This window comes from Lemur catta, chromosome 10 (genome assembly GCF_020740605.2).
Source record: "Lemur catta isolate mLemCat1 chromosome 10, mLemCat1.pri, whole genome shotgun sequence".
NCBI classification, from domain to species: domain Eukaryota; kingdom Metazoa; phylum Chordata; class Mammalia; order Primates; family Lemuridae; genus Lemur; species Lemur catta.
The window spans coordinates 83018419-83162597 of NC_059137.1; the positions used below are offsets into that span (position 1 = coordinate 83018419).

At 39.8% G+C, this 144179-nt stretch overlaps 3 protein-coding genes and 1 pseudogene across 7 annotated transcripts; 2 read left to right on the forward strand and 2 right to left on the reverse strand.

The window, feature by feature from the left end:
- The first annotated feature begins 31421 nt into the window (after positions 1–31421).
- On the forward strand, positions 31422–94429 carry TUT7 (terminal uridylyl transferase 7). Of its 5 annotated transcripts, none has more exons than XM_045562191.1 (29): positions 31422–31503; positions 32642–33192; positions 37280–37461; positions 38004–38120; positions 38622–38799; positions 41338–41426; positions 43230–43281; positions 44239–44308; positions 45113–45239; positions 46445–46564; positions 55978–56130; positions 58968–59148; positions 60453–61549; positions 61957–62107; positions 63531–63617; positions 64571–64671; positions 66325–66382; positions 71768–71871; positions 72890–72979; positions 73361–73474; positions 73649–73726; positions 74319–74496; positions 75990–76037; positions 76121–76212; positions 78400–78515; positions 79682–80007; positions 82102–82178; positions 82541–82604; positions 93421–94429. In XM_045562191.1, exons 2-29 carry the CDS (start codon positions 32673–32675, stop codon positions 93486–93488), a joined length of 4638 nt encoding a protein of 1545 aa, XP_045418147.1. In that variant the 5' UTR covers positions 31422–31503; positions 32642–32672; the 3' UTR covers positions 93489–94429. The 5 variants fall into 5 exon arrangements, with proteins under 5 accessions (XP_045418147.1, XP_045418149.1, XP_045418148.1 ...); XM_045562192.1 differs by lacking the exon at positions 31422–31503 and adding an exon at positions 31934–32206; XM_045562194.1 differs by lacking the exon at positions 31422–31503 and having other exon boundaries at positions 33081–33122.
- A 1627-nt stretch (positions 94430–96056) lies between these two features.
- Positions 96057–100347, forward strand: LOC123645714. Its single transcript, XM_045562146.1, has 3 exons — positions 96057–96231; positions 98608–99080; positions 99447–100347. Exons 1-3 carry the CDS (start codon positions 96057–96059, stop codon positions 99477–99479), a joined length of 681 nt encoding a protein of 226 aa, XP_045418102.1. The 3' UTR covers positions 99480–100347.
- Positions 100348–101494: 1147 nt separating this feature from the next.
- On the reverse strand, positions 101495–103285 carry LOC123645715 (annotated as a pseudogene).
- A 21525-nt stretch (positions 103286–124810) lies between these two features.
- Positions 124811–130108, reverse strand: LOC123645716 (double homeobox protein 4C-like). Its single transcript, XM_045562147.1, has 2 exons — positions 129737–130108; positions 124811–125530 (listed from the first exon to the last, which is right to left on the reverse strand). The coding sequence occupies exons 1-2, from the start codon at positions 130106–130108 to the stop codon at positions 124811–124813; spliced, it is 1092 nt and encodes a 363-aa protein (XP_045418103.1).
- Between the last annotated feature and the right edge of the window lie 14071 nt (positions 130109–144179).

Sequence of the window (144179 nt, forward strand, 5' to 3'; positions counted from 1 at the left end):
GAGATAATGCACATGACGCGCCTGAGTACAGTTCCCAGAGCACAGCAGACGCTCCATGAATATTGGGGTGGAGTGAGTTGGCAGCTTATTGTTCTTGATTTATCTGAATGAAGTCCCCACTTACAAATACCTGGTACAGAATAAAACTGAGGCTCTCCAGGGTCGGCACTAAAATCTCAAACTCTAAAGTGACAACAATATGGCACAAAATGCTTGCCTAAGGTAACCTTGGGTAGAAAAATGCAACGAACCCTGAAAGAAAAGCGCTGCGAGAAATACACACTTTGGACTCTTAGAAAGACACGCTCAAGTTTGCGAAAGGAAGATGGCACGTTGCTGTCAGGACTCCTGGAGCTGCCCCAGGCCCTGCTCGGTGATTGCACAGATGAAAATAGCCGGTCCTGAATTGGATTTTGCCCACGTGTGAGGGTAGAGATGGGAAAACAAGGGGTAGGCTGGAAAGTACCTGTAGGAAGGCCATGTGGTAAGAGCAGGCAGGAGGACTGTGTCTCAGGCGAAACAAAGTAACAACCCTAAGAAGCCATTTGCTCATTTCTGCTGCCAGGGGAATTTCACAAAGCCCCTGACTCCCACAGCTCTTGGGAAAGATACTTTGAAGATGAAACAGGATAGAGCACACGGCCTCCCATGTCTCTTGCCAAAGGCACTATGTTCCTTAAAAGATAAATGCTCCTAGCCTTGCCTTTTCCTACACGTAAGATAACATCAGACAGGGTTAGTGATTATGTTTCTACAATCTATAACCAAATGTACATTCGTAATATAAAACCTGATGGACTCTTACATCCAAACATTGACTTGATTTTGCACGGACTGCATCCTCACCACCTGTATGTAAACTGTGAACTGAAATGTCGTGTTGGAACAGTCTGACAGGGCTGCTCCCGGGCTGTCTGCCTCCGTCTGTAGTCCTCAGTAAGACTTCTGAATAAAACTAACTTGAATTCTTTAAAAGCTTAACTTTTTTCTATAGTCAACACTCAGAAAGTGAGAGAAAGTTATTCTCACTTCACTTCCTCTCATCCTTGTCTCCAGCAACTTCTCCCCAAACAGCATAAGGACGAATGTCCTCAAAACTTGACAGGAAATGATATCACTTTTTTTTCTTTTTTAAGAGACAGGATCTTGTTCTGTTGCCCAGGCTATAGTGCAGTGGTGCAGTCATGGCTCACTGCAGCTTCAAATGCCTGGGCTGAAGCGATCCTCCCGCCTCAGCCCCTCAAAAAGCTGGGACTACAGGCACATACTAACACTCTCCACTTTTTGCTCTAATATAATGTAATTGCCTCAGGCCATTTGGGCTGGTATAACACAGTACCATAAACTTGGTGGCCTATAAACAACAGAAATTTATCTCACAGTTCTGCAGGCTGGAATGGCCAAGATCAAGGCACTGGCAGATTCTGTGTCTGGTGAGGGCCCTCTTCTTGTTTCTTCTCACTGTGTCCTCACGTGGTGAGGAAGTTCTCTGGAGCATCTTTTAAAAGGGCACTAATCCCATGCATGAGGCCTCCCCCCATGGCCTAATTACCTCCCAAAGCCTGTATCTCCTAATTCCATCACCTTGGGGTTAGGATTTTAACATATGCATTTGAGGGCACACAACACTCAGACCACAGCAACAATGAAATTGTATAATTTTAGCAGCTGGCACTAGAATTCATCTTGTACAAGATCCATCACTTTTGGGAAAATGTATAGATCAGCCCACTAGGTCAAAGGGAGTGTTGGTGGGGTCATGGATGTTGGCTGGTACTATGGCTTCCACAAAATTACCTTGCCTGTGGTGAGATGTCTATGATTTAATGAAGTGGAAGAAGAAGAAGATACAGCAGAGAAGAGAAAGTTTAAAAAAGAAGAGGCCTGGTGCAGTGCCTCATGCCTCACTCCAGGAGGCAGAAGAGGGAAGATCGCTTGAGGTCAGGAGTTCAAGACCTCAAGACCAGCCTGAGAAAGAGCAAGACCCTGTCTCTACCAAAAATAGAAAAAAATAGCTGGGCTTCGTGATGCGTGCCTATAGTCCCAGCTACTCGGGAGGCTGAGGCAGGAGGATTGCTTGAGCCCAGGAGTTTGAGGTTGCAGTGAGCTACAGCGATGCCACTGCACTCTAGCCAGGGCAACAGAGCAAGACTCTGTTTCAAAAAAAAAAAGAGCGAGAGAGAAGAAAGGAGACTCAGTGTAGAAATGGAGGAGGCAAACCCTCAAATTCTCACCAAAGCCACTGAGCCCATGAAGGCCTGGAAATGGTTAGGAGTATGAGTAGGGTTTGTGTCCCAGTTGACAGATCACAAAACAGAGAGCAGACATGTAGAGGTAGCCAAATATCATATGATTAAACATGCATCCTTCTACTAAAGTCTCAACATGGTATAAACAGCTATGGAAAGGTAAAAAAAGATCTAGAGAAGATAAGAAGGTACATAGATGGCATGCCAAGCAGAGGGACACTCCCATCCCCTACCCCCACTGCAGATGCATGGATGCAATCATGCACAAAATCACTCACCCATCAAGGTTTGTTGAGCTCCCACCACGTGCCAGGCACTGTGCTAGATTGTGGAACACCATGGTGAGCAAAACCAGAGTTCTTCCTCTCCTAGGGCTCACACACTAGTGGGAGAGATGGACGTTAATCAAGTAATTGCACAAACGTTCATAAATGGGCAGTTGTGAGGAGGGCTATGAAGAAGGGGAACGTGGAGCCGTGAGAGCATGTAACAGGGAGACTGGGCCTAGTCAGAGAGATTAGAGATGCTTCCCGGAACAAGCAACACTGATCTGAGCAGTGAACGATGAGAAGACCTCAACTGGGTGAAAAAAGGAGAGAAAAGCAGCCCAGGAAGATGTACAAAGAGGGGGCGAGTCTGGGTAGGACCGAAAGGCACAGTGTGGTTAGGGCAGAGAGAGTCCAGGGAGAATGGGCAGCATGGAGCTGGAGGGGCAGGAGGAGCAGGTTTCTTAGGGGCTGCAGACCGAGTTTAGCCTTGATCTTCAGGGAGACGAGCAGTCACTGATGGGAAATTGATAGGAACACCCAAGACAGTGTGAAATGGCAGAAGAGTCTTCTGTGTATGCACAGAGTGTTTCTCCACTTCCCTTGGCATCTCTGTTAATTATAAATTTGACTCAGCCTGAGTAACTGAGCATGTCCCCAAAGAGAAAACATTTAATAAACATTATTAACTTGGTAATTACAATTAAATAATTAGAATTTTTTAAATGAGTCTTTCATCAACACAGAATAAAAACTGCAAATTCTGAACCATGACCGAAACACAAATGCCCAGGATGTAAACTCACAATTCAATATTGTGAGTTTAGTTACTTAAAGAATACTGGACTGGAAGTCAAACAGCCTGAGTTCTAATTCCAACTCATCGCCTTTTGCACAAGTTGCCAAATCTCTCTCAGTTTCCTCAACTACAAAATGGGGTAAAAACCCTTGCCAATGTACTCTACAAGATTAAAAGTGAGAGCTTTTTGTAATAGAGCAATATACCAAACAAAGAGATTATTCTTAGCCATTCTCCAAATTGCACTAGAAAATACAGAACTTCCACTCAAATAATGTGTTTTTTTTTAACTTCATGTGTCCAACTATTTTGCAATTCTGTTACAAAATAATGCTTTATCTTGAAAGCCATTACCTTCTAACACATGATAAAACTACTGTTTATGTGCATGAATCCAAGAGAGAAATTCTTTGGGAAGAAAAGTTTTGTTTCTTTTTTTTTTTTAAGTACTGATGAATAATTCAGTGCAAGTATCATCACCAAAGTTTTATATCTATTTTTTAAAAGAAAAGAACATATGAAAAGATGCTCAACTCATTAAAAAAAGATGCACATGCTAAAACTGTATGAGATGCTATTTCACACCTATCAAATTGGCAAAAATATAAACTCTTGACAAAACAAAGAAGTTGTGGAAAAATAGACACTTTCATTTCCTCTTTGTAAGAACAATATGGAGAAGAATTGGGCAATACCAGCAAAACTATATATACATTTTCCCTTTGGTCCAAAAATCACACTTCTAGGGATTTACCCTGAAAATAAATCTTCAACAATACAAGAAAACCCATGCACAAAGGTATTCACTGCAGCATGATAGCTATAGCAAAATATTGGAAACACCTAAAGGTCCATACATAGGAGTTTGGTTGATAAACTATGGTATAAACGTGAAAAAGATTTCTATTAGATCACATAAATTGATTTCCAGAATATACTACTAAGTTGCGGGGAGAGCCCAAACTGCTAAAGACTATATGTAGTATACTACATTTTGTGTGGTAGAGATAAAATATGTATTTATTCATTTATTTATTTTTATAAAAAGAAATACAGAAAGGACAAATAAGAAATAAATGAATTTGGTTACCTATGGAGGTCGAGGGAATGGAATGGAAAAGATGGAGAGTGGATGGGACCTGAGTATAACTGTTTATATTGTTTTGAATTTTGAATGGTGTTAGTATTTGACATATTCCAAAAAAATTAAATCAACAAGAAGGGAAAGATAAGGACCTGAAAGTGAAAGAAATGAACGAACTTGATGATAATAAAATTGATAATACAATTGCAAAGAAAAAATCCAAAAACTTACTAACACAGTAACAAAGTATTCTGACTATATATCTTCAGTGGGATATATTCTAAGACCAACACAAAAATTCTTGAACTTTGCTTGTTTAAAGTTTAAGGTTTTTTTTTTGGTAGTGGTATTGTGAGGCAACTCTGAAACTATTTTGTGTATGTTGCAAGATTGAGCAAATGAGTAAACATATTGATGTTCTGAGGAACCAGCGGTTTCACTATGGTAGAAGAAAGATATAAACACGGAATGAGTGAAGGAGAAGACTTCTATACCATTGGATTGGGTGTCAATTAGAGGTCAACTATGAACTCATGACTTTGAAAAAGTATTTCCTAGTTCTGTCCATTGAAAGACCCTAAAAATAATTTCACCGAAGAGCAATGAGCACATATAACACCCAGATCTTTCTAAACTCCATTGTTTAGATCCTTTGGAAAAATGGCTAATTTCAAGGTGAGCCTGGAACATCTTGTTGTGCCAGAAATCAAGGAAGTGCTCAAAAACTGAGGAAGACTGTAAGAGTGCAGGGGTTTTAAAGAAAGGGAAAGGCCAGACGTGGTGGCTCACGCCTGTAATCCCAGCACTCTGGGAGGCCGAGGCCGGTGGATTGCTTGAGGTCAGGAGTTCGAGACCAGCCTCAGCAAGAGCGAGACTCCGTCTCTACTAAAAATAGAAAGAAATTATCTGGCCAACTAAAAAATATATATAGAAAAAATTAGCTGGGCATGGTGGCGCATGCCTGTAGTCCCAGCTACTGGGGAGGCTGAGGCAGTAGGATCGATTAAGCCCAGGAGTTTGAAGTTGCTGTGAGCTAGGCTGATGCCATGGCACTCACTCTAGCCTAGGCAACACAGCAAGACTCTGTCTCAAAAAAAAAAAAAAAAAAAGAAAGGGAAAAAACTGAGAAAGACTCATCAAGACATATAAGAACCACTGTAAGGGGCTGCCACTCATCAAATTTAAGATTCAAAATGGACAATGACAACAATGGATTATAACATACTCAATAAAATAGAATTCATGAGTTCATACTAATATTAAAAATAACTTTAAAAGGATTAGGAGGAGAAAGGAAGCCCTTTTTTATAGAAGAGTGCCAACTATTAATAATAAACATAGAAGAACATAAAGGATCCCAAACTCTGTAAAATAATTTAAAGAGGTTTATTCTGAGCCAAATGTGTGTTACCATGTCCTAGAGAGCCACGCCTAAGAAGCCTTGCACAAGTGATCTCGCTGTGGTTGGGTTACAGTTTGGTTTTATACATTTTAGGGAGACAGGAATTACATGCAAAGTCATAAATGAATACATGGAAGATGTACATTGGTTTGGCCAAAAAGGCAGGACATTACAAAGCGGGTTGGGGGGTGTTACAGGTTATAGGTGGGTTTTAAGAGTTTTTGAGTGGTAATTGGTTAAAGAAATGAAGCTATGTTTAAAGGCTTGGAATGTTGTAAATTAAGATAAGGAAGTTTGTTAATCAGGGATAAGCCAGCAGACATATACTTACAGTGATGTGTTAAGTATTGTAAATTGATGACCTGTGGGTGTGGTTTAACCTTTGTCTGACATGACCTTAGGCCTGTTAATGATTTTATATCTTATTCTTACAAAAAATAACTCCAAAAGGGATGGTGCATAACGAGGCATTTCTGGACCGATCTTCTCCTCATGGCCAGCAACTCAGCTTTAAGGTTTCTTTGGGTGGAGGGGAGGCCTTGGCCAACAAGGAGTCCATTCAGTCAGCTGAGGGGCTTAGGTTTTATTTTAGTTTACAAAGAGATGATATTAATTTGAAAATCGCCATTTCATAAATACCATAGTAATATTTAATTCAGGAGAGAATCATCTGTTGATACTAAAACCACTGGGAGAGAGATAGGAAAATGATATTCACAGTCTCAAAGTATCACATCACATGTTGCTTTTTAATTGCAAAGAAAAAAAAGAAATCTTTGTGATGGAGAAAGCTGGTACACACTACCTTAACTAAATGATCAAACTTAACTTCACCAATAAAAAACCAAATTGATTTCATACATCCTCTGTTGTGTGATACACTGAGACATGTGATTCAACATCACCTGTGTAGTACTCTTGCCAATAATGTTTAACCTAAGTTTAATCCTGGGGAAATGATCAGACAATCTGCAGAAGGACTGGCCTGGATGCTTCAAAAATGTCAATTATCATGAAAAACCAAAAAAAAAAGAAAAGAAAAGAAAAAGAAGAAAGAAAAAAAAAGCTGGCAACTTGTTTTGCATTAAAAACACTAAAGAGACATGAAAAAAAATGCAAAGCCTTTTCCTTGCTCAACTTTGAATTAAAAAATAAAAAACTGCTGAGCATGGTGGCACATGCCTGTAATCCCAGCTACTTGGGAGGCTGAGGCAGGAGGATTGCGTGAGACCAGGTGCTCAAGAACAGCTTGGGTTTCCGTTGTGAGGCTAGGGGTGAAAAAAAAATAAGAAAAACAAACAAACAAACAAAAAAGAATAGCCTGGGCGACATAGTGAGACCCATCTCTTAAAAAAAATAAAAATTTTAAAAAAGAAAAAAGCATGCTAAAGGACATTATTGGGACAAGTACAGAAATTTAAATATGGACTGCATATTAGAAAACAATATTATGTCAATGTTAAATGTCCTGGGTGTGATCTTTGCATAGTACTTTTAAGAAAAGTATCCTAATTTTTGACAGGGACATTGGGTGTCAAGATGTCTACAAATAACTCTCAAATAGAGCAGCTAAAGAATACACACACATGCACAAAGGGAAAGAGCGGAAGAAAACATGACAAAATGGTAAAATTAGTGAAATATATAAATAGCATATAGATGTTCACTGTACATTTTTTGCAAATTTTCTGTAGATTCGAAATTTTTCAAAATAAAACGCTGAAGGTAAGAAGAAAAGGGAGCTTTTTACACGGTCACTGCAGAAAGACAGCATAGTTAGGCAATCTGGGAACCAGTAAATATTCAGCTGGGCTGATCTTTACCAAGAAAGCAAGCCCTGGCAGAAAGCCCCTGGAGGCAGGGTTGCCAAATTTAGCAAAAACAAAATAAATAAATAAGTAAATACAAGGACACTCAGTTAAATTTGAATTTCAGATAAGCAATAAACAACTTTTTAGTATAAGTGTGTTCCAAACATCATATGGGACACAGTTTATTTTATCTAGCAAACCCACCGTGAGAGACACTTTGGCCTGTTCCATGCCTAGGGGATAAACCATGCCTGTCCAGGAACACCAACCAGGGCAGTTCAAGGGTGGAGCCATTCCCATTTTTTATTTGCTATTTTTATTTAATCTAACTGTACTCTATTTTCTTTAATAAAGACCACTCCTCAGGCCATATTTTCTCCTTACATATTGGCAGTGCAATTCTAATTTAGGCTCAATTTTCTCTTATTGAATTTCAAAACTTTTCCCCCACTCCCACTGCCTTTGACTTCCAAATACTTCCCTTTTCCTGTTCCTTTTACTACCTTGTTCTTTTCTCAACTTCCACCTCTTTGGCCCGGGAGAGAATACTGTAGTTCTAAAGAAACAGATGATAGTTAGCAGGGATTGCTTCTAGAAACGTGAGTCATTTTATCAGCCCCACCCAATGTCGTTAGTTAAATGCCTTGCCCTCGGCTGCTTGGGAACTCTCCCCTCCCAAGGGGAATCCTAGATATCTTTTTTTTTTTTCTTATCTTTGGAATCTTTGCAGCCAGGAAACCCTGGATGTGTTAACGTAGCATTTTTTGGTACACTTGGCATCCATGAGGTTAGAGCAGCTGAGAGCAAAGACTAATATATTATGCCCTCTTAATTTCCCTCTCATCACTCAAGACCTCTCCTCTTTTGGTCGTCTATATCAGCTTCTCCTATTTTTCTTAATGTCTAAATGTTGGACAGCCTCACTCCTCACTGTTTGTTCCTGAGTGTTTTCTCTTCTCTACCTTAGACCTAGAGCTTTCCTAGTGCTTTAATCAGATATCTATCAACTTCATGATTTTTACCATCTCTAGATAATTATTTAATTATTAATAATCTTCTTAAATAGATTAGACTTTTAAAAATTTATATATTTTAAAAGAAAACTTCATACCACAGCTCAAAGCAAAAACCCAGTATCACAAATTGAAGATAAATCTAAAATAAAAACAAAAAATCCCAAATATATAAAGTTTAACTTCTAACTTAAATTTAAAATAATCAGAGCCGGGTGTGGTGTTTCATGCCACTCTGGGAGGCTGAGACAGGGGGATCACTTGAGCCCAGGAGTTCAAGGCTACGGTGAGCTATGATCATGCCACTGCACTCTAGCCTGAGCAAAATAGTGAGACACTATCTCTATAAAAAAAATAATAAAATAATCAATAAGAACAAATCATTATCAATATAAAAACTTACAAAAATGCACACCCCCATGAGAAGAACACGATCAGTGAAGAACAGTGGATGTTTGGTTTCATGTTCTTGTCTCTCGCTTACAGTTAGGGAAGCCAAAGCCCAGGCGGGAAGACAACTTGCCCAACATCAAAGCAAAGTAGAGGTAGAGCTGGAACCACAGTTCAAGACCACTGAGTTCTAGTTTCAGAGAGTAGTCTCAGAAAGGAGAAATTCAGGAAAAAACAGTGAGTCTTTGGGGTAGGAGGACGCAGTAAGGGGACAGGAGCTTGGTGCAGGTATAGTAAACAAAATGTAAACTTTGAAGTCAGTAAGACCTTGGCCAACTTTCAAACCGACCAGTAAAGTCATGTTTACCATATGCCTGTGATTTTACCTCTTTGAACTTCCGTTTTCTAACATAACTCACAAATTGCAGAATTCTGAGAGGAAAATCAGACACATGTACTTTAGTGCTCAGCTCAGTGGTTACTCAATCACTAGAAATTTCCTTCCTTCCTCTCTTGTCTTTATATCAACAACATAGCTCAGACAGGCCCAACACCAGTTCTGTCTCCTTTTGGAGGAGAAACAGATGCTCTGAAGAATCCCGCCCTGATTTCTTTCTATCACAGCCCTGTGTCCAGAGCTGGGAGAAGGGCCTCCATCTGTGCCAGGTCGATTGGTAAAGAGGGAGGCAGTAGCTTCCTGTCTTCTTCTAGGGGGTGGGTTTGTAAGGATGAAGATGACCTAGAGGTGAGTGTGAAGGCTTCAGGATGACCCTAGCCTTGGACAGTGATCGGAGGTCTGCAGGCTTTATAGGAGTAGACTTGTGACCCAGAGATGGACTCAGCTTCCAGATCCAGTGAATGCTCAGAGGGCTCTAGGGAAGTCTGATCCCAGGAAAGTGCTGGGGACTGGGCTATGGTTAGCCAGAGAGAAGTCTGCAGCATTTGATGAGCATGGAGATAGAGGCCCACTCTCCATGGTGACAGTTTGAGAGGCATAGCTGTGGGATCTCAGAAACAGCTGGGAATTGGATATCAGTTTCCACAGAAAAAGAGTTGGCTGAGACTTGGAAGTGCAGAGAGGACGGAAAGACAGAGTGGCCGGTCTCCAAGACAACAGGAGAGGAAGCAGAACTTCCTGTCACTTGGAGGGTAAGATTAGTTGGGGGGAAAGTTAAAAGCATGTGACTCATCCCCAGCATGGAACCAGGGGAAAGTAGACCACCTAAGATTAACAGAATCATAGGATGATTTCGGCATTGTAAAAATAAAAGCAGGTCATGGCCGAAAGGAGAGAGCAAACTAGTACCTTCAGGCATACTTGAGATTCCATGCATCCTTGGAAGGAATCCAGGTGTTTCTGGATTCATCATGGTGCCAAGGAAGACAGAAGGCAAAGTAGCCAGCCGACTGCCACAGGCAGGGCAAAGTGGTGTACTGCACACGCTGAAAACCACCCAGCAGTTCTAGCCAGATCTCAAGAGTGATGCAAAATGCCATCTAGTGCAGGGTGGGTCCAGGTCCGCAGGAGCAAACCACTAGGGATGGACTAAGCCAAGAGAATACACCACGAGTCCATGAGTCTCAGACTTTGGCATCAGATATCAGCAACAAGACAAAGAAGAGAGACTGGAAAGACCAGAGAAGCAAACTCTGTAAGAGAATTGATCAAATTGCCTGTGGATTTGTGTCCAAGGACCCTTGTTTCCAATCATATGACTCTAGATCATATCACATTTCCAGATGGCACCAACAGGAGAGAGAAGGAGATCTGAATGATGGGGTATATATCCAAAAGAGGTGGCTTTATCAAAGAGCTGATTTAAATTTGAAAAGACTGACATACATTAACTGGCAAGTTAAAGATTTGTTTCCATAGTTCCTAAAGGGGAGTAGAGCTACAGAGCAAGATTAGATCAATTTTAGGAGAAAAAAGTACACTCATCTGAATCAGGTCTTAAATGTTCGATTTCAGGACACTTGTTGCCTTTTCAACACTGCAAGAACTGGGGCTATGTCTGTTTTCCTCACATAGCAGGCACAGAGCAGGCACGCAACATGTGCTGGATAAATGAAATGAATAAATAAATATATGGTTCATTCTAGAATAGCAAAGTCTAGGTTTTATATTAGAGTATGCTATCTCACTAATTTTCCTAAGATTGGAAAACATGCTTTGGAAATAAAATTATTTGGCTTTGTACAACATACCTTAGATTGTAAATGTAAGTTCCTGGAGTAATTTAAACCAACAGACTCTTTGGCAGGCAGAATCAGAAGATTCTGTTAGCTCTTTGCTATTCCTTAAGCCACAAAAGTCAGAAAAGTAGAGTCTAAGCCTGACTCAGAGAAAGGTCTTCACAAAGATTGCTTAAGTCTTGGGAATTGTTGTCTCCCTCCCAATACAGCACTGTGATTCTTCTCTCTTTGTCTTCTACCCACCATGGCGGCAGAAAAAGGAGAAACTGTCTCCTTTGTTATTCTAAAAAGGTTGATGTCTGACTGGAAGTTCTTCTCTGTCCAAACATCAAAATTCTAAACATATTTTTCAATTTTCCCACTTATACCCTGGTTTACAGGAAAGCTGAAATTTGCTCCTGAGTCTGGAGACATATTTGACTAATGGAGGTGTAATGAACATTGCCGGATACCATCATTCTTACCTTTCTCCTTTCCAACCTAGGACCCATATTTTCTTCAGTATCCCACCCTCCCTCATGTAACTCAAGTGCCCCAAAGCAGGCTGACCCCAACCCCCTAGCTCCAAGGGTAGGCCTGACAATCTCAGGCAGTGGTTCTCAACCTGGGGGTGATTTTGCCCCCCAGGAATATTTGGTAATGCCTGTGTGATATTTTTGAGTGTCACAACTGGGGGGGGAGGTATCTACTGGGAGGAGGCATCTACTGGGTAGAGGCCAGGGATGCTGCTAAACATCCTACCATACACGGGACAACTCAACACAACAAAGAATTATCCAACCAAAAAGACAATAGTCTGGAGGTAGAGAAACCCTGGTCTGGGGTGATGGCATTCCCCTTAGTACAGACAGATTTAAGAAGAAGGCTTTGACCCAATTAAGGATAGATTTAAGAAGCCTTTGACCTAATTAAGGGTCAAAGATGTAATAACAAGAGGTAGTTTGCAAGAGTTTCTCGAAAAGTTCTTCTTGGTGTCTGGAGGCCACTTTCTCTCCTGCTGGACATTGTGGTGGGCAGATGTGAAGTTAGAAACTGCCACTGCCATTATGCCACTCTGGGGGCAGCAGCCTGAGATGTCCACACACACAGTAGAGTACAACCACTGGATGAGGCTGGTATTGAGAAAAAAAAATAGTTATGTGAGGTATGCAAAATTTATCAGGTCCATAGAGACATGAATATAGGACTTCAGTCCCCCATCCCCATCCCCTACTCTCACGCTCCAGACCAATTGTTTAAAGGCATTTTGTTCCTTACTAACTGTTTCACCCATTACCTTCTTGTTCCTGGAATTTGTAATACAAAGAACAATGTACAGCCAATCAATAGCTTATGTTATTTTCATGTAATTCCTGGTAACAACTTAGGAACTGCCTCTTCTTTTTCCCTTAAAATCCCACTTGTAACTGCTGCTAACTGAAGTGTGTATTCAGGGCCACTTGAATGCATGCTCCCGGGTGGCCATCCTCAAGCTTTGGGCTCAACTAAATGCTGTTCTTAATCATATTTTCTGAATCTCACTGCTTATGGTTGACATTTTGGTGACCAGCTGTGACCTGAAGCAGGCCTTCAGCCATCCCCACCGCTTCACTGACAGGTGGAGCCTTGGTACCAGCACAAATGTGTTTGGCCCACCTAGAGCAACCCCATTGTTGAGCAGGCCAAACTTCTGTGCACCCTCCCCCAAGGGGAGAGGCCCTTGAGCCTCCAAGAAGATAGCAGACTAGCTAAACACCCACACTTAGGACTTGAGAAACAGCCCCACAGCACATCCACTTCCCACAGACACACCCCTGGATTGCCCAGTGGTCTTGAGTTCCCAATAAGACCATAAGAAACAGTCCTGCAGGCCACCCCAGTGGGCATGCCCCAAGTTAGCAAAGCAGCTATGTGCGTTCATACCAAGCCTGAGAAACAGCCCTGTGAGTCACCCTCAGTAGGCACAGCCCTGAGACGGCCAGGGAGCCTTGCACCCATGACACAGACCTAACAAACAGCTCCATAGGCCACCCCAGTAGACATGACCTCAGGCTGGCTGAACAGCTTTGTGTCCATGTCCTGGGCCTGAGAAACAGCCCTGCCAGTGACCTCTGGAAGACACACACACAGGCCAACTGAGCAGCCCTGTGACTACATCTCAGGCCTATAAAACAGCCCTGTGGGCCAGCCCCCACCAAAATGCCCTTAGGCCACATGAGCAGCTGGGCAGCCATGAAAGGAGACTGAGAAAAGGCCCTATACCTGACCTTGGCAGACATGCACCCAGGCCAATTGAGCAACTTTGTGCCTGCATCACAACCTGGAAAACAGCCCTGTGGCCCACCCCCAGCAGACATGCACCCAAGCCGATCAATAAGCCATGTACCTATATACCAGACCTGAGAAATAGCCCTGCAGGCCACCCCTGGTGGGAATGCCCCCAGGCTAGCTGAGTAGACTTGCACCCACATCCCAGGATTAACAATCAGCCTTGTGGGCTGCAACCAGCAGGCATGCCCTTGATTTGACTGGAGTGTCTGGCTGAGCAGACTTGTACCTGTGTCCTAGATCTGAGAAATAGACCCATGGGCTGCCCCTAGCAGACATGTACTCAGGCAAGCCCAGCAGCAGTGCGCTGATGTCCTGAGCCTCAGAAACAGCCCTGTGAGCCAATCCAGGCAGGAACACCCCCAGACCAGCTGAGCAAGTGTGTGTCTTTGTTCCTGGCCAGAGTAACTGTCTGACTGCCTCAACCACAGTGAATCAGACCCCAAGTTGGCTGACCCACCATGTGCACACATGTAGCCCCAATGTGAGAAACAGTCCAGTGATATCACTCCTGGCAAAGCCACACCACCATCACCACAAACTCTCTCAGCCTAAGCCACTGAGAAATATAAATGCCACTAGTGTGGATTATAACAGAGGAAACTATGTGGGGACTACACTACCATGTCCACCAAGAACCAAGGCCAACACATGAACCAAACTGACATCCCAAAATCCATTCATACAAATATATCTTTCCCTACAAAACCTAATCCATAAAATTGGAAGAGGTAACTTTTCCAAGACATGGGTAGAAATCAATATAGGAACACATCAACCATGAAAAAGAAAAAAGAAAATATGTCATTTTCAAAGGAAAACAATAATTCTGCAGTCATAGACCCCAATCATAAGGAAATATATGAAATGTCAGAAAAAAAATTCAAAATAATAATCTTAAGGAAATTCAGTGAGATACAAGAGAATACAGATAGACAATTCAATGAAATCAGGAAAACAATTCATGATTTCAATGAGAAATTCAACAAAGAAATCAATATAAAAAAGAACCACACAGAAATCCTAGAGCGGAAGAATTCAATGAATGAAATAAAAAATACAATCAAGACCTTTAATAAGTGACTAGACCAAGCAGAAGAATTTCTGAGCTTGAAGACAGGTGTTTTGAAATAACGCAAGCAAACAAAAAAAGAAAAGAATAAATAATAAAGAAGAATGAAGTAACCCTACAGGATTTAAGGGACACCATTAAATGAAAAAATATTTACACTATCGGCATTCCAGAAAGAGAAGAAAAGGGAAAAGGTGAGGAAAACATATTAAACAAAATTATAGCAGAAAAATTCCCAAGTCTTGGGTGAAAGATGGACATCCAGATCCAGGAAGCTCAAAGAACCTCAAATAGATTCAACCCAAACAGGTCTTCTCTGAGGCACATTATAGTCAAGTGGTTAAAAGACAAAGGCAAAGAAAAAAATTTAAGCAGCAAAAGAAAAGCATCAAGTCATATATAAAAGAATCCACATTAGACTAACAGAGGATTTCTCAACAGAAACCTTACAGCCCAGGAAAGAATGGGATGATATATTCACAATGCTGAAAGGGTAAAAAAAAAAAAAAAAAAAAAAAAAAAAAAAACCTGTCAGCCAACAATATTATACCCAGGAAAGCTATCCTTCAGAAATAAAGGAGAAATATAATTTTTCACAGACAAGCAAAAAAAATAAAAATAAAAAAAAATAAAAAGGAATTCATCACCACTAGACTGGTCTTACAAGAAATGCTCAAGGGAGTCTTACATCTGGAAGTGAAAAGACGATAATTATAATACCATCATAAAAACATGTAAAGCTACAAAACTCACTGGTAGAGCTTATACACAAAGGAGAAAGAGAAAGAAATCAAACTTCATCACTACAGAAAACCACACACTGCAAAAATAAACAATAAGAGAAGAAGTAAGGAATAAACGATATACAAAATAATCAGAAAACAATCAATAAAATGACAAGAGTATGTCTTCACCTATCAATAATAACCTTAAATGTAAATGGATTAAATTATCCATTTAATAGATACAGACCAGCTAAATGGATAAAGAAAATTAAGAACCAACTATACACTGCCTAAAAGAAACTTATCTGAGCTGTAAAGATACCTATAGACTGATAGTATAGGAATATAAAAAGATATTCCATGCAAATAGAAACCAAAAGCAAGCAGAAGTAGCTATACTTACATCAAACAAAACAGACTTCAAGTTAAAAGCCATAAAAAGAGACAAAGAAGGACTTTATATAATATAAAAGGAATAAATTCAGCAAAAAAATGACAATTGTAAATAAATATGCATCCAACACTGGAGCAGCCAGGTATGTAATATAAAGCAAATATTATCAAATCTAAAGGGAGAGATAGAATAAATATAATAATAGTTGGAAACTTCAACACCCCATGTTCAGCATCAGACAGATTATCTACACAGAAAATCAAAAACATCAGATTTAAACTGCACCATAGACTAAATGGACCTAATAGACATTTACAGAACATTTCACCCAATAGCTGCAGAATACACACTCTTTTCATCAGCACATAGAACATTCTCCATGATTCACCATATATTAGGACACAAAATGAGTCTGAAAAAAATTTTAAAAGTCAACATTATATCAAACATCCTATCTGACCAAAATGGAATAAAACTAGACATCAATAACAAAGGAACATTGAAAACTATACAAATAGATGGAAATTAAACAATATGTCCCCAAATGACCAATGCATTAAGAAATAAATGAATAGCACTCTGGGAGGCCGAGGCAGGAGAATCGCTTGAGGTCAGGAGATCGAGACCAGCCTGAGCAAGAGTGAGACCCCATCTCTACTAAAAATAGAAAGAAATTATCTGGCCAACTAAAAAAATATATATAGAAAAAATTAGCCCGGCATGGTGGCGCATGCCTGTAGTCCCAGCTACTCGAGAGGCTGAGGCAGGAGGACTGCTTAAGCCCAGGAGTTTGAGGTTGCTGTGAGCTAGGCTGATGCCATGGCACTCTAGCCCGGGCAACAGAGCAAGACTCTGTCTCAAAAAAAAAAAAAGAAAGAAAGAAAGAAAGGAAGAATGAAATTTAAAAGTTCCTTGACATAAATGAAAATAAAAACACAACATACCAAAAACCACAGGACACAGCAAAAGCAGTATTAACATGCAAGTTTATAGCAATAAATGCCTATATGAAAAAACTAGAAAGATCAAATAAACTACCTAACTATGCACATCAGGGAATCAGAAAAGCAATAAAAAAAACAAGCATGAAATTAGTAGAAAAAAAGAAATAATGAAGATCAGAGCAGAAATAAATGAAATTGAGATTTAAAAAAAGAGAAAAGACCAACAAAACAAAAAGTTGTTTTTTTAAAAGGATAAACCAAATTAATAAACCATTAGCTAGACAAAGTGAGAAAAAAAAGTCACAACAAACACCACAGAAATAAAAAGGATCACAGAGACTGTGAACAACTATATGCCAATAAATTTAAAAATCTAGAGAAAATAGATAAATTCCTAGACACATAAAATGTATGAAGATTTAACTAAGTAATAGAAAACCTGAACATACCAATAGCAAGTAATGTGATTGAAACAGTAGTAAAAATTCTTCCAAAAAAGAAAACTCCAGGATCAGATGGCTTCATCACTGAATTCTACTGAACATTTAAGGGTGGATTAATACCAATTCTTCTTAAAGTACTCCAAAAAATTGAAGCAGAGGGAATTCTTCCTAACTCATTCTATGAAGACAGCATAACCCTGATACCAAAACAAGAACACAATAAAAAGCAAGAAAACTACAGGCCAATATCCTTGATGAACATAGATGCAAAAATTCTCAACAAAATACTAGCAAACAGAATCCAAAAACATATTAATGATCAAGTGGGATTGATCATGGGAATGCAAGGATGGTCCAACATTTGCCAATCAATAAATGTCACATCACATCAATAGAATGAAGAACAAAAGCCATATGGTCATCTCAATAGATGCATAAAAAGCTTTTGATAAAATTCAACATTCTTTCATGATTAAAAAAAACTCTTAATAAATTGGGTATAGATAGAAAGTACTTCAACATAATAAATGCTATATAGACAAACCCACAGCTAACATCTTACTGAACAGGGAAAATCTGAAAGCTTTTTCTCTAAGAATGGGAACAAGATGAGGATGTTCATTATCACCACTCTTATTCAATATAGTATTACAATTCTTAGCCAGGGCAATTAGGCAAGAGAAAGAAACAAAGGGCATTCAAATTGGAAAAGAGGAAGTCAAATTGTCCCTGTTTGCAGACAACATGAAAGCTCTTAGAAGTGACAAATGAATTCAGTAAAGTCGCAGGATACAAAATCAATGTACAAAATCAGTAGTGCTTCTATACATGAACAACAAGCTATCTGAAAAAGAAATGAAGAAGGCAATCTCATTTATAATAGCTACCAAAAAATAACATCAAATATCTAGGAATAAATTTAACCATTAAGGGGGAAGAACTCTACAAGAAGAACTAGAAAACATGATGAACGAATTTGAAGAGATACAAACAAATGAAAAGGAACTGGAAGAATACTGCTAAAAATGACAATATTACCCAAAGCAACCTACAGATTCAATGTAATCACTAACAAAATACCAATGACATTCTTCACAGAAATGGAAATAAAAATTCTGAAATCTGTGTTGAACTGCAAAAGGCCCTGAATAGTCAAAGCAATCCTGAGCAAAAAGAATAAATTTGGATGTATTACACTACCAGACCTCAAAATATATGACAAAGCTACAGTAACAAAACCAGAATGATACTGTCATAAAAAGAGACACATAGATCAATGGAACAGCATACAGAACCCAGAAATTAATCCACATATCTAAAGCCAACTGACTTTTGACAAAGGTGCCAAGAACACTCACTGGGGAACAGTCTCTTCGGGAAACGGTGTCGAGAAAACTGGATATCCATATTCAGAAGAATGATAGTAGACACCCACTTCTTACCCTATACAAAAATCAACTCAAAGTGATCAAAGACCTAAATGTAAGACCAAAACTTTAGTTTCTCTACTAAGAGAAAACATAAGGGAAATGCTTCAGGCCATTGGTCTGGGAAAAGATTTTACAAATAATACCACAAAAGCACAGGCAGAAAAAGCAAAAATAAACAAATAGTAAACTAAAAAACTTCTACATAGCAAAGGAAACAATCAACAGAGTGAAAAGACAACCTAGAGTATAGGAGAAAATATTTGCTAAATATTTTATATTCTGGGACTAATATCCAGAATATCAAAGGAAGTCAAACATCTCAACAGCAAAAAAAATAAACAATCCTATTTAAAAATGAGCAAATGATCTGAAAAGATATTTCTCAAAAGAAGACATACAAATGGCTAACATTGAGCCTGAGCAACATAGTGAGACCCTGTTTCTATAAAAAATAAAGCAAACCAAAAAAAGGCTAACAAATGTATGAAAAAATGTGCATCACATCAGAGAAATCATCAGGGAAATGGAAATCAAAACCACACTGAACTATCATCTCACCCCAGTTCAGATGGCCATTACTAAAAAGGCAAAAAAAAAAAAAAGTAACAAATGCTGGTGACGATGTGGAGAAAAGGGAATTCTTATACACTGTTTGTGGGATGTAAACTTGTACAGCCACTAAGCAGAACATTTTGAAAGTACCTCAAAAAACTATAAATAGAACTACCATATGATCTAGCAATCTCACTACTGGGCATTTTTCACTCATATGTGGAAGCTAAAAAGTTGATCTCATATAAGTAAAAAGTAGAACAAAGTATAGTACAGGCTGGGAAAAGGGATTCAATAAAGAATACAAAATTAAAGTTAGATAAAAGGGAAAAGTTCTAGTATTCTATATCACTGTAGGATGACTATAGGTAACAACAACATATCATATAGTTTCAAATAGCTAGAAGGAGAATATTAGGACAATGACATTTTTCAGACAGTAGTCTCCATCTTCCTCATTTGCCTGCAAATTAATAAAATCTCTCTTTCCTTCTCCTCAAACCACTTGTCCTCAGTTCTTCTGATGCGACCTCAGGGACAAGTGCCAAGCATTCAGTAACAGATATGGTGTCCCTGGGTCGGCCCGTCAGCACCCTGGTGGAACAGCACCTTACAACCTCTGAAAGTGGCAGGGATCTTCCAGAAGCAGGGAGCAGCTCCAGGACAAGCCATGGGTCTTCTCTGGTAGGAGTGGCCTCTTTTCAAGGTGAGAGAATACAGGACGGTCCCAGCAGCTCCTGAGGCATGTTTTCACTCGAGGGAACTCCTGTCTCTGTCACCCCAAAATAGATGGAGCTTCCCACAACCTGAACTGAGTTGAGAGGAAGGAAACAGATTTGGGAACTGTCTGGATGCCATGGCCATTTGTTTGTTTGGTAAGTTCCCAGAGGTGCACCCTGAGACCTTTGATCCCACCCATTTGGGAGGTTTTCAGACCTCCATGTGTTCATGGCACCAGTTTGGGGGAGGGAGACACAAGGTTGAGTAGAACTAGGGGACCTGGTTTGAATTGGGAGCTCATTTGCAGTTCCCAGGGAATGGGGGTTGGGGCGGTGGGGGGGGGGACTAAACCACCATTTGAGCATGGTTTTGAAACTTCCAGCCCTGTGGCAGAGCAGTGGTTTGGAGCTCTGTAGCAGGGCATTTGGGGAGGCGTCTGTCTCCTTTGGATTCTCATTTGTTTGATAAGCCTGGCATTTTGTGTTGAGAATTCTCTGTATAGTCTGTGTTTGTTATTTGTGAGTGTTGTTGCAACATAAGAAAGTTCCATCTCAGAGTCACTGGGGAAAAATTTTGGCTGAACAGTCAACTTACAGTTACAAACCTATATGTAAAAAAAATGGTGTTATTGTAATTCAATGTTTGTACTAGAGTGTGAGGAAAAGTGGCTGTTAAATAAAACCTTAAATAGAAAAAAAAGAAGAATATTAAACATTCCCAACATAAGGAAATATAAATGTTTGAGATGGTGGATATGCTAATTACCCTAATCTCATCAATCTACCTTACATGTATTTAAATATTACTATGTACCCATGAATATGTATGATTATTATTTAACTTAAAATTTTTAATTAATTAATTTAAAAATCTTCAGTAACTTAATCTTAAAGGCATATTATGTTATTAATAAGCTCAGTAATAGGTAATCATAAAATGTCTGAATCATTTATATGATATAGAAAAACTAAATATATTAGATCTGTTAATAAACAAAAAAATTCAGGAAACATCTAAAAATTATGAAATAGTTTTCATCTACAAATCCTAGTATAAAACAGCCCAAAATTACTTCCTAAAATTTTCACTGGAAATTAGGGTTACTAAGAGTTAAAACTGTAGTCAATATGTGTAATTAAAACTATTGGTTATAAGAGAAGCAATTCTATATACAGAGCATATGAAGAAAGTAAGATGTGCTTTTGGTAAATAAAGTTGAAAGGAGAGAGTGACTTTTCTTTTTATAGAAGAGAGAACCTTGTATGGTCAAAATGATGACATAGAAAGGAGAGCAAACTTTTGTCCTAAGGTAGAATGCCAATATCAAAGGAAGTATAGGACAAAACTGAGGGTTTAATTGAGTTGTGGAAGATTCATATTGTGAAATGAATTTTGTGTGTGATCAAATTGGCCAAAATTACAATAAAATATTTCATTGATATCAAAAGTACACTGATGCAAGGCCAGAGTCTGGTCCTTTGTATCAGAACAACAGGGTTTTCTTGGAGCATTGATCTGTTCTTTAACAGAAATTTCTAAGAGATTATAAAAGGTTTATGGAAAATCTTATTCTGTGTGGTCAAAGCTGACTGAGAATGGATGGATTTGTTTATGAGGTTTTGTGGAAATTAGCTTCAGTATTGATAATACACCTATGTAAATGTAAATTTTGCTTTTCTCCTTTGAACTAGAATTTCATTTAGTATTAATAAGAGGTGGTGGCTCACACCTGTAATCCTAGCACTCTGGGAAGCCAAGGTGAAAGGATTTCTTGAGCTCAGGAGTTTAAGACCAGCCTGAGCAAGAGCAAGACCCTGTCTCTAGTGAAAAGCAGAAAACTTAACTGGGCGTGGTGGTGTGTGCCTACAGTCCCAGCTACTCAGGAAACTGAGGCAGGAGAATTACTTGAGCCCAGGAGTTTGAGGTTGCAGTGAACTATGATGATAATGCCACTGCACTGTATCCATGGCAAAGACAGAGTGAGACTCTGTCTCAAAAAATGAAGAAGAAGAGAGACTGAGACCAGAGCTCTTTCTCTCCCACATGTGAGTACACACATCTGCAAGCACGGAATAGAGCTTTAATATAATTTTAAAATTTTTAAATAAATTTAAAAAATAAGAGATAGTAAAAGATTTTTGTTCACCTTTTGAGTGAACTACAAAAAAAAAACAGAGGGAGGAGAAAGGGAGAGACAGATTCTGTTGGTCTCATGCTGTCTTTACCGGGTCTTTTCATTGCTTGGGAAATTGAGTCTCCTCTCGATCAAACAGTAAAGGTTTTTGCTTTTCAAATCTTTGAATTATCATTTTGGCCAAGTGAATAACCATCATTTCACAGTCACCTGTGATACTATTTTGATCATGTAATTTTTTTTTTTTTTTGAGACAGAGTCTGGCTCTGACATCCTGGCTAGAGCGCAGTGGCATCATCATAGCTCACTGCAACCTCAAATTCATGGTCCCAAGCGATCCTCTGCCTCAGCCTCCTAAGTATCTGGGACTACTGGTGTATGCAACCACCCCTGGCTAATTTTTCCTATTTTTAGTAGAAACAGTGTCTTGCTCTTGCTCAGGCTGGTCTTCAACTACTAAGCTCAAGCAATCCTCCTGCGTTGGCCTCCCAGAGTGCTAGAATTACAGGCATGAGCCACTGCACCCAACCTGACCATACATTTTAAACCTTTCTTATTTTAATATCAAGTGTTTTAAACTTTTAATATTTGATATACTTCCAAAAATTAAATCTTAAATTCTAAAATTAAGTCTTTTTGACCCAAACTAGCTTGAACATAACACATAGGAACCCCTGGAAATCCAAGAGAGATGTATTAGGCTTATTTTATTTTTCATTTATTTATTTTTTGAGACAGAATCTCACTCTGTTGCCCAGGCTAGAGGGCCGTGGCGTCAGCCTAGCTCACAGCAACCTCAAACTCCTGGGCTTAAGCGATCCTCCTGCCTCAGCCTCCCAAGTAGCTGGGACTACAGGCATGCGCCACCACGCCTGGCTAATTTTTTCTATATATATATTTTAGTTATCCATATAATTTCTTTCTATTTTTAGTAGAGATGGGAGTCTCGCTCTTGCTCAAGCTGGTCTCGAACTCCTGAGCTCAAACGATACACCCACCTTGCCCTCCCAGAGTGCTAGGATTACAGGCATGAGCCACCGCGCCTGGCCTAGGCTTATTTGGTATGTTAAAATTATACAGGAGGCATTGTCAAATAAGAAATGGTATCTAACTCTAAGTTATATTTGTATATATGTGTTATTAATATGTGTTCCAAAATTATGTGAGTTTCCTAAAATTCTTCTATATGTCTTGGTATACATTACCAGTCTTAATTATGATTATTATGTTAAATCACCGTATGCCACAGAAATGACCAAATTTCCTTGTTTATTGCATCTTTAATTATGACTACTCTAAGTCTCTTGTTATCCATAGATAATTATTTTTTTACTTTGAATCTTCTCAAAAAGCATTTTATAATCAATTACAGTCCAAAATTTGTTTCTTCTTGAAGGAAATTCATGAAAAGGACCCAAACAAGTACTCTTAGATATAGATTTCTGATAACATTGACAATCATACAGTTGGACTAGTAAAAATTCCAGGACTGTAATTTAAAAGCTGATGAATTCATGAGAGCTACTAACCTAACATCTAGCAACACAAGAATTAATGACACGGACCTGAACTGATAGAGGACTCAAATGACTTTTATGACTTTTTTTTATTTGAAACCTTGCTGATTCTTGTCATGTTCTGTTTTCCAGAGTAAAGAAAAAGTTTTTGTTTTTCTTGACTCTTAAAAGTATAAGAAGTTATAAGATTTTGATTCAAGCAGTAGAGAAAAAATTATAAAAGTCATAAAAAGTTAAGCTATTTGCAGCTTATAGCAGTTGGGTAAAGTATTTGTGAGCAAAATTGAAACAGTTACTTTTTTTTCTCTTTTTTTTTTTTTTGAGACAGAGTCTCACTCTGTTGTCCTCAGTAGAGTGCCCTGGCGTCAGCCTAGCTCACAGCAACCTCAAACTCCTGGCTCAAGGTATCCTCCTGCCTCAGCCTCTCGAATAGCTATGACTACAGGCATGTGCCACCATGCCCGGCTAATTTTTCTACTTTTAGTAGAGGTGGGGTCTCACTCTTGATCAGGCTGGTCTCAAACTCCTGAGCTCAAGCGATCCTCCCGCTTGAGTCTAGGATTACAGGCGTGAGCCACTGCACCCAGCCAGAAACTGTTACCTTTCTACCTGATTTCTCCAGAATTCAGAAACTATTCATGAGTATTTTTATTTCATGACAATATGAGTATTTGCATAAGTTTAATAAGAATCTGTTTTCTTTTGTAACAAGACACAATTGGAGACACTGGTTGTTTTAGCAAAGCTTTGACTGGAATGGCACACTTTCAGATACAACCAGACTGCTTTGAGGAATTGAGGTTGACTTTATGGAGCCAACAAAAAGCCCCCTTAAAAAGACTAGCCTGTTACTTTTTCTATACAGTTCCCTTACATGTTTTCTGACCTTGTGATAAGTAAAGAATATCACTTTCTAACAGGCCTGGGAACCTCAAGATGTTTTGAGACCTCAAGAAGAGGTAAATCCACTCAATTTATACAGGTATTACAGAGATAGTCTGATGGTGAATGCTTGCCTTGGCTTCCTATCCTTGAGGCTTATAAAAGTCTTGTCTGAAATTCCTTATGAAGGTTCCAGTAAAGACAACTTCAAATTAGCCTATATGGCCAATGACTATTATTTTTGCACTTTGTCACGAATAATCAGGCTGTGTATAACACTAAAACTTACTTTTCAAGAAAATTGGTCCTCCTAAGACTTATCTTTGGTAGAAATCAGGAACTAGAGAAAAATATCTTCCAGAAGAAAACTATAGCACACCTATTATTAGATTCCAGCCCTGATCTTTGTTTTTGAGGTTTTTATTATTTTCTTACAATTTGGTCTAAATCCTGAATTATTTCCCAGCTAACACAAGTCTCTTCATAATGTTTTCAGTTGAGTCCTCAGTGGAATAGATCTTTGTTGTTTTGGCAAACAAACTCTCTTCTTGATTATAATTATTACATGCATTATATTTCTCTGATGTATCTCTCATTGTCTCACATCTTCTGAGAAAACTAAACTCGTGGTATTCCAAAGACTAGAGATGATTCAACAAGCAACAACACCTATATAAATCAGTGACTTGACTGGTCTCATTTTGCCACCTTGTAATGCGATCCTAATTTGGCTTTCGGGATCTTAAAATTCCTCAGTGAGATGTATCCTCCCCGTCCCATCTATGTGGGACAGGACCATCTGGGACTGAGCCTTCCTACTGGTACAGGACTAGCTTCTGACTATATATAAAAGAAGCCAAAACCGTCTGTGTTCATCCACAATACTTTCTTCAAAAGACCTTAATGAAAAGGGGGGAAATGAGAAAAGAAAGATAGCCCAGAGCAGTCTGAGCTACAAATTTACCAAGCCCAGAGAGACATGAGTATGGGACTCCACTCACGCCCCTGCACCCATATCTAGGGGCAATTGTTTAAAGGCATTTTGTTCTTGACTAGCTGCTTCACCCATTATCTTCCTGTTCCTGGAATTTGTGATACAAAGAACAATATACAGCGAATCAATATCTTATGTTACTTTAGTGTATTAGTAAATTCTTGGTAACAGCTTAGGAACTGCCTCTTCTTTTTCCCTTAAAAACCCATTTGTAACTGCTGCTAATTGGAGTGTATATTCAGGGCAGCTTGAATGCATGCTCGTGGGTGGCCATCCTCAAGCTTTAGGCTCAAATGAACTCTAAACTTAATCATATTTTCTGAATCTCATTAGTTAAGGTTGACACATTGAAACCCGCACCACCCCTCTGAATTCTTAGTTTTGTGAGTCACTCAAAGTCCTTATTCCTCAAGCTAGTTTAAATCAGGTTTTATATTAAACTCAAAGCTATATGCATCCTAATTGACTCAAGAAGTACTCTAACACAACTATCCATGAATTTTTTTTTTTAAAAGGGAAAGCTATTATGAGGGTATTAAAAACTCTAGCTAGAGAGTGAGGGAGGGATAGACTATTTTCAGCTTTATTTTTACTCCTACTGTAGCATTAGACATTTGTAAGAGAACTATTATACCGTAGTAAAAACAGGAGAATCAAATGTTCATGAAGAACCATTGCTGTAGAGTCTGGCTTGCCCTGTATCTTTCATTCATTCCAGAAATATTTTTAGAGAGCCTGCCCTGAGTCAGGTGGTGTCTTAGGTCCAGGGATGACATACCAGTAAACCTAACAGGCAAATCTCCTCCCTTGTTAAATTTGTCTTCTAGTGGAGGGAGACAGAAAAGACACAAATAACAATAATAAATATTTCTTTATGGGAAGTGACATGGCGTATATAGCTCTATAACAGAAAAAAAAAATAGACCAGGTATTGGGAAAGCAGAGAGAGAGTGGTGGACTACAATTTAAAAGGGTGGTCAGCATAGGTCACATCGAGAATCTGATCTCTGAGCAAAGATATGAAGGGGAAGAGGAGGTGAGCAAGACAGATACCTAAGGAAAAGTGTTCTAGGCAGAGGGAATACCCAGTGCTAAGCCCTAAGACCAAAGCTTTCCTGGTGTGATAGACAAATTGCAAGGCTAGTGTAGCTAGGGTGCAGGGGAATAGGAGTGGGGCTGTCAAGGAAAAACCATTTTCCTACTTTACTCTCATACTCAGCACACTTCTGTGACCATATTGGGGTTCTCCACATACCAAGTGTTGGGGTTCAGAAAATAATACTCCAAAATATGGCACTTTAGCATGCTGAGTGCTTTGAATAAAGGAAATTGAAAGGCCTAAGAAATAAGCCTTAGAATCAGAAACTTCTCTCAGACATTTTCTTGCCCTTCCCCCAACTCCACCCCAGGGGCTTTCTCTCAACTTCCCTTATCTGAGTAAGGAAAGTTTCTCCAGAAGAAATGCAATCCACTTGGATCTCCTCCCTGGAATCTATATTAACCAGAGGAGATTAACTGATATTTCAGTAGAGAAGACTAAGTCTTCATGCCCAGGACACCACTCCCGGATAGATTTTCATCAGTTTTATTTATTCATTTATTTTTGAGACATGGTCTCACTCTGTCACTCAGGCTGGAGTGCAGCGGCATCATCATAGCTCACAGCAACCTCAAACTCTTGGGCTCAAGCAATTCTCCTGCCTCAGCCTCCTGAGTAGCTAGGACTACAGGTGCATGTCACCATGCCCAGCTAATTTTTTATTTATTGTTTTGTTGAGATGATTTCATTCTCTTGCCCATGCTGGTCTTGGACTCCTGGCCTCAAATGATCCTCCCACCTCAACCTCTCAAAGTGCTGGGATTATAGGTATGAGTCACCACACCTGGCTTTACCCTATTCTTTTAACTATTGTTGTAAGGGCTGTTACTTGAGAGACATCTGTATAAGACAACTTTTGCTGGCCATGCCCTTTCTCTCCCCCACCCACCCATGGCTTGTGTCACCATTTCCCCACCAGAGGCCCTGGTTTCTTTCTGTAGCTCAGGGTGCGATTGAACCTTCAGCCGTCTGGCCCTTCTTTGAGGTCTATATTTTGTGTGGCTCTCCTGAGCTTGCTTGTTAATAAATTTGTATGGTTTTTCTCCTACTAATCTCTGTATTGTCAGTTTATTTTATAGATTCAACTTACCAAAACTTCAGACGGTAGAAAGTTCCTTTCACTCCCATAGAAATAATTCTCCAGCAGACACGAACTAGGTGTCCTATAATTCAATTCAGATACTGTCTATCTGGTGACATGTCAGATCCCACAGGTTGGCAGCTCAGTCCCACAAGACTGCCCCCACTTCAGATGCCAATTGCAAGTGTGAGCCACCCATACTTCTGGCCGACTGGTTTCTGGGGTTCCCATGCCCCGCTCCTTGGGTTCAGTTAATTTTCTAGGATGGCCCACAGAACTCAGGGAAATACATTTATTGGTGTATTATAAAGGATATTATAAAGAATACAGGTGAACAGCCAGGTGAAGAGGTACATAGGGCAAGGTATAGGGGTAGGGGACACAAGTTCTAAGCCCTCTGGACAAGCACCTTCCTTTAAGAGTTCTTACAAAGCTTGATCTCTAACCCTCCTCCCCTTCCCAAGGTCAATTGGTGGAACTTATGCTTCTAACCCTCTAATCCTCTAATCACTTGGTCTTTCTGGTGACTGGCCCCATCCTGAGGCTATCTGAGGGCTCCACCCTAAATTGCTTCATTAGCATAAACTGGGGAGTTACTAAAGGGGCTCATTATGAATAACAAAAAGCACTCCTGTCAGTCAGGCAATTTCAAGGATTCAGGAGCTCTATGACAGGAACCACTGGAGTAAAAAGAATAAGAAGTGAGATCTTAAGGCAAAGGGAGGGGCTCTGTAACTATGGTAATGACTTGGGTTTTTACTCCCAGAGTAATGAAGAGCCATTGAAGGGTTTTGACGGGGAAAATGACATAGTCTGGTTTAGGTTTTAAAATGAGTTTTTTGGCTACAGTGTTGAGACTAGATTGGAGGACAAAGGTGGAAGCTATTGATTGCAGCAATCCAGCCAAGCAAAGGTGGTGGCTCGCAGTATAAGTGATGAGAAGTCATTGAACTCTGGGCAGATTTGAAGGAGGAACCAACAGACTTAACTAACAAAGTGGATAAAAATCATTGCCCATTGCGTTTAAACAGTAAAGCTCCTTAAAAAAAAAGTGGTAAAAAAATTGGCTGATAAAGCTATGAATATAATTCCTGCACTTCTGACTCCATGGCCCTATAGGGAAAAACGGAACTGGGTTTGTTAAAAATTGGCTTGTCGAGATGTATCAAACTATTAAGCTTCTGATCCAAGACACAAGACATATTGTAACATATGAAGTAATATTAATGTCCTCTGAACAAGTTACTATAGTATAGTTGTCTCCAAACCAAAGGGCAGCCTTTCCCCCCACATTTCTGCTCCCAATTGTTGGAAATATGCCTAGATCACAAAGTAATCACCACAAAGATTCTGAAAAACTCAGTAGTCCTTTCAGTGACACCCAAAGAAAGAGCAAATCAAACTTTTCAAATGGATTGTAAGGATTCCCATGACCAATTTAAATTTCCATTACAGTATAATATGTACAGAAAAGGGTATATTACGCTCTCAATATCTTTTGATTAGTATTGCATCTTATTTTAGAAAGCCTCCTGTATCCTCAAGATGAATCTTAAAAGCAACTAATTTGGAATAAGAGAAGTTAGGCTTTGGGGAAACACATGGAACTAAATGCAAATAAAAATATTTTATTTTTTTAACATCACCTTTTTGAAACCTAAAAAAGTATTTTAAATCCTTAAAAAAAATGTATCCTCTGCTGTTCTTCCAGAACTCTAGGCAACTGAGGCAGACTTTCCCTAAACCAGTTCTTTTGTACACTGATTACTTACTCACTTGGGTGTGGTGACGCTGTTGTCCCATAACAAATGTAATCATGTATCACCACGCTCTGTTTGGCCTTTTATATAAAGGACCATGTCTGCCTGTCGAACACATCATTAGTTTGATTCTCATGTATTTGCAGAACCAAAGTATCTAAGTAAGTAATTATACATAAAATTGTAGGAATGTGTTTTAAATCGCCTTTAGTATGGCCACATGGTTAAGAACAGACTCCTCTATTGTTCGGATTCCAGCAGTGCCATTACTCACTATAAATGCTAACTTTCCACATCTTTAAAATTGGAGGGGCAGGGTGAGGTGGCTCACACCTGTAATGCTAGCACTCTGGGAGGCTGAAGCGAGAGGACTGCTTGAGGTCAGGAGTTCGAGACCAAGAACGAGACAGAAAAATTAGCCGGGTGTGGTGGCACATGCCTGTAGTCCCAGCTACTCCAGAGCACGAGGCAGGAGGATCCCTTGAGCCCAGGAGTTTGAGGTTGCCGTGAGCTAGGCTGACGCCACAGCACTCTACTCAGGGCAACAGAGACTACGTCTCAAAAAAATAATAATCAAATAAAATAAAATAAAATTGGAATTCCCAGGTAGCCAGGCAGCCGAGCGGGAAAATAGCTTGAGCCCAGGACTCTTCCTCTCTTTTTTTCTTTTTGAGACAGAGTCTGGCTCTTAGCCCAGGCTGGATGGAATACAGTGCGGCTATATCATAGTTCACTGTAACCAGAATTCCTTGGCTTAACCAATCCTCCAGGTTCGGCCTCCCAAGTAACAAGGACTACAGGCACGAGCCACACGTCCTCCCCCGCAACCTGGGCCCCCTCAAATTTTTAAATTTTTTGTGGAGAGAAATTTCACTATATTGCCCATGCTGGTCTTGAACTTTTGGACTCAAGTGATCCTCCAGCCTCGGCCTCACAAAGTGGTTACAAGCATGAACCACTAAGCTTGGTGTCACGTCTTTAAAAAAATAAAAAATTAAATTGGTATAATGATATTTTCTTCAAGTTGTGAGGATTAAATGAGTTAATATTTGTAAAGCCCTTAAAACAGCTCCTGGCAATAGCCAGTCCTTCATGTGTTCATTATTATCCTAAGATCATTGCCCCACAGAACCTCATGGATTTAAATTTATATGCTCTAAAAAAAAAGTAGAGAAATGAAGACTCACATTTTCCCAGCGCTCCCTAATTTTATGAATTGCTTGATGCTTTTGAAAGCATTTAGAACACCGCATATAGCAAGCAAAGTAATTAAAGAAACGGGAAAAAGCAACCTTGGGTTTGAGGTGTGCATTCTTTGTTCAAAAATTCAAGTTTTACCCTCCCTGATCATCCTTTACCATTACACATATTCTTCAGAACACACTGATTTCTTTAAAAGTAAAACTAATCCTCCCCACCCTTTTCGCTCTAGCCCTGCCCCTTTGCCTTTCCCGAGGGTGGGGCGGGGGGAAACTAATCCTTACACAATCTAAGGAAGAGGCTAAGCATTTCCCTTGACCACATCGAGATCTGGCTCAACAATGGATGTTTAAATGCTGGTATTTCTACAAGGTCGGCAATTCCGACCTCTTTAAAACATTAAACCACTCCAAATATCAGAAAAAACAGCCGCATCGCTACGAGGCCTCGGAGCTAGGCTTAATTCCCCCTGGAGGCAACCAAGGAGCATCCAGAGGCAAAGCCCAGCCCAGAGGCGCGCTGGGGAAGGCGCCTGCGCCTGCCCGCCAACTCCACATCCCTCTCCGGGCGCAGGCGGCTTGGCGCCCCACGCCTCCCCGGGGCAGAGGGGCTTGGCCCCCACGCCCACAGCAAAGGGGAACCATGCGGCGCGCCGACGCCGGGAACAAGGAGGGGCGTACGCTGCTCACGGTAGAGGGCCGGGCCCGCGCCCCCGAGCGCCGGAAGAGCCGCTGAGCCGCGGACCTGCTGGCGCCCAGGAGCTCGCCCCGGGCCGGACCCGACACGAGGAAGGCCGCGACACCCGCGACTCCAGGCTGGGCGGGGCCGGGCGCGGCGGGGCGGGGCGGCGCGGCGGTGGGCGGTGCTTCGGACGCTGCGCGCGTTTCCGGCGTGCGCGGCGGAGCACTGGGGCGTGGGCACTGCCGGCACCCAATCACGAACAATGAGACTGCGCTGAGCGCCGGAAGTGGGGCCGAAGGAAAACACGGAGAGGGAGCCCGGCTGGGACAGGAATAAGCTGGGGACCGCGGCGAAGGCGGTGAGTGCTCCCGGGCGTCTTCTCCCCGCGTCCCTCCCAGATTCGCTTCCGGGCTGCGTCTGCAAGGGGTCCCCTGGTCTCCAGAGCAGAGGTTGGGCCTGGCCCCGGAGATGCGTTGGCTCCATCCTCCGCCGGCCTCCTCGCCCCAGTTTGAGTGAGCGGAGAGTCCCCAAGCCACCGGGGACTGAGGTCTCGGGTTGTAGTTCGCGTCTTCACTTTGTGTCAGACTGTGCGAAGGCCGAAGAAGGGATTTGGGGCTAGGCACTCGGTCCCGGCCCCTTTGCCGGCCAGGGGGCCCCGGAACCCCATTGAGGCAGCAGGTCACTTCCTGCTTCCTGGTCCCCACGGTGGCTTCGTGGCTGGGAGTGCAGGGCCGCCTCCTCTTTCTCCGCCTCGGGCTCTGAAGGGTGGAAACTGAGGCAGATCGAGGGTGGGGCGGTCAAATGGGGATCGAAAAGGAATGTCATACCGCAGAGAATTGCTGTTCGTAACAAAACCAAACTTGTCTGAGGTTGGAGAACGAGGAATGGGGAGGTGAACTGGAGTTGTCCCTTGGTCTGAAACGTAGCCCCTTTGGCTAGAGCGGTACCTTGATCGGGAGCCCAGCCCCTCCGTAGCATAAGCGATTGAAGCCGGTCTGTTGGAGTTGAGATGGAGCATACTTCGTTCACGTAAAGTTTCGGTTACTGTGTAACACTGAAAAGTAAGGCCAGCTTTTTTTTTTTTAACACTGTTTCAAGAGTTTTGTAACAGTATTAGCTTGGGACGAGTTTTTTTTTTTTTTTTTTTTGAAGAAAAGCGCTTTTATATAGGTAAAAGGCGACCAATTTGGTATGAGTAACATTTTACTAAGCTACGGTTCTGGAACTTATAGGAGCTTCTGTTATTCATAGATTTAATTTTCATGCTAAATAAGAAGTACTACTTTTCATGAAGAATATTATAGGATTAAGCCTCCTAACTTCTAGGGTAATGTACTGATTATTACGAATGTGATAGAAATTGTATAAAAAGACAAAATAGGAAAAGAGGAGTGTCTTCTAAGCTTTTGGGGTTCTGTATGATAAATGTGCCATTTTGTGTACTTGGTATGATATCTTGTTACAGTTTGATGTTTCACCAAAATGCCTTCTTTCAGGTGCAAAGTAAGAAAATTGAAGTCAAGCACCATGGGAGATACAGCAAAACCTTATTTTGTGAAGCGCACGAAAGACCGAGGGACTATGGATGATGATGATTTCAGAAGGGGTCACCCCCAACAAGATTATTTAATAATGGATGATTATGCTAAAGGCCATATCAGTAAAATGGAAAAGAGCCTTCCAAAAAAAAAGATGACACCAGGGAATTATGGGAATACCCCCAGGAAAGGACCATATACTGTTTCCAGCAATCCATATGCATTTAAAAACCCAATCTACAGTCAACCTGCTTGGATAAATGACAACCACAAAGATCAGAGTAAGAGATGGCTATCCGATGAACTTACTGGTAATTCAGACAATTGGAGAGAATTCAAACCTGGACCTAGAATTCCTGTTATAAGCCGACCTAGGAAAGACTCATTTCAAGAAACTGAAGATAGTTATAGATGGCAAGATGCAAGAGGCTGCAGAACTGTAAGACGACTGTTTCATAAAGACCTAACAATCCTTGAAACTATGTCAGAAATGGAAGCAGGAAGTCCTGGTAATGTGTTCCAATTTGTCAGGTTACAACTCCTAAGTCATCAGTGTCTTATTCTTTTTAACCAAACGAGTTTAGTTATTTTTAGCAATTCAGTTTCAACTTTTCATAGTTTTTCTGTTTTAAGACGTGATCACTTATTTAATGTGATTAAGGGTTTTTACCGTGGTATTTGGGCAACTTCTACGCATTTCATATATTGAACTCTTTAAAAGTTTGCTTTGCCCCAAGGTGCATTTTACTTTAGTAAATATTTTCCATTGGTGTCTTTTTATAGAAGAGGGTGGTTATGTCCCCCTGGAGACCTTATCATAATTGCTGAGTGGTGTGTATGTATTTTTAAAATTTTGATTATAATTTTGTATATGAATAATGAATGTGTTCATAATATAAATGATAATATAAAGCTAAAAAATAATTTTGTTGATATAAAAACAATATAGACTACATATATCTCCTGCCACAAAAGGGATATGTGTTTCGGATGGTGTATCAATCTCCCTAGAAGGATAACCTAAGATTTTTGTTTTTCAAAAGAGAGCATGGCAAACAGATTGAGAAACATGACAAGAAATACAGATAAAAGCTTTGCTGTTTGGTTTCAGGAAAACCAAAACCCATTTCTAAGTGCCCTCACATGCTTGGTTAATTGCCTCAAAGTGATGCTTTATATGTTTTTCTGAAAGGTAAAGAGTAGATTTTGTCCATGTAGCAATGATTTCTATAAACAGGAATGTTATTTTTATCTAATGGATAGTATTTACTGAAATGAAATAAAGTTATAAATTGGATGGGAAAAATGAAACAATATTTAGTGTGAAAATGAAAATTATACTTGGAGAAATGGACTTGTAGTTTTATTGGTTGAAAGCGTTTATTAGTGGCCATGTAGAATGAGTTGCAAACTAGCTAGCACTTTTAAAATTTTTTTAATTTAAATTGCATTCAGGCAATATGTACACTTTGCAGATCTCCAGAGGCCTTTTTTCTTCATGTTATCTCACAGTGGTCAGTTCATATATGTTACCTGTAAGCTATTTGAGTTTGTGAATATGCATGTAGAATACTTGAAAAAGATTATTTTTTAATCTTTAGGAGGTCTTATGGTAAAAATGAAAATCTCAAGCATTTGTTAATATTAAATGGAGGAAAATGTGCTGTTCTTCTATATTTTTAATAGGAAAATTAGGAGTAAATGCCAGTATCAAGTAACAGAAACAGAATGAACTGTTATAAAGGAATTAAATAGTAGGGAGAGATAAAACTTTAGCCTTATAAATCTTTAAGCTAGAAATTACTTGAAGGAGTTATCTGATGCGGCACTCTGTTGTGATATCTCAAAGGTGGAATCACAATTTTACAAATTAGGCAGCTGCAGCTCCAGGAGGTTAAATTTATCCAGACCTGCTTATGCACAGTTGTAGATTAAAAAGTGGAACTGAAATCAGGAGCTCTCTGGCCATTAACTCAGCCTCGCTGGACCTGGAATCTTGACAGAGGGGAACTAAGCTCTTGATTTGTTTTTCTTTTTAAAAAATTATGTGTATTTAAGTATTTCTGTATTACTGTGTCCAGGTGGGATGTGGACATTTAATTTAGTTACCAAAAGTTGGTCTTTTAGAAAAGAAGTTGATATTGAAAAGCATTTTAAAAACAAAGGTTTATTAGATCAAAAATGTGCCACTAGACATATTTAAAGGAACCATTTGCAGACCAAAAAACTCTTAATATGTATTTATTTGGTTTTAAAAACAACTATAAAGAAGTTGCTTTTAAGTATGTTTGAACAGGAAATGCGTTTTCATTCATTGTCTTTATTGAAGGTAATACAAAATCATGCATGTTTTCTCTATATGAAGTACAGATGTCTGCTTTCAGTTACTAAATGAACTATTCAGCTTCTATCCCTTGAAAATCTTCATAAAAGAAGTATTAAACATGGGTATAACATTATTTACTGTAGAGAGAAAATTGGTTTAAAGTATAAACTTTGCACTACATTCAAAGGATCCTAAAAAGGATCTCATTAAACGATGTGAGAAGATGTAATGAAAATTAGGTTAGAGTTACTTTTTTTAAAAAATATAGTACTACCTTCTGTTTTTTAGTCTATATTACTACTCCTACCTCATCCCTCAAATGTCCTAGATTGCCAATTTAATGTATTTTGGACAATGCCATTAATGATCTTAGCTGGAAAACATCCACTCAAATACATGTGTCCTTTGTGAATAGAATAATGGACGATATGCAAATAAAATATGTGAAATTTAGAATGCCGAATATAGAGAATTCTTATTACAATAAATCTGGAATGAACCATGTAGTCTTCCTCTAAGTAATTGTGGGAAGTTTCTTTCCATCAGTACCCAGTTTTGCCTTCCAAGAGTCCCTCCAGCTAGATTTTATTTGTTAGTTTTTACCGTGCAAGCCTGTGAAACTCAGAAGGTTATATTGCCTTGTCTGTTCTAGTCTACTCTAGATGTGAATGAGTATGTTCCAAGAAGGGATTTTAGTAATTTCTTTTCAGTTTTTATATTGTTAGATAGAAGGCTGAATTTCAGAATTCCATCTATATTTTAATCTGTATTTCAAATCCCTTGAGTCCTTTGACTTAGTCATGTCTCCTTGGACAAGTTACTTATTCTCTCAGACCAGCATTGTCCCCATCTGTACAAGGGGACAATATTAGCATCCATGACAGGTTACTGTAGTGATTTAGCGAGGCAGTGCATATACAGTGCTTGCTTTACATCTGTTGCATAATACTCAGTATGGTAGCTGCTATTATAGTCGTCCAACAGAATTTCTGCAGCCATTCACTTCTCTGTATAAAAGCACTAGGAATAAATTAAGTGAAAATGTACACATCGATAAGTAAAAGAAGTGCTTATCTCAAAAATTTGTTCAGACCAAGAATACTGGCCTTAAAAGATTAATGATAATTTAAGTGGGAGTAGGGCAGGTGTTAAGAAGGAAGTGTTAAGGTAGCCCAATTTTTTATTTAAAAGACTACTTACCTTTTAGCATTTTATCTGTTCAGTCCATTTTGATTGAATTTTTAAAACTGTTTTTCCTGACACTTCCTTAATTTCCCATACTAGTAATGAATTCCTCTGAAACCTTGATGGGGGAATTGCATCATGCAGGGCATTTCAGTAGGTTTATATTTCCAAGGACTAATTTATTTTAATCGTATGTGTTACTACTAATAGCTTCATTTTTCAGAACTTGATAAGAGTTATCAAAACTATTTAAAACATTTTTTTGTAGTTCAATCCCACAGTTACTTTGTTTGACAGGTTGAAAAGTTAGAAGTTTTAAAAAAGAACAGATTCATTTATTCATTATGAAGGTTGTAGAACTAACAGCAAAGTTTATAAAAACAAATGTACTTAGAGAAAACTTTTATTTCAACTACCAGTTGTTTTTTTGTTTTGAAATATGCTCAGTGTGTATGTAGGCCATTCAAAAAAGCTAAAATAAAAGTAAAGATAAAATGGGAAATAGTCCTCAGTAAATAAAATTTTGGCTTGGACTTCATGTTAATGGAGAGACCCCATTATGTGTTATTGAAGGCTACATTTGCAACTAAAGGATTGATTTTTTTTTTTTTTTTTTTTTTACTGCTGATACGGATATAGTTGATTGCTAAGTTCTCCAGATGTACATTGTCCATTTTTGCCCTATAGGAGATTATTCACTTATAAAAAAGTGAAAGCAAATGTGTATGGTTTTAATCAGAATAACAAATGTACTTTTGGGTATTCTAGAGTGTATTAGATATATGTACATCATGTATTGTAATATACTAAGTATAGTCAAATTATAAATATGCTTGCCTTCTGAGGATAATTAAGTTTTTCAAAAAGATGATTTTTATGGATCAGTGCCTCCAGGTATTAATAATATGCTTCCTGAATACACTATTCAAGCTTTTTGTCTGTGGGAAAGGTACTTTTCCTTTTGCTTCCAGTTCAGATGTGATTTATTCTCTCACATGATTTAATTAATATAGGTATAAGTTCTGTTTTTTACTCAGGAGTGGTATTATTCAATATTGCCAACAATATTTTTCCCCTAACTTAAGAAAACAAGAAGCAGAGGTCCAGACCTAGGAAGCCACGGAGGACCAGAAATGAGGAAAACGAGCAGGACGGAGACTTGGAAGGCCCTGTGATTGATGAGTCTGTACTTTCAACGAAGGAGCTACTGGGCTTACAGCAGGCTGAGGAGCGATTGAAAAGAGACTGCATTGAAAGGCTAAAGAGGGTAACGTCTTTGTACATATGTTTATTAAAATCCTTGTTTTGGTTTAAGCTATATTAGTAATTGGGAGTACATGCTTTTATGAATAAAGTATCCTATCAGTATTTAAGCACTAAAAGTTAAAAGTGATATTCAGTGTTATCTTATAGAATTAAGAGTAATTGCTGTTATACTTAAAATGACAATTAGGATAATGGTAAAGGGAAACAATAATAAGTAACAATTTTGAAAGTGAAGGAGAAGCTGGGCATGTTGGCACAACTGTAGTACCAGCTACTTGGGAGGTTGAGACAGGAGGGTCACTTGAGCCCAGGAATTTGAGGCTATAGTGTGTGCACTGATCATGCTTGTAAATAGCTACTGCACTCCAGTCTGGGCAACACAGTGAGTCCCTGTATCTTAAAAAAAAAAAAAAAAAGCTGAGGGGGAAATAATTTTCTGGCTAATTCTGTTTACCTGTGTGTTTGGAGATACGTATCTTTATTTATGTACATATATACATGTAAATGAATTCATGTATATACACAAATCTTTTCAAATTATAGCGACCACGAAACTACCCTACAGCAAAGTACACCTGCAAACTCTGTGATGTTTTAATTGAATCAGTTGCATTTGCCCATAAACATATCAAAGAGAAGAGGCACAAGAAAAACATCAAGGTAGGTTTAATGTCACCCAAACAAATATGCTTACCTGTGAGTTATTACTTGTCATCTTTGTGGCTTTCTTCTTCTTAAGGCTATGAAATTGATAACTTTACTACTTTATACTACTTTATTTACTGAATTTATTTTAGCCAGAATACTTTATATTGGTCATATGTGTTTTGCTGGGCAGTCTTACGAATTTCCTTCAGTATCAGGATGCATAAGTCATTGATAGGACCTAGCTATATGTCCTTGTCCCTGTAATAAGTAAATAATTAGTTTATCATTGCTGTTTCTCTTTTCTTCCTCCTGCCCATTCTATTATCACTGATCCATATTATAGGCATAAAGAAGTGTTTATATGTTTAATAGGATGAAGACTAACACAGCTAAAATGAGAAGGGGGGCTAAGAAAAGGACTCCAGAAAATTTTATAGGATGTTGTCTCAGTGAATGGTAGAAGGTTAAAATTGTGTGTAAGTCATTTTTAATCTCAACTTTTCATCTTAAAAGGAGAAGCAGGAGGAAGAATTGCTCACTACATTACCCCCGCCGGCACCCTCCCAGATAAATGCAATTGGCATTGCTATTGACAAAGTGGTACAGGAGTTTGGCTTGCACAATGAGAACTTGGGACAGAGGCTAGAAATTAAACGTATCATGGAAAATGTGTTCCAACACAAGTTACCAGGTATTTTCTAGATTTTTCTATTTAGCTATCTAAAATTACCTTATTCATTTTTCCTACCACTGTAATTTTCACCCAATACAATTTCATTTGCCATGTTCTGAAGCTCTTGGTTTTTGTATTTTTGTTTTTCCTGGCTTCCCCCAAGGTAACAAAGATTTTCTCACGTGTATTGTCATTATAAACCTGTTTTCATTATAAATTTCATTGTGTGCATGAACTTTAGTTGAATGCCTCATTGGGGTACTATGGGACTTTTGCGTATACATTTGTTTACTTGTTTACCTTCCTCCCCATTTAATCGACACAATATTTTGAGTTAAAATCAAAAAAAGTATCTTGAAATTATTTTTAGGTTGTTCATGTCAAACAAGATTTTATTTAACCATACTAACATCTAAAATGAGCTTAGAAAACTAATTTGTAAGTAATTTATAATGGGTATTGTTATTTTTCCAAGTTATGTCTGTCTTCTACCGATTTTTAATTTTAGATCCTTGGCTTGGAGGGGCATAGTGTTTGGAGTATGTTACTTAATGAAAATTTGAGGCTGGGTACGGTAAATGCCTGGCACAGCTGCTGTCAGTCCTTGACAGCAACAAACCCTGCCCCTGTGTGGGCACACACGCACACACATACACATACACACCCTGTTATTCATGTGTAGATAAGTGATTGGAATAGGTTAATTATTCTTAATTCTTGCTGTGCATCATAATTATCTGTGGAGCCAGGGACAGCTACTTCTAGAAAATTACTACAAGTACTTCTGATTCATAGCTAGGGTTAGAACTATTTGTTCTACTGAAAGATCATAGAGGCTGGGCAGGTTGGCTCACACCTGTAATCCCAGCACTTTGGGAAGGCTAAGATGGAAAGATTACTTTAGGCCGGGAGTTTGAGACCAGCCTGGGCAATATAGCAAGACCCTGTCTCTACAAAAATTTAAAAATTAGCCAGACTTGGGGATGTGTGCCTATAGTCCTACCTACTTGGGAGGCTAAGGTTAAGAGAATCACTTTAGCCTAGGAATTCAAGGTTACAGTGAGCTGTGATTGCTCTGCTTTACTCCAGCCTGGGACATAGAATGAGACCCTGTCTCTTTTTTTAAAAAATAAAAACAGAAAGATCATACGTATAGTAATTATAACATGTATACTTTCATAAGAATAAGGAGAGAGAAGCCACTCATTTCATTATAGGTATCTCCTGCAAACTCAATTGTAATTTTGATGATTTTTTTTTTTTTTTTTTTGAGACAGAGTCTCACTCTGTTGCCTGGGCTAGAGTGAGTGCCGTGACATCATCCTAGCTCACAGCAACCTCAAACTCCTGGGCTCAAGCGATCCTACTGTCTCAGCCTCCCGAGTAGCTGGGACTACAGGCATGCGCCACCATGCCCGGCTAATTTTTTCCATATATATTTAGTTGTCCATATAATTTCTTTCTATTTTTAGTAGAGACGGGGTCTCGCTCTTGCTCAGGCTGGTCTCGAACTCCTGAGCTCAAACGATCCACCCGCCTCAGCCTCCCAAGTGCTAGGATTACAAACGTGAGCCACCGCGCCCGGCCAATTTTGATGATTTTTGCTATAGAATGCTGTGTAGAATTAAATGTACTTTGTTATGAAAAACTATTAAAACCCAAATAAATCAGTTGAATTAGCAAACCTCAAAAAATAAAAATCTCTGATGAGAAAGAATAATATTTTGGCACAACAGTAGTAAAATATTGAAAACAAATGTCCTAAATATAGGTAGTACACATATACACATGCACCTTCCTCTGTAGAGTGATGTAGCATTTTAAATTATATCAGTGATATTATAATTAGTTTTCAAAAGTTTTTCTAAAGGGATTGTTCTGTCAAATGCTTTTTGTTCATAATCTAATGAGTAATTCAAATTAAAAAATAACTTTATGTTGAAAGACTATTTTTGTTATTATTATTTTAAACATGCTCGTTATAATAAATTATACTATGTCTGCTTTCCAAAAGGTAAAGAGAAATATTTGTATTAGCTCTTGCATCAGGGTTATAAATGTAAAGCAAAGATATCCTGTTTTACATTTTAAAAGTCATTTCAAATACTGTTTTCTGCACAAAATGTGAGCATGATAATATAGGAATTTTACATGTTTTGTAACTTGCGTGAAATGAATGGCTATTAAGCTAAACCACAGTTGATACAGTCTTCCTTATTAAGTAAAATTAAGAGAAAAGTGAAGAGCCACCTATTCCTGTCCTTTGTTTATGCCAGACCTAAACAAAATTTTGCTTTTGTGTGTTTTATTTATTTATTCATTCACAGTGGCAGGCAGGCCAGTGAGCCGTGGGGGCAGGCAGGCAAGGACATGGAGTGGTGGCCCCACAGCCTGAGCTTCATTCCAGCTACACTCCCAGCTCCAGGCCAGGGCTAGGCTCCTGAGCCTACCTGCCACTGTGCATAATTGTAATTGGCTCTGTTTCTGAAATAGCAGTGTTTTGTTATAACTTTTGAGATATTTTACTTTATTTGTGACTTTTATTTATTTTTTTAGATTGTTCTCTAAGATTATATGGGTCATCCTGTAGCAGTTTGGGTTTCAAAAATTCGGATGTAAACATTGACATTCAATTTCCAGCCATTGTAAGTAAAAAATGAAATGTTGGGATTTTCAGAGTGGTATGGAAATTCTTTCAAATGTGAACTGTTTATGAATATATTTTAGATATTAGAAAATACTTTAACTGTAATGACTGTTTTCTTTCCAAAAATTTCCATTTTTTTGTCTTCTTTCTACCTATGGTTTCAGAGCATTTTTAAAAATTTTCATACTTGTATTACTCTACGGATCTTTTATGCTTCTAACACTTTTTTTTTTCAATTATGTGAATCTATTTAGGTTCTGTTAATGTAAAAAAACTAAATTCTCTTAGTAAAATCGACTTTCCAATGGCAGGAAAGGAATTCAGATTTTAAACAGTATAGATATGTAAACATTTATGACTTGAAAGCTTAATTAGCTCCTGAGTTTCCTTTTTTTATGTACTTATTTTGTTAAAATAATTAAGCTTTTAAAGAACCATACCTAGCCTGGATTTCTGGTTTAAACATGATTCAGAAAGACATCGATGAGTCAGAATTTTAAAACTGGTACATACCTGTAGTTCCAGCTACTCTGGAGCTCAGACAGGAGGATCACTTGAGCCTGGGAGATTAAGGCTATAATGCACTATGATCATGCTTGTGATTAACCGCTGCACTCCAGTTTGGGCAGCATATTGAGACCCCATCTCTTAAAAAAAAGAAGAAAAGAAAAAAGAACTGGAAGGCACTTTATGGTCTATGTGCAGTCATTTGAATTGCTTGTTAAAAACCCAGATTCTGGGGTCCCAGCCCCAACTATTCTACTTATACCTGACTGGTATAGATACCTGATCAGCTAACCAATATATCTTACTATTCTTTTAACTTTAAATTCTGATCAGTGGTTTACCAGCCATAGCAGTTATTTTGATCTGGTATTCATTCATTTAGCAAATATTTACTAAATCCTTCGTGTGGTAGGCATTACACTGGATTATAATGGACAAAATAGAAATGGTTCCTCTTTCATGAAACTCATGTCTAGTGAAGGAGATAAGTAATTACCAGCATAATTAATTATAGTGAGAGCTGTACAGGGAAACAAGGTTCAGTGGTAGAAAACAACAAGGACTGTGCAGAGATACAAAAGTTATGAAGGCCTCTTTGAAGAGAAAACATTTAATCTGAGCTCCAAAAGATGAAAAGGAGGCTGGCAGGGGATAGAGGGAACAGCATTTGCAAACACCTAAATCAATAAGGAGCTTGGCGTATTCAAGAAGCTCAAAGAAATGTTATATGAATGTGGTGAAGGGACCAAGAATAAGAAGAGTATGAGATTATGATGGAGAGATAGGCTGGGGCCCCACGTGCAGCATTGTGTAGGCCATGGTAAAGAATTCTGTTATGACCTAAGAGCAGTAAGAAGTCATTAAGAGTTTTAAGAATCCAGTTTATAATTTTATATGGTTCTCGTTCCAATGTGGAATAAGGATTGTAGGAAGGCAGTACTAGAGCTGGGACCAGTAAGCTGTCTATTGCAGTAGTTTTGCAGAGTGAGAGGTGATGTTAGCAGTTCAGTAAACTTCCAGCTACCACTTTAAGATTTGCTTAGAGGAAATTACCTCAGGAAGTAGTTAATCAGTAGTTTACTGTGTAGTAGGTCTCTTTTGCCCATGCTCATCCTTGTTTGGTGTTCATCTGTCTGTGACACATGCATACAGCATAATGTTAATTTCTTCACTCTGGTAGCAATGTGCATTTCTAAGTTGGAAAGCAATTTGGGGAACTTCAGATGACTGTATTACATCAGTGAAACAAAAATACTTAGGGATTATTTCATGTATTCATTGATTTATTTCCTAGATGTCTCAGCCAGATGTCCTCTTACTTGTTCAAGAATGTTTAAAGAACAGTGGTAAGGCCAAATTCCACATTTTAAAATTTTTCTTTTGTGTATAATTTGGATATATCTTATTTCTCAAACTTAAAAATAGGAAGTCACATTTTTAAAATTACTTATGAGTAATAGGCAAAGCAAAAAACCAAAGCAAATGCCCATGAATTATTAACTAGTTAGAGTCCTGTTAGTAGTTCTATGCAGAATAACTGTTTCGTAAGTAAAGCTCTTAGCTTGATGATATTGTTACTATATATATGATGGTTAAATGAGTCCTAGATGTGACTAAGAAATGCAAACTATGTAAAATTTACTCTTCAGTGTAAAACTAAAGGATAATCTGCTTTATTTCATGGTTAAAATTAGTATTTTACAAATGGTAAATAGGTACAAATATTAATATCCTGATGGTAAATTAATGGTAAATACCCTGATTAATGAATATGCTGAGTTCCCATTTAGGTTTATCAGGTGTCCAGTATAATGTCCAACTTGGGGCTTTGTGCCTTTTTGTGCTTTACATAGGCCTCATCAAACTGGCTCATCCCTTGGATTAGTCAGCCCCATCCTTCTTATTTTGGTTTAATAAAACATTTAAACATTTTTTTTTTACTTTAATCAATACATACTTTAACACTGAACATTTTAGGAGCTTTTGTAGCAATTTTGTTTTTTAATGTCTTATCCATATTTCTAATTATGTTATCCACAAAACATTTAAATGTTCTGATCCAATGATATAGTCTTTTCTAATCAAACATTAGCTTTGCAAAATAAAGATTCTAATTAATATGATTACTTGATTTTTGAATGTGATATTTTTTTCCTTTTCAAGTCATTTCAGATCTTTATTTAGTAGTGGTCTTTCAAAAGTCCAAACAGATAAGTCACAACTGGTACTTGTACTTTATCTGGTTCTGCTTTTAACCAAAGCTTTAATTAACCTACTTAATTTTTTTTTTCTGCTTTCTTCAGACTCTTTTATTGATGTTGATGCAGATTTCCATGCTAGGGTACCGGTGGTGGTGTGCAGAGAAAAGCAAAGGTCTGTTTCTTTAAGCTGCTTATTTATTAACTATTGACTTGCCAAAAGCACAAGTACTTTACTAAATCCTAGTGTCCAATTTCTAGAATTGTAGACTTTTTATATGCTTATCACACATATTTCCCACTAGCGTTCTTCTTATACTTTTGGCATTTTGATGCAAGAAGGGCAAATCTTCTATTTTAAAAGAATAAAATGACTTAATAGAAAAAAATGTGGGAAGGAAGCATTTTGACCCATATCAACTAGGTAAAAAACAGCCTTATCAAATGGTTACTTGCTCCCATCACCTTTATTTGCCATTGTTTTTAGCAGCATTTGTGGCAGTGCTGAGTAACAGTTAGTGTGAATTCACCCATGTATCTCTCGGTCTGAGACCATTACTATCACTACTGTAAATGGGTGGTTTGTGGGCTGTATTGATTCTTCATTAGGCAGATTCCTCCAACTCTTGGGAAATCACTCGTACTATTACAAAGGTGAATCATGCTCCCATTTGAAACATTTTATAATATTTTCCTTATTTGCATTTCGTCCTCAAAATGGTTTTAATGTTTGACAACACAAAGTTCTAGTTCAGCAAAATAAAATTTACTCAGAAAATAGCTACCATATCTTTTTTTAAAATCCAATTTCTTAAATGCCCTATAAAGTTAGTAAATTTTTTATTTTAAGCTTTTTTTCATTTTTTAAGTATTTATTATCAGTGTAAATTAGCTATTGGTGTAAAAGATACCTGAGGCCTGTATAACACTTTTTTTCTTTCTTCTTTTCCTTCCCATTCTCACCCCTCACCCCTGCCAGTGATCTTGTTTGTAAAGTGAGTGCAGGAAATGAAAATGCTTGTCTGACAACGAAGCATTTAACTGCCCTCGGAAAACTAGAGCCGAAGCTGGTTCCTTTGGTTATTGCATTTAGGTATTGGGCAAAGGTAAGTTTGAATCCTTTAAATGCGTGAATACGTTATATGTATTTATAAGCAGTATGGTTTGATTTTTTTACTCACTAATTTGATCTTAAGCATTTAGATGCATATTTATAGACATCAAAAGGGAAGGCATCTGAATATTGGAACAGAAACGTTAACATGTACAGAAGGGAAATTTAGTGTTTCTATTTTACTTTAACAATATTGGTCAAAAGATCAAAATGATTTATAGTGCATATTAAAAATCTGATTTGTGGGTCAAATCCCACAGGATATGGCCCAAGAATTTGCATTTTAACCAGTTTGCCAAGGTGATTCTTAGGCACAGGAAAGGTTGAGATAAAGCTTCTCATATCGTTTCCAATGACATACAGAGACTCCAAAAAAATGAAAGACACTGTATCCACTGTATCTGTTCTTGCTCACATTTCCACAATGTTTTAAATATAGTACCCCAATTGAAATGCTCTGATAAACAGGAAAGCATTTAACATTCCCCCAAAATGTAAGGTCGAGTCATGATTATCAAGTTGAGGTTCTGTGTGTGTACTTTATAGAAAAAAGTAAAAGCTTTACCGATTCAGGTATAGTAGTAACAATAGATAGTTCCTATTTCTGGGATCCAGGATGAACAGAGGATGCCCCATTCTTCACTAGGGGAATGATAATTACAATATGCCTGCCTTTGAAAACTACTTTGTGCTTTATCACAAAGTAGAACATGTTTTTTTAGTTGTTATTAATATTTTTGTTAGTGCTAATGAGTTTGCCCACATTCACTCCCCAAATGGCCTTCGTGACCAAAGCATGCATTTGTAAGGCTGTAGGTTAGGAAGTCCAACCTGCAAGTTGGCTTGCACTTGGAACCGAAGCGTCATTTTTACTTCATGAACATGTGTTTTAAGTAAGTGAATGGATTTACTGTGGGTATGAAAAAATGAAATAGCAAATAATATTTTAGGGCCCTTCAAGAGTAAGTATACTTAACAGGATTAAATATTTAAAATTGAAACTGTCACTAAAAACCACAATATTTGGTGTCTGCAAAAGTATAAGGAAGTTGTATATTTTGTCACCCTGCTGTTACATTCTGAGGAATCATTGTAAATCATGTAATACATGAGAATGAAGTTACAGGTTTTAGGCCAAATTGTGTAAATGTAAAGTTGGTACAAAAGGAATGCTTATCGTTTTTTCTCTGTTTGTAGCTTTGCAGTATAGATCGCCCTGAGGAAGGAGGTTTGCCACCTTATGTGTTTGCCCTGATGGCCATTTTTTTTCTTCAGCAGAGGAAAGAACCTCTTTTGCCTGTTTATCTAGGATCATGGGTATACAATTTTTTTTGCTTATACATCTTTTTTGATGATACATATTTTGCTTATATATATATGTATACATATATATATACACACACACATATATATATATAAGTTGCTTATATATGCTGATTTTATTACAGACCCACAATTAGGTTTTGTATAATTTCAAAATCTAAATGCCTAACGAGAACTGACATGGATTTCGTCTACTAGTGTAAATATGTGTACCTTTCACTGCCAAAATATTGATGTGTTTGCTTTCAAGATACTGCCCCTGTATCCTGCTAGGGCTATTACTGCCTTTCTAGAGTGCAGAATCTCTTAATTTTTGAAACACATATGGTCCTGAGGGTTTCAGACAAGAAACTGTGACCCTGCACTAAATTTATCATTTGGTACATTCTTTCTTTGGGTACAGTTTTCTAAATTGATACTTGAATTTACATACCACCTTCAGACAGACTATAAGAAACATTTGGTTCACTGTAACTTACCTTCTGTTTCTAGTCTCTTATTTCTCTCCTTAATCTGTAAAACAAAAGAAAATAGAAGCATTGAGATTGCTACCTGTAGCACAGGATGCACAGCTTAATAGTTACCTCTTAGCTGGGTGCAGTGGCTCATGCCTGTAATCCCAGCTTTTTGGGAGGCTGAGGCCAGAGGATCACTTGAGCCCAAGAGTGTAAGACCAGTGTAGGCAATATAGTGAGACCCCGTCTCTACAAAAAATAACAAAAATTAGCCAGGCATGGGAATGCATGCCTATAGTCTCAGCTACTTGGGAGGCTGGGGCAGGAGTATTGCTTGAGCCCAGGAGTTCAAGGCTGCAGTGAGCTATGATCACACCACTGCACTCCAACCCCATGTCTTTAAAAAAAAAAAAAAAATCACCTCTTGAATGATATTTGAGTATTACCTTTGAGATGGATTAGAATTCATTAATGTGAGGACTTTCTTGATAAATTAATGTTGAGTTGATTTGTTCAAATAAAATTTAAGAAGAGCCCATCTGAAAGAGTCAGAATGATGTTATTCCCATCCTCTTGAAAACCTTATTTTTAATCTCTAGGTGTTACCTTGATAAACTGTTAAGTATACATTTATTTTATAGAACGACTCCCTTTGTGAAAAGCTTACTTTGGCACATCGGATATTTTAACTACTTTTCATCTTACTGCACACAGGTTTCTCTCATCATTTAAGTAGGGTATGTTCTAGAACATCAGTTCTTAGCTATGGGTACATATAAAAAAATAATTGTAGCGAATTTTTCCTTTATACTTAATAAATTGAGATTAAGCAGGGACTTTTATCTGCCAGGCCTTGAGAATAAAGACTGAAGTGGAATAAGCCATTTGTAAAGCTCTGTCCTGGCCCAAGGGATCACAGTATGCTGTGTATACTAGTTGCCTAAAGGTAGCTTTCTTTGCCTATGGTACTGAAATGGAAGAATTTAGGACCAAGAGAGAGGTATCTCTACCAGACTGCTCTCCTGGTGGAAAAAAGAGTTAGAGAACAGTCAACTCTTAGTTGATAAGTAACCCTTTCCACCAGACCCAAGTAGGAATCTGTGAAAGTCTTTGAGATTTTCCATTCACTTTGATCCAAGAGAGAGTAGTTTAGGATGGAACTAAACCAGTTGGACTCCTGTATCTAAAAGAGCCTTGGAGCAAGTTGAATCTGTTGTCTTGTTCACTGCTGTCTTACTGAGTGAGATCTGCCTCTTCATGTGTCCTGATCCTGTCTCATTGTTGTCAGGCTGCAGGGAAATAGGTGTTTGTCTTACAGTGAGATTCTCCTCAGGATGTGCTTAAGAGTAGCATGAATACCTTTTTCTGTCGCCTGTATATTACTTCCTTGACAGTAATACTGGAAACTCTCTAAAGTGACACTGAACTTGATTTTGATTGTGTCATTTATTTATTCAAGATTTAATGACAACAACAGGTATGTGGTGATCAAATACTGGATTGAATTCTGTGGATTAAAAAAGGTAAAGTCTCCTACCTGAACCAAAATAATCTGTAGTTTTCAGCATTTTAAACTTGTCAGGCATTGTTTTGCTGGCTTCTGCCAGAATCTTAATCTAAAATATAAAGTAAGTGAGGAGAAAGGAATTAATATTTATTCAGTACCTTATTTTTGCAGAAAAACAAATGAGGCCCTCATCATTGTGTATATGGAAGTATCTAAACTGTTAAGTGTTTCAGTATCTTTAAAGCATTGTGTATACTTGTCATTGTGCTTGTCCCTGAAGGAAATATAAAGATGAACAAGACTAAATTCTCTGTCAAGTTTAGTGTAGTGTGCCTCTGTGCTCTGATCTGTCATTTGAAAAATCTTTTAGCCATTCTATTCCAACCTACTCAGATCTCTTCCATGTTGGAATCTGTCCCTTGCAACCTTTACTCCCAATCAGAATTGCCATTTTATTGTCATGAGATCTTGATGTGAGTAAAGTTAATCACAATCAAAGTTGTGAATGGTGAATAGGTTTGTTTTTTTTTTTTTGAGACAGAGTCTCGCTGTGTTGCCCAGGCTAGAGTGAGTGCCGTGGCATCAGCCTAGTTCACAGCAACCTCAAACTCCTGGGCTTAAGTGATCCTACTGCCTCAGCCTCCCTGGTAGCTGGGACTACAGGCATGCGCCACCATGCCCGGCTAATTTTTTCTATATATATTTTTAGTTGGCCAGATAATTTCTTTCTATTTTTTAATAGAGACAGGGTCTTGCTCTTGCTCAGGCTGGTCTCGAACTCCTGACCTTGAGCGATCCACCCGCCTCGGCCTCCCAGAGTGCTAGGATTACAGGCGTGAGCCACCGCGCCCGGCCTAGTGAATAGGTTTAGATGTCTTTTCAGCGTTTTTTACCTAGTACAATATGTTACTGGTTTCCTAGTAGATACTATTTGGAATCTGACTTATTTTGTATTATACAAACCAAATCCTTACCAAACAGTTACTCATACTTTAGGAATGCCAAATAATGTAGTAGAAAAAAGAATAGTTTTAATGTTTGCCAACACTTACATCCTTGTGACCTTGAGCAAGTTGTTTAATTTCTGAGTGTCAGTGTCATTCCGAACCTTAAATGAAATAATGAATATAAAGCTCCAGAAACAAGGTAGGAGAACAAATGTTAGTCCTTTTCCCCTTCAATAGAAAGTCAAGTTCCACTTAAATGGTATGGAGGTGTGAACTCCTAACCAAGTGAGCCGTCTACAGATAACAACTATGAACTCTGGACAAAATACAAAAACTATAGCATGAATGTCCTGCAGACTGAACAAATGCAAACAGACTTTGGAGGGAAGTCAAAATTTGGAGCAAGTGACCGACACACAGAGTGAGTTTCCTGGTTTTCTGTGGCTCTACCCCTAAAGGCAACTCTGATAAAAGCAAATAAAGGCCTCTTGCTGGCCAGGGGAACCAGGGCCACCAGAAAATAAGGGGAGGGGGAACCAGAAGGAAAGTAACAGAGAAGTGGAACCTTTAATTCTGTGTAAAAACTCAGCATGTCTCCGGCCGACTCCTAAACCAGTCTGGTTCTGCCTGAAAGCAGCATGCAAATCGTCACTCCCGTCCTCACAACAAGAACAAAACCGAACAAAGTGAAAATCAACAACTCTTCGTAGATCCATCATCTAATTGAGGTCACGGGGCAAATCACTGTTCCCCAAACTGGAGACCAGGCTAATACGGTGAAGCATAGCTTGTTAGAACAGAAGCCTAGAAGCAGAATCCTCCCACTGGAGCCAGTACCAGGATAGAAATATTTAGTGTAGTTGACAAATTCCTAGAGCCTCGGTTTGGATAAGCTTGAGAGTTAAAAACTCCTCCCATTCTTAGGGCTTCCCCCAAATTTTATGAGCTTTTTCCTATAGGAATACCACCAAGTTCTGAAGGCGAAGATCTGAGAAAAATCCCTAATGCTTCTGGCAGTGTGGGAGGAAAAGTAGCCATTGAAAAGTACAGCCTGAGCATTCTGTTCATCTTAACAACAGTCTGCCCTAGGCCGGGCGTGGTGGCTCACGCCTGTAATCCTAGCTTTCTGGGAGGCTGAGGTGGGAGGAATGCTGCAGCTCAGGGGTTCTGACACCAGCTTGAGGACAGTGAGACCCTGCCTCTATTAAAAGAAAAAACAAAAAAACAGTCTGCCCTCGAGGGGAATGTAAGAGCCTAACATAGCCTAACTCCTAGCTCCACTAAAAGCCAAGCCTATTTGCCTCAGTTCCTCTTACCCTGTTCATCGTGTCCAGCTTTCAACCAAAAATTACAAAGTAAGCTAAAAGGCAAAAAACATAGTTTGATGAGACAGAGCAAGTATCAGAACCAAACTCAGATATGGCAGGGATATTGAAGTTAGACCAGGAATTTAAACTAACCATGATTAGTATACTTAAGGCTCTAATGGAAAAAATGGATGACATGCAAGAACAGCTGGGTAATATTAATATAAACTGAGAGGTAGAAACCCTAAAAAAGAAACGCTAGAACTTAAAAACACTGTAACAGAAATGAAGAATGCCTTTAATAGGCTCACCAGTAGACTGGACACAGCCAGGAAAAATCAGTGAGTTTGAAGTTATAGGAATAGAAACTGCCCAAACTGAAAAGCAAAGAGGAAAAGGGAGTGGAAAAGAAAAGAAACAGGATATCTAAGAACTGGGTCAACTACTCAAGGTTATAACATATATGTAATCGGAATACCAGAAGGAGAAGAAAGGGAAAACAGAAGAAGTATTTGGAGTAATGACTGAGAATTTCCCAAAATTAATGACAAGACTCCCAAACCACACACGTGTGGGGCAGACTGAGAATAGGAGCTAAGGTATAAAGAGATCTGAGCCACTACCTAACTGGAGATGTGACAATCTGCAATTTGTCAAACCAAGTTAATTATCTGCTAAAACAAAATGTCAACGCTTTTTGGACTAACACGAAGGATTCAGAATTCTTACAGTATAATATATTTATAATGTCTAGAATAGAATCCAAAATTACTCAGTATCCAAAGAACCAAGAAAACGGGGACCTACTCTGAAAGAAAAAATCAGCAGATGCCAACCCCAAGATGACCCAGATGTAGGAACTATCAAAGACTTTAAAGCAGTTATTATAACTGTGCCCCATGAAATAAAGGAAATAATATACTTGGAATAAATGAAGGTATGGAATATCAGCCAGAGAAATAGAAAATACAGAAAGAACCAAATGGAAATTTTATCTGAGGGGACAAATAGAAAACAAATGCTAAAATGTTAGACCTAAAACCAATGATATCAATAATTATTTTAAATATTGATGGACTAAGTACCCACATTAAAATGCATAGATTATCAGAATGAATAAAAAAAGTAAGACCAACTATATTCTGTCCTGAAGAAATACAATTAAAATATAAAGACATATAGGGTGAAAGTAAATGGATGAAAAAAGATAACCTATAAATTATAACCAATGAATGTGGACAGGCTGCATTAATATCAGATAGATTTCAAGGGATAAAAGGTACATTTCATCATGATAAAGTCAATTCATCAGGAAGACAAAACATTCATAAATGTTCACACCTATTAAAATAGCACCAAAATACATGAAGCAAAAATTGGTGAAACCCATTCCACCATTAGAGTAGATTTTAACACCCCTCTCAGCAATTGATGCCTGTGTTAGCTAAACAAAATCAGTATAGACATAGGGGATCTGATAGACACTATTAACCACCTTGACCTAATTGATACTTGGGAACATTATACCCTAAAACTGCAGAATATACATTTTTTTCAAGTGCATATAGTAAATTCACCAAGATAGACTATATACTGATTCATAAAAGTAGTTTTGGTACATTTAAATGGATCAAAATCATAGTGTGTTCTCTGACCACAATACATTAAGTTTGAATTTATATGGAGATATAGATCAGTAAGATATTTAGGAAAATCATACATATTTGGAAATTAAGCAATGAGTTTCTAAGTAATCTATGGGTCAAAGAAGAAGCCACATGGGAAATTAGAAAATGTTTTTAACTAAATGATAAAAATACAAAATTTGTGAAATGCAGCTAAAATAGTTTTCACAGGGAAATGTATAGGTTTAAATGTTTAAATTTAAAAGGAAAGATCTAAAATCGGTGACCTAAAGTTTTATCTCAAGAAGCTGGAAGTCAAAAGAAGAAAATAAATCCAAAGTGGGTAGAAGAAAGGAAATAATAAAGATAAGAACAAAGTCAATTAATAGAAAATAGGCTGATAGAGAAAATTAATAAAGCCAAAGCTTTCTGATCAATAATATTTATAAACCTGATAGACTGATAAAAGAAAAAGAGGGATGTGAGGGCGATCTGGCTGCAACATCTGTCACCCCATTGATTGCCAGGGTTGATTCGGCTGATCTGGCTGGCTGGGTGGGTGTCCCCTTCCTCCCTCATCGCTCCATGTGCGTCCCTCGTGAAGCTGCTGCGTGCTCAGTCGAAGAGGACAACCTTCCCCGATAGAGGAGGACCGTTCTTCGGTCAAGGGTATACGAGTAGCTGCGCTCCCCTGCTAGAACCTCCAAACAAGCTCTCAAGAAAAAGAGAACACAGATTAATATCAGGATTAAAGAAGGGTTATCACTCCAGATCTTATACATAAATGGATAAAAAGAATATTCTAAACAACTTTATGCCAATAAATTTGAAAACCTATATAAAATGGGTATATTCTTTATTATAAGACTACATACAAAAAGATTATTCAAGGGAAAATAACCTGAATAGCCCTATATCCACTAAAGAAGTTGAATTTATGATTAAAAACTTTCCTACAAAGAAAAACTCTAAGCCCAAATGTTTTCACTGGTGAATTCTGTCAAACATTTAAGGAAAAAATAATGCCAACTCTACACAAACTCTTTTGGAAAATAGAACAGAAGAAATTGGAGGCTGGAATTGCCCTGATACCAAAACCAGACAAAGATAGAAAAGGTATATACCAGTGTACCTCATGAGCATGGACACTGAAACTCAGCATAATATTAACTCAACTCAAAAATAGACAAAAAAGGATATATTGTAACCACGTTGGACTTCTTCCAGGAATATAAGATTGATTTAGCATTTGAAAATAATTATAATTTCCTACCTTAACAGAACAAAGGAGAAAAGCCATATGATTATTAATAGATATGGCGGTGGGGGGGACTTGACAATTCAACACTCTCAAAATAAAAACTGCAAACCAGGAATAGAAGAAAACTAGGCATTCATGAAAAACATCTACAGCTAACATCATACTTAATGGTGGAATACTGGATATTTTCCCAATGCCATTGGGAAGAGAAAAAAGAATATCCTCCCCTTCCCCATTCCTATTTAGCATTTCCAGGAAGTCCTGGCCATTGCAATAAAGAAAAGAAAAAGGCATAAAAATCTAAAAGAAGTAAACATTTCTCTATTTGCAGAGGACATTTTTTTTACACAGAAAATCCTCAGAAAAATACTAAGCCCCTAGAACTAATAAATGTAGTAAGATCATGGATACAAAATTAATATACAGAAATCAATTGTATACTTTCATGTACTAACAGCAATTTGAGAATACTTTTAAAATTCCATTAATAGTGCCAGACAACATACAATATTTAAGAATAAATTTAACAAAAGATGTGCAAGACTTCTAAACTGAAAATTGTAGAACATTGTTGAGAAAATTAAGAGATAAATAAATGTAGAACTATACTAAGTTTTTATGGATTAGAAGATTCAGTATGTTGTAGTCAGTTGGCTTTTGATAAAGGTGCCCAAACAGTTCATTGGGGGAAAGAAAACTTTTCAACAAATGTTGCAGGGAAAACTAGATGTCCCTAAGGGAAAAAAAAAATGATTATTAAACATTTACCTCACAAAATACCCTAAAATTAACTCAAAATGTTGAAAACTATAAAACTCCCAGGAGAAAATCTCGCAGCAAAGGTTTCTTAGAATACTAAAAACACACACCATATCATTAAAGAAAAATATTGATGAATTGAACTTCACCAAACCTCAAAACTAGCTCTTCAAAAAACATTGTTAAGAAAACAAAGAAACAAGCTACCAAATTGAAGAAAATATTGAATACATATATCCAATCAAGAAAGTCACCACACCTAGTATTTTCTGAGGTGTTTTCTATGGAAGAGTAGTTTGATTAGTCAGCAAATGTTTACTGATTTGCCTTGGCCAGGCAGTATTTTGGGTGCTAGGGTTAGAGTGGTGAACAAAACAATCTTTGCCTTAGAATTTATACAGTCAGTGGGACAAGAGACTAAGAAATACATAGCAAGTGGTGGTAACTTCTCTGAGGAAAAATAAACCAGATTAAGAAGGACAGAGTGAAAAGTAGAGAGCTAATGAGAGAAGATACTTGAACAGAGCTGAATAAAGCAAGGGAGAGTGAGTGGATGCTAGGGGAAGAGCATTCCAAGCAGAGGAAATTGCAGATGTCGGGTCTGAGCAAGGAGGATGGAAGAAGGGTCAGACAAGTAGCAAAGGGCCAGATTATGTAGCCCCTGGAAAGGACTGTGAATTTCATCTTGAGTAAGAAGGAAACCACTACGAGCAGGAAAGCGACATGATGTCTTATGTTCTAAACCAATGAAGTAATCCATTCGGTATAGAAACACATTTAGGAAATGTGATACCATATCCACGCTTTACCCCATGTTTATTTTGTTCATTATCCTGCTTAAAGGCTGTGGTAAATCCCATGATACAGTAAAGAAACCTGTTCAACTCTGTTTAACATCTCTCAGACCTTTTGAGCCCTTTTGCTTTAGCATTCATTAATAGCACATAAAATTTACCTTGGAAATTTCCAACTTAACCCAGAATTAATATTTAAAATGATTTTCTAAATAGGAGGATCTAGCTTTTTCAATTGCATCTCTTATCTATGGTAGTGATTTCTATTTATTGAGTGATTACTATATACTACAAGCAGATACTACCTGTATCTGGGCCTCTTGTATCCATTATTTCATATCACAGATATCCCATGAAGGAAGTTCTAGTGTTTCCTTTTTCCAGGAACCTACAGAGAATAAGTGCCTTACCCAGAGTCATATCGCTGGATTGTGAGGGAGCTGAGATTTGGGCCCTGGCAGTTTTACTCCAGAAGCCATGGCCTTAGCCACTAGGCCACATTGCCTTCTCTTAGAATATTTGCTAAAGAATGATTTCACAAAGTCATCATTCCTTTTGCAAATCAAAACCTTGTTTTTTACTTTAAAAAATATTTTTACATTTATAGATGTCTCAAATATTCCATAAATACCTTTTGTATTTTCAATGAACTATGACTATGCTAACTTTTTCATTCCTTCCAAGATTAATATGTTCTGATTGATATAAAATTGTTTCTGTCTTATAATAAGTATGTATCTACTTTTTCCTAGATTGAAGGATTCTCATTAAACAAACTGGGGAATTTCAACCTTAAAGATACTGAGAAGGACACTGTGGTCTGGGAATATACTGATAATGCTTCAGGGGACACAGACATAACAAAAGAAGAGGCACCAAAAGAAATACTGGTTAAAAGGGGACAGGTCTGTTCTCTAATTTTTAGTTTTATTTCAGTTGTCACTTATGGAGTTTGTGGGTTAATCAGTCTTCCTGTTTCCTTAATTATCCTAACTATTTCATGGCTATTTCATTTCCTAGTCTATTCAGTTCCTTGAATAGACAAGTAGCAAGAAAAGGTTTAAAAAAAAAACCAACTGAAATTATTAAATCCGAGGTTATTTGTACCCTCTGTGTACAGGGTCCTTTGAAAGATACTGAGAATTCAACAGCAAATCCCTATCCATACTCTAAGAACTTAGTCTTAGATGGCGTTACGAGGTTTAAATATATGAAAAGTTAACTAACTTTAAATTACTGAAATAACAGTGAATAAGTATTTAATTTGATATACTTATTCCCCAGCTATCCTGTTGGGGTGAGCAGGGGAGTTTGTGCACAAGGAAAGAATGGCTATTAGAATTTCAAACAAAAATCTGTGCAATGTAATAATCCTAGAAATAAGAATAGGATTCTGTCCCAAATAGTGAAAGGTCCTTGATCTTCCCATAAACCTTTGGGCTAAAACGACAATAACATCCACACTGTATTTCTGAGACTAGGATTCTGATCCTAGTTCAATACAAACAAGTCACATCACTCCTCCAGTCCATGCCTAAAATGAGGAATAGTAGTGAATCATAGATTCTGTTTATGTTTTCTAGAATCCTTGAACATTAGTGGGAGGGAAGAGGTGGTACCATCCTTCCCCTGCTGCCACCAGAACGGTACCACTTTTATCTGTCTTCTGTTCGGGGTTCTTGTAGTGGATAAGAGTACAGGCTGTGGAGCCAGAAAATGTGACTTTGTATCCCACCTCTCCCACTTCCTAGCTGTGTGTCCTTGGGCAAGTTACTTACTTAATCTTTCTGTGTGCTGCTTTCCTCCCTACAAATGGGGATAATATTGGTACCCTCTCATAGGGTCATTGATTTATAGAATGCTTAACTCAGTGCCAAGCATGTGGTAAGCACTTAGTAAATGTTAGCTACCATTGTTACTGTATTTGGAAAAGAAAGTGTTCTCAACTTAAAAAATTTAGTACCAGTAGTCTCGATATTTCAAAGGTCTCTTAAGTTCCATGTTATGGTGTTAAGTCATTTCAGTGAGATGCTTAAAAATCCTTTGTAATGCTGAAAAAGGCTATGTATGAAGAGGTGAAATTTAATAAGATGTAAAATTTCTGGGGGGTGTCTTTGTGTCCTTAACTATAGTGTTTGGGACATAGACAACTTCCATTTTTAATTAGTTCTGCCTTGTAAATCTCCAAGATGACTTTATCTTACTTGGCAGAACCTTTGTGATTGAGAAAAACACCATACCACTTGTTTTGAAGCTTGACATAATAAAGTATGATCGGAGACGAATTTGTACACCTTAGGGGAAAATATTTTTTTCAGTGTGAATCGTAGGAATAATGTGAAGGAAAAGCCATTGCTCTAAGTCCATTTAATGCTTTATTTTTACGTTTTTATGCTATTTGGAAAGATTAATCATGCTACCACTTCTGAAATTAAATGAGCTGTAGACATTATGGAGTTGCATGTGGTGTGGTGAAAAAGCACCGTCCTGGGATGGGGAGACCTTGTTCTCATTCTGCCAGAAGCAGTGCGACCTTCTGACAAGTCATGGAAATTCTTGGGGCTTCAATTCCTTCTCTTTTAATATATGGGAGTTGAACTACAGTACCTCTTAAGAGCATCTTACAGTTGTAATGTTGTGTTTTCGTGATATGTGGATTTCTTGTACTTAAAAAGACTATACCTAAGTGAAAAAATACAGCGAGCAACCAAGTCTGCTAGATGCTTTCCCGTGTTTCTGATTTAATCCTCATAACTATCCTGTGTTATAGGTGGTATCATCCCTACTCTGCAGATAATGATAGCGACCATTTTTTGAACACTGTGTGCCAGGCACTGTGCTAAGCACTTTACAGACACTATCTCACTCAGTCCTCCCAACAACCCTATGAGGTGGGTACTGTTATCCCCATTTTTCAGATGAGGAAACCAAGGCTTAGATAGGTTATAGTCCTTGACCAGGATCATACACAGCTAGTACATGGCAAGAGTTTGGGTTTCAAATCTAAGCTTGACCTAATGCCAAAGCCAGTTCTCTTAGCCACTAAGCTGTACTGCCAGTCTGAGAACGAAGAAGCTAAGTCACAGAGCATTAAGAGTTATGACATGGCAGAATCACTATTTGGACTCATTTTTTTCCCTATCCTGAGTGCTGTGTACTTTCCAATATAATTACATCACAGTATGTTCCAGCTTATCAGAAGTCTGTGACCGTAAAACTAGTATCAGTTTCCCATATCAAGTTATTTGACTTTAAAATTAGTTGCCACTGGCAGAGACAGTGTATTTTTATAGATTCTCAGGGCAATGAGAGAGGTGTTTTTCATTTTTCTCTGTGCCTTTAGCTACTGTCCATTTCTGTGTGTCTGTGACTATAAAGGTGCCTCCAGCAGCCATAACAGGAAGAGTTCAGTGCAGAGTATTAGCAACCTATGCACAGTCCTCTCCGCCTGTTACTAAGAGTTCAAAATTAGGAGTGCTGTCTGGTTACATAAAACTGATCCTGTCTATTCCTGTGATAATGACTGGATTTTAACATTATCTAATCCTAGGAGTGTAGTGAAGTAATGCTGTTTTACCATAAGCAAAATACAACCTAGAATTTGATTTATCTAGATGGATTGTCAGGTTTATATTTTGCTAAGGATTTTCAGATTTTTTAATTGGATGTCTGAATGATCTCTAATTTTTCAGATTATGCTTACATCTGAAATAAACTGTATGTTTCTCTTTGCTATTAATAGGTGTCATTAATATTTGATATAAAACACCAGCCTTCGGTACCAGTTGGGCAGCTCTGGGTGGAAATGCTGCGATTCTATGCTTTAGAATTTAATTTGGCTGACTTAGTGATAAGTATTCGTGTCAAAGAATCAGTATCTCGAGAATCAAAGGATTGGCCCAAAAAGCGCATTGCCATTGAAGGTATCTAACGATGTTTATCTTTAATTCCCCCTCTTTTTTTTTTAAGGTACCAGTCTAACAGCATGCTTTTTATTTCGGTCTCTTTTCAGCTTCTACACGTAAGGTAGGCCTGGCCTCAGAGGTGAAATAAATAGTTAGAATCTTGCATGGGTTACAGTGGGTGATTTCAAGTAATGAACCTGTTCCCCCTGGGTTTTTAAAGTATAAGCAACTGGAATAATGGCTGGTTGAGACCTTGCTTTCTTTGTAAATTGCTTAAAAACTTAAATGCTTAAAAAGTTTTTTCACAGAGATGTGTGAACTCCCTTTCCTCTTTACAATTCTCACTTCTGAAATTTTAAACTCAGTCCTTTTGTAAATTGTTGATATTGTTTACATTTGCAAAGGTGAGGAAAATATTTGTTCTTTTGAAAAATGACATTCTCAGTTGGATTCCTGTCCAATAGAGGGAACGAATAGTTATTTTTGACATATCTGCAGTAACATAAGGACTTATTCATAAAATCACTTTTTTAGTGAAGGCTCATTTAACTGAAATCACTATATCAAAGACACACTGATATGCCCTGTAGATGTCATTAAATGAACTAGCTTTTCTCAGCTTTGTAAAGTCAGGAGGTTGAAACCCCTCTAGAAATCTTAATTCTCCTCCTTTAAATAATTTAAAGAACCTCCTAAATGGAATTCTCTTATTTTTGCTTGATTTTTTTTTTCAAGCTTTATGTTGCATAAGAGGGTTTTTTTGCATTTTGCATAAATTCTGTGTGCAATCATGGGGATCTCACATTTTTAAACCCTCCCCTGCAGTTTCTCTGGCTCAGCTCTTCTGGCCAATTGCCTAACCTGCTGGAGTTCTAGGGGAGGAGAAAAGATTGAGAGAAGTGGTGTCTCCTCCTGGTGCCTCCCTCTCGCCCCTGAAATTCAGTCCAGCCAATTCAGTGATGGGGCTTCCCGGGGCAGAAGAGTGGAGGTAAGCTCGACAAACCTCAGGGCCTGGCTGAGTGGGGAGGCAGAACACTCAGCAGCAAAGCCTGTCGGGAAGACCTTGATTCTTCCCGAGGGTGTGAGAGCCACATCTTTTCCACCTCCGCAGTCACAGATGTTTCAGAAAATGTTGCTTTTTGTTCTTAAACTATATTTTCTTACTCCCCACCCCCATTGGTTTTTAAGCATATAAGATACTATGGCAAATTTTACTATTGTTTGTTGTCTGTTTTTATCTGCAGCAGGCTAATTTTTAAAACATGAAGTAGAAGTACATGAAGTGGTAGATTTTTTCCTTTTCTTTTTTTTTTTTGTTACAGATCCCTACTCTGTTAAAAGAAATGTGGCAAGGACCCTAAATAATCAACCCGTGTTTGAATATATACTTCATTGTTTAAGAACAACATATAAATACTTTGCTCTTCCACATAAAATTGCAAAATCCAGCCTTCCAAAGCCTTTGGGTGTAGTTACATGTGCTTCAAAACATTCTAAAGAAGTAGTAAATCATGACCCAGCCGGACATGCAAAAGGTGATAAGCTCAAAAACTCAGTTTTGGTCCCAGGTCCCAGTGCAACTGCAAATACCTGTAAGGTACATTCACATACTCTTAAAGAGACTGCTAAAAGGTTTGGAAGCCCACCAACAGAGGAATTGGGAAATATACATATCAGTGTCCACCCAGAAAACTCTGACTGTATCCAGGCAAAGGTCAATTGTGATGATCATGAGGATGTTAAAGTACACCATCAAGAAACAGGAAGTAAAAATGAGAAAGAGAAAACTGGGAAAAAGGGCAAGCATCCCTTGACTGTTGATAAAGGTTTAAGCAGTAGCGGATGTGGAGAGCTCATAATCTGTGGCAGCACTCTTAATGATGAGACAGACAGCACTTTGAATTTAGAAGGCATCCAGAATCCTACAGCTAAAGAATGTGATGGATTTGCTACTTTAGATGACAAGGCTGATGTTGATGAAGAAAGTATAGAAGATACTGATGAACTAGAAGACTCTCTAAACGACTCTGCCCCTTCAGTACAGGGCCAGACATCAAAAATCATTCACTCTGATGAAGAGGAGAAGGAGGAGGAGGAGGAGGAGGAGGAAGAGGAGGAGGAACCCAGGCTCACCATTAGCCAAAGGGAAGATGAAGATGGCATTGCTAATGAAGATGAGTTAGACAACACCTACAATGGATCAGGGGATGAGGACGGCCTGTCTGAAGAAGACGATGAAGTAGGCAAGCCTGCTAAGTATGAAGATGTGAAGGAATGTGGAAAACATGTAGATGGAGCTCTAGTAATGGAACTTAACAAAATAAGTCTTAAAGAAGAAAATATCTGTGAGAAAAATTCACCTGTGGATCCATCCGGTTTCTTCTATGAATTTAGTAAACTTATCTTCACCAAAGGCAAGGTAATCGGTGCCAGTACTACACTTAGAACTAGGAGACCTTAAACAATTTTAATGCATGTAATTTCAGTTTTTATATTCTAGAGCAGAAGTCTCCCTATTTTGGTTGTGGTTAACTTGAATTGGTCTTTCGAATATGATCACTTGGTCCACTTCCCTCCTTAAGACTCATGGGAATTTGTGTAGAAGGAAGGGAATGCAGTTAGTAGTGAACATAAGTACCTTTTTTTCCTGAAGATACCACAGGGGGTCCCCTTCTCTCAGATCATTTGGAGTGGCTGCGTATTGTATTTTCATTTCTTTGGAAAGTGAAGAGTTGACTAGATACTTTACAAAAAGATTCCAGACCTCACTATTTGGCAACTAAAGTGTTATCTTAAGTTTTGTTTTGCTTTATCATGTTCCTGCAGTCTCCTACGGTAGTGTGCAGCTTATGCAAACGAGAGGGTCATCTAAAGAAGGATTGTCCAGATGACTTCAAAAGAATCCAGCTGGAACCCTTGCCACCGCTAACACCGAAGTTTTCAAATATCTTAGATCAAGTTTGCATCCAGTGTTACAGTAAGTTATTCACATTTCTTTTGATTTGTTGAAATATTAAATTGACATTTACTCAAGAGTCATCAGAATCACTATCCTGTTAACTCTCTAAGCACTTACAGGAACTAAGTCTGTTCCATTCTCTGTGGTATCCACAGTGTTCTATGTCGTGCTTGTCCCTTTTAGGGCATGCAATAAATATAAACGAAAGACAAGGAAAGAAGAAAGGAAGACATTTTAAGTCTTTTTGTTTTGTTTTGGTTTTTCTTTGATTTGCTTTGCTTTGCTTTGCTTTGTTTTGTTTTGTTTTGTTTTTTGAGACAGGGTGTCACTCTGTTACCCAGGCTACAGTGCAGTGGCATCATCATAGTTCACTGCAACCTCAAACTCCTGGTCTCAGACAATCCTCCTGCCTCAGCCTGCCAAGTAGCTGGGACTACGGCCACATGCCACCATGCCCAGCTAGTTTTTTTTTTTTTTTTTTTTAATATTTTTTGTAGAGACTGGATCTCACTATTTTGTTTAGGCTTCTCTTGAGCACCTGGCCTTAAACTCCAAAGTACTAGTATTACAGGTGTGAGCCACTGTGCCCAGCCCCTTTTAAGTCTTAAGATTAGAGTGCTAGCATTTTTCAGCTGGTGTTTCTTGAAAAGTTTTTCTAGTTGCAGTTAATAATATTTCATGACCAGAAGTATTTCCAGGCCAAGTAGGGAATAACTCTATATACTGCCCTCTCACTTAGGGTAGTAAATCTCCCCATAGAGATTTCCAGGGCACATTGGCATAATGAAAGTGTCTGAGAAGTATTATGTCCAAAATTTGAGCATGAAATACTTTTCAAGTAATGCTAATTAATAGCCTGCATAACAACCTTTTAAGGAACACCAGTTTGGGGAAGCCTTGATAAAGAGAGGTTTAAAAGTTTTACAAAGAAAACATTTAAAGGAGAGGCATTCAGCTGATTAGAATGATAGAACTTATTTGACGTGGCTACACTGTGAGCTGTCCATCTGTGCCAGAACACACTTGGCTTTTAATCAGTGATTTTTTTTTTTTTTTTTTTTTTTTTAAACAAACCGTTTTGGAGGGTATGAGCTATGAAAGAAAACTAGGTTCTCTTTAGACAAAAATACATGCAGACACTCACAGACATTGTATTCACACTCTGTGAAGTTCCCAGAAGTCCCTTTCTAGACCCCGTGAGTCTCTGAAACCCAGGTTCAGATCCCCAGTTCAAATTAGTTTCCATTTCAAAAGTAGCTCTTGGTGATAGGCTCTTTATAAAGGGGCATTTTTTATTTCACGTTGCTAACACTATCTACTAAGAAGTCACAGAAATTTAGGAGGCTTTTTAAGCTTGTAAGTTTTATTTTATAAAAAATATTTTTTCAGCCTTTTCAAAGTATGTCTACAGTCTTATTTTCTCCATGTCTATTTTAAACAGAGGATTTTTCTCCAACTATTTTAGAAGATCAGGCTCGTGAACATATTCGACAAAACCTAGAAAGTTTCATAAGACAGGACTTTCCAGGTAAATGATTTTTTCATGTTTAAGAACAGTATTCTGACCTTCCTTCCGAATGAGTACATGGGTTACAAGCACATTGATTTTGAGAATCATAAAGTGATCTTGTGGTGGTGGCGGGTCAGGGTTTCAGTTGTTCTTCAGTATGCCTGGGATGTCTTTGGTCTGCCAAGTCCTAGTTTACCAGTAGAAAGAACAGTATCTGCCGGGCATGGTGGCTCACGCCGGTAATCCTAGCACTCTGGGAGGCCGAGATGGGAGGATCACTTGAGGTTAGGAGTTCGAGACCAGTCTGAGCAAGAGCGAGACCCCCTCTCTACTAAAAATAGAAAGAAATTAGCCAGACAACTAAAAATACATAGAAAAAATTAGCCGGGCATGGTGGCGCATGCCTGTAGTCCCAGCTACTCGGGAGGCTGAGTGAGGAGGATCACTTGAGCCCAGGAGTCTGAGGTTGCTGTGAGCTAGGCTGACACCACGGCACTCTAGACCGGGCAACAGAGCAAGACTCTGTCTCAAAAAAAAAAAAAAAAAAAGAACCGTAGCAGTGTAGCATGTATCCTAGGAGATGCCACAAGTGAATTTCATTTAATATTATAACATGTTTAGAGTCAAAGTTCACACACCTCTAAAAAGTGCCTTTATTTAGGAAGTAGTAAGCTTACATTATTAAATATGATGAGGTGATTGAGGTAACATTTTCCTTAAAATGTCCTTGCATTTAAGAATAAAGTGGCACCTGATAATCTTTCTTGCCATGTACAGCTTATATTTCTTTAAAGGAAACTTCGAGAGAAAAAATTTAGAATAAATGACTGATTAATAAGATCTGAACATAATTATGAGATTAATATAGGGTAGTTAACAACTGGGTATTTTTGATTCATGAAAGGACCATTTTGATCACAAAGTTAAATATATCAGGTAATTAGTTATTACTTTTCATATATCCCTAACAGGAACTAAATTGAGCTTGTTTGGCTCCTCAAAAAATGGATTTGGGTTCAAGCAGAGTGACCTTGACGTCTGTATGACAATTAACGGACTTGAAACTGCTGAGGTACAGTGACCACATGAAACTTCCATTTGCTATAGCAATGTGATTTGACCAATCTTGACTGACATTACAGCTTGGTAGTTTCCAAATATATCAGGGCATACCGTAGAGTATGTGCCATTTGACACAATCTATAACCAAAGACATTAAGCAGCTTAGAGGTGAATGTGAGGAGTTACAAAGTGGATTGCAAAGTGACATGTAGGAATTCTACGAAGTTAAACTAGCTTCTCCTGGCCACTGCACCGACTTGGAAGCACATACCCACACAAGGTTATCTGTAAAGGTTTTTATCAGACAGGCAATGTGATAAATGATAAGAGCGCTAACCACTAGTCCAGAGACCTGGATTTGAGACAAACTTGGTTTCATCAGTACCAAGACATATGGTCTTTGGTAGATAATCTGTGAAATGGAAATAATTTCTATTCCCTTTTAGCTCAGGTGATTGTTGGACACATTAGTTTGAATCATGTATGTCAGGAGTCAGCAGACTATGGGCCCTGGGCTAAATTCAGCCCCAACTGCCTGTTTTTGTGAATGAAGTTTTATTAGAGCAGAGCCACACCCATTCACTGAAGTATTGTCTATAGCTGCTTTCACTCTGTAAGTGCAGGGTTTAGTACTTATGACAGAGGCCATGTGGCCCGCAAAGCAGAACAAGTTTGCCAGCCCCTGATGTATCTGAAGACATTTATAAAATATAAAATACTATGTATATAAAGATACAAAGTCTGAGAAGTGCTGAGTCTCTATTCTTTTTTTTTTGTTTTTAACAGCGGTTCAAATGGTGGTTATCCAAATGTGTGATGCTGCTTTTACTGAAGACCCTTTATTCCTTTTCTTAGTTTTAGTCTTTGTATTTGGAGGATGTATCTGATTTGGGAAAACAGTCAAAAGTGATCTATCCTGAATTAGGTGAATAAAGTAGATAAGCAAGATTAGTTCAATATACAGAATGACTCAATTACGCATCCTTAAGGTTGAATTTTTTTTTTTTAAACATGGCTTGTCAAGTAGTTTTGAGGGCATTTCTGAAATAAAATTTCAAATATGTTCTGGGATGTATATAACCATCGAAAGGGCTTCTGTTGATAGGGTCAACCTAAATGTTTTTAATTATGATTTATTTGAAATACTATTTATTTTTGCTATATGACTTTGTACATTATTATTTTGGCTAGTCCTACGGGGAAATAATGTGAGCTTAATCACCCTCCACAGCAATTCAGTCAACTCTTAAACTCTAATGAACGTCTACCCAGAATAAATAAGAAGGGGCACAGAAGGCCTTCTTACATATTCTGCCACATGGGGTACTTCTGAGTGATATAAATATATAGTGGGAACAAATGGAGGTCCTCGACCATGATTCAGAGACTTTTTTGGAAACCTTGGGTCTCCAGGCTTCCTGACTAATTTTAGCCTTTGTCACATGTCCAAAAGCAATTAGGAAGTACGGTATTTGGTGGTTTTTGTATCCACAGGATATTTCCTGTGAATACTGACTATGATATTCAGCTAGAAGGGAAAAATATATATAGACTAAATTGAAATTAATTTCCTTGTTTCTGAAGGTAATGGAAACTGTTTATAACCAGTTTAGGAACCTGTCTTCCAGTTTTGGTTCAATTGTTTGTGCCATCTTTGTTTCAGGGGTTGGACTGTGTAAGGACTATTGAAGAATTGGCAAGAGTGCTCAGAAAACATTCAGGTACCTCTATAAACTTTTTCTGAAAATATTTTTTTTTCTTTTTATTAGTATTTTACATAGTCTTCTCTCTATCTGAGGGGGTTTGGTTCCAGGACGCTCACACACACACACACACACACACACACCACACACACACACACACACACACACACACACACGCACAACACACACACACGTGCATGCACACACACATAGATACCAAAATCCTCATATGCTCAAATCCCTTATATAAAATGGCATAGTATTTGCATAAAACTTGTGCCCATTCTCCTATATACATTAAATCATCTCTAGGTTACTTATAATTCCTAATACAATGTAAATGCTATGTAAATAGTTGTTATACTGAATTGGTTTTTTTATTTGTATTATTTTTTATTGTTTGCTTTTTTTTGCCCCGAAATATTTTTAGTCTGAAGTTGGTTGAATCTGGGGGTGCAGACCCATGGCTATAGGACCGACTGTACTTAGAATTTGCTGATGCTGTGAAGCAGTATGGTGGCTCATTTATAGAATATTTCCAATAATAGTGTCTTTAAAAAATCTTGTGTGAATAAGTATGAAAGGCCGAGAAATTGGTGATAAATTATGTGCATATTGTTGCCTGGTTCAGTTTTTTTCAAAACAAAGCATACACCAGACAGGCAAGAAACTCTGGAAATCATTTTGCCTTATTGACATTGTGTGTAAGTCAGAATGTAGGAGTTGCTGAAGTATTTATATCAGTAAAATGTATATTCGATACATCTATAAATTGTGCATAGAATTGAAGTGCCATTAGCATTCTTTTGCTGCCAGGGTAGCTATGGTTTCTATTAGCAGTCAAAATCTTCTTTTAAAATGTGACAGCAAACTTCTGTGCTGAGAGCTGAGAATGAAGGTAAATATGGTCCCTGTCCTCAGGGAACTTAAAATCCATGATCTATCCACAAAAACCTTTTGTTTTGTTTTGTTTTGAGACAGGATCTTGCTCTGTTGCCAGGGCTAGAGTACAATGGCATCATCGTAGCTCACTACAACCTCAAACTCCTGGGCTCAAGTGATCCTCCTTTCTCAGCCTCCCAAGCAGCTGGCACTACAGGCAAGTGCCATCATGCCTGGCTAATTTTTCTATTTTTTGTAGAGATGGGATCTCTCCCTCTTACTCAGGCTGGTCTCAAACTCCTGGTCTCAAGCAATCCTCCCACCTTGGCCTCCCTAAGTGCTAGGTTTACAGGCGTGAACCACCATGTCCAGCTGAAAAGCTTTCTTGTATTTCAGTGGAGGATAGACTTTTACTCACAGCATGGACACGCACACACACCTAGCCACACACAAACATACACCTTGAGTGCCCCTTTTCTTTATAATTTTTATTTCCAGATCTTAAAGTAGATATCGTGGTTAAATAAAAGGGAAAAAATACTAATTTTGATTTATTTCCAGTGAAAATTAACCTAAGACATCAGGGTTTTTTGGTTTTGTTTTTTCAGATATATATCAATATAGTTTTCATTGGTCATTGAAGTAGATGTTTCCCTCACTTGGGAATTCTGCCTGTAAAGGTGATGTGTTTTTTGTTTTGTTTTGAAGATATGTAAAGAAAATAAAGTACTAAGTTACCACCACTATTAAGCTTTTGAGTGCTGAGCTAGATTTTGATTTTTATTTTGAAATAATTTAAATAATTTAAATCTTAAGGGAGAGCAGCAAAAGTCGAAGAAAGAACTCTGTATAACCTTCATTCAAATCCACCAATTAACATTTTACCACCTTTGATTTATCATTTTATCTCTTGCTTGCTCTCAATTTCTTTCTGTACCATTTAAGAGTAAGCTATGGACATTATGTCCCTTTCCTCCAGAAATATCTCAGTATATATATCCTAAGAAGGAACAATGTTAAAAACAGATCATTTTTAGACTAGAAATGACTTAGACACACAGATGATGATAATAATCAAATGCAGATTGCATAGAATAAGAATTTAGCAACAGCTAGAGGGCCATGTCTGACACTTGGTATATTCGAAAGCAGTCTCCTCGGGTATTTGATTGTGTGTTTCCTCTGTGCTTATCACTGTGTTAGCACTTAGGGATAGTGGAAAAATAAAGAATCTGTGTCAGTCTTACAGTTCTTAAAATAAGTAAGATAGTCTCAAACTGTAACAACGTAAGGTAATATTCAATTAACTTTTGAGGAGAGAGAGAATATGAGAAAGAGTTGCATAGGGGAGGTTCATGGAAGAGATGGACTTATCTCAAATGATGGTGAATACTACTTGAAAAAGATGGGAAAAGAAGTCATTCCTAAGTGTATAGACATGAGCATGAGAATTACTTTGGAATATTCTGGAAGACAGAAGATTGGTACATTTGGAGAGGATTTTCAAGTGGGAAATATTAGGAGATAAGATGAAGTGTACAGATATTTGGAAGCCACTGAAGTTTCTTCAGTAGGGGAGGGACCCAATAAAAGGAAAACAGAGGTTTTTAGGCAGCTGGTGTTATCTCTTTTAGGAAAGGTACAATCTAGGTGACAGGGCAGCAGGACCTCAGCCAGGACGCCACTGTATTAAAAGGAAAAAAGATAAGAGAGATTCCAAATGGGAAAATTTGCTACCTATAAGTAGGAAAGTAAGGGTTAAGGCTGATGGCTGGGTACTTGAGAAATGAGGATGTTTGCAGAAAACACCTGTGTTGAGGTGTTTAGTTTGCCATGAAGGTATGATCTCTAAGAGTTAACAGTCCAGCAAGCAATTAGAAATAGGTGGTTGTCAGTCAGAATTGAAGATGAAAATAAAACAGTTTTGTATTGAAAGTCTCAAAGAGAAAGAGATGGAGAGAGAGAAAGAGATCAAGAATAAAACAGAATTCCAAGGAATCATTTGAGAGAAGTTGAAGACTGAGCCTTCATTTCAGTGGACAGAAATTAAGAGACTGAAAAGGGAGCCTTTGGAATGGTTTTTTTGTATTTATTTCAAAAGAAATTTTTAAACTGATAACCAGAGAGGTAAAATGGAATGGTTTATGAAAGGATGAGGATAGTATACTGTGAAGAAATGCTAGAGGACTGGCTTATGGGTGTTATAATGGTCAACAGTGTCAAATTCCAAATGTAAAGGACATGAGGAAGAAGCTATCTCATTTAGAAGCAGTATAGCAAAGTAGTTGGTGGAGGTTCTAGAATCAGACTCTGGTTTTAAATCCTGGCTCCCCACCTGCTGGGCTGTGTGATCCCAGAAAGTCACTCAGCCTCATTACAGGCACTCAGATCCTTATCTGTAAAGTGGAAATAATAGAACTAGCATTTTAAGATTAAGAAAGAAAATACATTAAAGTACAGGGCCTACCATATTCTAAGTATTCAGTGAATAGTTTCCTTGCCCCTTTTCCCAATCAGCGTGTTAGATTTCCTTTATCTGCCATACAGACCTTTCCTCCTGAAATTTCTGCTGTCATTTCTCTTGTAATATGATAACCTTCATGGCAAACTAAACACCTCCACACAGGTGTTCTCTGCAGACATTCCTATTTCTCAATGATATTTTGTCCTGAGTTGGGCGATATGATCACTATGTATCTGTCGTAGATATCACCACCTCTCATAAGAAACTACATCTCAGAGTGAACTCTTCTTTCTCTTTACCACGTGCCTTCCACTGCAGCTACCTCCACTACCTGCCCTTGCTTCTGAATCCTCTTTCTTGGTTGTTGACATTGGCATCCTTGGAATTACCAAAACAGGTGAAGTGATGATTAGCCTGACTAGATGCAGTAGAAGTTTGGAGTCAGTCTTTCCTAGATTTACATCCTAACGCCTGACTAGATGCAGTAGAAGTTTGGAGTCAGTCTTTCCTAGATTTACATCCTAACTCCACAATTTATCAGCTGCATATTCCTAAGCAAGTGACTTTTTCCAGGTCTCTGTTTCTTCTTCTGTTAGGTGAGAGTGATAAGCCTTAGTGTTTGTAATGAAGTCTTCACATGCTACTGTCACACTTTAGGTGCTCAGGAAGTGCTAACTCTTACTGTCAGCGCTCTTCCTCTTTTATCACCCCTCCCTTCCCATCCAGTTTATAACTCTCAAACATGACTTGCTGCTTCTTATTCCGATGCCACCCTGAGAGTTCAGGCCCAGGTATTGTTCATAAGCAGTCATCCTTGCCTGACAAAGACAAGATAAGAAAAAGCAGCAGAAAATAAGAATATTTATAGAAAAGAAATACAAAGTTAAATAAAAATAAGAAAATAAGTGGTCATCCTGCCTCTGTTATTCCAGGTGCCTCCAGTCTATCTATCGCCTGGGCATTGTATAATTAGATGTGGTCAGTGATTCCTACTTAGTTCATTGGCTTCTCTTTGCCTCTAAGGATATTTCTTAGCAGGATATATATGTTCTCTGTTTGGGCTCTTCTGATTTCTCCTCCCTTTCCTGTTCCTCGGATTCCTTTCCGCGGAAGTTCATTCTGCAACCTGCACAGTTCCATGGAAGTTCCCTGAGCATGCCATTCTCTTTCAGGCTGTCTCTTTTTTCATGTGCAGTTTCCCTTGCCTGGTAAATCCCCTCAGCCACCACTATTTTTGCCTGTTGTTCTTCTTTTTCAAAGCCCAGCTCAGGCAATTTTCTCCTATCCTATGGACGTTGATTCCTTTCTATTACCTTTGTAACTTCTAACTCCATGGTAAGTGACTTGTTTTGAGGATTCTTAACGATTGCCTCTAGGGTTTTCTCCAAATTAGATATAGTCATATGGAGAGAATAGGTAGGACCCACATAATTCAGACTCTGTCACTTGAGGCCAGGAGTTTGAGACCAACTTAGGCCACATAGCGAGACCCCATCTGTACAAAAAATTTAAAAATTAGCTGGGCATGATGTTACACACCTGAAGTCCTAGCTATTTGAGAGGCTGAGGCAGGAGGATCCCTTGAGTTTGAGGCTGCAGTGAGCTATGATTATGCCACTGCACTCTAGCCTAGGTGACAGAGCAAAACTTTTCCTCAAAAAAAAAAAAAAAAACCAAAAACCAAAAAGGCTCTAGTAGTTTTCTCTATTTTGGTATTTGTCAGGCAAACCACACCCGCACAGATACGTACATGCATGCACGTGCGCACAGCTGTGCACACAAGTGAGTACACATGAACCATTAAATTCCTGGAAGGCAGTGGCTTGCATTTTTGATTCTTGTAGTTCAAACATTAACGTGTTTAACAAATGTAAACTTTGCCAGAATAGTCTTCCCAGATATTTGTTAATAACAGAGAAGTCTTTAACTAGTCCTAGTGAATGCAGTGAAACAAGCCAAAGTTAGGCTTACATCATTTTATATTGGGACATTAACACAAGAACCACTTATATCCCTAGCTGCTACATTTAATGGTACAATCTTATTTCCCAAACTAGGTTTGAGAAACATCTTACCTATTACAACAGCAAAGGTGCCAATTGTGAAGTTCTTCCATCTGAGAAGTGGTCTGGAAGTGGATATCAGTTTGTATAACACATTGGTGAGATTTTCTTCCAGCTTTTTCTTTAGGGAGGTTAGGGGAACAAATGTTTCAATTGACAAAATCTCGAGTGAACCATTTATTTCATCTTAATTCTTTCAAGAGTTATTTATGAGTGCTTGCTATGTACCTGGCAGTGTTCTGAAGCTAAGGATGTAACAGAGAATTCAGTTAATGTTAGTATTCATTTAAAATGCAGTCAGAGTGGCAGGCTCTTGTATTTGGTTTGAACTTTGTTTGATTATTTATTTAACTTTTTTTTTTTTTGAAACAAGAGTCTTGCTCTGTCCCCCAGGTAGAGTGCAGTAGCACCGTCATAGCTCAACCTCAAACTCCTGGGCTCAAGCAATCCTCCTGCTTCAGCTTCCCGAGTAGCTGGGACTACAGGCGCATGCCACCACGCCCAGCTGATTTTTCTATTTTTTTAGTAGAGATGAGGTCTCGCTGTTGCTCAGGTTGCTCTTGAGTGCCTGAGCTCAACCAGTCCTCCTACCTCAGCCTCCCACAGTGCTAGGATTACAGGCCTGAGCCACCATGCCCAGCCTGAACTTTTGTTTTAATTTGTGGTGAAGTGTGTCTTTGGAGACACTGGTACGCTTTCAGATGGGCACAGTGTGATCTAGATATGCCCAAGTCTTTTTACTCTCACACCTGTTTTGTTTCAGGGCTTTATGGGATCTCTCTGGCCGCTGAGGACATTTAATTGAAATAATACCATAGGTGGAGGGATCTTATGTATACTTAAAGGGAACAGAGCATTTAATTAATAGCCCTTATTTTCTAGTTGTTCACACTAAAGATATATTAACATAATGGAGGTCATGAAGTCAGATGTTACTTAAAATTCTTTATTATCTAGTGAATTAATGAAGCTTGTCTTCAGAGAGAGGGAAAGGTTAATTTTAGTCTAAATGTCTTCTCTATGTAATGAACCACAGCGTAAACTTATTTAGAATATTCCAATTTAAAGCCTTTTCATCTAATCGGTAACCTTATAGTGTAATTTCCCTTTTAATAGGCCCTTCATAACACAAGGCTTTTATCTGCTTATTCAGCCATTGATCCCAGAGTGAAATATTTGTGTTATACCATGAAAGTATTTACAAAGGTGAGTATGCTTCCTGTTGTGATTTATTATGAAATTTCATTTCATCTTCACACCTTGTTGAAAACATGAAATCTGTACTTGTTAATGAATTATAGTCATGTCACATGCTTCCTGTAACTATTTGGGAAGCCCTGTGGAGCAAGCGAAAATTTTTTTATCTGAAGTTTTACGCTGTGATATGATCTTGCTTGTGGCTAATTGTCCACTGCTTTGTTGGATTGGGGTGGGTTGGGTTAATTTTGTTGGCATATTTGAGCCATTGAAAATGTGATTTTTATTAGTCCACAAAAGAAACATCTCTTTTATGGTAATAAAATGGCTGCAAACTTAGCAATAAATATTGCTGCTCTTTTCTTTGTTCTTTGTTTTCCTTCCCTCTAGATGTGTGATATCGGTGATGCATCTAGAGGCAGCTTATCATCATATGCATACACTCTTATGGTGCTATATTTTCTCCAGCAGAGGAATCCACCAGTCATTCCTGTCCTTCAAGAGGTATTAGTAAATAACATTGTAATTCTTACCTGTAAAACTGGGTGATCTCTGAGCCCTCCTCCTTCTCTAAAATTTTGTGGTTCTATAGTTTAATTTTTAACTATTTTCCTAAAAGTTTTTGTATCAATGCATTAAGTTTGTAGTCTATACTAATAGTTTAAAATTTAATTTCAGATATACAAAGGTGAAAAGAAACCTGAAATATTTGTTGATGGCTGGAATATTTATTTTTTTGATCAAATAGATGAACTGGTACGTATTTTAAGAGTAAAGAGTTTCCTATATCCTTGACTAAAAATCAGCTCTACTATGCTGTAGTATAGGTTTTCAACAATTTTTTTGTTTGTTATACTTATATCATAATAGCGAAAAACTAGCAATTTATAGATGTTTTCTTTGAAGTGAAACTATTTTATTAAGCTAGGTGAGGGTCTAGGGACTATATACAGTATTTCTTTAATGCCTAATAATTCTAAATGGTTAAGTAACTTTATTCCAAGTAAAGTATCATTTGCTTTGTGGGAGTCTTTAAGTTACAGAGACCTAATAACCTACGCAGCACCAAAAGTCTCAGAATTTATTTCGGGATTCTCTCACTAACATGTTCTGAGGTTTAACACTAAAAATTCTGAGCATTCCCTATCTCCAAGTCATATAGTTAAGATTAATAAACTCATGTAAATGGTATTTTTATATATGAAAGGAAAGTTATATAATTCTATTTTTGTCTGTTTAAACTAGTTAATTAGAAATAAATCCAAATGTACTCCCCAAGATACAAATAAATATTGATATTAACACTTTACTATAGAATGTGATATCCCTTGTTCACTTCTGTTTCTAGCCTGCCTATTGGCCAGAATATGGAAAAAATACAGAATCTGTTGGGCAGCTGTGGCTGGGCCTTCTTCGTTTCTACACAGAGGAATTTGATTTTAAGGAACATGTTATTAGCATCAGGAGAAAAAGTCTGCTTACAACTTTTAAGAAGCAGTGGACCTCAAAATACATTGTTATTGAAGGTACAAATAGAATTACAGTTGTTAAGAGTATAGAGATTGAACTATGAAGGCATTGTTCTTCCTCCCTACAGAGCTTTTCCAGAGCAGCTAGGAGCTACTGCTCCAGATAGGCAGTGCAGCAGTCCCATTGTTGCTCACACCAAACCAGCTTGTCTGTTCCTAGCCTGACGGTTTATTTGTAAATGTCTAATGTCCTTTCACCATGACAAATCTTTTACTATTATTGGGCACATACTGAAGAATAAGGTAGCAGTACAGATAAGACATCTTCAAGACAATGGGACTTTTAAAACCTTCCTGTTAAAGGGTTTGAAGAGTGCCACTAGGTGAATTTTCATGATCTTTGTTTACTGTTACCTGTAAGTAATTGTATGTAAATTTTGACATTTATTTCAACCATGGACAAGCCTTTTCTTTTTCCATTGAGTGCAAGGATCCATTGAAGCTTGCCAATTATTAATGATTTGTATGATTTGTTTTCAATTTTTGAAGGTTTATCTTTTGCTTTTAATTTCTACGTTACTTTCAGATGAACTCTTAGTAATAGGCTAAACTATAAAGAAGTCTTCATGATTGTATAGCCACCTACTCTAAAATTGGGAAACTTCAGTGGTGGTAGCTGTAGTGTTTTTAACTATACAGTAGCTAATACTGTAGTATCTCTACTATACCAGGCAAATAACCAAAAATACCTGCACACATAAAAATCACCAGAAGAAAGCATCACCAAACTAAGTAGGTAAGCTTCTCATAGCAATTAAAATAATACTCCAAAACCTATCAGGTATACAGCTATCTAAGACATTTGAGATGCCGACATAAAAGATCATATGAGAGTCTGTATGAAGATTTTACTGGAAATTGTATCCTGAGACCCAAATAGCCGTTGGCATGACATTGGGAAAGGTGAATGTGTCTGTGTATATTTTAATTCATAGTATGTTTTATGATTACCATGCTGAATTATTTTCTAAAGTGATCTTTATGAAACTTGTTAGTTAGCAGGAAAATTCAGTGCTGAAGTGTTTTAAATTTTGTGATTTCTATATGCATCCAGAACTAGTGTCACCTCATATCAGGCTATTGTGTCTTCTCCAAACAGTATTTATTAAAAATTAGGCAACCAATCATAATATACAGGATTTTGTAAGGAGTTAAATATAAATCAACACACTCTTTTCTGATGGACACTTCTGTGGAAAAACTTACCTTATATTTAGGCAAGTTTTTCCACAAAAAACTAAAAGTTAAAAAAATAATAAAATTTTAAATTTAAAAAATTTTAAAGCTGATTAAAAACTTTTAATTTTTTTAAAAAATAAAGCTATATTATTTAGCTTTATTACAGATTTTAAGCTCATAAGAAGGCAGTCATTTAATACTATCATTAATGATAAAGTAGATGATTCTTTTCGTTATATGGGCTTCACTTATTAGATGAATAATGGCATTTCCTGTTATCTTATTTACTCTCCTTAATTTTCTTTCCTTAGATCCTTTTGATTTGAATCATAACCTTGGAGCTGGATTATCAAGGAAAAGTAAGTTATTTTGTTTGTAAACTTTAATGCAGTCTCTTTTCTTTTTAATCCATCTAATTGAGTTCTTACTCTTTTCTTCTTAGTGACAAATTTCATAATGAAAGCTTTCATCAATGGTAGAAGAGTCTTTGGTATTCCTGTCAAAGGATTTCCAAAGGACTACCCCTCAAAAATGGTAAGTGTCTGTTGGATATGCCAAAAAATTAATTTCAAAAGTGCCTAATTTGTACATAGTCCTTCAGTAATAACTATAATACTCTGAAAGTCTGGTGAATCTAGCCAAGATAAATAATTATTAATATAATGCAAAATAATTCCAAAAGCCCCCCCCACCACCACCATTTCTAAATGTCCCTGGGTGGAGGTTTTTTATCAGGAGAGCAGAGAGAGGTAGACTTAGGGTGAGAAAATTAATTTTGCTGCTGTTTCTTTTCCTTGGGTAACACATGCCAAGGAAATTAATACCAGCACTGAAGCAACTTTGAAAATGAAAAAAAGAAAAACTACACCTTTAAGCCTTCAAATAGCTTCTTATTAATAGAGGTGAATTTAAATTTGTTAAATTTTTGGTTTTCCCTTTGATACCTTTTATTCTTGATTATCTGTGCCAGCCTTTGTAGGTAGCTTCGCTGTTCCGCTAGCATTCAGCTTTATTTGGGCCTCGGCCAAGCCCAGTTTGTACATATCTATGCACATCCTCCACTCTCCTGATGTGAATCTACATTTTCCATTCTGCTTGCAAGGGAGTAATAAATCCTCTTAACAGGACTAGGAGAATGGCAGTGCTGCCTGTGCTAGAGAACTGTGTCTTCTTATGTAACCTGATACTCAGGTTTCTAAGGAACCATAGTTACTGAAAACAAACCAAAATGTTATTTCACAGAAAATGTATTTCAGTGAGAGAAAAACGGTTAGAGACTAGATGATTTTGCTAAGACTAAAGTTATTTTTTCTGCATTAATTTCCTTAATAAAGACTTTTTAATTAATATTATTTTAAATTGACACATAACAATGGTATGCATTTGTGTGCCACAGTGTGTTGTTTTTTTTGTTTGTTTGGTTTGGGTTTTTTTTTTGAGACAGGATCTCAGTCTGTTGCCTGGGCTAGAGTGCTATGGCAACAGCCTAGCTCATAGTAACCTCAAACTGGTGGGCTCAAGCAATCCTCCTGCCTCAGCCTCTGGAGTAGCTGGGACTACAGGCGTGCACCACCACACCTGGCTATTTTTTTCTATTGTTTTCCATCTAATTTCTTTCTATTTTTAGTAGAGACAGTCTTGCTCTTGCTCATGCTGCTCTCGAACTCCTGACCTCAAGCAGTCCTCCCGCCTCAGCTTCCCAGAATGCTAGGGTTACAGGCGTGAGCCACTGACACCTGGCCCACAATGTGTTTTGATACATGCATACAGTGTGGAATGATTAAATCAAGACAAATAACATATCCACTGCTTTGTTTACTTGCCATTTTTTGTGGTGTGACATTTGTATTTACTCTCTTAGTTATTTTGAGATATATAATACATTCTTATTGACTATAGTCGCCCTGTTGTGCAGTAAACCTCAAGAGTGATTCTTCCTGTCTATCTGAAACTTTGTTCCCTCTGACCAACAACTCCTCGTTCCCTCCCACCCCACAATGAAGACTCATAAAACATCCAGTGTTGGATGACATCTGTACATCTGTTTTTTGCTGGATATTGCGGTGACAGTCTCCTACGACAGTGCTTCTGAAACTTGTTCAAACAAATCAGCTGGTGATTTTGTTAGAAAGCAGACTCTGATTTGGCAGGTCTGGGGTGAGGCCCAAGATTCTGCATTTCCAGAAGCTCCCAAGTCATGCCAATGCTGCTGGTCCCCACTTTAATTTTAGTGGCAAAGAGGCCAAACCCATTGTCTTTCCTTTCTTCTGTTATTTTTCTGTCAGAAGCCACACTAAAACAATGCAGTAAACACATAACTGTTTTCTTTTACTCAATGTAATCCGTGTAATACAAATCATGTTCTTCAATTCATTAGGTGTTAGCCTTTACATTTTATGAGAAAACAAAGCCTTTGTACCTGGTCTTACTTCCTCACAGTCCTGGGGAAGCTGACTCGAGGTGAGGTATAATGTGATTATTTAAAAATGTGCTTAAACCTTTAGGGTTAGGGTTGAACTGCATGACAAAAATGAATTTAGGTAAAATGATCCTGAATTAGACCTTGATGGTTTTAGATTTTTTTTGAATTAAGTGTTATAAATACTTATTGAAAATAATTATATGTCAACGTTAATATGTAAGATCACTGTTTAATGTCTAGTTATATATTTTGATTTTACATTTAATAGTTGAGGCTTGTATACATTTCTGTTCTTCTAGGAGTACTTTTTTGATCCAGATGTGCTAACTGAAGGAGAGCTGGCCCCAAATGATAGATGTTGTCGAATTTGTGGGAAAATTGGACACTTCATGAAGGACTGTCCTATGAGGAGAAAGTAAGTAAATGTTCAAAGGGGGTGGTTTCGTTTTTATTTTCTTATTCAAGTTTTCAAATGGGGTTCTATCATAAAAGAAAATAAGCTTGTATGAAATCTAGCATTTTTCAGATAAATGTTTTGTTGCTTTGTTTTTTTAAAGAAAATGAAGTGATTTAAAACATGGCTTTAAGTTCAGATGACTAGGATTGACTCAGGGGTGCGGGTGGCAGTCTTTCAGGCCTGATCTCCTTTCCTAATTTTGGTCACGGCCCTAATCATTAATTAGCCTCTCCAACAAGGACAGAAGAAGGAAAGAGGAAACTAAAATTCTTTTCTCTTACAGTAGTGAGAAGTTCAGAATCTTTTTAGTCAGTGAACAGTTGAATGAGCTTTTTCAGTATTTCAGTTACATTTCTAATGTACAATAACTGAGATGTAGCATGTTGGGATTTATATTCATGAACAGTTTCCTAGAATGCAGGACCCTTTGTTGTACTCAGCCTAACCCTTATTAATTGCTATGATTAGGTGAGCTGCTCAGTTTGGTAACCCTGCTTTCTTCTGGTGATGCTTATAGGGAGCAAAGAGGAGTGTGTTTTTGATTGCTTGCTTGAGACATGTTGTTTGGGTCGATAATAGTGGTGGTTTTAACTGTACAATAATATTCTTATTTTAAAACATGCTACTCAAATTAAGTCACCACCTGGAATTTGAGGAGCTCTTTTTTTAGTGCTTTTTCCTGTTACTCAAATAATAGTCAGTGATCACATAGGGCAAGGAGAAATGATATTGATAATTTAAGAACACAAATCTCCTTATAACCATTGTTCTTTGTGAACTTAGGGTTTCACATCTCAAATTTCCAGTGCCTAGTCAAGAATGCTAATGTACCAGAAAGGCTATTCAAAACACCACTCCAAGGACAATTTGAGTTTCACTGAACCAAGGAGTCCCACTAATTACAAAAATTGGTTTTATGGTACTAGAGCAAGTTTGAAAATGAAAAATTATACCCTTAAGCCCTGAGGTAACTTCTTAATAGAGAAGGTGGACTTTAGTTTGTTAAGTTCTTGCTTTTCCCTTTGATACCTTCCATTTCTGATTATCTCATAACTCTGCAGTTGGCTTAATATTGCATAAGGCTTCTATGAAGATTTTTCCTACTAGTATGATGTCTTCTACAGAGTGAGGCGACGGCGAGATCAGGAAGATGGCCTGAACCAAAGATACCCTGAGAACAAAGAAAAAAGAAGCAAAGAGGACAAAGAAATTCAAAACAAGTATACAGAAAGGGAGGTGTTAACAAAAGAAGATAAGCCCATGCCGTGCACACCTCAGAAAGCCAAGCCAGTGAGGGCAGCTGTCGACCTGGGGAGGGAGAAGATTCTCAGGCTACCAGTGGAAAAATGGAAGAGACAGGATGACAAAGACTTAAGAGAAAAACGTTGTTTTATTTGTGGAAGAGAAGGGCATATTAAAAAGGAATGCCCACAGTTTAAAGGCTCTCCAGGTAGGGACACCTATCACACCTTGATGTTTGCACTAACATCTCAAGGGAAATCTCCTTTTTAGAATTATTGACTATTTTCATTATATTCATTGCTTCAACAAATATATTTACTCAAAAGACATATTGTTTTTAAGAAAGTGAAATCCCACTCCCCCTTTAATTCTGATCCTCTGTACATCTTAAACACTTATTCCTGGCCTTATTTAGAGTCTTATGAAAGTCATTTAGTGGGCTTTTCTAAGATTATCAAGGAAATGAAAGTCTAATCATCCGTAGTACCTGAACACAGAGCCTCAGTGACCAGAAAACAAGCTACAACTTAAGCTTTGCTACTCAGTATGTGCACTGTTGAAATCAAATCACTGGCCAGCCAACAGGGGAGGCAGTAGCCCAGGTCAGCTGAGGACACTAGACTGTGTTTGCAGGCTCACAGTGAATCACTGGTGGTTTTGTCTATATGCACGCAGGCACGTGCACGGGAAAGGGAATAGAAGTATGCTGCATGGTTAACACTGGTTATATCTGCAGAGGGGAATTACGGAGGATTTTTTCTTTAGATTTTATTTTCATTTTCTACAAGTAAGCGTGATTATTATTCTTATGATGAGGAAAATATATATTATCTATAGTTCAAAATCATGCACAGATCTTGCCCCCTTTGTTGGATGTGAATTGGCCATTTTTACTAAATGGGTGAAGTGACTGTTGTGGGCACCTTTTTAAGAGTCTGTTATGTGCAAGGGTACCTTGTGTGTGTGTACAGTAAGCTATAATTTACAAAGCAATTTATACATTCTCACTTTGTTTCTCAGAATAAATTTGTGCAAGTGGATGGAATTTGATAAGCATAAGAAAGAAACCCTGGGGAGTCATTTTTTTCTTTTTCTAATTGAAGTGTTAACCCTATTGCTATCCTTAGTGTGTATGTGTTTGGGAATAGCATTAAAAAAAAGAGTCTGTGCTGCTTTGCAATTTCCTTAAAATACTCCAGTGTTTATAGTTCTTGGAACAACAATACCTTTCTTCCATTTTATTTTATCATATTCAGCAAAATAGTGTACTATCTTTTTCAAGACAGAAGATTTTTAGATTGCCCATTCTTGTTGTGTTTTTTTTTAGGAACTTTATACGAAAAGAAATATATTTTTTAAATTTTTATCTATTATTTTTAAAATAGGACTTAAATGTTTATGGGCGAAACAGCTTTGGCTAGCTCACATGGGACATACACCACAATAAAAGGATTTTCTTTTATGGTAATAAGAGGGAAATGTGTTTAAGTGAAATTAAAGTCATAACAATTGGTAACATTCATTGAGCCTTTACTATGTGTCAGGCACTATTTTAAGTACTTTACATGGTTTTACATGGATAATCTCATTTAATATTCACAACATCTCTGTTAAATGTGATGGTATTAATATCCCCAGTTTACAGATAAGGAAAGTGTAAATAGTGTAGATATGATTTAAATCATTTTACCAAAATTATTTTTGTAGGCTGCCCTTCATAAGAACTCAAGGTCTGTGTTTACTAATAGCATGAAACAGATTCTCATTGTGTTCCTCTTAGGTACAACAAAGTGGTAAAGTTGACCCAGCTTTGATGGATTTTTTTTTTTCTAGCTAGTAGCAAGTTTTAAGTTGTTTACTAGTGAAGCCCTCCAAACAGAGCAGTGATTCTGGCAGTCTGAGGGTGCAACAGCAAATCAAAGATGGGGGGGGTGCATATCCGGGTGGCAGGGGGATTATCAGGCCTAAGGATGAGCACACATCTAGGACTGTGGTTTCTTCAGAATGCAGTATTCACACATGGAAGTAAGTAGTCATCATGTTACAAAAGTGAAATCAGAAGGGAGGAGTGGGGATAGAGTATGGTGAATTTCCCCAGTAGCAATTGAACATAATCAGCGTCTTTCTGTCTAAAAATTATGCTCCTACCTCTCATTTCTTCAAATATATTAATTTTTTGTTTGTACAACGTCCTGAGTGGTACTTCTGTCATAACAACAAAAAATCTTTCTGTGAAAGTTTGAAAACAGAACTACTGCTTTCAGTTGAAAGTAGAAACAAAAAGTGCTGATTTCTTTTTTAGGTATGACTAAATCAGATTATACATTTGGATCCCCTTCTTCACCTAGCCCTTTGAGACCAACTGGTACATTTGTTCAGGTAAACCTAGCTCAAAACTGAGAAGGAAGCTGCTCTGTCATCTCTTTATTCAAGAGACACTTACTGAGTGCTCACCGTCTGTGCCAGGTCCCCAGCGAGGTGCCAGCAGCCCCTCCTTCCTGACTAACTCTCAGGGCTCCTCTGAGCCGCTCACGTGCGGTGTGTGGTGAGGCTTGCTGGGCACTGGGTGGCAGTGCCTTGTTTAAATATTCCAGCTTATGTTTCTTGCTTTTTAGTTGACTTGCAAAATTCTGCTACCCACACGACTAACTTCAGCTCTCCTTGGATGCGGTTTCAGTGTTAAGGCTGTTTTCAGATGCTATTCCTTCCGATTTTGTAAGCCAGTGTATTTCATTTTTTAGGCAGTGCTTTTACATGAAGACAAAAAGAAACAAAAACCAACAGTTTTTTTGAGTCCCCAGTCAGGTATGTGGGTTTAAAAAAAAAAACAAATGTGTGTTATTTTATTTACTGTATACTTTACCAAATGCCTTTTGCACTCTTCCTTTGAATATGCAGTTTTAACAGGGATGGACATCAGAATCACTTGGGGTAACTTTTAAAAATACAGTTTCCTGGCCTCCACTTTCATTTCCTAAATCTGATTCTTCAGTGGTTATGCATGGGCCTCTGTATTTTGTAAACGTTTCTGGTGATTCTTATACCAGCCCTGAGTAGTAACCATAGTCTTCAATTATTTGTTCCTCCCCTGTGCTTTTTGTTTCTGCTTTGAAATTGCTTCTGTCTTAACAGCGGTGTTTTCTCCTGGTGGAATTATGTGCTATGCACCAAAATAAGGAAAGAAATTGTTAGCCTGAATTTCACTCCTCACCTCTCAGCTACGCCATTTATTCATTCCTTCAGCAAATATTTATTAAGCTTCCCCCTCGCTTCCTAAGTGCAGGGCCCTGGCTTCAACACTAAAGAAACCTTAGTGAGCAAGCAGAGCCCCTGTCTGTACGTTCTTGTCAGAAGATACAGACAATGAGGAGATGCCTAAATATTAATAATATTTCACGTGGTGGCAAATGCTAAGAAGAAATACAATGCAGGAAAAGGGAAAGAGAGTGTTGGTCAAAGAGGCAGCCTCTCTGATAAAGTAACGTTTAAGCAAAGAATCAAATGAAACAAAGGGGCAAGTCAGGGTGAAATTGGCATTGGACTGTTACACGCAGAGCTGAAAACAGTTCTTTCCTGCAGCACCACTGAGGCAGTGTGGCAAGAGTGGAGTGGGCCAGGGGGTGAGCAGCAGGAGGTGAGGACAGAGAGCAAATGGGTCTGAATTGGGAAGTGTCTTCAGCAACCGAAGCCACTGGAGTTTTTTTCTCTAAGTTAGATGAGAGACTCTTGCAGGGTTGTCAGCCAGGGTTTGATGTTATTTTAAAAGACCTACAGCTGTTGTGCAGGGCAAGAGTGGAGACTCAGAATACCAACTAGGAGGCTACCACAGTAGTTGAGGAGGGAGAGATGACTGGTCATATTCGGGATGTTTTGAACGTAGCACCAAAATTTGTTGATGGATTAGATGGTGAAGTATGAGAGAAAAGTGATTCTGAGATGAGAGTTCAATTTTTGGCCTAAACACTGGAAAAATGGAGGTTGAATTTACTGTGCAGGGGAAGACTCAGAAAATAGAAGGTTTGGAGCAGAAATAGGGTTCTATTTTAGACATGTAAGTTTAAGATACCTTTTGGATACCCGAGTAGAGATGTGGAGCTGCCAATTTAGAGACTCCAGGAAAATAAACAAAGGAGACCAAGACAAAGTGGTCAGTGAGGGTTGTCTCTAAAGTCCATCGTATCCTCTGGGGATTGGTTCTAGGATCCCCCGTGGATACCAAACCCATGGATGGCTGAGTCCCTTGCAGGCCCCCTCTATATCCGCAGGGAACCTTACTGTACTTTGGATGTTATTAACAGGAGAAAAATTAATGGAATTACTGACTTATTTAAGTATCTGTCAATAGCAAGATGAATTATCTCAAAACATGATCTAAATAGAACTAGGCATTTATTTTTTTGATGTGTGAATTTTACAGTTTTTTGGGTTTTTTTAGATAATTGAGGAAAACATTTGAAATGGCATCAGATCTCTTTATGATCAAAATTTAAAAGAAAGGTAAATAGGCAGATAAGTAGGCTCTATGAGAAAACATTAGAGCAACTGTGTCCTGGGAAGGTTTGTAATTATTCTCAGTGGAATGCACGGACTTAAAAATAAGAGTTTGGTGAGTGCAGTGTCTCACGCCTGTAATCCTAGCACCCTGGGAGGCCGAGGGGGGGAGGATAATTTGAGGTCAGGAATTTGAGACCAGCATGAGCAAGAGCACGAGACCCCTGTCTCTACAAAAAATAGAAAAATTAGGTGAGCATGGTGGCATGAGCCTGTAGTCCCAGCTGTTTGGGAGTCTGAGGAGGGAGAATTGCTTGAGGCCAGGAGTTTGAGGTTGCAGTGAGTATTGATGATGCCACTGCACTCTAGCCTGGACAACAGAGTGAGATCCTGTCTCAAAAAAAAGAGAATAGTTCTATTGGGAAAAACCCCTATATCAAATAAAAGTGAAATGAGAATGGGGCCTGCTGTGGGTGAGCTGATATTGAGAGCAACCCTGAAAGGCAGCTGAGGAGATTGATGTGCTAGATCACACCCAAGTTAACTCTGAGAGTGAGTCCAAGAGATGAAAGTACATGGGAAACGCTCCAACCCATGTTGGTGGAATTCTTTTTCCCCATAGCTCCTCTGAGATTTTGAGGTTCACATAGATACCATGTGTAGACAAACCAAAAGATTGTTACTTTTTTATAAGCTTCAGCCTTCAGATATTTTCAAAACATTTTACAGAGGAAAAATACTGATCCTTCTTTGGTCAAGATGTCCATTTTGCCAAGCATATAAAGCATCGTAGTGTTTAAGAACATGGTTTCCCACAGTCAGATCACATGGCTGTGACTTCTAGCTTCGTGATCTTGAAAGACCTCCTTATCCTCCACATGCCTCAGTTTTCCCACCTGTAAATAGGGGATGATAATAATGCCTGACTGGCAGGGATGTTGAGAAATTCATGTGAAAGTACTCAGACCAGCACCTGCATGTGCGAGAGCAGCAAAAAGCTTGTGGTGTTGATTCCATTGATATGTTGCTCTGCAGGGTGTCGTCACGCCTGCAGGTCCCAGCATTGTTCCTGCTGAAGACTTCACACATTTGAAAGCAGAATTTTACTATAATTTTATAATTTGCTTTAAAGTGGGAGAAATAGGGATGCTTGGCATTACCAATTGACAATAAGATAGGATTTCTGTAATTATCTTCTCAGTAAAAGACTTACTACAGAGAAAATGTATTACAATAACTATGCTACCTTATATGAGAAAAAAGAAAACATTTATAGGTGGTTAAAATCCATCCAATAAATTAAACTCTTCAAGTAAGTATGCGACAGATTAAGTTTTTCCTTGATAAATGCATGCAAATCACCTACATTGTTAAAAGTGTGAAATAATGTCTCAACTGTAAGTAGTATTGATTTCCCCAAAGCTTTTCCTTTCCATGGTATTAAGTCTGTCTGTGACCCACTAGTAGTTTCCTAAGAGAGCATGCTGGTGCGGACAGCCCCTGCTCTCCTGCTTAGCCGCATCCACCTTTGGCAAGAGGTTTAGCTTCTCTGAGCACCAGAGGCCAACTCCATTGAATTAGTGCTGACACTATCTGTCTTACAGGGTGCTAGAGAAGATAAAAGCACCCACCCGTAGTGAGCCCTCAGTCAGGTTCTTTCCTCTCCTGATACCTTCCTCCATGCCTTTCTACTAGGCTGCAGAGAGTTCTTAACTCCCAGACTAGGTAGTAGTAGACAGAAAGTTCCAAGGATTTCCTTGCTCTTCACTGTTACCTCCCACCCCACATACACATGGCTAACACAGTTCCTTATATATTCAGTAAGTTTTATTGATTAAATGTGAACATATTTTGAAGAAATAAAAAAGACTAAGAGGGAGAATGGTCAAGAATGTGAGTTTTGGCGGGATGCAGTGGCTCACACCTGTAATCCCAGCACTTTGGGGGCTGAGGTAGGAGGATCACTTGAGACCACCATCTCTACAAAAAATAAAAAAATTAACCTGGCATAGTGATGCATGCCTGTAATCCTAGCTACTTGGGAGGCTGAGGCAGGAGGATCACTTGAGGCCTGGAGTTCAAGGCTCCAGCCTGGGCAATAGAGTGAGACCCTGACTCAAAAAAAACTGTTGAGTTTTAGTCAGACCCTTGGGTTTGAAATCCAGCCCAAACATTTACTAGTTTTGTGATCTCTCTCAAGTTATCTAGCCTGTCTATGCCTCGGTCTCCTTATTGGTAAATTGGGGCTAAGACCTCACAGGATTATTGTTAGGATTAACTTCATATAGATAAAGCACTCAACACAGCATCAGACACATCACACAATAAATTATCACTTCCCTTTGTTATTGTAGTGAACAGAAAGTCTCCAACCTTGCTATAATGTATTTCTTCTGATTTATAGGACAAAATAATCTGTTTTTTCGTTTATTTCATTTTGATCTTGGCTTGAAATCTTAAAAATTAGAAATGCTATAAGAGATTGGTGGTTATCTTTTCATCCTCATGAGGATGTATACTTAAGTAACTTTGATCAAAATTTTAAAGCCTATTGATTTAAAAAAACAAAAACAAAAAACCAGTGATCTTTATGATAAATTTAGAATAATGGAAATACTCTTTAAAATAGTATGGGGAGATTTCATTGTCAGATACAACATTGTTTACTCATCATTCCTTATTAATAGACTGGCTGTTTTCAAATATTTGGTATATCAGTGTCTTCAGAACTTTTTTACTTACCTACTCTCTCCCAAAATATTGGAAGCTCATATATCATCTTGTACATTTTTAAGTCGATACCTAAATTTTTCATTATAATTGCCAAGCATATAATTTTGAGGGGAAGTGTTATAAATATGACATTTTAAAATAAAATTTTTAGATCAGCTTTAAATGTGTTAAATGAAATATAAGTATCATTGCTTTTTCATACCCACTTACAGGTCTTCTTTAACAGACAGAAATTTTATGTCATTTCCCTTTTCTCCTTGAATACCTTTGCTGTACTTCCTCTACGGGATTTTATCATAAAATGATTTATTTTTATTATACATATCTTTAAGTTTATTATACTTATTATTAGTTTGGGAACAGAAGATGTATTACAACAGTGCCAGTCATTTATTTTGATTCCTTAATTATATGACCAAAAATCACATAGTGATGTAGCATCAAAAAGTGTTTGTAATGCTTATCAGCTATCAATGTAATTTTACAAAAGCTAAAAATTTGCATTTTTATTAGAGGCATTCACATTTACCACAGCCATCAGCATTTTGTTTGCCTCCTGCCTTCCCAGGTTTTTTCACCTCGTGGCAATGCACCACAGTAAGATTTGGGTGGTTAGGAGATGATTCTTTTGTAAAGTAGGAGAAGAATAATTGATAAAAGGGAGTTGGAAAGGAAAAGTGGAGTGATTGCTGAGAAGTGGCCCAAAGCTTTGACCACAGAGGCATTCACAGACTTACCAGTTTTAAGAAAGTACATGTATAAGTTGAGGATCAGGAAATTGACTCTCTTAAAACTATCCTTGCCTACATGCCCTGTCAAGTAGGCTCAGGGACCCATGGACCCGAATTCTAAGACCACTGTTTTATATAAAGCACTATAATGAATGTTTGCGTATTTGCCTACTTATTTCGTCAGGATGAATCCCCCCTTACACGAATGATAGGTTAAAAAATATGTCCGTTTTGGTGGTGATGCCAAATTGTAATTGTTACCAATCCTAGAGAGTCAGTGTTGACCTGTTTCCCATACCCTGACTACATTAGGGTAGTCTTTTTTTATTTTGCCAATCTTCTTGAATTTCTACAATTACCATTGAACTCTAACATTTTTTTGCCTGTTTTCATTTGTATTTCTTTATGTCTTTGTATTTTTGTACTAGAATATTCATATCTGTTTTTAGGAGTGCTTTCTACGTAGGAATTGATTCATGCGTTGTCGAATATGTTGCATCATCCATTACCACCTCTAAAGCTAGTTTATTATTTTAACCTCACTTAGATGTGTTTGTCATACAGATGTATGTTTGTTTGTTTTTTTGTTTTGTTTTGTTTTATTTTTTTTTGAGACAGAGTCTCGCTCTGTTGCCCAGGCTAGAGTGAGTGCCGTGGCATCATCCTAGCTCACAGCAACCTCAAACTCCTGGGCTTAAGCGATCCTACCGCCTCAGCCTCCCGAGTAGCTGGGACTACAGGCATGTGCCACCATGCCCGGCTAATTTTATCTATATATATTTTTTTAGTTGTCCAGATAATTTTTTTTATTTCTATTTTTAGTAGAGACGGTGTCTCGCTCAGGCTGGTCTCGAACTCCCGACCTTGAGCGATCCACCTGCCTCGGCCTCCCAGAGGGCTGGGATTACAGGCGTGAGCCACCGCGCCCGGCCTGTATGTATGTTTTAATAGCTTGATCTAGCCAACTTTGGGGTGGTTTCAAGTCATGCTTACAAAATTTTATAAATTTTATGTTCTTCCCCTGCATTATATAAAAGTTTATTCTTATTTTTCGTACTCTGTTTTTTTATATGCAAATATTTTATATGATGTTCAGAAATAATAAAAAAAGCTTTATTTTATTTTTATTTCAGGATATTATGAGGGTACAAACATTTTGCTTCCATTTTATGTCTTTGCCTCACCCAGCCGGGGATTAGAGGCATGCCCTTCCCCTCTACAATGCTCACCACGTCCATTAGTTGTGAGTTTACCCCCCCAATGCCCTAATACCTGGAGAATATTACTACTGTGTGAGCACCATAGTGTTGATCAGTCAGTGCCAGTTTGATGGCGAGTACATGTGGAGCCTATTCTTCCGATCTTGTGATACCTCACTTTAGATAATGGGCTCAAAGGAAAATATAAGAGGTTGCTAGATCCCTGTCGTTTCCTATGATTGAGTAATATTCCATTGTATACATATACCAAATTTTAATAATCCACTCATGAATCAACGGGCACTTGGGTTGCTTCCACATCCTCGCAATAGTGAATTGTGCTGCCATAAACATTCGGGTGCAGATGTCTTTATTATAGAATGTCTTTTGCTCTTTTGGGTAGATGCCTAATAGTGCTATTGCTGGATCGTGTGGTATTTCTATTTTTAGCTCTTTGAGGTATCTCCAAATTCTTTTCCAGAGAGGTTGCAGTAATTTGCAGTCCCACCAGCAGAGTAAGAATGTTGCCGTCTCTCCACATCCTCGCTAGCATTTGTTGTTTTGAGATTTTTTTGATAGAGGCCAATTTCACTGGGGCTAAGTGATGTCTCATTGTGGTTTTCATTTGAATTTCTCTAATGATTAGAGATGTTGAACATTTTTTTATATGTTTGCTGGCCATTATTCTGTCTTCTTAAAGGTTTAATGTAGTAGATTACATGTTTAAATGATATGGTAGTACAACTGTTAGTATTATTCTTAGAGTAACATTTTGGGGAAAACGAACAGGTACAAATAATGATATAACAATAACTCATCTTCTAAAGAATTGGCATTGTTTTTCAGTCTTTTTTAAAAAAGATGAATCACTAAGGTGATGGAAGTGCCCTTGACTACCAGCCCCAGGCCCACTTCCTCTCTCATATCCCCCTTAGCCTAGAAGCGTCCATTATTATGAATTTAAGTATCCTTGCAGTTCTTTTTCTTTTTTTACCCATCCCTCTTCTAGTTCTTTTTAAAATTCTTATATATGTATTCCTTAGCAAATGTATCCTTGGTAAATTTTTAAATTTAAATGGCATATCATACTGCATAATAAGAATGTTCTACAAGCTGGGTGCAGTGGTACATCCCTGTAGTCCCAGCCACTCAAGATGCTGAGGCAGGAGCATTGCTTTGAGCCAAGGAGTTCAAGGCTGTAGGACGCCATAATTGAGCCTGTGAGCCTGGGCAACATAGTGAGAACCCATCTCTTCTTTTTAAAAAAAAATCCTCGCTAGTATAGTGATAAAAGAGTAAAAAGATAAAAAATATATATATAAAATAAAACAAAAGAAAAATAGAAAAAAATATTCTGCAACCTTTTTCATATCTAGTTAACAAAATTATCTTAAAAATTTTATATGTTGCTATATGTAGATTTAGTTTTAGGTTTTTTTTGTTTTTTTTTACAGTTTTACATCGTATGAATACAGAGTATTTTATGTATCCATTACCCAGTTCATGAGCATTCAGGTTGTTTGTGATTTTTTACTGTTGTAAACAGTATTATAGGGAGTATCCTTGTGGGAGTGTTCTTGAGCATGTGTGAGAGATTCTATGAGGGTATGCGTATCTGCAAGTCAAATTGTTAGATCAGAGCTTATGTGCATTTCAGTTACATATTTATCAATATTACACACTTACTGGCTGAAACAATTATAACTCCCACCAGCAGTATATGGAATATTAATATTTCTGCATATCCTTCCAAATACTTGATTCTTGTCAAAATTTTTATTTTTACAAATCCAATGGATCAAAACTACTTTGGTATTGTTCTCAGGTATATTTTCTTGACTCTGGTGATGCTAAGGACGTTTTTGTTGGCCAGTTGGAGTTCCTCTTCTTTGAATTATCTATTCAAATCATTTGCCCATTTTCCTGTTAAATTATCATTTCCCTACTAATTTGAAAATATAAATTTTCTATTAATTTGTAAAGGTTCTTTATTTATTCCGAATACTGCTCTTTTATTGTTATATACATTCCAAATATCTTCCTCCAGTATATCTTGTGTTTCAACTTTTTGTGTCTGTTGCCATTCCAAAGTTTTTAGTTTTCAGATGATCAGATTATTGGTTTTCCACAGTTAGTTTCGTGGTCATGCAGTTCATGATTTAGGATTATCTTTAAGAAATTCTTCTCTAACCTGAGGTCATAAAGATACCCATCTCTGTTTTCTTCCAGCAGTTTTTAAACTTTGTTTTTTCAGACCTTTAATCCATCTGGAATTTCTATGTGTATAAAATATAAGGTAGCGATCTAAACTTTTTTCCCTCTAATGAAAAGCCTAATCTCAATACTTAGTGCAGTTCAGAATATCAAAGATAGACCTATAAACCTCTAGACAGTGACACTCTGGGGTAGGAATAGTAGAGTGGTTTGTTGCTTCTTGACTGACACTGCAAACTTCCCTGGCTGATATTTTTCACTGTGAGTTGATTGTCTAGATGCCTTGCTTTGAAAGTACGCTTTTGGGGAGGATGTTTTTATTTGCATGATTAATATATTTGCTTTGGATAATTTAGAATGTATAGTTAAGCAAAATGAAGAAAACAAAAACCATCTATACTCCCTCCATTCTATCATTAGCTACTGTTTACTTTTTGGAGGCAACATTTTCCTGTCCTTTTTGCGTTAATGTAATAATATTTAACATTTATTGAGGATTTTCTATGTGCCAGGTACTGTTGTTCCATTTGCTTTATGTGTAGTCATTTAATCTTCACAATAAGAAGAGGAATAGGTATTATTGTCCTCGTTTTACAGATAAGATAAATGAGGCAATAATATACAATTGGTGGGTTTTTTTGTTTGTTTTCAATTTTTGGTTTTTATGAAAATGATACTCATGTAATTTTGTGACTTCATTTTTTTATATTAATTATCCTTTTGTGTATACCTAGTATTCCATTATATACATGGTTCATAATATACCTAGTCATATCACAAGTTTGGGACATTTAAGTTGTTTATATTTTTAAATTGTTAAAAGGTTTTTAGGAATATTTGTTTAGCAAAATTTCTACCTGACTTCCTGATCATCTATTCTTCTAACAAATTTGATAATCAAAAATTGATATCTTGTTTTAATTTACATTTCTTTGATTACCCACTGATACTGAATATTTTTTCGTATAGTCATGCCATTTTTTTTTCTTTTTCACATACTGCCTTTTCGTTACCTAGTTATTTATTGTTATTTATCTTTTCTTTATTGACTTACAAGTCTATTAGGGATGGTGATTGGTGGTGTGCTTAGAAAAGTGTTCCCCACCCCATATTTATATAAATATTCACCTCTACTTATACTGTGTGTGTGCGTGCGTGCGTGTATGTGTAGACAGGGTCTCACTGTGTTGCCGAGGCTGGAGTGCAGTGGCAGCATTATAGCTCAATGCAACCTCAAATTCCTGGGCTCAAGGATCTTCCTGCCTCAGCCTCCAAAGTAGCTGGGCCTATAGGCATGAAACACCATACCTGGCTGATTTTTTTTTTATAGACCGATCTCTTCACTATGTTGCTCAGGCTGGTCTCAAACTCCTGGCCTCAAGCAATCTTCCCACCTGAGCCTCCCAAAGTTCTACGATTATAAGCATTAGCCACCACACCCAGCCTGACTTTCTTATATGTACATTAATTATGTAATTCATTTGGAATGGCTGGAGATTAAGGTTATGGTGTGAGGAAGGAAAGCAACCCGATTCTCACCCCCCAAATTTACTTATTTGACATAATACCAGTTATTGAGTAATCCATACTTTCCCCTGTTGGGTTGAAATGCACCCTTCATCATATACTACTTTATTATACATAATCACTTAAGAATTTCTCAACTCTCTTCTGTTTCATTGATCTATTTGTTCATACTCCAGAACAAAATTTAGTAATTGTTCTATGGTATGGTTTTAGTTAGTAATCTTCATTCCTGTTCTTCACCTGTAAATATAATAAAATTCCATTTTTCCTTTAATATCAATAAGTTAGTAATACAGTATCACCATGTACAGCTTCATATTTGCAAAGTAATGATGCAAGGTATTTATTTCTGGCTAGAGAATCCTTTGCAGTCTATTCTGTTTGGTTGCAAGTGAAAATACTGATCTATGCCAAGAAGAAGCTTTGAAAAGTTTGGTTCATCTGGCCCTCCACACCAACATGGAAATAGTGAACATGCAAATATGTTAAAATGGTACCACTCTAGAAACTTGTCTGTATTTAGAAAGAATTTTGACTAAGCTTATGTTTAATAGATCATGTTCATATATACTTTTTTATATCTAGTCTAATTACTCGATTCAAAACAAATGACCAATTCCAGTGTGAAAACTTTCTGTGACTAACAATATAAGTAATTTTGTGGCTTTTGTGATAAAGGGAGGCTTGTTTCATTTATGTTGGGTTTTGTTTCTTCCCCTCCTCCAGGTAGCCTTTCCAGTAAATACATGACTCAGGGAAAAGCCCCAACGAAGAGGACCCAGCAGGAACCATGAGGGAAGGAAAACGCAGCACTCTAAATGGCCGCTCAGGCGTTCCTTTGGACTTGGAAAATTAGGTTCATTTCACAGGACACAGCAGCATAGATCAGGTTTCAACTTAACATTTAAGGGAAGTGTCAGATTTTTTTTTTTAATTTAATGAAATTGTTAATGGAAAAAATTTTTAATATAGTCTTGTCTATCATAAATTACCATAGATTTAAGGATTTTAATAGAAAGCCATGATGTATGTATTTAAGCCAGGTTAAAAGTAAAGATATAACTATGGACCAGTATTCAGTGAATACAGCTTCATGGTTTTTAATTCTTTCAAAGCACATTAACAATGGTGTGCTGATAAACCCAAGTAAAGTAACCCCTTTTTCCCTATAAATCCCTTTTTTGTTTTGAAGAGGGGAAATTATATTTATTGTTGTTTACCAAATCCTTGTGTGAAAGCATATCAAATATGTGTGAACTGCTACTACTGTACTTCTGATTTACAAACATTATTTTATTGCTCTTTGTAGAAATGATAACATGAACGTGAGTACCTATTTATGTGGGCCTTCAGTGGGTGAGCAGTGCCACTCAGAGGTCTCTGGATTTTTCCGTCTCTGATTTTAAATAAGTTGACATATAACTACTATGCTCATAAAAATGAAGTAGTCCTGTTTGCCACTAAAAACATTTTCAAAAAAAAGAATGACAAAATGAAAGTGCTTTTTACTTTTTATGATATTCAGAAATTAGGATGAAGAACTTTTAAAAATCCCTGAAGATCAAAGAGGCTATCTCTGCCAGTCACAAGTGTGGTTGGTGACATTCTGGGTCTGACTGGAGTCCCCATGGAACTGTTTCTCTAACTTCACAAGCCCTGCAGAAGTAGTACATGGTCAGAACTATGCCTCGGTTCATTTATCATTTTGAAATAAAATCAAAATTTCAACCTGTAATCTTATCCACATTATTGTCTAGTGAAAGAGCCCTAAATTTCATAAGGAAAATAGATAAAGGAGGAAGGACGGTGTAGATCTGCCACTCTACTAGAGTGTACACAGAGCTCCCTTTGACTTGTGCCCTCACGATCATCGGTGTTTGTTGACACCTGCTTCATGCCAGGCTCTGGGAACGCACAAGTAAAAGGCACAGGTTGCAGGGGAGGGATACATCATTAAAGTCAGCTGGCCTTACAGTTCTTGTCACGCTTCCTTTGAAAAGCCTGTTGATGCTGTTGTGTTATCTTCTGGGAGAAGTCTAACCAGGCTAATTTTTGTTCCCTTGTAGGTTTTGTTTTTCTGCCTGGGTGCTTCTATTTTTTTTTTAATTTATCCCTATAATTAAGAAAGAAAAGTACCTCAATCTGGAAACATGTCTCTCCAGTGACTTTTGTCTGAAACGAAAATAAATCCAGTAGCTGGGACTACAGGCATGCGCCACCATGCCTGGCTAATTTTTTCTATATATTTGTAGTTGTCCAGATAATTTCTTTCTATTTTTTAGTAGAGACGGGGTCTCCCTCTTTCTCAGGCTGGTCTCGAACTCCTGACCTCGAGCGATCCTCCCGCCTCAGCCTCCCAGAGTGCTAGGATTACAGTCACCTGGACAGGTTTTTTGCTTTTTGTTTTTTCACTTTAAGAGAGTATCTTACATTCTTAATTTTTTTCTCAGACACTTTCCTACCTCTATCGTCTCCCCTTTTCTTCATGCTAGAAAACTCCAAGTTTAATCTCCACATGACTGGCTTGACTTTTAGTGTTATTTTTCTGCTTTATGTTTCTAATGTAAGAGTTTTTGTCATTGCATTTCTAATTTTCTTGAACTTACCTCACCCACCTTCCTTTTCCTCTCATTCCTAAACCAGCTAATTTTTTTAATTTTTTGTAGAGACAGAGTCTCACTAAGTTGCCTGGGCTGGTCTCAAACTGCTGGCCTCAAGCAATCCTCCCACCTCTGCCTCCCAAAGTGCTGGGATTACAGGCATGAGCCACCACACTCAGCCACCCTTCATTCTTTACTTGGACGTTGCTCATGTCCCCATCTCAGTGCCTCAGCTAGGGGCCTGGTGCATCTGCTACATGCCAAGTCCATTTCTCTGGCTATCTTTTTTTTTAATAAGAGAAAATTATCAAATTTATTTTAATATGTATATACGGGAACCCCCAGAGAATGAGTTGAGGATTGCTCCCTAGCTATCTTTTGAATGCAGCTGGCATATCTGTTTTCACAGGCTCCACAAGTACCCCACTACCAGAGTTCTCCTTGTGACCTTCTCTCAGGAGCAAACAAATATATGAAATCCATTTTTTATAGCAGTGGTGCAATGGCCCCAATGTATGATTTTCAAAACTCTTGCTTAATGTGTACAGTATCAGCATGCAGATTTAAAAAAATATTCTTGGATAACTTCAATTTATTTTTCATCTTGTCATGTGTTTAGAAATGGCTTCTGTTTTTGAAAAATATGTATTTCCTGGAAAAGATCCTGGATAGATAGGTCAGTAGGGCTCACAATGTTACAGATCCAGTATTTTAAAAGTGCTGAAAACACAGAATTTAACAAACCCTCATTAAACTGTAAAGATGTGCTCAGTACTTTTTTCTTTGGAAGCAGGTGTGTTTGGACAGCAGCAGTCAAGAACTTCACACACTTTCACTGACTTGGGCAAGTCGGCCTGGCTGGTTTTCCAGCTTAAGCTCTGGCAGTTTGCTTACCATTCCTATGAAATGGAAATCATTCCTGCATCTCCACAGAGTTGTGAGGGTCAAATGAGGTCTGACTAGGAAAACACTTTTTAAAACGCCTACAACTGTGAAAGTAATCCCTGAAGTGGTGTTGAACATTTCCTTATTATAAATTCTGTCGCATATTAGTGGAAATGTAAAGTGGTTACAGCTTCTTAACTCCTTCGATGCTTCCCACACCCACCCCATTTTGACACCACAGGACAGCTGCTGCTCTGAGATAAAGGAGCTCACATACTATTAATACTTACATAATCATGAAAACTCTTCCAGTGTATCAACTTACTGCAGGGACTTGGCCAGTTTCGAATGACATTATAGGTATGCCTGATCCACTGACAAGTAGATTATGTGACATGATGCTTAATGCAAAACAACTAACCAAGTTAAAAACTGAATAGTGGGTATTAAATAGACAGAAAAAGGGTGTTATACACCAGATGCAGAATCAAAAAACTTACCACTAGATTTTTTAAATATGTCTAATGCACTCTACTAGAAGACTTGAGTTTAAGCATCAAATGTAAAATAGCGACACCAGTGCTTTTGCCCTACTCAGTTCAAAGTTGTGAGACCAGTATGAATGTTCTCAGGGTTCCTTTGAAAACTGTAAAATGCTACACAACTATGTACCATTTCAATAACTGGAAAAAACTGATTCATGGAATTCTTTTTTCTAATGTATTTTTAGAGCAGCTTTAGGTTCACAGCAAAATTGAGCACGAGTATGGAGTGCTCCATATATCCCCGGCCACCACACAGGCCCACCTCCCCCACGATCATTCCTCACCGCAAAGGATACATCGTTATCACACAAATTCCATAGTTTACATTAGGGTTTACTCTTGGTGTCGTACATTGTATGGTTTTTGACAAATGCATAATGACATGTATCCACCAGTACAGTATCATACAGGAGTAGCTTCGGAGTACATGGCATCTTTAAATATCCATTAACAATTAGAAATTGTGTGCTTTGTGCCATGCACTCTTCTAGGGACTTTTCCTTTATTAATTCATTTAATCTTCACAGTATCTGTAGCGGGAAGGGCATGAGAAGTAAAATACCTTATCCCAAATTATCCACCTAATCAAAGATGTAGCCCAGGAACAAACCCATCACACTACTGCCTCTGTATTCCTTTCCTTTTTTTTTTCTTTTTTTCTTTTTTTGAGACAGTGTCTCACCCTGTTGCTCGGGCTAGAGTGTGGTGGCATCATCCTAACTCACTGCAACCTGAAACTCCTGGCCTCAAGCGATCCTGCTTCGACTACTGGAACAGAGTGGACTATGGGACTACTCACCACCACGCCTAGCTAATTTTTCTTTCTTTTCTTTCCTTCCTCCTTTTCTTTCTCTCTCTCTCTCTTTTTTTTTTTTTTCTTTTTGGTATAGATGAATCTTGATCTTGCTCAGGCTAGTCTTGAACTCCTGGCCTCAAGCAATTTTGCCCTGGCCTCCAAAGGTGCCAGGATTACAGGCATGAGCCACAGCGCCCCCAGCGTCAGGCACCCATAGTCTTTTGTATGCTGCTGAGGCTTAGAAGAAAAACATCCTCACAATTAAGTTCCTGTTGCAGACAGACAGAACTACTTGATGTAATTTTGAACTATCCCTTTGGACCCTGTAGCCTCTAGGGATCAAAGATAGATTGCACTAAAAAAAAATGCTACCCTGATTAGTTTTTTCCACATCAAAACACTGCGAAAGAATCTATCCTCCCCAGCAGTGCTCCGTAGAACCCCTCCTGCGTTCTTCCCTTCTCTAGCATTTCATGAGAAATGCCACCTGTCGTGATGTCCTCCTTTTCTCTTCTGCTAACCCTGCTGCACTTCTGTCCTACTAGGATCTCTCATTCTTCCCTGGCCCCTCTTTACCCGGCTTCCTGTGTGTGCCCAGGTACGGTGCCTGGTGCTTAGGAATACTGCCGGGTCAAAAGCGGAATTAAGCCCCTTGAGCCCGACAGACATGGTCTGACAACAGGTGTTCAGTTAAGTTTATTAACTGGTACTCGCTATAAATGTGACTGTTCACAGTGCTGCCCAGTCATTTCTTAGAGTAGGATCGGGTTCCAAATTCAGCACCAGGACGAAAATTGCATTACTCACCACCCTTCAGCATCCCCAGCAGTGTGGAGGGGGCGGGGAGTGGACATTTGTTTATTATACGACTCGTTGGAAGTCCTATGCTCTTAACCGTCTAGCCAGACCAAAAAAGAATGCAAACGGTTGTAGATGTCTGGGCACGGGAACTATTCTGCCTTGGAGAACATAAGCTCCGCATGCTGTCTTGACTGCTGCGTTCTTGAGCCCGCAGCAGCCTGTCTGCAGTGTTCATTTCAGTGAGCATTAAAGGAGTAGGTGCCACCGCACCTTGCCCCGGGGGCAGGTGGTGAAGCGACGACGCACCTCCGGAGTCGGCAAGGGCACAAGCTATGGCCGGTCCTCCAGCCCCACGCGCCTACGACGCGCCGACGCCTTAGCAGTGACGACACTCCCCCCGGGCTCCTGCTCCCCCGGCGCCTCGGGCCCTCACACGCGACTGCACGCAGCCCCGCGGGCAGCCTGACCCCGCTGCGCCGCGAGACCCCGCCCCCAGCAGCCTCCCGCCCCCTAGCCCGTCAATCACGCGGCTCTCCCAATGGTGGCGGCGGGGCGGGGCCGCGGGTGCCGTGCGCCGTGCGCCGGGGCTTGTGGCGTCAATGCGTCCGCCGTGTCCATGGAGAGAGGCTGAGGCTGCTTAGCTCCGGCCCGAGGCACCGGGGCGCCGGGGTGGCGAAGATGTCGGCTTCCTTAGTCCGGGCCACCGTCCGGGCTGTGAGCAAGAGGAAGCTGCAGCCCACCCGAGCCGCCCTCACCCTAGTAAGTGCCTGCGGCGCGCGGTCAGGCCCTTGACATTGGCGCATGTTCGCCCGCGGCGATGGGAGGTCACGGCGGCGGGGAGCGGGGCGGCGGGGACCGAGCGCGTCCGAGCGCTGGGGTCGCATCGCCGCGCCACCTCTTTCCTTTCTGGTCCGCAGCCCGAGCGATAAATAAGCCCCGGGCGCGGCCGCTGCAGGGACCCTGGCGCCCCGGAACTACGTTTCCCGACAGGCCGTGCGGTGGCCGCGTGCGGGGGAGGGGCGGGCCAGGGAAGCTGGGCGGTGGGTGTCAGCGCGGCGGCCACCCCGGGGCCTGGCGCCTCGAGCCTCCTGCCGGCAGCTGCCATGGGACGTCTGTTGCTCATAGATGAGCTTGGTCAGGCCGGGAACATCTGGATGAGGACCCGGGAGCCCTACCCCGAAGGTGCGTGAGGAGGGGCGAAGCTCCTCGAAGGACACGGCGGTGTCAGTGCGGTGAGCGTCAGCGGAAAGGGGAGCGCAGCCCTAACAAAGCACCCTGGCCCTCGCCCGGGTCCAGTCTGCGGCGCACAAAGGGTTACTTCCTTGTGTCCTGGCTGGCGGAGGCTTTTGAAACACCCTTCGTGCCTCCAGCAATCCTAGGGTCTTACTGAGGACAAAAGATGAAGATTTCCACCCTGAGCCAGTTGACAGTGTTTTCTGGGTGAAAGGTCAAACGCACTGGAAGGGCACCACAAAACAAACCACAGGTGTTTGAATTCACCGTGCTTACCGCAGTTTTTTTAGTTAAGGGACATCTACATAATATAAAATGGGCCCGTCCTGGAGGGTATGATTCAGTGGCATTTAGGACATTTACAATGTTGTGCAACCGTCACCTCTGTCTAGTTCCAAAAGACTTTGACCTCAATAGGAAAGCTTGTGATAACTATAAATAAAATATTGTGTACATATATAATGGAATATTATTCAGCAATAAAAATTAATGAAGCATTGATACATGTTACAACACGGATGAACCTTGAAAACATTATGCTAAGTAAAAAGAATGTGGTCAATAAAGACCACATATTGGATAATTCAATTTATATGAAATATCTATGATGGAAAAAAATCTCAAGAGACAGAAAATAGAGTAATAGATGTCCAGCACGGGAATGGGGGAATTTGGGAGCAAAATGGGGAGTGACTCTGATGGATACGGGGTTTACTCTTGGTGCGATGAAAATGTTCTAAAATTCATTATGATTGTGCTTACACAAGTCTGCAAATATACTAAAAACCATTGACTGTTCACTTATAATGTGTGAATTATATATCAATAAGCAGCTACACATATATGAATAGTTAATAATAAATTGATATCTGTTAGCTTCTTTTCCATCTATTTATCTATCTTACACCAGTATTGGCCTCATGGCAAATTGCTGAAATTAGGACTGTTTCATATACATATTCCTTTAGTTTTCAGTTTATATTTACATATGTTAACCCATTTTCCTCCTCTTTCTCTCTCTTTTTGTTTTTAATTTAGGGTGTGTTATTGGTGGTTATCATTCTAAGTTAGCCCTTAGGTGATTACAGAACTCCAATCTTGCATGTTTATGGAACTGGTGAGATGTGAGCACCACTCAGACTCATGCAGTGGCTGATGGCACTGGGGTCCTCCTCTGGGGAAAGGGTGAGCGTGTTTCCTTTTATACCAGGAGAGGAGGAGAGTTGCGTTCAGCTAGGAGGAGCAGATCGCTGTTGCTGTTGTCAGGAAGTGTGATTGTTGGGGGAATAGCAGACAAGGATTTGGAGAAGCCGAAGGGTAGCTGAGATGGATATAAAAACAGTGCTCTGCACACACTCTCCCCTCCTGTGCGTCAGAGATGGGAAGATAAAACACACGCCTCTGAGACTGCTTTCCAGGCAGGCTTCTGGATTTGATTTAGGTTTGGGAAGTCAGATACCTTGGCCTGAGACTTGGAAGGCAGAGTGCTGAGAAGGCCGCACTCCTGCTGCCTCTGCTGTTCTTGCTGGCGAGCAAGGTGGCAGAGGCACTGCCTTGCCCGTGGAAGGATGAGCAGAGCAGTGTCCAGTCTCTGGACCCTGAATACTAACAGGCAGGACGCAGAGCACCCCTTTGACTGGTCACAGCAGGGGATGTGAGCTTGTGGCGGGAGCACAGTGTCTTTCTCATCAGACTGTTTCCTGATCCCAGGGGCCTTCCGATGGAGGCAGCTTCTTGGTGGCAGTTGGTCCATTTTGGCACTGGCAGTGAGGCACCAGAGCCAGAGGCTTTCCGACTGCAGAGGGGCAGGTGCACCCTCGCTGGCCTGGTTCAGAGATGCTGCTCTGGCAGCTGTTCCCAGAAGCTCGTGGTTTCTGTTTCTCCAGTCCTGCCTCTGCTTCTGTGAGCCACTCAGCACCCCTCTTTGACCCCACTGTGCCCTAAGCTGGGTAGAGAGGGTTCTGTTTCTTTGTAGCTGAACCTTGACCAATACATGCAAAATAAGCCATGGCCTCCCCGAAGCTGGGTAGAGGCACCTCATCGCCATCCTCGGCATCGTCTTCATCTTCATCTTCCTCAACCTCCCCTTCATCCTCCTCCTCATCCTCACTGTCTTACTCAGAGTCCTTCTCACCTTCCAGGAAGTGGAGAGTAGGGCACTGGGCCTCCTCCTGGGCAATGTAACCCCCGAAGCTGCCACCTGCTTCCACTGCTCCCTGGGCCCAGTCCTCAGCCTCCAAGCCCTTGGAGGAGCTCTCTTCCTCCTCATCTTCATCACTGCCATCAACATCACCCTCTTCCTCCACCTCCTCTTCTTCCCCCAACTTCTCTCCTTACCCCCTTCTTCCTTCTCCTCCTTCTCACCTTCCTCTTCTTCCTCCTCCTCCTCTTCTTCTCATTCTCCTCGTCTTCCTCCCCCTCACTCTTGAGGAAAGTGGCGATGGTGGCATAGGGCCACCTGCAAAGCCAGCTCTGAGAAAGCACGCTGCTATGTCGGAAGGCTCCACTGCCTGCCAGGCCGCAGCCATGAAGTGCAGGGCCTCCATGAGGCCCAGGTGCAGGCCTGAGCGATCCTGGCCCTCTAGAGCGGTCATGGCCTTGAGCAGCAGAGCCTGGCGGTAGTGGCCCTTCACCTGTGGGACCACTCCCGCTCCAGGGGATGCACGGTGCCGGGTGTGAAGAAAGCCAGCTGCACATGCCACAGGCCCCGAAGCGTCCAGGGACTGGGCAGCCAAGCGGCCAGGCTGCAACAGGCCCCGTCCAGACTCTGCAGCCATTCGGTTGTCCAGGGCCTGGGTGGTGACAGCCCCCTTAGAGTTGGCGGTGGAGTCAGTCGGCAGGGCAGGCGGCCTTGGCCTGCACCGGGCTTCGCCGACTCGTGGGGCCACCAGCCGGGCAGCTGTCCCTGCCGTGGGCGTTGGCGCACAGCAGGACGCTCAGGCGCTGGGTGGCCTGGCTCAGCAGTCCAGTCACCTCCGCACATCCCCGGCCTGGTCGGGCAGGACGTCGTACCATAGACTGGTCTCGGTGGCACCGAACACGTCCTGCGAGGCACAGCCCTCGGCCGCCGACGGTGGCTGCTCGCCTGGAGCGCGCCAGCCTGTCCTACCCCCGCCGCTGCCCTCGGAGGGCACCGCGGCCGCGCTGGCAGGCGCCGCTGGAGCCAGGCCGCAGTTTCGCGCCAGGGCACGGGCCACGCCATGCAGGACACCCCACCTTGGCGCCGTGGGAAGCGGGGAAGTCGTCCATGCCCAGCTCCTCGTTGACACGCAGCGCCTTCTCCTGGAGGATGATGCCCTTGACCTGCAGGCAGCGGCGCGGATCTGCTGGAACCAGGCGGCGGTGAGCAGGCCCTCGAACTTGTCGTAGGGGGACAGCTTGTTGGTCTTGCGGCAGGTGGAGGCCACCCCCTCCTTGCGCCCCACGCCAGGATGGGGCGCCTGTTCTTCAGGCCGGTGCTCAGCGCGGACGCGGACGGCGGGATGTTGGAGCCCAGTGCGATCTCGCCCGTGGGCAGGGCCGGGTGCTCCTCCCCCTCCTGGATGACCGGACTTCTCCCGCAATGTCAGCTGTCGCCGCTTGGGGCCACTCTGGGGAGCCCCCTGGCCCGGGGACCGCGGCGGGGGACACCTGGCGGCCTCTCCCGCCTGCCCCGCCTCGGACAAGCGGGGAGACCCGGCCGGGCGGGGGCACCTCCGGGGGCATCGGCGGGCGCCGCGAGAGCGAAGCATGCCGTTTAATTTCCCTCATCTGTAAAAATAACAGCATGACAATCGAGGTTTCTTAAAATTTATCTTTAAATTATATTACAGTGGCATCGATGCTTTCATGTTACCGTGAATGAGATAAACAATTTGAAAGTGCTTTACAAAAGCTTGCCTATGCAGCTTTTGCATTTTAGAAAAATGTTATATGTATCATAGAACTCTGTCACTTTGGCCACTCTTGATTCTAAGAGTGGTGTCCCAAATATTATAATTAGAGATTCCAATATGTCCTTAGCATATCATGTCAAACCCCCTCCAGTTAAGACAATTTCTAACTGAAATTTTAATTCAAGGTTGGGTATATGAAAATATAAGATGATTTCAGGGTTTTATTCTTATATCTTACGTGAAATAATTCTAGTTTATTTAAAGAACCAACTGGTGCAACTTTATGAAAAAGACTACTTTGGGCATAAGCTTATCCTCACAACAAAACAATTACTTTTTTCCCTCTGGGGAGATGACATATCCCTAACAGCAGCTCTGTGTTTTAGCCAATGTCAGAGTCCAGGGTTCCCTATTACTGACTGACTGACTATTACTATTACTGACTGACTAAATGGTCTGGTAGTCTTCTTAAATTTTATGAAAATACATGATGCTGAGTATTTAATATAGTTATCATTTTCCACACTAAAATAACATCACAAAAACATGTTATCTCATTGTAAATGATATTATATAAAATTCCACTGATATAATTTTAATATTCTAAACATATGCCCGTCATACCCAATAATATTAAGTTCACAGATATTCTATGTATACATTATATCTCTTTGACTGAAAGCAAAAGGAAAAAAAAACCTCAAGCAAGCTTTTCCAAAAAAAAGGGAGAAAGAGATAAAAGAGAGAGAGAGAATGTATATATTTATTTAACTTAGGAGTCCAAATGGGATAGGTTTGGCTTCAGGAATGTTGAAATCCAGGGGTTCAAACTGAGTGTGAGTTGTCCTTCTCCCTATTTTGATCTCTCAGCTTTGCTTGCCTTTGTTTGGTCTCAGGAAGGCCCCTCAAAACTCTAGGCCAGGGCTCTTATTAGTTAATGTTTTTGCCTATCGCCTATAAAAATATTTATATAACAAATATTCTATAAAAACACTGATATAGAATTATTTGTATTTTACATTTTAGTAACCTTATTTTAGAAAAGTTAACTCTTCAGATTTTCGATTTTAGAACTAATTAGTTAACATAGTGTGAACATGCTTGCCATATTATTTATTAAGGAAAAATATTTGTGGAAAGTATCAGAGAAGAGGTACAAGATTTGGAATATGAAAAATTGCTCAGCATCTGGAATGTAACACATTCAAAAAAGAACTGCAACCACTGTAAAACTCAATGCATCTGCATAAATAAAAATCAATTGAATTGATTTTGACAGGCTTGCTCCACTGCCTTCAATTCAGAACTCAAAACACATAGTGTTCCATAAGAAGATAATTACAGTAACCAACAGAAACAGAGTTTTACTAAATTTTGCAAAGACCTTGCATTGCATGAGTTCTCAGTGAAATGAAATATTTTAATTTTATCACTTACGGTATGAATTTATAATACGCTTATACTCTACAAGTGCTAAGGAATCTATTCTTCCACAGATATGAGAATTCAAAAGGACAATTACTGTTCTGTATTTTTTTCTATGCATTTGTAGCATATATACTTACTGTCCAAAGGGCTCTGATGACTGTTTTTTCAGTAATCTTAAGAATTATATCAGCCGAGAGTGAAGGCTCTCACCTGTAATCCTAGCACTCTGGAAGGCTGATGTGAGAGGATTGCTTTAACTCAGGAGTTTGAAACCAGCCTGAGCAAGAGTGAGACCCCTGTCTCTACTAAAACTAGAAAAATTAGCCCAGCATTTTGGCACGCACATGTAGTCCCAGCTACTCAGGAGGCTGATGCAAGAGGATCGCTTGAGCCCAGGAGTTTGAGGTTGCAGGAAGCTATGATGATGCCACTGCATTCTAGCTAGGGTGGCATAGCAAGACTCTTATCTCAAAAAACAAAAATTATACCTCAGCATTCCAGTAAATCTGAAGAGGAAGGAATTATGCAGTGGGTCTGCAAGCTATTATTTTCTGTTATAGATAAAGCCCATGGAAAAGAAAGAAGGCAGATGACCCACTTCTATCAATACACTACTGACACACAGTAAATTACTTTCCTGTGGATGCCATTGGCAGGATATCCATTAATGTTCAAACTTGCTCCTCATCTAAAAATCAAACAAATGAACAAACAACCCAAATTGGAAATCTCCAGACTTATCAGCCATAGTACCCTGGAAAATGTCACAAAACCTATGCAACTGCTTAAATATAAAATGGGGAGAATTCACAATCTAAATAACTTTTTATGCACAAGTGAGGTCCTAATGTGTTAGCCTGGACCAAACCATGTCCAAGGCAGGGAGAAAGAACCTGGGAAATCACACTGAAGGTCTTTGAGCATCTGAGAAGTCTTTATTTATTCTTCACTTGGAAAAGTTTTGCTAGATATAGGATTCTTGGTGGAAGGATTTTGTTGGGGGGGGTCCGCCCCCTTTTAGCACTTTGAATATATCATTGTAAAGTTTTTGGCCTCCATTATTTTAGTAAGAAATCAACTGTTAATCTTATTGAGATTCTTCTCCACATTATAAATCATTTTTTCTCTCTCTGCTCTCAAAATTTTCTCTTTTTGTCTTTCTACAGTTTGACTATAATGTGTCTAAATGTGGATTTCATTCTGTTGGAGAAAACTTGGAGTATGCTGTGGTTACTGGAATTGTAGATTAATGTTTTTTATCAAAGTGAAAGTTTCCAGCCATATTTCTTCAAATATTCTTTCTGCGCCTTTCTCTGTCTCTCCTCTCTTTCTGAGATGCCCATTACATTTATATTGGTGTGTTTAATGATGTCCCATATTTCTTTGACTGTTCATTTTTTTCTTTCTATTATTCACATTGGATAATCTCTCTTGATTTAACCTCAAATCTACTGATTCTTTCCTCTGCCAGCTCAAATCTTTTATTTATCCCTTAGGGTGATGTTTTTAATTTTAGTCCCTGAATTTTCCAGATAGACTGTGCAATGCTGGGAGTCTACAAAGAGGAATCAGCCCCAGACCCTCCTCTTCAGAAGCTCAGTGTCACTGAATGTTAGGAATATAAGGGGGCCTGAGAGATCATTTAGGACATTATTCTCATTTCATAGATGAAGGAAACAAGGTCCAGGAATTTATTTATCTAACAATTAATTATACACTTTAAATGTGCAGAAACTGAATCCAAATTCACTGGTTCTGAATAAAGTGGAAGGGCCATTCCAACATGCAACATTAGAAGCTATGGCACATACAAACCATTAGCACAAAATCAAATGAGAAAGAGATGAAGTAATACCATGCTGCACATGACACTTAATTCATCTATGTACTCACTTAGCAAAAATGTTATGAGCACCTGCTATGTATTAGCAACTTACAAAAAATATCTAATGCTTGAGTATTTAATAGTCTGTGGAGTGCTGTCCTGAGCACTCTGCACACTCCCACATATGAGAAATTTTCTTATAATCCCGTTTTAGGTGAGGAAACTAAACCACAGAGAGGTCAATAATAGTAACATGATGTGGCACTAACTGAGAGCCAGGGACCATTGTAAGTGTTCATCTAATCCTCATTATAACTCTCTGAGGTTAGGTATGATTATTGTTGTTATTTTATCATTAGTTTTTGCATTTAACCAATAAAGATCTAGATCCCAGATAAGTTAAATAACTTGTGCGAGATCAGCAAAGTTGCCATTTGAGCCCCAGAATCTAGCTCCTAAGTCTGCCACGTGGTGGTCTTGACACGGCTGTGTTCCCCGCAATGTGGTGCACGGGACTCAGGCAATGACTGTCAGGGTGGGAAGTGCTATAGTGGCTCTTACAGCTACTGAATTAGTTTCCCAGGGCTGCTGTCACAAAGCACCACAAACTGGGCAGCTTAAAACCACAGACATCTATTGCCTCACAGTTCTGGAAGTGAGGGGTCTGAAATCAAGGTGTCATCGTGGCTGTGTCCAGAGCCTGCGGGGGATGGTCCATCCTTTCCTCTGTGACTTCTGTTAGCCCCAGGCATTCCCTGGCTTGTGGCAGCATAACTCCAATCTTTGCCTCTGTTCACATTGCCATCTTCCCCCATATATCTCTTTTTTCTTATAAGGACACCAATCACATTGGATGAGGAGCCCACCCTACTCCAGTATTACTTTACCTTACCTTAGCTAATTATATTTGTAATGACCGTATTTTCAAATAAGGCCACATTCTGAGGTATTGAGGGTTAAGACTTCAACATCTTTTTGGAGATATAATTCAACCCATAACAGCAATTGAATTAGAATTTCCCACTGGTGAGGTCCACAAAAATACACATAGAGACAGACAGACAGACAGACACACACACACACACACACACACACACACACCTCCAACTCATGGGCACATGCTCAAGTTCAGTTGGATCAGAGAGACAATGACAAGTGTTGGCAAGGATGTGAAGAAATCAGAGACCTCATACATTGCTGATGGGAATGTAAAATCATGCAGGTGCTTTGAAAATAGCTTAGCAGTTTCTTAAAATGTTATATGGAGTTGCCATATTCCCTAGCAATTCCATTCCTCAGTATGTACCCAAAAGAAATGAAAGCACATGTCTACACAAAAACTGGTACACAAATGTTTATATTAATAGTTGCATTATTCATAATAACCCAAAATGGCAAGACTCCAATTGATGAATGGATAAAGAAATGTGACATGGCCACATAGAATATAATAGATTTGGCTATAAAAATGAATGAAGTATTAATATATGCTGCAACATGGGTGAACTTTAGAAATATTACGCTAAATGAAAAAGCCAGACACAAAGGTCAAAACTGTATTTTCTTTTATATGAAATTTCCAGACTAGGCAAATGTGTAGAAATACAAAGTAGGCCGGGCACGGTGGCTCACACCTGTAATCCTAGCACTCTGGGAGGCCGAGGCGGGTGGATCGCTCAAGGTCAGGAGTTCGAGACCAGCCTGAGCAAGAGTGAGACCCCCGTCTCTACTAAAAATAGAAAGAAATTATCTGGCCAACTAAAAATATATATAGAAAAAATTAGCTGGGCATGGTGGCACATGCCTGTAGTCCCAGCTACTCGGGAGGCTGAGGCAGGAGGATTGCTTGAGCCCAGGAGTTTGAGGTTGCTGTGAGCTAGGCTGATGCCACATCACTCTAGCCTGGGCAACAGAGTGAGACCCTGTCTCAAAAAAAAAAAAAAAAAAAGATAAATATGTGGACAAACACAGAATATCATAATACTTTAATGGTTATGCATAAATCACTTTTAATGCTATAACAGTTAAAAGAAACAAGTATTAAGAATAACTATAACCCCCCAAACTTGTTCATAAATACACAATATGAAAAGAAAGAAACTCTGACATCAATAATATAAAGTATGGGGAAGGGAGTAAAACTGTGTAGCTTTTGTATGACACTGATGTTAAGTATTTATCAGCTTCAAACAGACTATTATAACTATAAGATTTTGATGCAAGACTCATAGTAACCACAAAGAAGAAAGCCTATGGTAGATATACAAACATAAAGAGAAAAGAATCAAAGCATATATCGCTTAAACATTCATTAAGCCACAAGGAAAGACAAACATGGAATAAAAGTAGAAAACAATAACAAAAGGAAATCAGGAAAAATCACAAATGCATGGAAATTAAACAACACACTCTTGAGCAACCACTGGGTCAAAGAAAAAATTAAAAGAAAATTTACAAAATATCTTCAGACAAACAAAAGGAAAATAATACATACCAAAACTTGTGGGATTCAGCAAAAGCAGTACTAAGAGGAACGTTTATAATAACTGTCTACATCAAAAAAGAAGAAAGATCCTAAGTAAACAACTGAAATTTACACTTCAAGGAACAAAAAAAGAAAAATTAAACCTGAAGTTATTAGGAGGAAGATAATAATATAAATCAGAGCAGAAAAAATAGAGATTAGGAAAACAATAGAAAAAAAAATTGGCAAAACTAAGAATTGGTTTTTTGAAAAGATAAAGAGAATTGGCAAGCACTTAGCTAGACTAAGAAAAAATAGAAAAGACTCAATATCAGAAATGAATGAGGAGGCATTAAAACAAATGGCACTGAAATAAAAGAAGATCATATGAGACTATTGTGAATAATAATATATTAACAAATTCAACAACTTAGATGAAATGGATAACTGAATAGAAACACACAACCTACCTAGACTGAATAAGACAAAATTGAAAGCTTGAATAGATTAATAACAAAGAGATTGGATCAATAAAATAAAACCTCCAAAGAAAAGCTTAGAACTAAATGTCTACATAGGTGAATTTTACTCAACATTTAAATAAGAATTAATACTAATCCTTCTTAAATTCTTCCAAAAAATAAAAAAGGAACATTTCCAAACTCCTTTTATAAAGCCATCATATCCGTGAGACCAAAGCCAGAAAAAGACACCACAAGAACAAACCTATAGGCCAGTATCTCAAATGAATATTCAAATCCCTCAACAAAATATTGGCAAACTGAATTCAACAGCACATTTAAAGGATCATACACCACAAAAAAGTGGGATTTATCTCTGGGATGCCAGGATAGTTAAACATATCCAATCAAGCAATGTGATACACCACATTAATGGAATTGACAAAAACTACATGGTCATCTTAATAGATACAGAAAAAGCATTTGACAAAATTCGACACCATTTTTTCATTAAAACACTCAACAACCTAGGAATAGAGGAACTCAGCACAATAAAGGTCATATATAAAGTGCCCACAGCTAACCACATTCAATGATGAAAAACTGAAAACATTTCCTCTAGATCTGAAACAAATCAAAGATGTCCTCTTTCACCATTTCTGTCAACATAGTGTTAGAAGTCCTAGCCAGAGCAATTGGGCAAGAAGAAGAAATAAAACACATCAGAATTGGAAAAGAAGTAAAACTGTCTCTATTTGCAGATGACAAGATGTTAATACATAGAAAACCCTAAGGCCTTCACAAAAAGACTGTTAGAACCAATAAACAAATTCAGCAACTTTGAAGTATACAAAACCAATATCCAAAAATCAGTTGCAGGCTGGGGGTGGTGGCTCATGCCTGTAATCCTAGCACTCTGGGAGGCCGAGGTGGGAGAACCATTTGAGCTCAGGAGTTCCAGACCAGCCTGAGCAAGAGCAAGACCCCGTCTCTACTGAAAAAGAAAAAAAAAAAACATAGAAAAAAATTAGCGGGACAGCTAAAAATATATATAGAAAAAATTAGCCAGGCATGGTGGCGCATGCCTATAGTCCCAGCTACTCAGGAGGCTGAGGCAGTAGGATTGCTTGAGCCCAGAAGTTTGTGGTTGCTGTGAGCCAGGCTGATGCCACGGCACTCTAGCCTGGGCAACAGAGTGAGACTCTGTCTCAAAAAAAAAAAAAATCAGTTGCATTCTTACACACCAACAATGAACTATCCTTCCCCCAAATTAAGAAAACAATCTGGCTTACAATAGCACACACACAAAACAATATTTAGGAAGAAACCTAACCAAGGAGATGAGAGGCCTATATACTGAAAACTATAAAACACTAATGAAAGAAATTAAAGCCAACACAAACAAATGGAAAGGCATTCTGTATTCACAGATTGCAAGAATTAAAATTGTTAAAATGTCTAAACAACCCAAAGCCACCTACAGATTCAATTCCTATTAAAATCCCAAAGACTTTTTTTTTTTACAGAAATAGAAAAAACTATCTTAAAATTTGTATGGAACCACAAAAGACTCTGAATAGCCAAAGCAATCTTGAATAAAAAGAGAACAAAGCTGTAGGCATCATGCTGCCTGATTTCAAAATATATTACACAGCTACAGTAATTAAAACAGTATGGTACTGGCATAAAAACAGGCATATAGACCAATGGAACAGAATAGAAGGCCCCAAAATAAATCTACTTACCTACAGACAACTGGTGTACAACAAGGGTGACAAGAACACACAATGGGGGAGATGGAGGAAACTCAGATCCAAGGCAGGAGTTGAGATCTCCACCGTGTCTTCCATTCGCTTCCTTCGCCAGCATTGTAGCCCGCCCCTGAAACTGAGCCCGATGGCAGAGACCGCGGAGGCCCCAGCGCAGGGGGAGCCAGAAGACAGCCAGGAGAACAGGGCTATCTCCTGGGAGTGGACAGAGAGTGAAAGGCTACAGGACGGCGCCCCCAGCACACCCCTTCCTTCCTGCAGATGGCGGGATGTCCAAGGACACCGCCAACCATTTCACCCCGTTTGGGAAAATTGATCCCATGCGAACTCTCGGTACCATCCAGAAGGCCGCTGGGGACATTTGTGACAGCCTCTCTGGCCACAAAGTTACGGACCACCCCCTGTGCGAGGGGTGCACGCACAGGCTTCTAGAGCAGCTGGACACCCAGCTCTTTCTCACTGACCTTGGCTGTCTGGAGAGCGGGGAGCTGGCGGGCGAGGACGAGAGGGACGCGCTGCGGACGGCGCTGCGGGGCCTGGAGCAGGAGGAGGCCAGGCCGGCCCGGGAGCTGGAGGACGCGGACAGGGACCGGGCGAAGGCGGCGGCCAGTCTCAGGCAGCCCAGGCTGAGACCGCGGAGCTGGAGCAGCAGGAGCGGCAGCACCACAGGGACTACAGTGCGCTCAAGTGGCACCAGCTGGAGCTGCTTGATGAGCTGGGGAGCTTGGAGAACCCGCTGCGGCGCGCCCGGGCCCAGCTGCACCGGCTGAAGGAAATCCACGTCTTCAGCGCCCTGTTCGAGATCGGGGCCGAGGGCGGCCTGGGCGTCATCAGCAACTTCAGGCTGGGCTGCCTCCCCGCCGTCCCCGCGGGCTGGAGTGAGATCACCGCTGCCTGGGGACAGAAGGCTTTGCTGCTCCGGGCCCGGCCAACAGGCCTGGGCGCGAGTTTGCGAGGTCCCGCCTAGGCCGCTGCGCAAAGCGCTCCTATCTCAAATCTTTAGCCTTTGACTAGGCTGAGCTGCCCTTGTATTGTCACGCCGGGCAGAATGCTTTACTGGATGACAGATTTGATGGTGGCCCTGTTGGACCGCATGCAGCACTTCAGGGAAGAAGCTGGGCAGGGCGCGCGGATCCACGTGCAGCGAGGCCTGTTGGAGGACTCCAGGGCGGCAGGAACCTGTTCAGTCAGGCCTCCTTTGAACACCCAGGAGCAGTGGACCAGGGCGCTCAAGTTCATGCTTGTGAATTTCAAGAGGAGTCTCGCTTGGGCCTCCTTAAGTTATCGTGGAAAGTAACTTTAGGCGGGGCGCGGTGGCTTGTGCCTCTAATCCCAGCACTTTGGGAGGCTGAGGCAGGAGGATCCCTTGAGGCCAGGAGTTGGAGGTTGCGGTGACTTATGATCCAGCCTGAGCAACAGAGTGAGACCTTGTCTCAAAAAAAGAAAAAACAACTTTTTCTAAAATATTGTTCAAATATTATCATATAAATCTTCCTCAATGCATCTTTGTCCTCCCTTCCTTGTGCCTTTCTCTCCCTCATCCACCCAAACATTGAGAATGACAGAAAACTCAATTACAGGACAAGATTACTCCTACATAAGGGGATAAAGGGATGCAGACGGCAAGAACTGAGGCCGAGGGGGAGAGGAGAGAGGTGGTTAGGGGAAAGATGGAGGTTTTCAATTTTTTTATTAAAAAGATTTGGGGCCACTATATATAAGTAGAATCTTGGGGTGAGAGGAGCATATCCAAAAATTAAGTTTTTGTTGGGATGCAATGTTTATCCCCTCCTTTTTATCCCTGAGAAACTTTCAATAAATTTCTATACATTCTTTAAGGTTAAAAAAACCCACACACAATGGGAGAAATAGAGAAGTGGAATTGCATTAACCTATAAAGCTTTTGCACAGCGAAGAAAATGATCAACAAAGTAAAAAGGCAACCTACAGAATGGGAGAAAATATGTGCAAATTCCATCTCTGACAAGGGGTTAATTTCCAAAATAAATGAGGAACTCCTAAAACTCAATAGCAAAAAATCAAATAACCTGAGTAAAGACATGCAAAGGACTTGAATTTGAATAGACACTTTTCTAAAGAAGATATACAAATGACTGCCAGGTATATGAAAAGATCTCAACGTTGCTAATCATCAGAGAAATGAAAATCAAAACTACAATGAACTGTCACCTCACACTTGTTAGAAAGGCTATTATCCAAAAAGTAGTATTTAATAATAATAAGTGTTGGCAAGGTTGTAGAGAAAATGGAACCCTTGTACACTGTTAGTGGGGATGTAAAGTGGTACAGCCACTATGGAAAACAGTATGGAGGTTCCTTAAAAAATTATAATAAAAATGGAGGGCCCGGCGCAGTGGGTCACGCCTGTAATCCTAGCACTCTGGGAGGCCAAGGCGGGAGGATCACTCAAGGTCAGGAGTTCGAGATCAGCCTGAGCAAGAGCAAGACCCCGTCTCTACTAAAAATAGAAAGAAATTACCTAAACTAAAAAAAGCAACTAAACATATATATATATATACATATAGAAAAAATTAGCCAGGCATGGTGGCACATGCCTGTAGTCCCAGCTACTTGGGAGGCTGAGGCAGGAGGATCACTTGGGCCCGGGAGTTTGAGGTTGCTGTGAGCTAGGCTGACACCACGGCACTCTAGCCCGGGCAACAGAGCGAGACTCTGTCTCAAAAAAAATAATAAAAAAAATAAAAAAATGGAACTACTATGTAGTCTAATAATTCTACTTGTGGATATATACCCTAAAGAATTGAAATCAAGATCTTGAAGAGATACCAACACTCCCATACTCATTGCAGCATTATTCATAATAGTCAAGATATGGAAACAATACAAATATTTATTGAGAGATGAATAGAGAAAATGTGATATGCATGCATACATGAACATACATACAACGAAATATTATTCAGCTTTAAAAAAGAAGGGAATCCTACCATTTGTGACACGATGGATGGACTTGGAAGGCATTTTGGTATACGAAGTAAGTCACTAACAGAAAGACAAATACTGCATGATTTCTTTCATATGAGGCATCTAAAATACTCAAAGGTATACCAGTAGAGAAGAAAATGATAGTTACAATGGGCAGGAAGTAGAATATGAGGAGTTGTTATCCAAGGGGTATGAAGTTACAGTTATATAAGTATGTTCCATAGATCTGCTATACAATATAGTGCCTATAGTTTACAATAAGGTATTGTGTATTTAAAAATTTATTAAGAGAGAGAATATTGTTATTAAGTGTTTTTACAATACCAAAAATCAAAAATTAAAAAATAACCAACCAAATAAAAATGAACAATAAAAAAGGATATAAGGAAACTTTTAGACTTCATATATATAATTATCTGAATTGTGATAGTAACATGAATATATTATATATGTCTAAACTTACCAAATTGTATACATTAATTATGTGTAGCTTTTTGTATAAAAATTGTACTTCAATAAAATTAGAAAAAAATAAAAGAAAAATACTTTCTCTGATAAACAAAAACTGAGGAAAGGTATGGCCAGTCTGACAATTTCTGGTGTTTTTAGATAATTTTAGATAATTTACATTTAAAGTGATTACTGAGATAGTTGGATTAACATACAACTTGCTTGTGCCATTTTCTATTTGCCAGCAAGCATGCCCTGCATGAAGTGTGAAATCTTAAAAGAAGTTCTTCAGGGAAAAGGAAAATAATATAAATTGGAAACCAGGATCTTTATTTTAAAAAGAATAGCATCAGAGGAGTTAATGAAAGTAAAATAATTTTAGATACTAATTATTCTCGATTGATATATAATGCTTATTTAAAGTAATAATAGTAACAATGTATTGGGTGGTTATAGTATATGAATAAAGGAAATAAATGACAACAATGTTACAGCTGATAGGAGAGAAAATTTGAAATACCCTGTGATGAGTTAACAGCACTACACATGAAGTGTTATACTATAATTTTAAGGTGGGCTTAGGTTATTTAATAGTGTGTATTGTAAATTCTATGAAAAAAATCAGTCAGAAATAAGAAGAGTACATGATACACTACGAGTGCTGCTAAAATAAAATATAAAATGCTCAGTTGAAACTAGAGAAGGCAGAAAAAATGGAGGAAAAAAGGAAAGAGTGGGTAAACGCAATAAATACAACACAATTCCAATAATGGTAGAGATTAGTCCCCCCGTATCAGTAATCACTTTAAATGTAAGTTCAGCATGGTTGCAGGATACAAGTTCAATATACAAACATTAAATGCTCTTCTGTGTACCTGGACTGAACAACTGGAACTTGAATTTAAAAAGAAATACTATTTATATAGCACCAGAATGTACTGAGTTTAAATCTATCAAATTAGGTACAGGATCTCTATGTGAAAGACTACAAAACACTGGTGAAACGAACCACACAAGGTCTAAATATATGGAGAGATTCCATGTTCATGGATCAGAAGATTTGGTTTTATGAAGATATCATATCTTCTCAAATTAATTTATAGATTCAACACAATCACATTCAAATTTCTGGCAAAGTATTTTGAAGACGTCTATGAACAGATTTTAAAATTTACATGAAAAGACAAAGGACATAGTATAGCCAACACAATACTAAAGAAGAAGAACAAAGTTCTTCATATTACCTGATTTCATGATTACTGTAGTAAAACTATAATATTCAAGACAGTGTGATATTGTTGAAAAATAGACACATAGATCAATAGAACAAAATAAAGAGGCTAGAAAAAGATCCACATAAATACAGTCAATTTTTTTTTATAAAAGTGAAAAGGCAGCTTCATGGAAAAAGAATTATGTTTTCAGCAAATTAGTGTAGAAAAAAATTAGTCACTCATATGCTAAAAATTGAACTAGACACAGACTTTATACCTTTCAAACAAAAAGTTACTTAACATTGATCATAGAATCAAGTTTAAAATGGAAATTTATAAAATATAAAAAATAGAAAATCTACATGAACTTAAGTTTGGTAATGAATTTTTAAATGTAACACCAAAAACACAACTAATAAAAGTTTGATAAGTTGGACATAGCAAAAATTAAAAGCTTTTGTTCTGTGAAAAAACTGTTAGAAACTTAAAACAAGTCACACAATGAAATAACATACTTGTAAATTACATATCTGATAAAGGACTTGAGTCTAAAATATACAAAGTACTTTTTATATATCAGCAATAAGGTAAACAACCCAATTAAAATTAGGCAAAAGTTCTAAACAGACATCTTACAGAAGAAGGTACAGAAACAGTAAACAAGCATATGAAAAGATGCTCAATATCATTTGTCTTTAGGGAACTACAAATTCAAACAACAAGATACCTAAAATGACTAAATTGAAAATTTTAACAATACCAATTGCTGATAAGGATTCACAGCAACAGGACTCTCATTTATTGCTGATGGAAATGCAAAATGGTACAGCCACATTGGAAGACAGTTTCGCAGTTTCTATAAAGCTAAAAATAATCTACTATATATTCCAGTAAATGTGCTCCTGAGTATTTATCTAACTTATCTGAAAACTTATGTGTGCACAGAAACCTTCATGCAAATATTTATATTAACTTTATTCATAATTGCCTAAAACAAAACCATCAAGAAGTCCTTCAATGGGTGAAATCATAAACTGTGGCACACACATATAGCAGAACATTATCTATTGATAAAAAGGAATGAGCTAACAAGACACATGAAAACATGAGGAAAACTTAAACACATATTACCAAGTGAAAGAGGCCAATCTGAAAAGGCTATGTGCAGTATGATTTCAATAATGCCATTCTGGAAAAGGAAGACTATACATGTAGTAAATAAATAAAGTAATATTGGATTACTATCCAAAGTTTAAAACAAATATCTATATGGGTCCATACTATAAATAATTAATATATAAAGTATTGATTAATTTAATTTAACAGATTAGGGGCTTCTAGGTCTGGATGTGTAATAATTCCAAATTCAACTGTTTTTCCTTATTGCAGCAAACTAATAGACACTAATACACTAATACCCAACCTGCCAGCCAGCACCCTACATATAACTCTCAAATGGTGCATCCCTAGAGCTCCTTCATTCTCCACACAGCAAGTGACACTGCCCACCCTCCCCAGAAAAAGGCCAAAATTTGATACAGAAGCCTCTGGTTTCTTGGATGTGAGGTAAAGCTGAGGATGTGATGACATACAGAAAAAGTAGAATTAGATAAAAATCTATACAATAAATGGTGAGATACCTCAACCCCAGTCATTTGTCCCCATTCAGACTTGAGAGTGCTAGAAGCGAGGTTTCCTGCCAAGGACAAGGAGGAAATAAGAGAATTCTCTCTAGGAAGGTGACCAGCAAAAGAGAAAAAATACATAGATGCTAGCATAGAGGGCTCCCACCAAAGAAATGGTTTATCCTGAAACAGAAGCCTTCACACAATAATCCCCATCCAACTTCCAATTAGATTTTTAGTTCTTCCCTCTTAAACTTGAATGAACATTTGAGGATCACCAAATATCTGCACAAAGGCTTTAACTTGAAAAAAAGACACCACAATACAAATAGTTTTTTTTAAAAAAAAAAGTGCAGGGCCGGGCGCGGTGGCTCACGCCTGTAATCCTAACACTCTGGGAGGCCAAGGTGGGTGGATCGCTCGAGGTCAGGAGTTCGAGACCAGCCTGAGTAACAGTGAGACCCCCATCTCTACTAAAAATAGAAAGAAATTATCTGGCCAACTAAAAATATATATAGAAAAAATTAGCCAGGCATGGTGGCGCATGCCTGTAGTCCCAGCTACTCGGGAGGCTGAGGCAGGAGGATTGCTTAAGCCCAGGAGTTTGAGGTTGCTGTGAGCTAGGCTGACGCCACGGCACTCACTCTAGTCCGGGCAACACAGCGAGACTCTGTCTCAAAAAAAAAAAAAAAAAAAAAGTGCAAAGAGGAAACAGATGGGAGCATACAGGAGCAGAAAAAATTCAAAACACTATAGTATATATTCAATAGACAAAAGAACAATCATGACCTCATAAAATAATAGCAGGAAGTTATTCAAAGCAATTTTCAGAGAACAAAAAGAGAGCACTTTAAAATATTTAATATATCAGATTTTTAAAAAAATCAATTGAGGGATCAGGATAAAAAAAAAAAAACTTCTAGAAAGTAGACCAAAAAGGTGAAAAGTTGAAGAATAAAATACAGAAATCAGAAGATTGGTTTGGGAGGCCAAAAGCAAAATAATAGAATCCTAAAAGAGAGGGCAAAAAAAAAAGAAGAAGAAGAAGAAAAAAAAGGGGAAATGAACAGGAAAGAAGTATAAGAAAATTTTCTAAAACTAAAAGGCATGAGCTTCCAAATTAAAAATAGCCACTAAATGCACAGCAGAATAAATTAATTTGATGTGCCACACACGACAGAGCATCAAAGACAAACAGAAGACCCTAAAGGACTCTATTTTTATTCAGAGAGAAAAATAAATGGTTCATATACAAAGGGTTGGGGATCAAGGTAACATGGAAATTCTCAATGCCTAACTGTGAATTAAATGATAAAAAGAATTACCTTCAAAATTAATTTTGAACAAATATGATTGCCAGTATATATTCAGCCAAACTGGATATTTTCAGACATGCAAAGTCTCAGAAAATTAATTCTTCAATACTCCTTTCTCAGGAAGCTATTTGAGAGCATATTCTACAAAATGATAGAAGAAACCAAGAAAAAGAATATGACTTCAGAAAATGTGATCTCCATCAGAGGAAAGTCCCAAGATGATGGAGAAGGAAGATTCCAGGATAATACTGGCAACAGAACCCAAGAAAGTAAGTAATACAGAATGGAACAGGAGAGCTATGTCCACCAAGAGAAATTTCTCAGAATAAAGAAAAGAGGAAGGCAGGGGGAAAAGAAAACTCATAGAATATCTGACGTGTTTTGGGTTTATGTATTCATCAGAGGTTTGGGGAATTAATGATTTGTGCATAGAAAAATATGCAACAAAAATAAAGTCAATTTTTTACTTTGAACAAGAAAAGACTGTACCAGAAAAAGAACATAATCAGGATCCACTATGAATAGACTGATATACTGTGAATAGCAGGATTGTGATATTGTAAACATTGTAACTTTCCCAGAAATTATTTTATGATGAGAGATGGGAAAAAGTAAATATTGAGGAAATGCCAAAAGAATTAAATTCTCATCTACCATAGTAAGAAGTCAATAGACAATATGTAAAATAAAAATCATGAGATAACACTGTATGCATACCATTTATAAGTGTAGACACAAAACCATAATAAACCCCTAAAAGACTGAAGTCTTCTTGCTTCTAGAGAACAGGAATTATGAGTGTGGAAGAGTAGGGTAGAACACTGCTGTGTCACTTTTTAAATATTGAAAGAAACATTTCACTTTTAAAAACAACTACATATAATATCATAAAAATCAAAACAAAAACTAAAAAATATTCAAATCTGCCTGCCATTTACTACATGGTATTTAATTCTAAATCATATTTAGCATGGCTTATCCTCTACCACAAAACTTTTAGAATACAGAATATTTTCCTAAATTTTATCCATCTGGAATTCATTTTAGTAATGGTATGTAGGAGAGGTCTAATTTTGTTTTGATTTTGTTTTGTTTCTTAAGGGACATATAATTGACTTCCCAGCATTCTCTGCCAATTTTAAATGACATTGATATCGTATACAAAGTTCCCACATGGGCATTGGTGTGTTCATGGGACTGATACCTTAGTGCTCACAGAGGAAGAAGGATGATGATAGTGGAGACAGAGATGGCTTTGAGAGAGTTTAAGGAGGTAGAAGAGACAGCACTTTGGGATTAATGGATGTGAGCAGGTATCTAGTGAGAGGGAAGAGTCAAAGAATCTGCCCTGAGAAACAAGATGGTGACTTTATCTTTAATTTTCGTACAAGACCAGCCTGAGCAAAAGTGAGACCTTGTCTCTGCTAAAAATAGAAAGAAATGATCTAGACAGCTAAAATTATATATATAGAAAAAAATTAGCCAGGCATGGTGCCGCATGCCTGTGGTCCCAGCTACTCGGGAGGCTGAGGCAGGAGGATTGCTTGAGCCCAGGAGTTTGAGGTTGCTGTGAGCTAGGCTGATGCCACAGTATTCTAGCCTGGGGCAACAGAGTGAGACTCTGTCTCAAAAAAAAAAAAAAAAATTTTTTTTGTAACCTAATGTAGCCCTCCCACACATACACACTCTATGTTTTTTAGGTTTTCCCATTGTTCTGTCATCCACCTTTGTTGACATTTTTTAAATCTCCGCATAGTTCATTAGTGTCTTATTATAGTTAGTGGCGCCATCTAAAGGCCTCCCAGGACATGTGAGTTTCCACTCTTGGTTAGCTTTTCCTCTAAGAAGCTAATTATGGTTACTCATTTCAAATCAACTCTTCTGGATCACTCTTCCCCCATGTTAAGTTCTTGCATTGAGAATACTTCTATTCGTTGTGTCTACTGAGTCGAGCTCGAAGCAAATCATGTTCCCTTGTGTGTACTTTTTTAGCTCCTTTTCAGGGGATCCTCCTCAGAGTATCCTCAGGGGCAGTTCGACGTTTGCCTTGCTGTCACCCCAGGACTACTGTTCCTTAATTTCTCAGCCAGATGTTTAATAAACCTACTTTGCATTTTTCCAATATTTTCGAACTTTAAGTTTCTGAAAAAAATAACCATCCTAAAAGTACATAAACACATATATTAATAAATAGGAAGGTACATTTTTCATTTTGTCTCAGGCTCCAGTATAACTCAGCATGGCACTGCTAGATCTTGTCTTTACTTAACATTTTGATATTTTGCTCATTGTGGGTTTTTTAAAATTTTTTGCATTAGTACTGCTTTTTTAGATCTCACGGTAAAATAATATCCATTTTGATTACTGAGATTTTTCACACCTCTTAAATTTTGCCCCTGAGGGGAATGCCTCACTCACCTCCCCCTAATCTGAGCTCTGCCTGGGTGGATATTCTGCAATGGATGGATGTGTCAAGATTGCTATCTAACCACCAAACATTGCATAGTAATAGGATGAAAGCTAGGGAAAAGGTTAGACTATATTTCACGGCCTTGTTGGCAACTTTTTGTGACCTTGTGACTAAGTTCTTTCCAAGAGTTGGGAGCAAAAGTGGTGTGTGCGCCCTCTGGGGTGGAGCACTTAGGAGAGTGTGTGTGTCTCCTGTAGGTTTCATGTCACTTCTGTTGCTGGGTGCCAGGAGGCCCTGACAGTGCCCCGGGGTGGAAGGAGCCAGAAAGGAGAAGAACTTCCCACCAATGTGGACCAGTATGTGAGTGAGAAATTTACTTCTCTTGTGCTTATTAAGCTATCAATGTGTTACATCCATTTTATATAAAAGTTTGATCTCCCTGATTAATGAAATGGACTAAATAGAATATTAAATATGTCCAAAGGGGGAATTAGTGAAGTGGAACACAGATCCAAACAAATTACCCATATTGCAGCACAGAGAGATAGACGGAAAATATGAAAGAAAAGATATAGTCAATGTGTGATGTAAGCAGAAGGTTTCCTAATCAGTGTTCCAAACTACAAAATAGCTATAATTGGTGAGAAGCAATAGAAAGAATAGCTGAAAAATTTCCAGACTTGATGAAAGACATAAATCCTCAGAATCCAGGACACAAAATCCACACCAAGATATACAATGGAAACCTGTAGAATGTTAGCAAGAAAGGTCATTAAAAGGATTGGTATGTATATCTAAAACAGTTTCTTAGTATCAATAGAAGACAGTGAAAAAATATTTTCAAAGAACTGAAACAAAGTAAGTCCACTACAAATTGTACACCCATGTAAACAATTATTTAGGAATGATGTTAAAAAATAAAGTGGAATAAAAATATTGAACAAAATTGGCTGCGCACACTGGCATATGCCTATAGTCCCAGCTACTTGGGAGCCTGAGGTGGAGGATCGCTCAAGGCCAGGAGTTTGAGACCAGCCTGAGCAACACGGAGAGACCCCCGCCCCCATCTCTCCAAAAAATTTTTAAAAATAGCTGGGTGTGGTGGTGCATGCCTGTAGTCCCAGCTACTCAGGAAGCTGAAGCAAGAGGATCATTTGAGCTCAAGAGTTTGAGGTTGCAGTGAGCTATGATTGACACCACTATACTCTAGCCCAAGCAACAGAGCTAGACCCTAGCTCAAAAAAAAAAAAAAATAGTAGTTGGATCCCTGGATCCCCTTCCCTGCCCCACAGGGTGGATGACATTCAGTGGAACCCTGGAGGTCTATTCTCTTGAGAGAACCTTTAGGCTGAGGGTTGACCAGAACAGTTGAGCATGAAGGCACCTTACTTTAAAAGGGAGGTAATTAGGTGAATGCAACTGAGTGCTGCCATCCAGCCCTCTTGGCTCTCAGAACACTAAAACCAGATTTAGATTCTTCCAGCTGGAGATTGGACGACGTACTTTCTGTAGAATCTGCATAGTACATGAGGAAAAACAATATTGACACAAGGATTGCGTTCCCCAGTAACATACACCCGGACCATCTCACAGTGGATTGCAGGGTTAACAAGCCACATCCACTTATAGAACATCCAATAAGCTGTTTAGTCCCATATTTTTAGTCATGAGCAGACAACCAAGATTTACCAAAGCCTCTAAAATAGAAGATAAGGGCCAAAGCAAGCAAAGAGACAGAAGCAACTTGGAGGAACAAAATTATGGAAAAGTATTATGTCCACTTCTTTATAATCTCTTTGAGGACATTACACATACATATCTATACATATTAGTGTATTTGTGTATATGGATACATATCCATGAAAAATAAAGAGGATACTAATAAAAGGAGCATTCAGAACAAAAACTCAATAGAACAGTTGGAAAAGAAACTTGAGGAAATCCCTCAGAAAGTGGAGCAAAAGCACAAAGTGATGGAAAGCACAAAAAGTTAAGAAAATCGGAGATTAAGTTCAGGAATTCCAATGTCAAATAACAGGATTTCCAGAAAGAGCGAATGGGAGGAGGAAGAGCTTTGGGGAAGAGAGAAGGAAATTTAATGCAGTACTGGCAAGATTCTTTAGTGGTTATTCTGGATTGCCGTTTAAGGAAGGAAAATGGGGGTGGGTGTGCAGGAGCTGGGGTTTTAGGCTTGAAAAGATGTCTGCTGAGAACATGGGCCCTCTGGAATCCGAGCCTGCAGCACTGACTAGCTCCCCCCAGACTCCGGGCTGTGTCCGGGCCTAAGAGCCCGAGGCGCCCCGCCCCGCCCCGCCATCCCGCATCAGACAAACCCGGGGAACAGGTAGATTCCGGTGTGCTAAGGGATGCACTAACAGGCCATCCTATGTTCATCACACACTTGGGTTTGTGGATGTTCCAGCTTTGTTAACCTCCCACATCGATAAGGGGCCACAGAGAGTAAAACGCGTAAGTGACGAGCATTTCTCCGGACAAGCCGCACTGTGCTCGGCTCCTGGTTTTTCTTAAACTCAGATTATGTGGGACCATTTAAGTCTCCCTGATTTCCTCTCCAATTTGCACTAGATCCTTGTTTATAAATTGGGTAAAACTAGATTTTGCTTCTCAGTGGCCCCAAAGGTATGGTCTCCCCCAAAATGACAGGGGTCTTTATTTCCCCAACCAAGAGGGGTCACTGCCAGCCTTCCCTGGTTGAGTGAATGGCCTCCGTGCCAGCGTGCTCCCCTTCGTCCTCCCTCCCCCATCCTTGCGGGGTGAATGGGAGCGGGGAGAACACTATATGCTAGACGGCGTGAATGCCTGGAGAGAAGAAATGTGATTCTCTCCTTAGACCCGCTCGAGTTTGCATTACGCCCTGCGAGGCGAGTTGCCGGGAGGGTTTGTTTCAGGAAACTGTTTCCCCAGCTGCAGGGCCGTGCTCAACGTCCAGAAAGAAGCCCCATTTGGCTGGACGCAGGGAGAAGAAAAGTGGAGAAGTGAGGACGCATCAGGGAGCACCGCGAGCTCCAGGCTGAGGGCAGTCCCGCCCGTGCGCGGAGAAGAGGGAGAATCCGTTCGAGGGGCGCGGGGACGGCCGGAGTACGAGTCGGCGCGCTTTGCCGACGGCGGAATAACACGCTCTGCAAAGCAGCCCTCGTCCTGCCCCGGGCTCCTTCTCTCTAGTGGAGATTATACATCGTAAGTACTCCGCGTTTATTGTTAATAGTTAATAAATGGAAGGGCAGATGAGTAAAAAAGTCAATCCTCTTTTCTTTCAACTAAGGAAAACACCGAGGTCCTCTGCCTGCACTTTGGCGCCCTTCCATCCTGACACCCTCTTCATTTTCCTGAAAAGTATGTCTGGAAGTCCTTTCTGTGACAAAGTATTCAAATCTTCATGTTCCTTTTCAGTTTTCACAATGTGAACCGTTACAGATGAACCCTAGCTTGGTTCATCTGCCTCCCGTCGCCGGACCCTGGGGTCGTTTCCACTGTTCTGCCGCTCGGAGCGCAGACCCCACCAGGGCGCTGCGGGGCCCCCCACGCAGGTCCCCTCTGGGAGGGAGATGGCAGCGGCTCCGGACGCGCGGCGGGCCCGCCCAGCGGCTGCGGCTGCGGAGCCGAACGCGGCCAGAGCTGCTGGGAAGGGACCTTCGGGGGCTGTTCCCAGGCCCCCGGGTGCCGCGGCGTCTTCCCGGGCTCCTGGCCCCCTGGCTGCTGCTTCCCAGAGGCGGGACGCGGCCCCCGTCGCTGCAGGCCGGGGGCCCCCGGGTGAACTTGAGTCCGGGCGCTGCCCGCTTCCAGCTGCGGGAGGGGCAGGTGGGAAGCGGGACATGGAAGCAGCGGTGAGCCAGGGGACAGAGAGCCAGGGACGTCTCCCGAAGGCTGGCCCGGCACACTGGCTGGAGTCTCCAAGTCAGGGAAGGCCACGTTCGCGCCCAGGACACCAGCGTGCCCCGAGAGGACGGCTTGACCGGAAGCATTCTCTGACTCCCAGGAGAAGTGGCCCACATCGTACGGGGCCCGGGAAAGCCCTGCTGGCGGGAGTAGTGCGGGGCGAGCACCCCGGGCTGGCTAGGGCCAGGGAACCGGGCCCCTGCCCGGGTTTCCTCCCCGCCGGGGTTCTTCTGGCTTCTCTTGGGTATTGGAGCTCTCCGGTTCTGAAACCAAACCTGGGAGGGCAACGACAGAGAGTGAGAGAGGAAAGACATTTTCTCATCAAGCCCAGTTCCATAATTATCATCAGCAAGTAGTAGCCTGTGAGCAGGGTCAAACACTTGTCAAACAGAACTTCCACTAGAGTTTAGAATAAAAGCAAACTTCCTGGCCAGGCTGATTCACACCATTGGCTGTGTGGCCCAACCTGCCTTCTGCCAACTCCCCCCAAAGCAATCACCTCGCACCCACCTGCAACCGTGTCATGCCACAGTGCTGTCCTGCGGCCCTGGCCCTTGCCCAGAGTTGTCCTGTGTGCTGGCACATTCCCTCGTCCCCCTTCTCTCCTCTACCTCAACTACTACCGTTTATCCTTTACTGTCCCTGTCATCTCTCAAAAATACTTCTCCAGTCCCATCGGACTGAACTCTTTAAAGCCATGACGATCTTTGCTTTTTTTTTCACATACACATTCATTATTACCAAATAGGTATCTAAAACATACCGTGCACCTGCCCAGCCCTGGGAAAACAGCGAGGGCCTGACCATACAAAGGGACCACGCCGGCCAGGACACCTGCAGCCCTGGGACCCTGGCCCCTGCGTCTGCAGCATCCATCGGCACAGCACTGCTCTCCCCTGCTCTTTCACACACACCCTCACCGCTTCCTTCCAACCCAGGACCAACCAGGGAAGCCAAGCGTGCTGCCCTACCCAGTCCCGCAGGATGCCCCCTTCTAGTCGGCGGCCCCAGCTTCCCTGGGCGACAGCCTCCATCAGAGCCCACCTGGGCCTTCCCTTTTCCCACAATGAAGTTCCCAGCTCCTCGGCCTGCCTGTGGGTCTCTGCAGATGTGAGCAGCGGCTGACTCCCTTGGGGTAGGAAGCTCTGAATAAACAGCCTCAGCTTTTTCTCATTTGGGTGGTCTCATGTCGACAACAGCAAAGCAAAAAGCAGACACCTCTCTGAGTAAATTTTCAGTTTCAATCCCTCTGTGGGTCCTTTCTTGACTTCACCTCAGGCAACTTAGTCCTGTATGCAAAACATGCCACCTCCTCTTTCCACATTTTGGAGCTGGGCACCAAAATCAAGGGAAAAGCCAAGCCTTTGGCCCTGGGTGGACTCACGCTCCACACCCATGGCAGGGCTCAGCCAGGACCCCAGGAACACCAGGGGGGCCTCCTTACTGTCCCAGTCTCTAGGCAGCTCGAAAGACCTCAGGCTGAGCAATACAATAGAAACACAAACAACTCACCAACATTTTCCAAGCTTAAAAAAAAAATCCTCTGCTGCTAATTACAAGACAAATGCCCAATTCTTCAGCCTGCCATTCCCAGAACTCCAAAACAACTCCCTGGGACACACCCAGCCCCAGGCCCCGCCCTGCAGCTGGTCACTGCCAAACCCAGCCTGCTTTCCTCCCTCAGGGCCTTTGCAAGAGTAACACTAAACAAATCTTCCCAAGCAGCAAACTGCCAGCCCCCTCTGGCCAAATTACCAGAGGCTCCCAGGTACCTCCTGAAAGGACACAATGCGGAGTCACAATGCGCATCTGAGCTACAGAACTTCAGGGTTTCCCTTTCTGGTTCCTGGAGCTACCAGCTATAACCCTGTGCCATTTACTGAGCTGATGACAGTTCTTTTGTCTGTAAAATGGTCATGAAATTGTACCTACCTAGTAGGGTTGTTTGGGCTTCCAGGAAACAAGAACTGAGAAGTGCTTGGGGTACTGTGATAAAGTTCTAGTAGGCTGCCACCCCCTCCCCCAGGGCTGCATTTCCCTAAGGCCAGCTGATAAAAGGCTTTCCAGCCCTTAGGCTATCTCAGCTTTTCTTCATCCCTGCACTAGATAAAGTTTGGAACGGCAGGGCTCCACAGGAAAGAAGATATGGAGATTACTGTGGTTTGGAAAAATTCAGTTGGGGCTCTTGGTTCTAAAAATCAAAAGCCCTCCTGCCTGCCCTCACCCTCACCCTTCTCTACTGTGTACTTGTTTCTTTGGTCAAATCTTTCCCCTCTGAGTTGCCACTGGTTTAAATGTCTCTGAGGTTACATAGATTTTTAAAATAAAATTCTTAAAACAGTACCTGGCACACAGCAAACCCTCAAAGGATGTTTATTCTTACTCAGGTAGGTCTTGATTTTTTTAATTTTACTTTTTTAATTGACAACTAATAATTGTACACATTCATGGGGTACATAGTGATGTTTCAATAGGTATAATGTATAGTGATCAAACGAGGGTAATTAGCATATCCATCGGTAGGCCCTGATTTACTGCACAGTCTTTATCAAGCACCTGCCAAAGTCCTGGGAAGAAAATAGGGAACAAGACACAATGCCTGCCTGGGAGAAGCTCAAAGACAACTGAGGAGGGGGTGCTGCTAGTGTGAGGATTGGTGTCACCAAAGCAAGCCAAGAAGAGACAAGAGGTGGAATAGGGGACCCCTCCTCCGTGAGGCACTCCACGGCACATAAGAACCACCTGGGGGGATTTCGGAACTCCCCAGGCCCAGGGTTCAAACCCTAGACCAATAACCCCAATATCATTATACAGGTCAGTCTATAGTAAACAATACTCAGTGAAGGCCAAGAGCCCCCAGGTGTACGGCAATCAGTCTGTGTGGGTTACCTGGGAGTTGAAAAACATACACATGCCCAGCCACACTCCCAAAGATTCTGATTCAAACCCTTTGGGCCTGGGCACCGATAGAGTCTAGGACTGAAAACCCTTGGTCTAGGACTGGAACCGTTCAATGTTAGCTACACATCAAAATCAACTGGGGAGCTTTCCAAACAACCTGTGCATCCTCAGGTTCTACTCTCAGAGACTCACAGATTTTAATTTAGGGCAGCCATTCTCAAGATTCTCAAACTTAACCACACACTTCAGTCACCTGGGAGGAGAAATTAAAAATCCCAATTCCCAGGCTGCACCCAGACTAACCACCTCGGACTTCCTGGAGGCCAGACTTGGCCCCCCAGGTGGTTTCAATGCATCCCAAGGCTGAGACCCAGAGGATCAAATCCCATCAGGAGCCCTGGGCAGCCTCAGGGATCCCTAAGGTCAAAACCGTTCTCTTTGCAACACTCAGCCATGATTTGCCTTTGCCTATTTACTCCGCATTGTCTTAGTGGACTTTTCCAGAGGCTGCATGAGGTGGGTAAAGATGAAATTTGGAAGATCTGAAAGTTATTCTCTGGTCTTCCATTGCTATTCCTCATACTAAATTTTCTGGCTTTGACAACATAGTTGCTTTTCTTGAAAAAATACGTTAAGATGTAAAAGATTTATTATTGTTATTTTAAAATGCAATAGTGAATATTTTTCAGCTTCTCAGTTTTAATTTCCTTTTTTTTTTTAGAGACAGGGTCTCACTCTGTCACCCAGGCTGAAGTGCAGCAGCACAATTATAGCTCACTGCAACCTCAAACTCCTGGGCTCAAGGGATCCTCCCATCTCAGCCTCCTGAGTAGCTGGGACTATAGGTGTGTGCCACCATGCCTGGCTAATTTTTAAATTTTTTTCGTATAGATAGGGCTCACTATGTTGCCCAGGCTGGTCTTAAACTCCTGGCCTCAAACGATCCTCCCAAAGCACTAGGATCACCTGGCCACAGCTTTAATTTTTGTTTTCTTTTTTTTTTTTTTTTTTTTGAGGCAGAGTCGTGCTTGGTTGATCTGGCTAGAGTGCAGTGGCATCACCGTAGCTCACTGCAACCTCAAACTCCTGGGTTCAAGCGATCCTCTTGCCTCAGCCTCTCAAAGTAGCTAGGACTACAGGTGTGCACCACCACATCCAGCTAATTTTTTCTACTTTTAGTAGAGACAAGGGTCTTGCTCTTGCTCAGGCTGGTCTTGAACTCTTGACTTCAAGTAATCCTCCTGCCTTGGCCTCCCAAAGTGCTAGGATTATAGGCGTGAGCCACCACGCCCGGCCCACAGTTTCAATTTCTCATATGGTAACTATCTGACAGATAGAACTTGCATTAACCAATTTAGACAATACCCCTTGCCAGGGCTGTAAATTAAATTGCTAAACCTCTCTGATCCTACTTTCCCAATCCAGTGAACAGGAGGGCTAATACTGACCTCACAGGGGTATTGAGAAGATTAACTCAAAAGTGGTTTTTAAGCCTGTGGAAAAACAGGTGCTGGGATACATGCCCAACCACACCCCCTCTGCCTCCCAGTCAGAGACAGATAGCCACATTTATCCTTTACCTGGATTCGTGGCTCAGGAATCTGTTTTTGTCTGGCCAGTTCTTCTCTGATAGTAATACCAGGATAACGGTCCCTTTCAAAGGCCTCAGTAAGAATCTTGTATTGCTCTTGGTTAAACTTGGTCCTCCTGCACCTCCCGCCTCGCTCAGGTGCTGGACAACCGCATAGGGTAAGAGAAGAGAAGAAACATTCAGAGGGACCACTGACCCAGGTGTGAACACCACCTCTCCCATCCCAGCTGAGTGTAGGGCCTGCAGCCTCCTGACAAGAAGGGATTTGCCGCCAAGCATGAAGCTCAGGCCACTTTGCAAGGGCCTTACGGCACCTCCCAAGATGCTGCCACTGGTCCCAGACCCCTCTGCGGAATTCCATGAAATACAGACTCAGAACCCACGCCTAGACTCGCCCCTGAGCTCCCAACTCAGGGTTCCACCTGCAGGTCGTAAGATACTACAAAAGCTAGTGCACCCCAAACAGTTTGAGGGACATCTGAAATATAAAATATAACTATGACTTTCAGACACGCATCCCTACATATTGATGTGGGCAAAACGGCCTCTTTCAAGACTGCTGTTAACATAGATCCTACTAATCTGTGCATTATTTTTGTCCTTTGCTAGGACCCAAAATACAAAAATGTTCAGATGCCAAGAACCAAAACGTAAGTACATCTGATGGGAGGAAAAACCTAAAACTGCGGAATTTCTATATATTACATTTGTATTAGCATTTTCCCTTGTGACCTAGGGAAGCTCCGGGCCCTCAGTTTGCGCCTTGGACTGTCCCCTGAGTCCATCAGAGTTAGACTCACTGTCGACTTTTGACTCAGCTCAAAACAGGATTCACTCAGAGGAGTAAAACAGGCAAAAGCCACGGCTCCCTTCCCTGGAAGACCTCCTCTTCACGCTGAGGAGAGGGCCAGCCTCTGCCCAAATCCACAGCCCCCTGGCGTCCCTGCCCAGCTTTGCAACAGGGAAATGTCCCACTTTTCTACACATCCAAATCGAAAAAGAACTGTACCACCCATGGATGCCTTCTTCCTCCTGAATTCCTTAAGAGTGGCTTTCAGGGTTTGGCTTGTTTGTTCAGTCTTTAGTTTTTAAGCCTTCCCCTTTCCAAGTCTCAGCACTGTCACATTGGACAGTAAATGTTAAGGCAACCACAATGCACAATAGGTCACCAAAGACGGGCCTAGCTCCTGCCCCCCACCTTCTCCAGCTAAGGACTCTGTGGAAAGGGAGCCGGGCCCACAGAAAGAACTCACCGTCCGCAGCCATGGCCGGTGCATGCTCGCCTCTCCCAGAGCCTCCGCCGAACAGACGCTCTCCCGGGAGGCTTGTAAACAGGCCCATGGGACCCGCCCACTGAAGCCTCTTTTTGGCACTTTGCAAGGCCCACCTCCCTTAATATTATACTATCTTCTCTGGAACTGGATGTGCCCAAGAGTAGTCAAGGGATGCTCTTCTGGCTTCCCTTGAGGCTCCCCTGGCCTTGCACAGCTGTTAAGATGGGCGTGCCTAAGTCAGGGCTTCAGGAAACACTACTTTACCCAAGCTCACCAAGGACAGCCTGGAAACAGTGTAGAACAATGCTGAGCACTGTTGGTCACCAGGGAGTGTCGTTTTGAGGGGCACACCATGAATGAAACACGTTTGCACTCCAGATGTGCCCTCCTGCCCGTGTTGGGTGCAGCAGACTGGCTGTAACGGAACATGCTCTGGAGAACTGGGCTTCAGAGTCGCACTTTCTGGTTCAGTGACATGGAACCCTCCACTGCTTGGTTTCCTCGTCCAAATCCTCATTATTACCCTGCAAACCTGTGTGACATTTTGTTCATGAAATAAGCTTTTACAGCAGCAGATTTGGGCCATATCAGAGCCCTTTTTTCTTGAATTTGTATGGACTGATCAAGTCCCAGGGTTTTCTATTAATAGTAGCACATAAACTGAAGTAAATAGAAAGGAACTGCCCACCGGGCGGGGTAGCTCCCGCCTTTGATCCTAACACTCTGGGAGGCCCAGGCGGAGGATCGCTGGAGGCCAGGAGTTTGAAACAAGCCAGAACTAGAGCAAGACCCCATTCTACAAAAAATAGAAAAATTAGCCAGGCGTGGTGGCGCAGGCCTGTAGTCCCAGCTAGTTGGGAGGCTGAGGCAGGAGGATCGCTTGAGCCCAGGGCTTAGTTTGAGGTTGCTGTGAGCTGTGATGTAGCCATTGCACTCTAGCCAGGGTGACAGAGTGAGACCCTAGGAAGGAAGGAAGGAAGGAAGGAAGGAAAAAGAAGGAAGGAAGGAAGGAAGGAAGGAAGGAAGGAAGGAAGGAAGGAAGGAAGGAAGGAAGGAAGGAAGGAAGGAAGGAAGGAAGGAAAAAGAAGGAAGGAAGGAAGAAACAAACCGCCTTGAGTTGCAGGTAGCAGAAAAGGAAACAGTGCGCAGAGGCCCAGGTGGCAAGCTTCACGCCTGTCAGTTTAACTCACTTTGGAGGAGTTACATTTTAATGACCAACAAATGACTCCTTTCAAAGTACTTATAAAGCTTTGTTTGTTTCTAGCTGGATTGATTTGCAAATGAAACATTTTCAGGCATCCTAATAAAGTCTTTTGGGATTGAATCAGGAAAACAAAGAAAGAAAACGAAATTATTCCCACAAAAATCTACACTGAGCTGAAAGATTTAAATACCAAAAGGAACAGCTTTGAAAAGACAGAGGGCTTGAGAAGTAGGGTAGGAAACCATCCTTGACAGCTGCCGGGGTTCAGTATGTTATTCCATACACAGCTGACCCTCCACATCTGTGGATTCAACCATCTGATGATCGAAAATATTCGAAAAAGTAAAATAAGAATACAACAATAAAAATAATACAAGTAAAAAAATACAGTATAGCAACTATTTACATAGCATTTACATTTTATTAGGTATTATATGGACTCTAGAGATGACAGTGTACATATATGTGGGAGGGTATGCACAGGTGATATGAAAATACTACGCCATGTATGTAATGGCTTGAGCATGCTTGGATTTTGGTATTCCCCAGGGGACCTGGAGTCAATCCCCTGAGGATACTGAGGGATGACTGCCACTCCTCCATAGGTCCCCTGTGGAGAGTCCATCTCAAGTGTATTGATGGGAAATCTGGTCCCTCCATTCTTGCTCTGTTTTCCAGGAATCTCAGAGAAACAGGTGAAGCTGTGTTACAAGTCTCAAGTCAGCCCCATGCACCTTCCCTGCCTCCTCCAAGGATCAGTCTCGCTAACCTGTCTGCACATTCCCTCTGCTGCAAGGTGGGAGAAGCAGCCCATGAACACACACAGAACGTCTGCTGTCCAAACAGGCTTTCCACACTCACCAAGTCTGCTTAGAAATCATCTCCAAAGCTAACCACTCCTGGAAAGATGTGCTTGAATGTGTTCAGCATCAGAGTTCCCCTGGGGCAATAGGAACAAACTTATTCCCCACTTATCCTCGGGGAGAAATGTTCCAAGACCCCCATGGATGTGTGAAACCGCAGATAGTACCGAACCCTATATACACCCTGCACGAATTTCTTTTCCCTTCTTCACAATTAAGGATAGAAGATTTGTTCTTGCTTTAGACCTTAGCTACCTCAGCATAAAATTTTTTTTTTCTTTCCATGTTAAGTCAAGAACTATGACCTTTTCACTTAAAGGAAGCACTTTACAGCTTCTCTTTGGCACATCCAAATTGCTAGCATCACTTCTGCTGTGCTTTAGGGCCATCATTAAGTAAAACAAGGGTTCCTTGAAACAAGCACTTCTACACTGCCACAGTCAGTCTGATAACTGAGCAGGCAGCTAAGTGACTAACCAGTGAGGCGCAGGTATAGCCTGGAGACGCTGGACAAAGGAATGATTCATGCATTGAGTGAGACGGAGCAGAGGGTGGGAGATTTCATCCTGCTACTCAGAACAGCACACAATTGCAAACCTATGAATTGCTTATAGTATTTCTGGAAATTTCTTTTTAATATTTTCAGACAAAGGTTGATCACAGGTAACTGAAACCACAGAAAGCAAAACTGCAGATAAGGGGGGACTATACTATATTCCAAGGATCTTTGAATCCTTTGGAACTAGATGAACATGGGCCACCCTCTCCTTGCCCAGGGGACAGCTATGCCGACTCCAAACTGACTCCCCCACCCACAGAACCACACACGACCACAACCACCATTTTTCTACCCCCAAAACCCTTCATTTTGTTTCTTTCTTTTTCTTTTTCTTTTTTTTTTTTTTTTTTTGAGACAGAGTCTCACTCTGTTGCCCAGGCTAGAATGCCATGGCGTCAGCCTAGCTCACAGCAACCTCAAACTCCTGGCCTCAAGTGATCCTCCTGCCTCAGCCTCCCAAGTAGCTGGGACTACAGGCATGCGCCACCATGCCTGGCTAATTTCTTTCTAGATATTTTTAGTTTTCCAGCTAATTGTTTTCTATTTTTTTAGTAGAGATGGGGTCTCACTCCTGCTCAGGCTGGTCTCAAACTCCTGAGCTCAAATGATCCACCCACCTCGGCCTCCCAGAGTGCTAGGATTACAGCCATGAGGCACCGCGCCCGGCCTCACTTTGTTTCTTGCCTCCAAGAATCCCATTTAAGACTCAACTCCAGTCTAAGAGAAGTATCTCAGTGCTGGGGGACAGAGGGGAGTGATGCTTTTTGTGTGGAGTAGAGATGTGAACTGGAGCTGTGTCCGCAGATGGATGGACACAGGTTTTAGGAGAAACTTGTTTTATATGGGTGGAACTCAAGCATTGGTGTAGACCTGTAGGGTCCCCCATTTTCCCCGCTTTCTTTCTGTGTCTTGACAGAAAATCAGAGGGCCTTGACTACTCTGTGACCCAGCCAGCAGCAGGTTTTCTCCAACCAGCTTGAACCCAAGCCAGGGCCCTGAACATCCCCAGGCACTGATAAAGGTGTCTAGCTTGGTGCTCAAAACACTGAAAGAAACTGGTGCTGGCCCTGAGCCCCGTTCCTTAAACCCTCATATGAACTCCATCCCCTGACCCCCTAGCTGGGGACATAGCCCTGGTCTCTCTCGCTGTCTGTCGCGAAGCTTGCTTCATCACTCAGTACGTTCTCCTAATGAAAGCTTGGACTGATCGCCCTGGCATTTAGGGCTTCTTTCTTTGGAATCCCAACCCGCCCATCTGGGGACGATTTGGGGCAGTTCCTTGTGGGAACTCCCCTGCCCCTGCTTTTGGGGAAATTCTAGCTAAGGGTTCAGCAGGATGAAGCAAGGCCTTGTGGGGCACAAGGGCTCATGTATTTTGATCTCTCCTCTGGGCCAGGTCCTGTCCCAAGTCCTCACGTGCACTCATTAGTCCTTGCAACCACCCTCATCCCTATCTTTTCCAGACAGGAGGCCGGGGCCCAGGCTGAGCTCCTTCCCTCTCAGCAGCCCTGGGATTCACGCCAGTCCCGGCCACCATGAACTACTATGTTGAACTGGACAAGGGGAAGTGAGGGTGTTTGTGGTCACCTGTCCTGTGCTGTCCAACACGGCAGCCGTGACCCATGCGTGGTGACTGTGTCCGTGAACATGGCAAGCCCGAATTGAGATGTGCTGGGAGTATAAGACACAGCAGATTTTGAAGACTCAGCATGGAAAACGCAATGTGAAATATCTCAATGACTTTTACATACATTACATGTTGAAACGGTAACATTTTAGACATAGTGGGTAAAATGAAATGTATTATTAACATCAATTTCACCTGTTTCTTTTTAGCTTTTTAATGTGGTTACTATAACAGTTGAGATTACATACGTGGCTGGCACTATATTTCTCTCGGGCAGTGGGGCTCAGGGACGGTGGGCGCCCACAGTGCCGCCAGCCCTCGGGCGTGTGGTAGAGGTGTGGTGCCCACCGGACGCCAGGCCTCCTCCACTTAGGGACAAATGTTCATCTCCTCCTCTCACCTTTTTCCCAGATTGCCCTTGGAAACTGTTGACAACACTTGGCCTGGGTCCCCCACCCCTCCACACCTCTCCAGAGGAGGAAACCAGCACCCAGAACACCTGGAGAGTTGGTCGCTCCCAAGGCGCATAGATAAGGAGTTCCCAGAAGGGAGATGCATTTTGGAGATTGTGACTGTTTGTGAACAGTGGAGAGAGGGACCAGCTCCGCCCAGCTCTCACCCTGTCCTCGTCTTGAACCTGCCCCTGCCTGAGGTTGTGTTGGCAGAACATTTTGCTTTCTGGGCCTCAGTTCCTGCTTGAGGAAATAAGCCAATAAGCGGCTCAGGATAGATCATCCTCAAACACCACTGAGATGCAAACAGACGGTGCCTGGCCTCCTTTGAGCACTGCCTGAGTAATTTGAGGACTCAGACAGGAGGGCTGCACTTGCCTTGTCCCAACATCTGTTGCGATTTTTCTCCAGGTTTCTTTGCCTGAGGTTATAACTGTCAGACAACTGTTAGAGAGCGTGGTTTGCAGAGATGAAAACCACTTTCCCAAAGGGACCTCACGCACAGTTGGCAAAGCCAACACTTTCACTTGAACTTTAGAGTCTGGGTGAGGGCCTGCAGCCCTGCACCACCTGCAAAAGGAGGTTGCGGGATCAGGATTTCCAGGGAGTCAATCAACTCCAACATGTATGTTCTATTCAGGTATGATTCATTAGAAAGCAAAGTCAGAGACTAGGCCTTGGGGTAAGGGCAGAAACAACAGAGACAAAAACCTCTCTTCTTTCTTAATTTTGTGCTATTAGTTTCATTAGGAAAATTACAGAGGAAAATAAACCATATAAACAAGGTTAAAACCAACAATAACCCCACATATTTTAAAAAATGATATAAAATTAGAGTGAACCGTCTTGCCCCACCACAGCCCCCTCCAATTGCAAATCCCTCCCAACCAGATAGTCATCACATTGTTCTTCCAGAATTTTCTTATACTTATAAACATAACATATTATTTATTTTACAAAAATGTAAGCATGTTAACTCTGCTAGACTGCAAATGTACTTTCTCCTCTCTTGGACATCATTCCCTGCCAGCACACATGCAGTGCTCAGTGGCTGCATGAAATTCAGTTTCGGGGATTCACTGTTTTAACTTATCCTTCCTCCACAGATAGACATTTCAGTTTCTTTCCTATATTTTGGAGCTACGGTGAATGTCCTCGCACGTGCATCCTTGCGAACTTGTTTCTGTGGGCAAGACTTCAACAGTGACCTGTTAGGGATCAGGGTGCCGGCCACAGCTCAGCAGAAGCTTCAGACACACGGATAGGACCGGCCAGATGTGGTAACTTGCCCTCAGAGCCTGCAGGGGCAGCTTCCTACGGGGGAAGAGTCCCAAGGACAGACCTAGTGTCCCGGGAACAGAAGGGGGTCTCATCCACCAAGAAGCTGGGCAGTCAGGAGCTGGTTTGTTCCTGTTCATACCTGTTGGAGAGGAAGGATTGCAGCCGAGAAAGAATTTAAGTTGACAGGAAATAAGAAAACGTTCAAAGGCAGAACTGAGAGCCCTGATGTAGCAAAATCTTAAAGCATCTTTCAAAAAGTCCTGGGAAGAGGCCTTGATGCCCAGCTGGCTGTACGCAGACTGTCACTCCTAGCCCCGGGCAAGCACAGCCACCTGCCAACCTCAAGATTGCCTTTTTACAGAACTTGGAAGAGATAAAGAACTCTTGAACAGAACAGAAAAATCCTAACCATAAAGGGAAACAATGACACATTTGACTTCTCTAAAACCAAGAACTTCTGTTGATCAAAAGCTAGATTAGAGAGTGAAGAGGCAAGCCATAATGGGAAAAGACGTTCAGCATCTATAAATCCAACCAAGAGCCCTGCAAAACTGTGGCCCTGTGTTATCCTAGGGAATGTTATGGCTATCACATGAAAGAAAATACCATGTTTTTATTGTAGTAAAATATACATAACATAAAATGTGCCATTTTAACCCTTTTTAAGTGTATAGTTCCGTGGCATTAAGTACGTTGACATTGCTGTGCCCCCACCACCACCGCCCATTTCCAGAGCTTTTTCGTCTTCCCAAACAGAAACTCTGTACCATTAAACACTAACTCCTCTTGCCCTCAGTCCCTCAGTCCCTGGCAACCACCAGGTACCTCATGTAAGTGGAATCAAACATTATTTGTCCTTTTGTGATTGGCTTATTATACTTAACATAATGTCTTCAAGATTCACCCATGTTGTAGCATGTCAGAATTTTCTTATTTTTATGGCTAAATAATATTCCATTGTATGTATAGTATATAACACATTTTGTTTACCCATTCATCTGTGGATGGACACTTCGGTTGCTTCCAGCTTTTAGTTATTGCGAATAATACTGTTGTGAATATGAATATACCAATATGTCTTCAAGACCATGCTCTTAACTCAGAAGTGGAATTGCTGAATCATATGGTAATTCTATGTGTAATTTTTTAAGGAACCACCATACTGTTTTCCACCACAGCTGCATCATTCTACATTTCCACCACCAATGCACAGGGTTCCAATTTCTCCATATCTTTGCTAATACTAGGTATTTTCGGTTGTTTTTTTTTTTTTAATAGTAAGCATCCTAATGAGCATGAAGTGATATCTAATTGTGGTTTTGAGTTGCATTTCCCTAATGAGTAGTGATGTTAAACATCTTTTTTGTGTGCTTATTGGTCATTTGTACATCTTCTTTGGAAAAATGTTTGTTAAAGTCCTTTGCCCATTTTTTATTCAGGTTGTCTGTTTTTTATTGTTATTGTTGTTGAGTTGTAGAAGTTCTTTGCATATTCTGGATATTAGTCTCTTATCAGATACATCATTTGCAAATATTTACTCCCATTGAGTAGGTTGCTCTTTCACTCTGTTGACTGTCTTTTTTTTTGGAGGGGGACAGAGTCTGACTCTGTTGCCTGGGCTAGAGTGCCATGGCGTCACCCTAGCTCACAGCAACCTCCAACACCTGGGCTCAAGCAATCCTCCTGCCTCAGCCTCCCAAGTAGCTGGGACTACATGAATGCACCCCTCACCTGGCTAATTTTTCTATTTTTAGTAGAGATGGAGTCTCGCTCTTCAGGCTGGTCTTGAACTCCTGACCTCAAATGATCCTCCCAGAGTTCCAGGATTACAGGCGTGAGCCACCATGCCCTGTCTGGTTTTCTTTTTATTACTAGGGATTTGAATGTCTTCCTGAATCTAAAGATTGTTGACTCTCTTCAATTCTGGGAAAATCACATAAATTACAAGTATTTTCTCTCCTCGCATGCTCTTTGAGAACTCAGATCAAACACATGGACCTTGTTACTCTCTTCACCCTACTGTCCCTTAAACTCTTTCATATTTTTCATCTCTTTGTCTCTCTGTGGTTCATGATACTTATTTATTTCAGATCTGTCTTTCTAATTTGCTGAGGCTCTCTTCACTTGTCTAATCAGCTGTTTCAAAATCCACTGAATTCTTTATTATCAGTGATTCAATTTTCATTTCTAGATATTGTTCTTTTTCAATTCTACTTGATCATTTTGATGGAGAGAGTAAGCCTCTTGTTCTTTCCATTCTATGATCTCTTTAAACATATAAAATAAACTTTATATTCCAAATATATCTTCAATATCTACATTTATTTTTATCTCCTTTGGTAGTTTGTTATTTCTGCTGCTTCTTTCTCCTTCATGGTGAGGTTTGTCACCTCATGCATTTTCTTTTTATTTTTATCATGAGCACATTTCCTAGAAATGGATGTGTGAGCCTAGAGGAGTGAATTTGAAATGCATCAATCCATAGAGTACTAGCAGAGTGTTTGGTTCTGCCAGGTGCCCCCCAAATAAGACTACTTAAAATATTCAGCTTGTGAATTTGGGGGCCACATACCAAATATAAAGTTGACCAGTCCTAATTTATGGTTTGAAATTCACTGGGGAAAGTTTTTTGTTTTGATTTGTTTTGTTTTTGTCCGAAGTCCATACTGGAGCCAACACTAAAACCAGAAATTTCCCCACAGATATTCTCTATGGGAGAGTTTTTTCTCTGCATCACCTCTAGGGATATTGTCTTTCAGAGGTCCTGGGTTTTAGAGGGCTTAGACAGTTAGTATAGCTCCCAAAGTAAAAATTAAATCCCTGTACCCACCCTAAAATCTGTTAACTGTATTGTCTTCTATTTCTGAAAATTTTTTTCCAGAAATTTTTCTTCTAACTTTAAGAAAGCAAATAGTAATTTAGTGTGCTCTCTTAAACCTTAAACATACCTAAAGCTCTATGCAACTTATCCTTCTCCCATCCTCATTTTTTAAGCTCCTAGCAATGACTGCACATTTTACACCATAGAAGAGAAATGTGCTCTGAAACATCAAGGCTCACAAGCTGTTTTGATCAGAACTTCCACAAACCAACAAAACATTGCAAAGAAGCCCAAGCATCATAGATGTAAAGCCCTTAGCTAACTTGATGACCTTACACAGCCATTTATTTTTTATGTTGTATTTCTTTTAGTGTAGCAATTTGCTCATACTCAAGTTTCAAAACATTGAAAACTCAGTAAATATAAACTATATAACAAATCTTTAACTTGAATGATCTCCAAACATTTGAACAGACAGCTACAGACATGTATTATTTTTCTTAAAGCGCCAACTCTGAGACACAAAATAGTCAATAATTCTTAAAACATTTTCTTCCACAATAAAAGTTTTGATTAAAATCACTTTCTTTGTCCCGGATCAAATTATGGAATTATTTTCTAATGCTAGTTGGATTCCCATCATTATATCTATTGGCCTTTAAACCAAAATCCTACCAGCCATTCCTTATCTTACTGCTGTGTTCCTTCAGCAGGCCTAGGAGCAGGTGTCTACATGCAATGTCCTACTAATAGAACACAAAGAAAGCACCTCAGAGGAGAAGGCAATGGTGGCAATTGGGTCTGGACATATGTCTTATTTTTTAATTGCTCACACACTCAGAAATCCAAATCAGATTATATCCATTTTACAAGGAAGTAAATACAAAATAACTCAATTTCACCTACCTTGATTGCTGCCGAATCCAGTAAGTACCTCTCTTGCAACTATCGACAGTGGTTTTGAACTCCCTGAGAGCACTCTCTACCCAACCACCCTCCCCACTGACACTCAATATACTCGCATGTACACACAGTGATGATTTTGTCACTTCTCCCATCACTCCACCACTCCTAGAAATACTGCTTTTGCCAAATTTTACCAAGCGCTCTGGTTGCCTAAAGATTTATAGGTGTTGAAATAAAAAACTAATTACACCTTTGAGTACTGAAGGGAGCACCAGATTCAATGACTCAAGGCAGCAGGTCACTCCTGCATTAATCTAAGCAGTCACTTTACTGCTTGCTCACAAGTTCCAGAGAACTTTTCTGTTGGGTCCTGAACACCCTAGGCAATGCAATGACACTGCAAGGAGCATACAGAGACCTCAGCCTAATCCACAGTGTTTGAGAGACCATATAATGTTATCAAAACTACAACAGATTCCAAACCATGTTTGCCAGCCCCTTCTTCCAACAGTGGCACAAGAAACACATGTCATTAAAAATTCCTTCTCCACAGATGATAACCACTAAGTCAAGTGATGGAACCCTAAGTGATACAGTTTCTGAAAGCTACATCTTAAAATTTAGGAAGGCACATAAATTTAAATATGTGACACACCACTTATAATATGCCTACAATGGCACACCCAAAATGTTGTATTTGTCTGTTAAAAAAGCAAACCTTTTCATATTTCTCTCCATGAGTTATCTATAATGGACACACCCTCCCTCTACATTTATGTTCACTAGTACATCTTAGCCTGAAGTACCACCAAATAAAAATTTAATAAAAGCCACAGCCCAGATAACATATAACACACCTTTTTTCATTTGTGATTTATAACCTTGGAGGAAATATTTTCTATAACCGATCTATTAAATGAGTATATAATAATTATGTAGTTTCTAATTTTAAACTACTTAAAATGTCAACTGTTTTATACTTCAATTGCTTTTCATGAGTATTTTGAAAGTACACATTATCTGAAAACTAAGGAAGATATTTTTACCTCCTATTTCCAGTCAGACTTCCTGTTTAATTATTGAAGACTAAAGTTTTGAATCAATCAGAAAGGAAATTTATTGTGAAGCAACAACCAAACTAAGCACACTCATTGTCACAATAATAGGTGTGCAGGACGTGGGCAACCCTTATGTCAAAGTATTATTTTCAAAAAGTTAAAAACACTTAAGCAAATTTTTTTACTGCTAAGCAACTACAGAACAAAGGCACGCTAAAGATTTATTAACACATTAATGAACAATCCAGTAAAAGAGCATTTTAAGAAACTTGAATTTACAGGCATTTATAAAAGAATGTTAGACTGAGATTGCTAGGTTACAAACAGATTAATGTCCCACAGGGCAATAAAACCTTTATAGTTATCTTTTGTATGTGAAAAAAAGAAATCAATTTAACAGAGAATATATCAGTTTCTAAACTCTAATTAAAACAGTAAATGAGCAAGACAGACATGGGAGCATTCTACTGGATAATTACACAACCATGGGGGCCTATCACGCAATTGCCTGTACAACATTGAGAGGGCATGCTGACACAGGAAAGTAACTCCCCATGCTGGGAGCCACCTGGTGTTCAGGGCAATTGAAACTTTGTTTTGAGACTTCCTGTCTCAGGCAATGCTGCAGCAATGCCCAAAGCAGTGCCCAAGGTAGTTCTGAAAGCAGTACCTGCCAGTTCCCTCTCAGTGCTATCCAATACCCTCTTTTGCAGTATTTACAAGTTGCGCATCATTTTTCTTAATTCATGATAAAAGAGACTTAAAGCATATAATTCTATGCCATAGAATTCAAACTAGGAAAAACAAGTATCTGTATTTTGAAGGAACATATTACATTTGGTCTTATGCCTTTCAGAAATATTCAGACATACATAATACAGCTTTTTTTTTTTTTTTTTTTTTGAGACAGTCTCACTGTGTTGCCTGGGCTAGAGTGCCGTGGCGTCAGCCTAGCTCACAGCAACCTCAAACTCCTGGGCTCAAGAGATCCTAGTGCCTCAACCTCCCGAGTAGCTGGGACTACAGGTAGGCACCACCATGCCTGGCTAATTTTTATATATGTATATTTTTTTTTCAGTTGTCCAGCTAATTTATTTCTATTTTTTTAGTAGAGACGGGGTCTTGCTCTTGCTCAGGCTGGTCTCGAACTCCTGAGCTCAAACGATCCTCCCGCCTCAGCCTCCCAGAGAGCTAGGATTACAGGCATGAGCCACCTGGCCCAGCCATAATGCAGGTTTTAAAGGTATTCCACACAAAGCAGCTAATGCCTAAAGCAATCAGCCCAGCAGCAGGTCCCAGCAGCAGGTGAAAGTGGATACAATTTAGAAATTACTCTAAAGAACTTTGTGTGTTGAAATCAATCCTTCAAAGGTTGTAAAAATAAGTGGGGGCATATCCAAAGGTTAATTTCACCTTTGTTATTCAGATACACAGAGCTACAAGTAAACCCTGGATCTATTACTTCCAAATTGTTTAAACTATTAACATTTTATGCTTTTTTATTCAAACAGATTTTGATTTAAAGGGAAAAGTTCAACTTAAAATTTACTCCACTGAGACTTTTCTATTAGTGAATATATCCTCTATTAAGTACACTTGAATGATTTTCCCCCCAAATCAACACAAAGAGGTAGACTTCCTTGAGGCCCATGAAGTGGGTTCTTCCCAGAACACCCTGTGGGCCTGCCTGGCAATGCCACTGAGAAAGTGTCCTCGGGGGTCATTTTGTTTGCTTTTGCTTAAAAAGTCTCCCAAAATTGCTCAAGCCTCAGACCACACATAACCTGGCTCTGTCCTGGCCTGTCAGTCTGTGGACTATATAAGCTGTTTTAAGAGAAAATGTTTTCATTTTCTGTAAGTTCCTAGAAACATCCTGACCTTAAAATTCCTGGGAAGTGCATTCAAATACTACAAAAAGGATCTCTTTACTAGTTCATTGAAGGTTGTTTTCAGTGAGCAGAAACACCCCTGTATCTGTGACCATTTTCCCTAACAAGGTTCACTGCAGCAGTGAGTGGAGCCCCATCCACCTGCTCCCTGGGCAAGGCTGTTCATTGGCTGGCCTTCCTATACTACAGTGATTACCTTGGAAGATCAAACTCTCTTAGGCAAACGTGCTACTGAGGAAAGAAAAGCCTAAATCAGTTAAAACACTAGCGGGATTTTAGTTCTTTTAGTTTAGGTGAAAATTTCTTTAGAGATTCTATTGAACCTCTCAGCGGTCCCAGCATTACTTAAGATTGAATGTGCTCATTTACAATAAAGAGTGTTGACAACACTTATCAAACAATTACAAATAATCCATGTCCACTGTAATGACAAGACTTCTGAAAAACAAAATCTTTGAGAAGAGACATAAGACAAACAGTACTGGCCACTTATTTAAG

What these genes read in the sequence shown, in the direction of transcription:
- TUT7 (XM_045562191.1), top strand. Translation starts at nt 32,673, where the DNA reads ATGGGAGATACAGCAAAACCTTATTTTGTGAAGCGCACGAAAGACCGA. An exon ending in GCATTGAAAGGCTAAAGAGG is followed by an intron (nt 37,462 to 38,003) that starts GTAACGTCTTTG and finishes TTCAAATTATAG; the next exon opens with CGACCACGAAACTACCCTAC. An exon ending in GACTGTCCTATGAGGAGAAA is followed by an intron (nt 78,516 to 79,681) that starts GTAAGTAAATGT and finishes TGTCTTCTACAG; the next exon opens with AGTGAGGCGACGGCGAGATC.
- LOC123645714 (XM_045562146.1), top strand. Translation starts at nt 96,057, where the DNA reads ATGTGCTCAGTACTTTTTTCTTTGGAAGCAGGTGTGTTTGGACAGCAG. An exon ending in TCCTGCATCTCCACAGAGTT is followed by an intron (nt 96,232 to 98,607) that starts GTGAGGGTCAAA and finishes CCCCGGGGGCAG; the next exon opens with GTGGTGAAGCGACGACGCAC. An exon ending in CCCGAGCCGCCCTCACCCTA is followed by an intron (nt 99,081 to 99,446) that starts GTAAGTGCCTGC and finishes TGTTGCTCATAG; the next exon opens with ATGAGCTTGGTCAGGCCGGG.
- LOC123645716 (XM_045562147.1), bottom strand. Translation starts at nt 130,108, where the DNA reads ATGGAATTCCGCAGAGGGGTCTGGGACCAGTGGCAGCATCTTGGGAGG. An exon ending in TTCCTGAGCCACGAATCCAG is followed by an intron (nt 125,531 to 129,736) that starts GTAAAGGATAAA and finishes TTGCCCTCCCAG; the next exon opens with GTTTGGTTTCAGAACCGGAG.